Genomic DNA, 144,179 nt, shown 5'->3' on the forward strand with positions numbered 1-144,179 from the left:
CACATTAGCTAGGTACAGTGAAAAGTTTTGTTTTGCAACTAGTACAGACAGATCATGTACCATTAAAAGTACATAGGGTAATAGAACAGAGCGAGGAATACGATGTTACAGAGCAGGTGTGAGATCGGTATTCAGTTTAAAATTCGAAATGTCCATTCAAAGGTCTAACAAAAGCTGCTTTCTGAAGGACAAGGGCTACACACTTCAACCATGACCAAATACACCATTGCACAACCCCCGACAGATGCAGAGCACAAGTATGATGTCACTCAGGCTTTGAAGATGAAGAGGATGATGGGACTATTGAAGATGCAATTTCACTGCTTGGACCAGTCTGAAGGTGTCCTCCAGTGCAGTCTGAATGGTATCATCCTACTGGGTTGTGCTGTGCACAATTGGTGTAGATAGGTGCTGAGGAGCTGGGAGAATGGGAGCAGTCAGCCAAGAAGGACAATAAGGACATTGGTGAGAGCAGCATGCTCAATACATTCCCACAAGTAGCAATGTTTTTGTGATGTTGATTGAAGGAAAAGTATCAGCCAAAACAACAGAGGAAATTCACTTGGTCTTCCTCAAAGTAATACCATTCAATTAATTTTTACATCAACCTGGAGGGGTAAGCTGTACCTCTGTCTAACATTTTGTTGAAAAAAAAACTCAAGTGGTTTGCACTTGACTTTTCACAATCAGATTCTGAATCAGCATTTGATCATGTGATTTTCTGAGATACAAGTAAGAGAGCTATACATTAAAGCACAGTTGCCAGAAAAAGTGGACATTGACTATTGCTGAAAAGACTAACAAGCTTTTCACCTTACACTTATCAAGATAAGTGCAAGAATACTAAACCCCAAATAATCACAGGGCGGCACAATTAGGACAACTGTGTCACAGTGCAATGGAGCCAGTGTCCATTCCATTCTCTGGCAAATGTCTGTGTGGAGTTTGCATATTCTTCCCCTGTCTGTGTGAGTTTACTCCCACAATCCAAAGATGTGCAGGTTAGGTGGATTGGCCATGCTAAATTGCCCACAGTGTCTAGGGGTGTACAGGTTAGGTGGATTAGCCATAGGAATTGCATGGATTGGTTAGGGTAAGGGGGGTGTGTCTGGGTGGGATGCTCTTCAGAAGGTCTGTGTGGGCTGGAGGGCCTGCTTCGACACTGCATGGATTCTATGATTAACTTATTTACACTACAGTATTACTACCATGTAAGTACTCTTGTATGCTGTTTCTTTATGGGCGGCATGGTGGCACAGTGGTTAGCACTGCTGCTTCACAGCACCAGAGACCTGGGTTCATTTCCCGCCTCAGGCTACTCTCTGTGTGGAGTTTGCACATTCTCCCCATGTCTGCGTGAGTTTCCTCCCACAATCCAAAAATGTGCAGGTTAGGTGAATTGGCCATGCTAAATTGCCTGTAGTGTTAGGTGAAGGGGATAAATGTAGGAGTCTGGGTGGTATGCGGGTCGGTGTGGATTTGTTGGGCCGAAGGGCCTGTTTCCACACTGTAAGCAATCTAATCTTTGGCAGATAAACATGAGGCTATTCATTAATCGCAACTAATTATGACCAGACTTGCTTGAAAATTAGAGATTTTAGAAACTCTGATACTACTGCAATATTTGGAACAACTCACATTATACATATTAAGTGTAGAAATTTATGTTATCTCATGTCACAACAAATGGCTATCGTCAATTCAAGCAATTGAACCCTTGGGATAGTTGAACAGTCAGATTTTGTTTGATAGTTGTGTTATAAATGAAAGAAATTCCAGGAAACCTAATTCAGTGAAAACTTAGCTGTCTTATTTTAGACTCTCCTAAATTTGCTGTTGAGTAAATTAGTCCAGCAGAAGAGAAATATTAGAGACCCACCAGTCGACATCTGTGAGGGAGAAACAGTATTTCTAGTCCAAAATAATCTCATTTCTAAAGAAGTGTCATATTCAATTTGAAACATTAATTCTGTTTCTCACTCTGCACATTATACCAGACCTGCTGAGAATTTCCAGCATTTTTGGATTTTATTTCTGACTTACAAAATTGGCAGGATTTTGTTTTAATTACAGTTGAAAAAGTGAACTTGGAACAGAAATGTTTTGATGCCTCTCTGCAATTCTGTAGATCTGACTTGTTCCCCCATTAAGAATTCTCCCCCATTGCATCGCAATACTAAATGAGGGCACCATTCCTACTGGGTTATTTAGTTTCACCCAAAATCTGTTAAAAATTCAATTGGAATCCAGTGGTTCCTGAAAGGCTATTTTAATTACCACAGCACATACTTAAAGCGAATATCAAAAGGCTACCAGTAGATGCAAAAAACTCGGAGAGTTAAGTTAAATTGTACTGCAAATTTCAATTTGATACTACACAGTTTCATACTTCACTGTGATGTTAAGGCCAGAGTGAGGACTTGGTTTTAACATTGAGGAAAGCAAATTGAAACTTAAAGATCGAGCAGTCACAGACTGTTTGGGTTTGACACTATGTAATATGAAAGCAGCAGAGTGTCAAACCAAATTTAAGAGCTGCTCGGGGGTGGCGGGGGAGAGGAAGGGTCTTTTTGCAACTCCTACGCATTTTTTTAAACTTACTGAATTGATTTAAATGTTTAGACAGTGTGGGCACTTCCACCCACGCTCAAAATGGTTATATTTTAACAGCTGGGGCGAGAGATCTGCACATGTCTGTGAGCGCACAGAATTCTAATAGATGCCAGACAGTATAAACAAGGCTGGCTACAGCTAGTGTTGGAATTACAGCTCTCAACAATTTGTTGCTCGTAACTGTATATTGTGAAAAAGTATAATTATTGCAGCTTCACAAAAAGCTTATTTACTTATCTAAGCTAAGTGTGTTCTAAAGCATGAAGCAATTTTTCATAGTTTTTCTCTTTCAAATCTTCAGTGCTTTGACCATTGTGCAGAATCAAAGCAGCCACCTTTGATATATATTTACACTAGTGGAACAGATCTAGAAAATCCACAGATTTGTGTTTACGCCAAAGCTCATCGCTGAGTCAAGTGCCCCAGGTATAATTAAACTCCACATCCCGTCTAGGCGTTAAGTTGTTTCACCACTGTCCTTCCTGAGTTAGTACATTAAAGAACATCAAAGACTGATTTGGTTGTACAGACAAGTTGCAACCAGGTTTGTAGCAGAAGAGGAAACATAAAAAGGGTTCAAGAGAAATACCAGGTATGTTCCAAAAACTGGAGCAGTGGGGAAATAGCCTCTGTCAGAAAAGAACATTTGGGAGGGAACAAGGGCCCCTTATTTCCCTTGGCTCACTAAATTTTGGAAGAAACCACACCGGACTCAGCTTTCAATCAGCTGCAGGTTAGTTATTTAGTAAAATTATTCTTGCCCCAAGATACACAGTGCAATCTGGAAGGCACAGAGAGAAGGGTTGTTAAAGCACTAAAATGACATCTTTATGAAGAAATAAAGGCTAGAAGAGATAAATTAAGCAGCAATGTTAATTGGATATTGTTTTAGATTTAGATTAGATTCCCTACAGTGTGGAAACAGGCCCTTCAGCCCACCCAGACCCATTTCCCTCTGATTGATGCACCTAACACTATAGGTAACACTATAGGCAGCTTAGCATAGCCAATTCACCTGACCTGCACATTCTTGGACTATGGGAGGAAACCGGAGCACACCCGCGCAGACACTGGGCAAATGTGTAAACTCCACACAGACAGTTGCCCAAGGCTGGAATTGAACCTAGGACGCTGGTGCTGTGAGGTAGCTGTGCTAACCACTGAGCCATTGTGCCGCCTATTATCTATGTTAAAAGAATAAAAATGTAAGTGATAGTGCATAGAAAAGAATATGCGTGAAGTAAATATAGCAACAAGGAAAATAGAATAATAGGAAAACACTATAATTCTAATGCTTACCATGAGTAGGCCATTTGGTCCTTCAAGCTTGGTCTGCTATTCAATATGCTCATGGCTGACCATCCTACTCTGTACCATGTTCTGCTTTTGTCCCATATCCTTTCATCTCTTTATTCCTAAGAACTGTATCTTCTGTGGCAGAGAATTCCGAAGTGTTACTACTCTCTCAGTGAAGAAATATCCATTTATCTCAGTCCTAAATGGATTATCCTGAATCTTTAGATTGTGAGCCCTGGTTCTGGGCTCCCTAGTTATCAGGAACACCTTTCCTGCATTTACCTTCTCTATAATTCTGTTAGAACCTTGTTGGTTTCTATTGAAATCCCCTGTCACTCTACTAACTCCAGTGAATATAGTCCTAACTGATCCAAACTCCTTTCACATCCTGCCATACCAGGAATCAGTCTGTAAACTTACATTGCACTACCTACATAGCCAGAATAAGGATACCAAAGATAAGGAGACCAAAAGTGCACACAATACTATAGATGGGTGGCACATGTATGAAAAGAGCTGCCAGAGGAAGTGGTGGAGGCTAGTACAATTGCAACATTTAAGAGGCATTTGGATGGGTATATGAATAGGAAGGGTTTGGAGGGATACGGGCCGGGTGCTGGAAGGTGGGAATAGATTGGGTTGGGATATCATGGATGGGTTGGACCGAAGAGACTGTTTCCATGCTGTACATCTCTATGACTCTATGTGGTCTCACCAAGCCCCTGTACAATTGCAGCAAGACATCCCTGCTTCTGTACTCAAATTCTCTCAGTATGAAGGCTAATTTACCATTTGCCTTCTTCACCGCCTGCTGTACCTGCATGCTTACTTTCAATGACTGGTGTATAAGGGCACCCGGGTCTTGTTGCAGCTGCCCCTTTTCCCAAACTATCTTTATTCAGCTAATTACCAGTCTTCCTGCTTTTTGACCAAAATGGATAACCTCACATTTATCCACATTATACTTCATCTGTCATGTATTTATTCACTTATGTCATTTGGCTAAATCACATTGAAGCACCTCTGCATCCTCTTCACACTTCACCCTCCCACCCAGCTTTGCATCATCTGCAAACCTGGAGTTGTTACATCTATTTCCCTCATCAAAATCATTCATATATATTGTGAATACTGGGATCCATGCACTGGTCCCTGTGATACCCCACTGGTCATTGTCTGCTACTCAGAAAGTGACCCACAGAGAAATGTTTTCACAAAATCTTTTTCGCTTGGAATTTAAATTCACACTTTTCCAGTAATAGTAATGTTGGAAGGTGTTGAACAGTATCTACTAGGATTTAAATTCAATCAATTACATTTGGAATTGAAAGCTAATTTTAGTAATGATGACCACAAAATTGTCATCAATTGTTGCAAAAACCCATCTGGTTAACTAATATTCTTTAGGGCAGGTAATACATCATCCTCACCGGATCTGGCTTATGTGAAACTCCAAACACATAGTAATGTGATTAACTCTTAAGGACTCTTAGAATGAATAGGTAAGCCTCATAGTTCAAGGACAATTTGGGATTGGGAATAAACACTGACCATGCCAGTAATATCCACATCCCATGAGCAAAATCAATTTGCTCCCAAAATTTTCTGAATGGTTCAACATCAGCAGACATTTTACAACATTTTATTTTGATTGGTGCAAGCCACATTTAAACTGTAACTTTACTGAAGTTAGGTCTTATACTATACTCTCAGATACAGCATGCCGATATAAAATGGATCTGTGACTGGTGAGCTTGGAATCCTTTTGGTTGATTTTGTGGTACTGCATGTATTAGCCTTGCCTGAAACTGCAATAGGAACAGAAAAATGCTGGAAATACTCAGCAAGTCAGGCAGCATCTATGGAGAGAAGAGTTGAGAATGTGTTACTGGAAAAGCACAGCAGGTCAGGCAGCATCCGAGGAGCAGGAAAATCAATGTTTCAGGCCAGAGCCCTTCATCAGGAATGATCAGGATTCCTGATGAAGGGGTTCGGCCAGAAACGTCGATTCTCCTGCTCCTCGGATGTTGCCTGACCTGCTGTGCTTTTCCAGCAACACACTCTCAACTCTGATCTCCAGCATCTGCAGACCTCACTGTCTCCTCTATGGAGAGAAGAGCAGAATTAATATTTTAGGTATCTGGCCAAGGATATGATCAATATCACAAGGTTAGGCTTGAGATATGGAGTGGGAGGTGGTGGGGTTTTGTGGTGGGCATGTGGCCTTTTCTTCATTGAAGGGAGATAGTGCCATGCGCCAAAATGTTCCAATTCGGAGGGCCATTTACCCCACACCCACCCCACAAGTCTGGAGAGAGGCTACAGTTTTATTTAACTGGATAGCGTCCTCACCTGAAATATTAACAATGGTGGGATGAAGCCCTTAGCTGGGCATTAGTTGGCTACCCAGGAGTCTCAATTGTCTCTGGCTGGAACAGACATCTCTAAACTCTATGCTGCTGACTCAATCAGGGTGGAGTTGAGAAAGTCACAGGCATTCTCAGCTCCCCCTTCATTGCTGATTGTCAAGCCAACTTCTAACTACCTCCCCACCCAGTCTTTGACCCTATTCCTAGAGGCTGGAGAGGGGTGAGTTAAATTATGCACCTTGACTCTAAAGGTTAAATCGCAAGGATGGATTGGACCAAAAGAGTTGAACTTGTCAGAAGTTAAAGTAACTATTACCATTGGTTGGGAGACTAGGGCTAAAAGAAAAATTGGAGTCAGACTTTTCAGGAATGAAGTTAGAAAATTGTAATATTTAAAACCAATACAGTTTTTAGTTGTCCAAAGGTATTAAGGATTTGTAGCAAAGGAATATATGGATGTATGTCACAGAATAACCATGATTTAATTTAATTAAGCCTCAACAGACTAAATAACCAATCATACTCCCATATTCCTATATCTATCAGATCCTTGTTTGAATGTGCTATTATGCAGTGCTGCTACATGTGTTCTGCTTATATTATTCTCTCTCCAATCCTCCAATGGATTGCATATTACAGTGTCCAATCTTCACCACTCCACTCTTGTTAGTCAGAGACTATCAATCAAGTAATGCAATGCCACTCTAGGGTGTAGTTATCCAAATATTTTTCAAATTACAGTACCTTAGTTGCTGCTTGCAACTCTTCTCCATCCCAAAAGCTCATATCCCAATCATGCCATCAGTGCTTCACCGGAGGCTCACTGATGATATTACCTAGTATGGTGACAAAACATCTGAAAACGAACCTTCCAGCTCAGTGAACAAACTTACATCCAGAACCTCAACCTGAGCTACAAATCTTCTCAAAACTCACCAGCTCATTTGAAATTACTCACTAACAATGATGGAATGATTAGGTTAATCATTTTAATTATCAAACGATTTTCAAGCTTTTAAAAACATATTTTGAAATCAGAAACAAATATACAAATATATTCCTTCTCCCAGTAAAGACATATGACCCCATGTTCTAGAAAACCAGAGAGTTCAAAATCCAGGGGTTGTCGATTCAAGTTAAGTAGCAGAATGATTAGAGGGACATAAGGAAAAATGTTTTTACACAGAGGCTGGTGGGCACCTGGAATTCACTACCTGAGTTGGAGGCACGGACCATCAACATTTTTAAAAAGTACCTGTGTCTGAATTGTAAACTGCAGGACAATAGGCACTGTACAGGAAGATGGAATTAAAAAGGGCATCTTGGTGTCTTTGGGTTGGCATGGATGAGCTGGGTTAAATGCACCCCCCCCCCTTTCTGCACTGTATAATTTCTATGGTTCTAAATCACAGTTTATAACACTGAAAATATATGCTGGACATTCAGCACTATGAGAGCATTGTAATATAAAACAAAGTCTTTGAAAACTATAGTTTGAATATTATCTTGGAGAAAGCAAAAAAAAAATCTGTGCCAATAAAGTGCATCCATTAATATCAGCTCATACAACAATGGCAAATAATCAATCTGAGGGTTCTCTGGTCAATATGTGCAAAGTATCTTGGTAGCTGTTGTACTCACAAAGGACCATGGGGAGATGCCTCTATTTTCCAGGTGGGAATCTGCACTCAGGCAAGATTCCAATCAGCCATATGGCCCTCACACTTACCTTGGATGATCGCCTGCACCAGGAAGCTCACCTTAGGTGTCAGTGGAAATCACTGGTGTAGACCTTGGGAGTCTGGCCCAATCAGGCAGGGTTGGCTTCGAATGAACACCTAACAAGGAAACACTTAGGCATCTAACATTTTGCACATCATCAGTGTCTTAAATCTGTGATTGATCACAGACCTTTCAAGTTTAACTCTCTTCTTTCCCACCATAGCAACACCAGATTTCCAGTATGACTATGGTGTTAAAAACAGTAAATATATGACATTATGTCATCCTGCATTAATGCTCAATTAAATGCAGATGAATGAAGTCAATAGAAAATTCTAAAAGTGGCAGCAGCAATCAAGGACCAGCACAGTAGTCAATTTCCCATCAAAATTTGCTAAGTTTTTTCCAAGAACACCCTTTTTTCTAAAGGCGTGATGCATAAAGCCAACATATATGGTCAGAGTTAGAGATGCACATGGTGCCAATTGTTATTTTATTGTCAGGTAGGTGCTCATAGTATAGAAATTAGATTGTAATATATGATAGTTAAATGTTTGGCGTAATAAAGAAGCAGTTATTGGCTCTAGGGTCTTCAGGGGACATCAGACTGTCACACCAAAGCATTGGTGCGTCCTCTAAGATAAAACAAAGAGACACATGATGACTTTCCAAACTCGGAATTAAAGATCTTTGCAGCACAGACGTCTGACTAGCTGGGTGGACATGTACATTTTAATCTGCAAAACGTGTGATAGGGAAGACCATATCAAGTAACTGAGTGGGCCTTTTGTGTCACCATCTTCAAAATGTTGCTTAAAGTTTTCCTTTCTGGCCAATCATTTTATCTCCTGTCTTAATGCCCCCTTTGGTTTGGTGTCAGCTTTGGTCTGATTGACTCAGTCATGATCCCAAACGACCATAGGTAGCTGTATCCATGGAGAAACGCAATTTGACTAAGCCAAGCTGGCAGGGTACAATTCCACAAGTGTGGAGAAGATGAAGAGGTAGGTCTGCTATGCATGACCATAGCAGGAATGGATGCTGTTAGCATCATTCAGTAGCTCAGTCCAGCCACCCAACCAACTGAGCTACCTGATGCCCACATTTGTTTGATTACCCACTCATGGAGCACCATTGGTAATTCAATACACAAAGCTACTGTACTAGTGCAAGTTGTTGGTATCATTATTAACAGGCCTGTTGGTCATCTCTTCATAATATGGCTAGAACTTAGCAGAAAGTGTGCATGAGATTTTCCTTTGTTCCAATCAATAGAAAAAAAAGCAGACAGAACTTTTTTTAATGTGCTCTTCAACCCAGCCGATTTTCTGCTTTTGTTGCAACCAGTTGCCAGGCTAATGGCCAATTTATTGTTCTGTTCCTTTTTCTAAAGAAAATGTTTCTGGTCAGTAATTTAGTGAATAGTAAAAAAGCAACCTGGTCTCCAAGATGTTATCTGACCAACTATTGTCTTGATTAATTGCTCAGAATAGTGATACTCTTGCATGTCCAACACACCCTTTAACAACACCACTTCATCTTTGCTGCTGACCCAATTGAAATGTTATTTCCACCATTACAAGTAATGTTAGAAAGAGATATTTTATTAAAATTGTTTATAAGCTGATTACTTCCATTAATGCTATGTGTGGGTCATTAATACCCTTCATCAAACTGGAAACAGGTTTCATCAGTGGAACTGTTGCTGCCTGCTTTGAGTTTACAACTTGACTATGTTTTCCCTATAATAAAGAATTACCTTTTTCAAATGAGTGATAAAGTAAGACCATGAAACTGCTTTGCAAAGGGTTAAATATGGATTTTCCTATCCAATTATGATTTGTTTACTGGAAATTACAGACATAGTCACTCCCCAAGTGTGAACAGGTGAAATTCTGGAGTCAAAGTCAGAGAGTCATACAGGACAGAAAGAGATCCTTCAGTTCAATCAGTCGATGCCGACCATAATCCAAAATTAAACTAGTCCCACTGTCTGCGCTTGGCCCATATCTCTCCAAACATTTCTTATTCATGTACATATCTAAATGCCATTTAAATGTTGTGACTGTACCTGCACCCATCATTTCCTCTGGAAATTCATTCCACACATGAACCACTCTCTGTGTAAAGAAAATTGCCCCTCAGGTCTTTTTAAGTCTTTCTCCTTTCTCTTTAAAAATATGCTTCCTAGTCTTGAAATCCCTCATCCAAGGGGAAAAACACCTACCATTCACATTATCTATAACCCCTCATTATTTTATAAACTTCTATATGGCCACATCTCAATCTCCTACACTCCAGTGAAAAAAGTCCCAGCCTCTCCTGATAACTCAAACCCTCCATTCCTGACAAAATCTTGGTAAATCTCTTCTGAATCCTCTCCAGCTGAAGAATATCTTTCCTATATCAGGGAGACCCAGAACTGGACACAGTACTCCAGAAAATGGCTCACCAATGTCTTATAAAAGCTCAACATAATGTCCCAACTCCTATATTCAATGGTCAGAGCAAGAAAGGCAATCATGCTAAGTGCTTTCTTAACCATCCTTTCAATGTGTGATGCAAACTTCAAAGAATTATGTATATGTGCCTCTGTTTTACAACACTACCCAAGGACCTACTTTTCATTGTGTAAGTCTTGTCTTTGTTTGTTTTACCAATGCAATACCTCACATTTATCCAAAATAAATTTAAGTCCATTTGCAAGATTAGATTAGATTAGATTCCCTACAGTGTGGAAACAGACCCTTCGGCCCAACCAGTCCACACCGACCCTCCGAAGAGTAACCCACCCAGACCTGTTTCCCTCTGACTGATGCACCTAACGCTATGGGAAATTTAGCATGGCCAATTTACCTGACCTGCACATTTTTGGACTGTGGGAGGAAACTGGAGCACCCAGAGGAAACCCACGCAGACACGGGAAGAATGTGCAAACTCCCCACAGACAGTCGCCTGAGGCTGGAATCGAACCTGGGATCCTGGTGCTGTGAGGCAGCAGTGCTAACCAAGATGAAAAGTTGGAACACTGTCGAAGGCAATGGAAAGCAGCTGTTCATAAGTACAGGAAATGATTGTATACCAGGCCTGTAAACCATGTAGGCAATTGCATTCATAAGTATGAGCGTTCATGAGTCAGACATATGTAAATTGGGACCCCTTGCATAGGGAACAGCAAAGTGTTAGATGGTTTTGTAAACAAGCATTCTAGTATTAAAATTGAGACATTGCTTAACTGGGAGTCAATGTAAATCAGTGAGAACAGGGAACTGGTGAGTACGGCATAGTTTTGAATGGCCTCAACATCTTGACCAATTTTCAGCCCCTTCTCCACTCAGATTTGACAAAATTTTGTATTTATATAGACTATTTGTCATAAGAAGTTTTTCAGGAACATTACATGGCATCAAACAATATAAGGTGATGTTAGAGCAGATTACTAAAAGTTTACCAAGAGGTTGACAATAGGAATTACCAGAAAGAAGGAAGAAAAGGTAAAGAGGCAGAAAGGTTTAGGGAGGGTTTCTTATTCCTGGCAGACACAGCCTCCAAATGTGGAGCTTTAAAATCAGAAATGTTTAAGAGCTTAGAATTAGAGGAATACAGATACATCAAAGGGTTGTAAATCTGGAGGAGATCACAGATATTGGGAAGGACAAAGCTTTTGCAGGGCTTGAAAACAAGTATATCACTTTTAAAACTGTGACATTGTTCAACTGGGAATCAATATATATCAGTGTGATAACAGGGAGACCAGAATAGAACACATTGGATTCATGGATCTAGAGGTAGCAAGGCATGGATTGGGGTTTCAACAACACATGGGCTGAGGCAGGGATGTGAGTTCTACCTGATTGCATGAGCAGCGAGCTCAAATGGGTATCCTTCATTTGCGAACCTGGACAGTGAATGCTTGCAAGTTACCCAACTGTAGGAGGTTTAACCAAACTGAACGTGCTCCAACTGCCACCTAGTTTCCAGAAAGGGGTCACAGAGCACTTTCTTCCACATTCTGTAAAGTTATACCCTCCAATATGGTGTTATTACACATGTTTTTATACATCCCCCAGCACCGAACTGCTCTTAATACAATACTTTCCAGATATTCTTGCTGAGAATGCATTTGAATGGCAGCTAGTTTCTCAGCACATTCATGCTTCTCACTAAACATCATAGATAAACAAAATTCCAGTCACTGTTCCTTTTGTTTTAAGGCATTACTTAATATAGTGAATGACAGAATCTCCCAGGAGAGATTCTTCCGGAATTCCAGTAGACACCATTCCTATTGTGAATAGCTCACAAATTGTAAAACATCTTCTCATTTTCACAGGACAATGCCCAACTTGGTTCTGCCAATACCTCGAGTAGATACATTCACACTCATGATTCATACCACTATGTTTCCAGATCTCAGCTTCAGTTCACTTCAAAGCCAAAAGGCAACATGAATCATGGCAGTAGAACATCTGTTTTGCTTTGGGGAAGGGAAACCTGGCTCAGTGCATGTGTGTTAACCTGTAAAAACAAGTCAAGTGTGACTGTCTTATGTACCAAATTTTGTGGAAGACAAGAACTTACTCATTTGCTCTCTTCCATAACAGCAGCTATGTGGCAGTGGTAGCCAGGGGTGGGGTATGCAAAATACTGAGGAAAAATATAAACCAGAGAGAAATCACATTTCACAACCTAATCTAACTATAGCATTGTACTGTTTTTAATTAGGATCAAATCACTTTGGACCAAAGCAGATTTGAGCATCCCGCAACACAAGTCAAAGATTGTGCCTGAATTATATGGAAATAATTTCACCATAATTATATTGCTTAGGCTTGCAATAGTCTTGTGGCAAAGAGAAAAATATACAGAACATATTACTTGTCGCGTCAGGCTGGAAGTGAAGGAGGAAAGCAATCATGTGACAAGAAGGTTTAGACAAGTTGAGGAAAGTTATAATTTTATTCTTGCTGTGATTTGCTTTACAACTGGCCTATGTATTTTGTGCATAATTTGCAGAAAACAGCAAACATCATCTGCAATTGATAGCATCTCCAAACCACCCACACTGCAACATGAAAGTGTTATGTACTCAGTCTTTTCAAGCTGGTTCAATCGAGTTGATTTATACAAAATCTATGATTGCTGGCTCGAGCATCTGTGCTTCTGTTTGTCCTATCTATCATCCCAAATCATTAAATCTCCTTTATGTCTCATTGGCAAATGCTCGCTATTGATGAATTTCTAAAGTGGAGAGAGAAAGAGAGCATGCAGCAATTCTACATTTATTGGGCATCAGAATGCATGGAGTGGTGTGTAGGTGTTGCATATATGACCAAAGTTGCTATAAGAACTTGTACTATTTTAAGCAAAAGCTATCTATCACATGCATTTTAAAGCCACGCATACAGGTAAAGGATGCAAATTCTATTTAGAAAGTCAAATGCATGGGCAGAGACTGGCTGTTGCCTTTTAACACTTCATAGCTGAAAGGAAAAATAATTAAATTCATTACAGGATTAATATGTATTCCGTTGACAACATCTGTGCTCTAGCTGCTTAGTTTAGCATTTACATGTACATGCTAAAACTCAAAATTCTCTTGAACGGTAAAAGAACTAACAACTCTACATTAATACATGGGATGTGATCTTCAGGGGAAAACTGTAAATCAAAATAAGAAAATTTACTGAATGACCTCCAAATGAAGAAATTATGTCACTTTTGTTTTGACAGAACTATTAACCATTGCACATAAATAACAGAAGAATTAATTGGAAAATGATATTTTAAATAAAAAGATACATTTCACTTAAATAGTTATTACAGAAAAATGCTCATCTTTTTCAAACGTCAGTCAAGTTGTCATAGTCTTACCAGACCATAAGGCTGCTCTGTCATTACATAAGCTCCAAATCACTCTAGATACAAATATAGCATCATGTGCATTAAACCAACTCGGTCCCTGATGCTAAGCTCTCCTTCTCACTCAATTGAATCAGGCCCTAAGTTACTTTCACCAGCCAATATATTTCATCTGAGGACCCCAGATATGGTTCTCAATGAGAAGGCACATGCCTATGAAACCTCCCTCACTCAGGTCACATCAGTCCATGATGATACAGCTTTACAGAATTCCTTTTATCCTAATATCTGTTTGCATTAAGGGTCTCTGTTACAAATTTTCAGCTCTTTCATGTGCTGCGCTATTCATATTGCTTTTGGGATCAAGTCCCTTTGAGTTTGTAGATCTTTTCTCCAAGCACTTCTGGAATTCCATTTTTCTTCATACCGTCAAACAGAAAACCGATCTTTTTCTGGAGAGCTTGGCTTGTTCCTAAACACAACAGGAGGTTGATAACCATATCCTGCTGTAACATTTTTTTATGCCTGTGTGTTGATCACTTTCTACCCCCTGCTCTCCTTTGTGCCTGTTAGTCATTTGGATTCTGTGATTAATTTGTTTGTGGCACTTCCAGGTTAAGACCTGTCATGTCAGCTGTATTTCTTACTATTGAAATAAATTACATTTACTGCAAACTCTTAAAAAGTACTTTTAAACATTCTTTAAAAATGTATATTTTAAAGTAATTAAAATATTTCCTTACTCTACTGCTTTTAGGTCAAATGTCATCACAATGACCAAATTTCAACCATATTTCATTAGTTCCAAAGCATGTTGGGACATCCTGAAACATAAAGGGGCATATATAAAAGCAAGTCTTGCTTTCTTTCATGTGGAAACATAACCCTACATTTCAGATGTCATTTGTTCTAGCTGTTGTTTTAACATGAGGATTCTTTATTCTTACACAAATCAGTTAACATTTTCTTAAACATAACGGATGATGGAATGCCAAATTAGCATGCTCAGCATTCGTCCATTATTTCTCAGCTATTTTGTTTGAAATAAACACAGGACCCAGCACTAAGGACAATTATTCATCACCTTTCTTTGTCAGTGTAACCAACTTTCGATATAGAAATTGCGTAAATGTATTTATTCTCTGTGAACACAGTTCAGACAACACATGACACTGTCTAGAAGTGAGACAGACCTGTGCTATCACACACAGAAATATAAGAACGTAAAGATCCATTTGTTAGATTGAAATATTCTACCGTCTGCCTTTTAGGAGGATGTTTGCCTGATCTCTGTCAGCATTATGTTTTCGCCAGGCTGCCTATATAGCAATCAGCGTGAATTCACATTGTGTTTTTCATCCCAATTCCTTCTGAATGTAGTAAAGGTTCTGCAGGTACTGATTGCTTTCCAGTACTTCACAAGGAACTTTCCATTTCTCATGCTGACCCTGGCCATTAACAATCCATTCAACCACAGCAGGATAGCATCACAACCAAGGCTGGACTTCCCCCACAAATGGAAATGCAATTTCCAGAACAAAACTCACTAAATACTAGCCTAAAGCATTGATAATAGATGTTCTTTCTCTCCTAGTGTAAATCACAGTGCTACCATCACTTAAATCAGCCAAGATTTGACAAGTCAGCATAGAATGACAATTTAATCTGTTCCTTTAGTGGTTTGTACAGCTCATAAATACACCATCAGGGGAGATTCATGGAGTCACTTATAGTAGCGGTAAACTACAATGCAAAGCTTAACCTTTATGTTGGTGTGATTCTATGATGCTGGGTATGAGCTCATGCCTAAGATTCATCACATAATAGTTCCCAGATTTAGTCATGCCACTGGAGAAATACTTTCAATGGAGTGGAGTCTGAAATATTGTTCCCACCTTCTGAAGACACTTGCTAGGTACAGTATCAAAGGCTGAAGTCAAAAGCTCATCCAAGTAGCTCTTCGAATGTTTGAATCAATCCATTAAGTTTCTTTAGACTATCCAATGAAAAGCCTGACATACAGGTTTGATCCTCACCTTGTTTGACACCCACACACAAAAGGAATCTCTTTATAAAAGATCAAACCTTGATGCTTTTTGATTTTTTCCCCTCCTTAACTCAAAAGCATTGAGCCCAAATATAAAACATCAATGGCATCCCCACTTGACAACAAATAAGTCAATACAGAGCATCAGGTGTCCACCTGAATTAGAAACAACATAGATAGCTTATTTGCAAATTGAACCATCTCGCAAACATCGGAATCTCTTCCAGCTAGGTTGTAGTGATGTTGTATCTCTTCTGAGCCTGTGATTTTCCAATAAGGTTGGTGGAAGGAAATAACCTATCCACTGTTTTTCTAATAGCAGGTGATTGACCATGCTACTGATACTGACTTGGAAAAATTAAGTCTGTGATGCAAGCATATAATGTCTAAATTCCTTTGACATTCTTAACTACTGTCATTCTATTTTGCTGTATAGACTGATCTGTGGCCTGTTATGAACATGGAGACTTGAGGGGAACTGAGGTGCCTATTAGTGACAGGGAAACAAATTTCCCTCTCGCAGCTGATCAGGTAGATATGCATGGCAAGATTGCAGTGAAGAGGTGGGGAGTGTGAATTGGGAGGCTGGCCATTTTGTGTGTAGATTCAGAAGATTGGATGCGAAGGAGCTTGGATCTTCTCAAGCGGGAGTTTGCAGATAGAGAGAGGTTGGTAGCTTTGCTTTGGGAGTTCCAGAGAGAATTGCATTTGAAGAGATTGGTTTGCTTAGGACTGGATTCATTGATGTTTAGCTGAATTTGGGGGAATCTCATAGATACCAAAAAAATTCTAACAGGACTGGAATAAATGCAGGAAGATGTTCATGATGACTAGGGAGGCACAGTATATAGATATAGGATAGGCCATTTAAGGCAGAACTAAGCAGAAATGTATGTACTCACAAAGTGGTGAAGCTGTAAAATTCACTGCTACAGAAAGTGGCAGAGGCCAAAACGTTGAATATTTTCAAGAATGGTTAGATATAGTTCTTAGGGCTTATGGAATCAAAGAGTATTGGAGAAAGTGAGAAGAGAGTGCTGAATTTGATGATCAGCCATGATCATATTGAATGGCAGAGCTGGCTCAACGGGCCAAATGGTCTACTCTTGCACTTTGTTTCTGTTTTATTTTAACTCAATCTGTTCAGAGATGTGGTTTAGGACTTGTACCTGGGCTTCCTGGCTCTGAGGTAGGACACTACCACTCCACCATAAAAAACCCTGTTTACTATTTTTTTTCTCTATGTTTCACAGAAAAAGCCTGAACTCCAGCAATTGACCCACAAGCAGCAGCTAAAAAGCTGTTATCTCCTGGATCTGGTGATTACTGAATCTCTTTATTCCCCCTCTTTATTTCCCAGATTTCTCCAAGGCCTGAGAAATGTGTGCTGGAGGGATTAAACCCAAAATTAATTGACTAAAACTGAGGCAAGGAGTTTCATTCAAGTAATCTAATTACTAATTCATTTCTCAAGTGATTATTTAGCCAACCTTCAACTCCATCCATTTAAATCAGTCCAAGTGCATTCACAGATTGTTGGGATCAGGTTTGCAATTACTAACAAACTAATCCTTTTATCCATTGGTGGGTTAAAAAGTTTATCTCTGCCTCAGTTAATGACACCAATTTAATAAGAGTCAAGTCAAGCATTACTATTTTGATAGGTTTAGTCAGGAAATTGTGTGTTTGAAATCACACCATGTGATTTAATTTGAAGTCTGCTTGTTCTTGCATGAAACATTTTGAAAACAAAATGCCACAAAGAAGGGAATTTAATCTGATGAGGACTGTAACTTGCCTATTCTTTCAATCACACTTTGACCTGCAACACTTGAGTTGTTACAAGGGTTCAGACTTGAACAGAATAAACAATAACACTAGAAAAGATTATGAAATACCCAAACTAAAGTTGCAAGTTCATCAAGGATATGAACAGCACACCGCGAGCTGATGAATGGGGAAAGAACATCATGTGAGATCAACCAATGAAAAAGAAATGTACAAACTGATTTCTTCCAAATCATTTGTGTCCTCAATTTATGTATATCCAACTGCAGCGGAATTCTCCCAATCCAGTTAATGTTTTAGTATAAAACAAAGAAGTATGGATACTGGTGATCTGAAACAAATTCAGAAATTGCTGGAGAAACTCAGCATCTGTGCGGAGAAAGCAGAGTTAACTTTTCAAGTCATTGTCATAGAGTTATGTAGCACAGAAACAGACCTTTGGTCCAACTCATGTATGCTGACTAGATACCCAAAATAAATCTAGTCTCATTTGTCAGCATTTGGCCCATGTCCCTCTAAACCTTTCCTATTTATATACCTATCCAGTTGGCTTTTAATTGTACCAGGCTCCACCGTTTCCTCTGGCAGCTCATTCCATACCCATACCACCCTCTGTGTGAAAAAGTTGCCCCTTAAGTCTCTTTTATATCTTTCCCCTCTCACCCTAAATCTATGCCCTCTAGTTTTAGACTCCATCATCCCAGAGAAAAAAACTTTGTCTATTCACCCTATCCAGGCCGCTCATGATTTGATAAACCTATTTGAAGTCACCACTCAGTCTCTGATGCTCCAGGAAAAATCGCCCCAGCCTATTCAGCCTCTCCCTATAGGTCAAACCCTCCAACCCTGGCAACATCCTAGTAAATCTTTTCTGAAGCCTTTCAAGTTTCACGACATCCTTCCTATAGTAAGGAGACCAGAACTGTACACAATATTCCAACAGTAGCCTAACCAATTTTCTTTTACAGCCACAACATGACGTCTCAACTCCTGCACCCAATGCACTGACCAATAAAGGCAAGCATACCAAACGCCTTCTTCACTATACTATCTACACTTTCAAGGAACCATGAACCTGCATTCCAAGGTCTCTTGTTCAGCAATACTCTCCAGAACCTTACCATTAAGTGTCTAAGTCCTGACCTATTTTGCGTTTCCAATATGCAGCAGGTCACATTTATCTAAACTGAACTCCATCTGCCACTCCTCGGCCCATTGGCCCATCTGATCAAGACCCCTTTATACGCTGAAGTAACCTTCTTTGCTGTTCACCACACTTCCAATTTTGCACAGTAACTCTTCGTCAGAGCTCCAGTTAATGTTTTGCCTTTTTCATTCAGTTCAGAATCTTACCTCAACAATAAATACATCCAGTTTTTTGATAATACCCACAAAGTTGATCTTTCACACATATTATTATCTTGGATCACCTATGGACATAACAAACTTTAACTCTAATGTAATTTTTTCATTTGACAAGAGGGTACTACAAAGGTCAACATCAAATGTGAATTCAATGGCTGCTTGGACAGAGGGAAACTCTGGAAGGTCATATCTGATGAGATGTTAAAGAAGTTTCAAAAGGGGAATACGCAGTACAAACTGAACTTATAAAATGGAATCTTATAGGGGTATCAGTGATGTAGCCTACGGCAAGAATTGTGGCAGAATCAGAGGAGATTTCCCTTGATGTCAGGAGCATCTTGAACCACCTTTTATGCTTTTGACAAGCATTGTGTCAGTTTTCTTACTATTATCAAATTCACCAAACAAACCAGACAATGAGAAAACCTGATTTGGAAACCAGAGCAGGTACCTGACGGATTCAGCTTACTGCTTGCTCCAATCGACCTCCATGTGAAACCCCATAACACCAACCTCTCAGGGCACACACCACAGATTTCAGTCGCAATCACCCCACAAGCATGGTCACTGGCACTCATTATGCGCCAGCTCCTAAGAACCCTCTTGGCAAATCTTGACCCACTTACAGGACACTTCTGTACTTCAATGCTGTACTTCTGTACTCTCATTGTAAAGCTGCTGCAAGTACACTGTGCGATCATAGACTGGACTAGAATGCATCCCCAGGCTCTTGGTTTGCTCTTTTGCTGCTCACTCACTCTGGGCTCTCCAGGATGCTCGCAGCATTTGTTCTTTGCATTGTCCTACCTTGCCTCTTTGCAATTTTCCCCTTTAGCCAGACATACCAGGCTCATATTACTTTCATCTTGTCTTTAGCAGAGACTCAAAGGAAGGAAGCTTATGATTGTCAGCAGGCTTTAGTCAGGCCTAGGGGATGGTCTTCACTCAGAGATCATGGGCACAGTAAGTAAAAGGCAGCCTCCAATAGTAGTCCAGAGGCTTAAAGAATAGTTGGTCAGCCACTCGGGACAATTAGAGTCAGGATGGTCTCCACATAAGAAATAAGGAGCCGAATGTTGGGCAGCTCACCATTTGTCTTCAGTTTTTCCACCCTAATGGGAGCTGCTTTCCTCCTGGAATGCGAGAGTAGTAGGTACTGAGAGAGATGAACGTGTGTGGTGCAGTTGTTACATTTAGTGGAGTGGAGGGATGTCCTGAGTAAGTGAGTGATGAAGCAGCACAGAGGACATGCAGCATTAGTGCTGTTGGGATTGAGACAGGTGACAATGATTGAGGGAAAATGTTGCTTGCAATAGTGAGAGTGGTAGAGCATGAGTTTTAGTGGGAGGTAGATGCAATAACAACAGTGGAGTAAGTGAGAGTTATCAGTCAGAAGCGGTGGCACTTAAGTTGGCAGAATGCAAAACGTCATTGACTTCCTTCCTATATCGCAGTGCATTCTTTCAGATACCTGAGACTGCTTCCACCCAAGTGGCAACTTTGGAACAGACTGAATTGGTTCGGTTGTTGTGGTTTATCTCCACCTATCATTCACTACTTACCCCTCCCCACCCTCATCCTATCTTCTGCATAAAAAACTTTTTCCTAGTTACCGTCAGTTTTGAGGAAGGGTCACTGGAACCGAAATGTCAACTTCCATTTCTCTCCACAGATCCTGCCAGACCTGCTGAGATTTTCCAGTGATTTCTGGTTTTGTGATGTGGTGTGGTGTTGTTTTGGTTCTGGTGAAAGGGGAAGTCTTGCCTTGGCACCATCCCATCCAGCAGCACTTCCAGGTCCTTGTCATGCACAGTATTACATCAACTTACCCCATCTGCCATTCTAGGGAAATGGCAGGATGCATACTGAAGGGCTCCGGACTGGCAGTACTTGTCTGGGTGTACAACAGATGTTTAAAGATCACACAAGCACAAGAGGTTCCAATGAATTTTGAGATATGTGCCGAGTAACAAGATACTTTGGGAATAGCACACGATAAGTTGCGGCAAACATTTGATGTGAGGGAAGCTCTAAGGGTGGATTAGGTAGTTAATATGGTGAGCTTGGTAAGATACAACAAGAAACATCAATCGTGAGTCTAAGAAGTTAGTCTTGGATTAGTATCATTCCCTGAATGATGCTTTCAATACGCACCCCATTCAGTTGTAATCCCTGTTCACACCTAGAACTCAGATCAGATACCAATCAGAAAAGATGTAACTTCTGCCATGTTAGCATACAACCTGTTGTGTAGCAAGTAACAAAGTAGGCAGCTCGGGAAATGCGGCATGTCCATAAGGACCCTCACCAAATTCTACAGACGTACCACAGAAAGCACACTGTCCAGGTGCATAACTGCTCTGTCCAGGATCATAGGAAACCACAGAAGTGGTGTACACAGCCCAGGCCATCACAGAGCCAACCTTCCATCCATGGGCTCCATTTACACAGCTTGCTGTTGCTGAAAGGTTGCCAACATCATTAAAGAACCTTCACACCCCAGTAATGGTCTCCTATGATCTCTTCAATCGGGTAGAAGGTACAGAAACCTGAACACACCAGTAGTGTTTTGGACAGCTTCTTCCCAGCCATTATTAGACAACTGAATGGACTCTCTAGCCTCAGATAATGCCGGCCTTGCTAACGTTGATCTCTCTTGTACGCCCTGTGCAATGTCACCTGTATGCCTCCGTCTAAATCTTTTGTTCTGTACATCGTCGCTTACTATGATCTGCCTGTGCTGCCCATAAACAAAGCTTTTCGCTGTATCTCGCTACAAGGGACAATAAATAATCAATCAATAATAAAATCTATGGTAATCAGAAATTGGTTACACCCCACATGGTCAGGTCTGTGAGAGGTCAAATGTGATGTTAGTCCTCATGGACTGCGAGCTATTCCAAAATGCACTTTGTGACTGTTACAAGACTCCAAGCCATCCCATTTGTTGAAAAGGATTATACAAGTGCATCTTCATGCTGCCTCCACCCTGACCATAATGGAATCAGACAAAGTTTCAAGATTTCCATATTGAGAATCTTTCTGTTACTCAAGCCCTGTTACCTTTGAAATTTCTGAAATGAAAACCTGACAGGTCATTTTATTGCCTATATCCAACTTCTAGAACTTTGTTTCTGTGCAAATGCTTGCCTGACAAGTTGAATTAATTATACTATTTTTCACTTCCCACAAAGATTAAGTAAAATATTCAACAATGGCCAATTCAGCTTAGCATACAATTCTTCAAGTACAATCTCAAAGCATAACAGGTGTAAATACCATCATAATATGCAGCTGAAAATTAATAATTTGCATCATCATTTAAAATATTTGTGTTATAATTTCTTCATTAAACCTTTATAAATGTGAGATCAATGAAGCAACCAATTCCACTAGCAACGTGTTGGAAAAATTTTTGAAGTTGGAAAAAAACTTCAAACTCATGTCAAAGACAGGAAGTGAGTGCTGATAGTGAATTTTCTTTGAAGTCTTTTTGTTCTAATCAAGCAGCTCTTCTTAAAGCAAAATTAAAACAATGAATAACTTGTTCGTGGTAGTCACTTTGAGGAGGCAAAAAAGCATTAAAGTAATTTTAATTATTACTGAATTCAGTCTGTGCTTATGTAATCGAAAAATAATTTATATAAGGCCATGAGGCAAAAGGTAGCACCAGTGATAAAAGCAAGGAAATCAAGTGACCAGATCCACAATTTAAACTTTGAATAAGTAGCAATGAGAAAATTAGTTCAATTTCTTCTCTAAAAAAATCACAAATAAATTTCAAAAATGTCTACAATCTTGTTATTATGTGAGTTGCTGGCCTCACCTCAATAATAATGGACCTAACGATTCTTTGATAATGATTTTGTTATAGGAAGATATTGCAAGGATAATAAATTCCTTGGGGTCACAAGGCCTGATCAGCTTCTTGTATCCAAGAGGACAATTGCAGTGCTGGGGTTGTTCACTGTGATCCAAGTAATGATCTCTTCACTGAGGTTCCTCACTCACTGGATCCAGTACTCTCAATCACGCAGGGTCCTCACTTACTAAGCACGGTTAATGACCACAGAAAATATACTTGTTTGGTCAAAGTAGTTTGTAATACTCTAAAGGAGTGGGAGAGGGAATATTAAGTGTTTGTTGTGCATGATTAGTGAGAACCAGAGGGACAAGTGTGTAGAGGTAACACCAAGACAAATATTAATTTTTTTTTTGTTTTTCTTCAAATGTGGAATTTATTGTTTTCTCTTCTTTAAAAAGGGGCACCATTGTTAATTTGATTTTTGACTGTTGACACCCAAGTCATCCTAATTGGCATTTTGAAAGATGTAACGTTTTACTTACATACTCAGTTTCCACAGCAATGGGTTCTACATAGCTCTTTACAACATCTAGTGTTGAACTCCAGGTATTGCAGTACAGGTATTGAAGGAGAATGAATGTGACCCCTCTTAATCTGAGTTTCATTTTGCCTCTGGCAAGACCTGCACCTACATTACTTGAAGAATATCTTTAATCACTCTTTTTTTTCTCCAGCACAGATGTTATTATGAGGTTTCACAAAATTTTGTGTAGATAGATGAGCACGCCAACCTTTGTGACATCCCATGAGCTGAATATTCCCTCCATGAGGGGGAAACAGAGATTTGGATTCTGGTCTTGAGTCCACCAAAGTGAGTAGCAAGGATTTGGAGTGATTTTCCCCAAATTGGCCAACGAATGACCAGGAAAAGACCTCTCATCGCAATAAGGATGATCTCTCAAAGCTCAAGGGCCTCTCAGAAGCTTTCCCACTTATAAGCAGCAAGTTACAATGGATGCTATGTGAGAGAGAGAGAGGGTGCTTCAAGATGGAGATGATCTTGGGGGAGGGGGGGAGCTGTAAGTCCACCTATAGTGCTGGCCCCTTCTTGTTTGCCATGTCCATTTCCAGGGACCTAAACTGACCCCTTCTACCTATAGGAACCTGGAGGCCAGCCGGTTTTGTTTACGTAGTCTTAATAAGACCTTTAAAGAACCTAGTAGGTCATCAGTTGCAAAAAGGGCCTGGGTAGGTCTGATGGAAATGAGGAACTATCACATTGGCTGACAGAGATATGTTTAGTTCCCACCCAACCTGAAGAGACAGCCACATTCACCCCAAGAGCAAGCAATTAGTGAACACAAAGTAATCATTAATTTCATAAAAATTGCAAGTAAAATAGAAGTACACGGCTAGGTATTGCAGACAATACATATTGATGAAGTTGATCGGGTCAGGTTAACTTGGAAAGCATATTTCAGAATGAAAGGTATTTGTATTGAATCAAACAAAACTCATAGATGACTAGAATTGGCAGATGCTGAGAGGCTGTTTAGATTTAAGAGTCATCAAACCATATCTTTCTCTGGACTTAAGGAAAATCCGACCTTTGCACTTTCACAGCTCACAAACTATGTTGTCAGCCCATCTGTGATTTCACAGACTAGTTTTGCCTTTTCTCATGGGGGTCTGTTTCACATTCATTCTATAAGAGAAGTGCATGAGAAGTGTGAGTGCAGAAGCAGACAAGTTAGAAGGTCCATCTCTGTTCTCCAATACAGCAACCAAGCTCCCAACACTGTTTAAAGGTTTCCCCGAACCTTACCCTTAACCTCTGAAGTACAGAGGAAAATCAGATTTCTTGCAGTGAATGTAAAGTGTGGCCCATTCAACCAGAAAACAAACTTTTGGCCTATTTTCTCAAAAGAAAAGGGGACAGCCATTTAGGATTCAAATTAGTTGAAGTGTCTTCACTCAGAGGGTTGTGAATCTTTGGAACACTCTACCCTAAAAAACTGGGGGTCCTCAGTCATTGAGTGTATTTAAGACTAAAATTGTTTTTGGATATTTATGAAATCAAAGGAAATTAGAACCTCTGTTGTCTAGACCTAGAGCTCTGAAACTCCTGCCTCGTTACCTGTCTCTCCTTGTTTAAGATGCTTTTTAACCCTTCCTTTTAGACATGGATTTTGGATGACCAGTCTTAATATCTCCTTACAAAACAAGAACAAAAGTTGCTGGAAAAGCTCAGCATGTGTGAAAAGCAATCAGAGTTAACATTTTGGGTCCGGTGACAGACCTGCTGAGCTTTTCCAGCAACTTGTTTCTGTTTCTGATTTACAGCATCTGCAGTTCTTTCGGGTTTGATTTACTATCTCCTTATGTGGCTCAGTTGCAAATTTGTCGAATCAGCATTCCCATGAAGAAGCCTGGAACGTTTTATGCAGTGGTGTGATTCTTTACGTTCATTCTTGAGATGTGGATGTCACTGGATGAGCCAACATTTATTGCACATCCCTAATTGCCATTGAGAAGGTGGTGGAGAGCTGACTTCTTCAACAGATGTCGTCTATTTGAAGCAGGTAAGCCCACAATGCTGTTAAGAAGTGAGCTTCTGTATTTTGATATAACAACACTGAAGGAAAGATATATATTTCCGGTCAGGGTGGTGGTTGGCTTGGAGGAGAGCTTGCAGGTGGGTGGTGTTCCCATATATCTGCTGCTCTTTTCCTTCTAGAGTGAAGTGGTCACGGTTTAGAAAGTGCATCCTTGATGAATTTCTATAGTATGTCTTTTCAATGGTTTACACTGTTACTATTGAGTATCGGTGCTGGAGGGAGATGGTTATTGCAAATGTGATGCCAATCAAGCAGGCTGCTTTGTCCTGGATAGTTTCATTGGAGCTGAATTCATCCAAGAAAGTGATGAGTATTCCATCACACTCCTGACTTCTGCTATGGAGGCAGTGGATAGGCTTTGGGGAGACAGGAGGCAGGATTCTTAGATTCTGACCTACTCTTACAGTTACAGTATTTATACAGTTAGTCCATTTCAATTTCAGGTCAGTAGTGCCACCCAGGACGTTGACAGTAGGGTACATTAATGGTGATCTCATTGAATGTCAAGGTGTGATGGTTAGATTCTCTCTTGTTAGAGATGGGCATTGCACTCTTGTGGTGTGAATGCTACCTGTCACTTGTCAGCCTGATGTTTCTTGTTGAAACATGATACAATAGAACAGAAAGTATGAGATTCTGCATGGATTGCAAAACGGGGTTACCATCTTGCACATATTTAGTGAGCCCTGTACCTGCAACAAAGAAAAACAATGTAGGATTCTGGGAATATGAAATAAAAGCAGCTAGACTGGAAAAACTCAACAGTCCTTTGGAAAGAGAAACAGAATATAATGTTTCAAGTCAATGACTTTTTGTCATCACTGGGAAGTGTTCAAACTGTAGCTGGACGTTTAGCAAGTGAATGGTGAGGCTAATAGGAAGAACAAAAAGGCAGTTCTGTGTTAGGTGAGAATAATTGAGAAAAGAAGCATCAAGGCCAGAGGGAGGGGAAACAGGACAAGTAACAATACAAAAGCTGTGTCTAAAAGCAGTGTGAATTGCAGTGATAAACATATGCCCTCGAAAAACAAAAACTAATGAGAGCTAAACCAAAACCTGAAATGAAACAGAGACAAAATGGGGACAGAGGTTACAACCTAAAAATGCTGAATGAAATTTGAGGGCAATATAGCTTTAGTTGAAATTTCAACCCCATTGCTTAACAAATGAGAAAAATCAATCCAGGTGAAGATTATTTTATTTTGATGCAGTGTTTGGGATGACCTGGCTCCACCCTTAGTGCTGATTAGTTCACAAACATTTTCTGTGCTCAATATCAAGTCATTAAACTACCCCTGGGGTCCTCCTGGACTAAAATCATCTTAGAATCATAGAATCTCTACAGTGTGGAAACAGGACCTTCGGCCCAACAAGTCCACACCCACCCTCCGAAGAGTAACCCACCTACAGCCCTGTTACTACCCTGTTACTCTACATTTACACTGACTAATGCACCTGACCTACACATCCCTGAACAGTATGGGCAATTTAGCTTGGCCAATTCACCTAACTTGTACATTTTTGGATTGTGAGAGGAAACTGGAGCACTTGGAGGAAACCCATGCAGACATGGGGAGAATGTGCAAATTCCGCATAGTTGCCCGAGGCTGGAATCGAACCTGGATCCCTGCGCTGTGAGGCAGCACTGCTAACCACTGATCCATTGTGCCACTTCTCCACCTCCCCCGGCCCCCAACCACTGAGCCACCATGCCATATTTACAGACAAGAGGTAGTCCCACTGCCAGGACTGAAAGCTGGATCCAAGCCCCTGCACAAGAATGTGATGAGACACCAGTGGTGGCATTTTACCACAGCACTCAGTTAAATAGGGCACTTCTCAGGGTACCATCCAATTAAGGTGGTGACCCACCTCCCAAAGTCCCCAATCCAACTAGACCACCTACGGCATGGCTGTGTCAACAATTGCAGTGTGAGCTGCTGAGGTGTGGCAAAATGAAAAGGCAAAGCTAGAGTCTACCTGGTGGTAGCCCTTCCCAAAATCAGAAAAACACCAGTGAGGGGTGGCATGTGGTCCTTTGCCGGTCACTTAATTGGCTTGATTGGCTGCCCACATCCAGTCAGCCCCATCTCTGAAATCCCTAAAATCCTATGGTGGGTGACAAGACATAAGACTGCCTTCCCAATGCCTTCTGCCAACATTTGACGACAAAGCCTCCTGCCTCCCAGGCCTTTAATTTTTTTTTTCAGATTTTAAAACACATCTTTGGCAACTTTTAACACTAGCTTTTTAATAGTTGCCAAACTGATTTGCTCAAAATGTTTTGAAACAAGTTCTTCCAATCAATTATAATACTGACATTGTTAACATTGCTGTCAAGTCTGATACGCTGTTTTGCTTCAGTCACTGCCTGAATTAAAGAAGCCACAGTCATTAGGAAAGGTCAAGTGAATCATTTGCAGTCATTAAGAACTTTAATTTGCATTATTATCTCAAACATTCTATTGGTTTTTTGGCTGATACTTATCAATTGTCGCCTGTGGAAGACATGTTTTGCCAGACTCAGCTTGTTCACCAGAGACAGAGAAAGCAATCCAATCCGAGACTAGTTAAATGGGGATGTGAATGGAGAGAGCAAGACCTGATGCTGATAACATTCAAAACAGAAGTAGGCTATTAATTTATTTGTTGGGTTGCTGCATCTTAGATAAGATGTATTTAAACAAAAGTTTGCTTTTTTGGGCATTATTGTGGAGCACCAATTTTTTTTCATGGCATGCTTTGACTAAGCCAGTATTTATTGCCCATCCCTAGTTGCTCTTAAACTGAGTGGTTTGCTCAGACCATTTTGGAGGGTTATTAAGAGTCCAACACGTTGCTGTAGGCCTGGAGTCATGTGCAGATCAGACTGAGTAAGAATCGCAGATTTCCTTCCCTAACGGACATTACTTAACTAAATGGGTATTAACAACAATCAAAGGTGGTTATATGGTTGCCATTAGACTAGCTTTTAATTCCACATTTTTACTGAATTTAAATTTTGAGCCCATATCTCCAGCACATTCGGCTGGAACTCTGAATTACCATATTACCAGTGTGTCATTACCTCTCCATAAATATTCACTCTCATCTATTTGTGATTCTAAAATGTACTAATAAAGTCACTTTTTTACAATGTAGTGAATTTGAGAACAGAAGAACTAATTGAGTTTCTATATCCATGTGCACAGCTCGCAGTGTTTTTTAATGCACCATAAACCAAGGAGAAAGAATCTCTGACAGTGTTGGGTACTCCCTCAGTACTGCAATTAAGTATCAGCAAGGTTTACGTGTTAGGACTTCAGCCTACAACAATCAAAGAGTGCTACCACTGGTCTGTTGGAGTATTTTGATCATCACTACTGGCACTTCATGGTATTTGCCACCTCTGCCAGAAAGTGGTTCAGAGAAAGGGTTGTTTGAGATAGTTCACTACCACCAATCCTCCTTTTGTCTGAGGCCTCGTGCTGAAAGGTAGACAATGCACCATCATAGAGTCTTTATGAAAGACACTCTTCCTAGAAAAGAATAGACTTTATTATATGATAACAGTTAGTACAACTATATTCTAAAGCAGGGATGTTGATGAGGACATTTGGGATGTGTTTAAAATACATTTACTCGTTACAAGGTCTAGTATAGAATTCCCATCTCCACCCAAAGACGGCATGTGACATTGTCAAATTAGATGGAGCTAATGCAACATCAACATTAACTCTTTTAGAAACATACAAGGCCAGTATTTTGATTTCTTCTTTAAAACAAACTAGCTGAGTATCTATTTAATGGAAATCTAGTATCTCAGCATGAAAAGCTTGAGGTTGTTTATCAATCGAACAGTTGATGTCATATGGCATAGTGCTTTTGCATCAGCTACTTTTATGTTGCCTTACACCTACAAAATATTGTATCATTGTGAGCTGACTCAAACTACCAGCAGTTCTTGCAGCTTACCGCCTACACACTGTTTGACTGAATGACCCCAGGGCTGTAAGACAATGACAGCGAATTCATTTTCATCTCCCTCTTTTTATATTTGTTATATAAAATTTTGGAAATAAATAGTCATTATATTTTATGCAAGTAACTTTTGCTTTCTACCCATCCAGAAAAAACAGCTCATTATGTGCATTTCGCCAACTGAATTGATGGGGGAAATCAGGATTTGAGGTTCCAGCATTCATTTAACGTAATCTTCTCGTTGAGCCTGATATGGAAAATTGCAATCTTCAATAAATGCTGTTCACATTTTCTAGCCAAGATATAATGGATTTGTGAAATTTTAATTGATAGTTGTCACATCTTTCATGCAATCAAGAAATGTTCTAATTTATGCTAAGTTTGCGTATCACATGCTAATACATGCAAACATATGCTAATGGCGTCCCCAAGCTCCAAAGGTATTGTAGATGAATTGCATATAAATCCTTTGTCTATCTGTCATGGGAGAAAGAAGATAAGAGATGTTATTTAAACTTTGAAAATGAGAAAATAATCAATGTATAAGTTACAGTGAGCAGAACAACTGACATAGGCTTGAAAAGGCAATAAAATGGCTAATGGTTTTCCTGACTCTTCTATGCCATTGCAAAACACAGTCAACCTCAAAATCTTGGGCTAAATAAATTATATCGTTTCCAATATCTTCATTATCCTTCATGCACAATTACTGGGGAAAAGAATGTGGAGATCAATATTATAAGAAGGGACTGGACAACCAGGAACAGGCATGATTGAGTCATCAGGTTGAAAGAGGAACAGTCAGCTGCTCTGTGTTTGCTCTGAATGCGGTGACAGGAATAGCACCCAGTTAGAGGAGTCAGAGGGGGGCTGGCAAAAAAGTGGTCTTAAGGCCACAATCAGAGGAGACGCTGGTACAATGGTAATGCCACTGTGCTAATATTTAGAGGTCTACATGAATGGTCTAGGGAACATCACAGCTGGTGAGATCTGAAGTAAATTAATAAATTAGGATCTCCGAGTTAGCCTCATTAATGGTAAACATGATATCTATTGACTCAAAAACTTGTCTGAGTCACTAATGTCCTTTAGGGAAGGAAATCTGCTGTCCTTGTCTGTTCTGTCCCACAAGTGATTCCTGATTAAATGTAATGTGATTGATTCTTAACTGACTTAGGACACTCAGTTTAAAGGGAAATAGAAAGGGAAACAAATGCTGGTCTAGTCAGCAAAGCTCAAATTCCATAGAATGATCAAATTTAACAGCTATGATCTTATTAAAGGATGAAGCAGGTTTGAAGGATCAATTGGCCTCCCCTGCCTGTTTTTTTGTAAGTTCTTCCTAGTTCCATATTCAAGTAAAAAAACCCTTCAAGAGACCTCGTAGTAGGCAACATAGAGTCATGGAATCATAGTAATGCAACATGGAAACAGACCCTTTGGTCCAACTCATCCATACCAACCAGATATCTTCAATGGATCTAGTCCCATTTGCCAGCATTTGGCCCATATCCCTCTAAATGCTTCCTATTCATTTACCCATCCAGATGCCTTTTAAAAGTTGTAATTGTACCAGCCTCCACCACTTCCTCTGGCAGCTTGTTCCATGTATGCATAACCCTCTGCATGAAAAAGTTGTCCCTTTAAAATCTTTTTTCCCCCTCACCTTAAACCTATGCCCTCTAGTTTTGAACACTCCCACCCTGGGAAGAAGATCTTGGCTATTTACCCTTTCCATGCCCCTCATGATTTTATAAACCTCTACAAGGTTACCCCTCAGCCTCCAACACTCCAGGAAAAATAGCGCCAGCCTATTCAACCTCTCCATATAGCTCAAGCCCCCAACCCTGGCAACATCCTTGTACGTATTTTTCTGAACACTTTCAAGTTTAACAATATTCTTCCTACAGCAGGGAGATCAGGAAATATATTATCTTAATAATAATTCTCCTTCCTCCCACCACCTCAGGTATTTTCCTCAGACCTGCTGCCATCTCCTGTCAGGCAAGATCCCGATGGAAGCACATTTTAATTATTCAGATGAGGCCCAGAGTCCAATTTCTATTGAAGGCCCTAGACTAATTCCTATCCTGATGTGTTTTCATTAAAATTTTAATAGCCCTCCATCAAATACTCTGAGCTGTGCTCTATATTTGAAAGTTATGGAAAGTATGCCTCACAGTCATTGAAAGGTTGGATGGCTTTTTTTTTAAGTCGTCTAAATATCAAAGACATTAAGAAGATCATTGTAAAAGGAACTTTGTGGGTTTGTGTGCATAACTGAAAAAGATTGATTAATTTGATAAGTGGTAATCAGGCAGTAAAAAAGATTAAAAACAATAATCATACACATAGCAATACGACTGGCAGTAAGTTAATGGTAGCAACATTACACAGCAATTAGGTGACACTTTTAAAGTGCAGCTGTTGAATAAAGCAGAATGTTGATTGTGGTCAAGGCATTAAACTTCTCCACTCAAGCATGAAGAAGTAGCTGTGGCACCATAATTGAAGGGAATATTTAGGCATCTGTGTTATTCTCCATGGAATGGATGAGTTTTCAAGAATTAAATTGCTTAAGAGCCAAAATGATTCCACACCTACAGCCATGTTGCAGCGGCCTACTTGCTGCCCGTTGGGTATTGCTGTCTCACATGAGATCTGCCAGTTTCACTGCAGTGTGTTGGCGTTTGTGAAGGTGGACAAGGGAATCAGCATTTGTCAGCTTGACAAGAGATGAAGTGATGTGGGTGAGAGATAGATTATAAACAGCGGGGTGTACACGTCCTCAGTGGAGGAGCATTCCTCAGCCAGAATCTTTGTTCGGAGCCATGGAAAAAGTGGGCGCCTGGCTTTGTTATGATCATTGCTGACCTCTTTTTAAAGTGCCCACGTTGAGTTCTGCTTCCTTGCTGAAGTTTTGTTTTGCACATTATAGATCTTGCAAGTAATGTTGTTTCAGGTTTCTAGCTTTCTATTTGTAAGTATTCATAACACTGTTATTATGTTAATTATTGATGCGTACAGTTATAATGAAATAGTCGAATTCTAGTATATGCAAAAGTCTGAATAAAGTAATTATATACAATCAGATATGCATGAAATAAACTGGCTTTAGATCTGGAAAGAAAGACAAAACTTTCTACAAATGCAATGTGCTCCTCAAAAATCTATCTTCAGAGAATAGGCTGTTGGGTAAAGTAAGGCTTTCAATTATTAATAAGGAACAAAGAGTTCTGAAGTGTCCTGGCTAATACTTATCCATTTACCATCAGTGCTGAGGCAGATTATCTGGTCAGCATCTCATTGTGTTTTGTGGGATCTTGCTGTGCACAAATTGCCAGTTCTGCTTCCTGCATTATAACGGCAATAGAGTCATAGAGATGTACAGCATGGAGACAGACCCTTTGGTCCAATCTGTCCATGCCAACCAGATATCCCAACCCAATCTAGTCCCACCTGCCAGCACCCGGCCCATATCCCTCCAAACCCTTCCTATTCATATACCCATCCAAATGCCTTTTAAATGTTACAATTGTACCAGCCTCAGCCACTTCCTCTGGCAGCCCATTCCATACACGTACCACCCTCTGCATGACAAAGTTGTCCCTTAGGTCCCTTTTATATCTTTCCCCTCTCACCCTAAACCTATGCCCTCTAGTACTGGTCACACCACCCCAGGGAAAAGACTTTGTCTATTTACCCTATACATGCCCCTCATGATTTTATAAACCTCTGTAAGGTCACACCTCAGCTTCTCTCACTCCAGGGAAAACAGCCCCAGCCTGTTCAGCCTCTCTCTGTAGCTCAAATTCTCCAACCCTGGCAACATCCTGGTAAATCTTTTCTGAACCCTTTCAAGTTTCACAACATCTTTCATAGTACTTCCAATATACGTCCTCAACTGTAAAATGTTTTTAAAAGCCTTGGGGTTATGAAGGAGTTATACAAATGGAGGTTTTTTTTCTTTTACAAAGAATACTCGACTAATGCTTACCAGTTACTGATCAGTTTGACAAGCCAAGCTCTCCAACAGGTGTCATACTGCTGCCATTGGAAAATTGGTAGATGCACTCCCCCTCCTCTCTTGCCTCCCTTTCTATCCTTTCTGGAGCATTTGTATCCTGGAACATTAAGCTGCCAGTCCAGCCCATCCCTGAGCCATGTTTCTGTAATTGCTATGATATCCCAGTCCCATGTTCCTAACCATGCCCTGAGTTCATCTGCCTTCCCTGTTAGGCCCCTTACATTGAAATAAGTGCAGTTTAATTTATTAGTCCTACCTTGTCCCCGCCTGCAAGGGAGGTTATTCCCGGAAATACATCCAGGGAAGTTATTTGGGTGGAACTGAGAAATAAGAAAGGGATGATCACCTTATTGGGATTGTATTATAGACCTCCTAATAGTCAGAGGGAAATTGAAAAACAAACTTGTAAGGAGATGTCAGCTATATGTAAGAATAATAGGGTGGTTATGGTAGGGGATTTTAACTTACCGAACATAGACTGGGACTGCCATAGTGTTAAAGCTTTAATTGGAGAGGAATTTCTTGAATGCGTACAAGACAATTTTCTGATTCATGTGGATGTACCTACGAGAGAAAGTGCAAAACTTGACCTACTCTTTGGAAATAAGGCAGGGCAGGTGACTGAGGCGTCAGTGGGGAAGCACTTTGGGGCCAGCGACCATAATTCTATTTGTTTTTAAATAGTGATGGAAAAGGATAGACCAGATCTGAAAGTTGAAGTTCTAAATTGGAGAAAGGCTAATTTTAACGGTATTAGGCAAGAACTTTCGAAAGCTGATTGGAGGCAGATGTTCGCAGGTAAAGGGATGGCTGGAAAATGGGAAGCCTTCAGAAATGAGATAAGAAGAATCCAGAGAAAGTATATTCCTGTCAGGGTGAAAGGGAAGGCTGTTAGGCATAGGGAATGCTGGATGACTAAAGAAATTGAGGGTTTGGTTAAGAAAAAGAAGGAAGCATATGACAGGATAGTTTTGAGTGAATCCTTAGAAGAGTATAAAGGAAGTAGGAGTATACTTAAGAGGGAAATCAGGAGGGCAAAACGGGGACATGAGATAGCATTGGCAAATAGAATTAAGGAGAATCCAAAGTGTTTTTACAAATATATTAAGGACAAAAGGGTAACTAGGGGAGAATAGGGCCCCTCAAAGATTAGCAAGGCGGCCTTTGTGTGGAGCCACAGAAAATGAGGGAGATACTAAATGAATATTTTGCATCAGCATTTACTGTGGAAAAGGATATGGAAGATATAGACTGTAGGGAAATAGATGGTGACATCTTGCAAAATGTCCAGATTACAGAGGAGGAAGTGCTGGATGTCTTGAAACAGTTAAAGGTGGATAAATCCCCAGGACCTGATCAGGTGTACCTGAGAACTCTGTGGGAAGCTAGAGAAGTGATTGCTGGGCCTCTTGCTGAGATATTTGTATCATCGATAGTCACAGGTGAGGTGCCGGGAGACTGGAGGTTGGCTAACGTGGTGCCACTGTTTAAGAAGAGCGGTAAAGACAAGCCAGGGAATTATAGACCAGTGAGCCTGACCTCAGTGGTGGGCAAGTTGTTGGAAGGAATCCTGAGGGGCTGGATGTACATGTATTTGGAAAGGCAAGGACTGATTAGGGATAGTCAACATGGCTTTGTGCATGAGAAATCATTTCTCTCAAACTTGATTGAGTTTTTTGAAGAAGTAACAAAGAAGATTGATGAGGCAGAGCAGTAGATGTGATCTATATGGACTTCAGTAAGGCGTTCAACAAGGTTCCCCATGGGAAACTGATTAGCAAGGTTAGATCTCATGGAATACAGGGAGAACTAGCCATTTGGAAACGGAACAGGCTCAAAGGTAGAAGACAGAGGGTGGTGGTGGAGGGTTGTTTTTCAGACTGGAGGCCTGTGACCAGTGGAATGCCACAAGGATCAGTGCTGGGTCCTCTACTTTTTGTCATTTACATAAATGATTTGGATGCAAGCATAAGAGGTACAGTTAGTAAGTTTGCAGATGACACCAAAATTGGAGGTGCAGTGGACAGTGATGAGGGTTACCTCAGATTGCAATAGGATCTGGACCAGATGGGCAAAGAAGTGGCAGATGGAGCTTAATTTAGATAAATGTGAGGTGCTGCCTTTTGGGAAAGCAAATTTTAGCAGGACTTATACACTTAATGGTGAGGTCCTAGGGAGTGTTGCTAAACAAAGAGACCTTAGAGTGCAGGTTCATGGCTCCTTGAAAGTGAAGTTGCAGGTAGATAGGATAGTGAAGAAGGTGTTTGGTATGCTTCCCTTTATTGGTCAGACCATTGAGTACAAGGAGTTGGGAGGTCATGTTGCAGCTGTACAGGACATTGGTTAGGCCACTGTTGGAATATTGCATGCAATTCTGGTCTCCTTCCTATCGGAAAGATGTTGTGAGACTTGAAAGGGTTCAGAAAAGATTTACAAGGATGTTGCCAGGGTTGGAGGATCTGAGCTATAGGGAAAGGCTGAACAGGCTGGGGCTGTTTTCCCTGGAGCGTCAGAGGCTGAGGGGTGACCTTATAGAGGTTTACAAAATTATGAGGGGCATGTATAGGATAAATAGACAAAGTCTTTTCCCTGGTATCGGGGAGTCCAGAACTAGAGGGCATAGGTTCAGGGTGAGAGGGGAAAGATATAAAAGAGACCTAAGGGGCAACGTTTTCACGCAGAGGGTGTACGTGTATGGAATGAGCTGCCAGAGGAAGTGGTGGAGGCTGGTACAATTGCAACATTTAAGAGGCATTTGGATGGGTATATGATTAGGAAGGGTTTGGAGGGATATTGGCCAGGTGCTGGCAGGTGGGACTAGATTGGGTTGGGATATCTGGTTGGCGTGGACAAGTTGGACCAAAGGGTCTGTTTCCATGCTGTACATCTCTATGACTCTATGACCATCTGTTTCCAGGGTTCATCATAGCACCTCATTGGGGTGAGGGGTTGGCAGTGTGGAGGGAAAGGGGGAATGTAATTGAGGTTGAATCCAGCTAAATAGCCTTTCAAGACTGGGGACACAGGAGTCTTCCACAGTTTTCCTTGGGGAGCCAACTCTCATTTGAGTTTCCCAGCTGAATTTCCCCACACCCGGATATCTCTGATGCACCCATCAATTTCAAAGCAGTCTCCCATCTAATTAAATAGAGCTCAATATAAACATGTCAATAAACCTCACACCTTTCTACTTTGACACTCCAATATCTTCAGGCGTAAAAATAGCAGATGAACTTTTTAATCAACTCCCATCCCAACATTCTCCCACCCAGGTGGTGTGGGAGAAATAGTAATATCGAGACCCTGGGTCACACAGGCATTTAAATGCAAATAAAGCTGGGCAGCTATATATAATTGCACTAGAGGATGGCATGTAAGATGCTTAAGAGCATCCTGAGGTAGTAAAAGGGACTATATGAATGCAAATTTTTTTTATTGGCATTTGAAACTGATAATGTTGAGAGTTTGCTGCTGGAAAAGCACAGCTGGTAAGGCAGCATCCGAGAAGCAGGACATTCGACGTTTTGAGCATAAGCCCCTCATCAGGAACCTGTACCCAAAGGTCTCTTTGTTTGGCAGCACTCCCCAGGACCCTACCATTAACTGTATAAGTCCTGCCCTGATTTGCCTTACCAAAATGTAAACCTCACATTTGTCTACATTAAACTCCATCTGCCATCCCTCGGCCCATCAGCCCATCTGGTCAAGGTTCCTTTTACTGTGAGATAACTTTATCTGATGTCCACTCCATCACTAACTTCTTTGTCATCTGCAAACATACTAACCATTCCTCCTATATTCACATCCAAATCATTTATATTAATGGCAAAAATCAATGGACCCAGCACCAATCCTTTTGCCACACTACTGGTCATAGGCCTCTTGGCTGAAAAACAACCCTATACCCCACCCTCTTTCTCCTACCTTCAAGGCAATTTTGGATCCAAATGCCTAGGTCTCCCCAGTCTACCACATGGAACCTTGTTGAATGCCTTGCAGAAGTCCCTATAGACAACATTTACCATTCTACCTTCACCAATCTTCTTTGTCACTTCTTCAAAAAATGCAATCAAATTAGTGAGACATAATTGCACATGCACAAAGCCATGTTGTCTATCTCTGATCAGTCCTTGCCTTTCCAAATGCATGTAATTCCTGTCCCTCAGAATCCCCTCGAACAACTTACCCACCACCAAAGTCAGGCTCACCATCTGTAATTCCCTGGGTCTTCTTTACCACCTTTCTTAAATAATGTTAGCCAACCTCCAGTCTTCTGGTATCTTACCCATGCCTATTGTTGATACAATATCTCAGCAAGGGGCCCAACAATCGCTTCCCTAGCTTCCCACAAAATTCTAGGATACACCTGATCAGGTTTCAGGGATTTACCCACCTTAATGCTTTTTAAGACATCTAACCCCTCCTCCTCTGTAATATGGACATTTTTCAAAATATCACTATTATTTCTCCAAGGTCTCTAGCTTCCAGTAAATATTTAGTTTCTCAGCCATCTCCTGCAATTCCACATTTAGATGGTCTTGTTGATCTTTAAGGGGCCCAATTCTCTCCCTAGTTACTCTTTTGCCCTTCATGTACTTGTACAGTCTCTTTGGATTCTCCTTAACCCTGTTGATGAAAACTATCTCATGTCCCTCTTTTGCCCTCCTGTTTTCCCTCTTGAGTGTACTCCTACCGCCCTTATATTTCTTAAGGGATTCACTTAATCCCAGCTGTCTATATCTACCATATACCTCCTTTTTCTTGACCAGAACCTCAAATTTTTTTAGTTATCCAGCTCTGTTACCTACACCAACCAGCCTTGTCCCTCACACTAACAGGAAGGCCTCCACTTTTCAAACAGCCCTTTACCTGCGAATAGCCTCTCCAAATCACCTTTTGAAAGCTCTTGCCTAATTCAATCAAAATTAGCATACTCAAATTTAGAACTTTAATTTTTAGATAAGGTCTATCCTTTTCCATAACCATTTTAAAGCAAATAGAACTATGATCACTGGCCCTAAAGTGCTCCCCCACTGACACTTCAGTAACTTAGTCTAACTAACATCCCAAGAAGTCATGTTTTGCTCCTTCTCTAGCAGGTACATCCACAGACTGAATAAGAAGATTTTCTTGTACACACTTAACAAATTCCTCTCTATCAAAGCCCTTAACACTATGGCAGTCCCAGGAAGCTGAGGGGTGACTTTATAAGATTTATAAAATTATGAGAGGCATGGATAGAGTGAATAGCCAACCTCTTTTTCCCAGAGTATGGAAGTTCAAAACCAGAGGAAGCAGTTTAAGGTGAGAGGAAAAAGATTTAAAAGGGACCTAAGGGGCAATGTTTTCACACAGAGGATGGTGCATGTATGAAATGAACTGCCATATGAAGTGGTGAAGCTTAGTATAATTACAACATTTAAAAGGTATTTGGATGGTTATATGAATAGAATGAGTTAGAGGGATATGGGCCAATGCTGGCAAATGAGCCTACATTAATTTAGGATATCTGGTTGGCATGGACAAATTAGATTGAAGGGTCTGTTTCCATGCGGTGCATCTCTATGATTCTAAGGCTCTCCATTTTATTAGAAACCTATCATGCATATGTGGTCTGTGTACTGAGCACTATACTTCCCATGGTACTGAAAATGTATGAAGTTTGAACTATCTGTGTTATGCAACCTTAATAGAATGTTAGCTGCTGATGTTCTCCAAAAGGGGGGCTCCCTGCTCATGTTTCATAGCAGCAATTCCTGAGAGAGACAAAGATGCCACTAGCTGCAGCCCTTGAACTGCCTTTTGCCTTCCTTCTTTCTTCAGAGCAATGCAAGTAGGAGGCGGCAGCAGACTTGTGCAGATAAAGAGAGAAACAGCACCATCCTCTGTGCATATTTCTGACACAATTATGATTGAAGGAACTGTAGCTGCTAACCTACAGAAAACAAAGTTAATGGCTCCAGTGACTTCAGTGAAGCTTATGGGTCAACTTCCACCCGAGAGATTTAAATGCAAAAAAGCTAGCAGCTATATATAATTCCACCAGGTTGACAATGTAAGATGCTTCAGAGCATCCTGAGGTTATAAAATGCAAGTCTTTCTTATTGGCACTTGTAACCGGTGTCCAAACCAAAACAATGGGATGCTTCTTCAATCTGGCATTCCTCAGCCTCTATGTCACTAACTTAAGCTACAGATGGAAGCTGTTCCTAGAGCTGATACACTAAATGTTTGACTAAAGATTTCCCTGAATATAATATACATGTTGCCTCCTTCACTCAGCCACCTCATTGTGTCTGGCAATATTTGAGGCCTTTTGGTCATGGGTGGGAATGGCTTATGTGACTCTGGTGAAGATATCTGTGAGTATGAGAATGTGCTTAGTCGATAAGACCATAAAACTATAAGATATAGGAGCAAAACTGGGCCATTAGACCCTTTGAGTCTGCTATGCCATTCAATCATGGCTAATATATCTCTCAAACCCATCCTCATGCATTCTCCCTATAAGCCTTGATCTCATTCTAATCATGAACCTATTTATCTCTTTCTTAAAGACGCTTGAATGACTTGGCCTACACAGCCGTCTGCACCAATGAGTTCCACAGATTAAGCATGAGAGAAATTTCTCCTTATCTCAATTCTAAAGGACATCCTTTCACTCTGAGGCTGTGCCTTCAGGTCTTAGTTTCTCCAACTGGTGGAAACATCTCCTCCACATCCACTTAATCCAGATCTCTCAGTATTCTGTAAGTTTCAGTGAGATCCTCCTTATCCTTTTAAATTCCATCGAGTACAGACCCAGAGTCCTCAACCGTTCCACATATGACAAGCTCTTCATTCTCAAGAATAACTCCCCTCTGAACCCCCTCCAAGACCAGCACATCTTTCGGTCCAAAACTGCTCACAATATTTCAAATGCTGAGTATTTTCCAGGACTTGCTGTTTTTAAGCTCATTTAATAGATATATTCCTGGAGATTAAAAGAACAGTGGCAATTTCTTTAAAAGTTTTTATGATTAGCATTGAAACTGGTAAGTACGATAGAGATGAATTGGTTCCACTGTTGGGGGATCCAGAACGAGGAGCTAAAAATGAGAGCCAGAGCTTCCAGGGGTGAGTGTGGAAACACTTCTTCAGGTACTAAAAAACAGTAATTGCTGGGAAAACTCAGCAGGTCTATCAGCATCTGTGGAGAGAAAGCAGAGTTAACATTTCGGGTCCAGTGACCTTTCTTCAGAACTGTGTCAGTTAAATTTGGTATAATATTGGAATTCTGACATTGATAGAGCTTTGTTAGCATAAGGGGTTAAGAGACAACTAGCAAAGGGTCACAGATCAGCCATGCTGGGGACACTCAGGAGGTTGGGAAGCTTCTGTTGAAACAGAAACTAGGTTAACATTTCAGCTCTGTGAGCAGTGGAAGCTGGAAAATGAAGAAAGGGGAACTGTCTTTGATAGGATGGAGGTCAGGAGGGGTTAGCTGGAGGAAGGTTTCACATTGCAAGGTCAAAGGGAGTGGTAATGTGACAGCTAAAAACACAATGTGCCTGGATGAATAGGAGAAACACAACTGTAAATGTTAAGTAAAGAAAATCATAAAGAATTAAGGGGACAATAACAAAGGAGCACACTTTCAAGGTGGAAGGCAGGAGGCTTAGCAGGGGTTTGAGGAAAACGATTTTTACCCAGAGGGTGATGAGGGTCTGAAATGCACTGCCTCAGATGGTATTTCTAATGGGTAACCTCACAACCTTTCAAAAGTACTTGGATGAGTACCATTCAAGAGTATTGGCCTTGTGGTTGAAAGTGGGACTATTGCAGATTTAGTGTAGTTGTGGCAGTACAGTCTCAATGGGCCAAAAGGCCTCTTCCGTGTTGTGTAATTCTATATTTCTATACATATTGTAAACTGTGGTTGTGACAATGGACTGAAATGTGTTAATGCCTGGAAAATCTGATACCCTGGAACATTTGCATTCAAGTAATAGAATTAGATTAGATTACTTACAGTGTGGAAACAGGCCCTTCGGCCCAACAAGTCCACACCGACCCGCAACCCACCCAGACCCATACCCTTACATTTACCCCTTCACCTAACACTACAGGCAATTTGGCATGGCCAATTCACATAACCTGCACATTTTTGGACTGTGGGAGGAAACCGAAGCATCCAGAGGAAACCCACGCAGACATGGGGAGAATGTGCAAACTCCACACAGTCACCTGAGGCGGGAATTGAACCCAGGTCTCTGGCACCGTGAGGCAGCAGTGCTAACCACTGTGCCACCATGCCACCCATTCATGTCCAAAAATGTCCAAAACCAAGCTTTCCATTACAGGGTCAATGACCAAAAAAATTGAAATTCCTCTAGACATCACTTGGAGACCAGGATCCCATGCTCAGGTGAAGTTGTTTCACCTACAATTACAACAATGTTTATCAAATCACATCTATTCTGAGCTAGTAACATTGTTTTCTGATCAGACTAGTTACTTTTTCGGTCACTTGGTGCTCTCTTGATCATAAACTGCTACCAGCAATAACTTCATCATTGTCTCATATTATTGGAAGAAAATAGAATTTATTCTTAGAAGTGTCAAAATAGGGTTGCTTTTTCAGCTTTAAGGGTTATTTGTTTCAGAAAAGAATTGTGCACATAATACAGGATCAAACCTTCTTATAAGAACAGCAATAGAATCTTCCTCAATTCAACCAACCATTTGCAAGAATACACATAGTTTTACCCTCACCTTAAATTAATCTCCCTCTGTGAAAATGACATGTATTTGGTCAGATTGTGTTTGAAAAGATTTTTATTTCCTGAAAACATTTTCTCTATACAATTAGAGTAATTCTGATGGCTCAGTTACCCTTATGCAGTCTTAATGAAATTATGATCAGCATGAACCGGTTGAACCAAAGGATATGTTTCCATGCTGTATGACTCTGTGCATTTATGACTCCTGTTTTTGGTACCCGAACAGTAGAAACACCTACTTATGAAATCCTTACAGAATTTTAAAATCTCAATTAGGTCATCCTCATCCTTAAGATCCCAGCCTTCTCAATCTTTCACCTTCCTTCATTAAACAGACTCACTGTAGTGATAGACAGCTATTTCTTGACGGCCAGAGTGTTTCTTTATTTCCTTCCATTACTAGAATTCTCAAAATGTTTGTCCAGTTTCATTGTGAAAGGGGATCTGAAAAGGCAGTCTACAAATGTGATTGTTATTCATATTTTGGTCACGAGAGGGCAGTGCAGTAAATCATTCCCTTTCATCAATGCCATTTTAAAAATAATTTTTCAAAAAGTTTGAAAGTGCATGTTATCATCACAATTTCAGCTTCAAATTTATTCAACGGGTATTCCTTGCTATTTGCATTTTGTTCCCTGTTATTTATCACTAAGTGCACTTGTTTTATTGTGCACTAGTCCAGTTGAGTGCCAAAGCACTCAATATTCATCTGACATTGCAAGACACTTGACACAGAATTGCTACCGTATAGAATTAGGCCCATTATGTCTGCACTGGCTCTCCAAAATGAACAATAAGTATTAATTCAGAATAGTAATGGAAGGAAATAAATAAACATTCTGGTTATCGAGAGATGGCTGTCTATCACTCCCGCAAACCTGTTTAATGAGGGAAGGTGAAAAATTGAAAAGGCTGGGACACTAAGGGTAAACAGTGACCTGATTGAGTTTTTAATATTATGTAAAGATTTCATAAGACCTATGTAGAGAAGGTGTTGCCACTTCTCGGAGATACCAAAACTAGGGACCACAAGTATAAGATACTCATTGAATAAATCAGGAGGATAAACCAAAGCATAGACCTCACTACAGTTATGTACTATAGTTGGTGTATGCTATGTTAGGAAAATATTCCTATAAGAGGTGAGTCATGTGAATGTTCAGACAGTGCTCACCAGCTTGTTCAAACTTGTGTGAGCTTTTTCAGTGGTTTGGAATTAAAAACCTCCCTATTTGTTGGACAGGTTTTATGTTCTTAGTGCTGACCGGAGCCGACTAACTGCCAGAATGGGATCACTACAACAAGTGTTGGTGTCTTCAATGGGAAATCAGATGAGCACATTAAGCAGTGAATTGGAAGGATATTTGATTGGTCTGGATGAGATGGTTGATGGTTGGAGCAAAAACACCAAATGGACATTTTGGGGCAATTGGTTAAATTGGCTTCTTTCAAAATATAAATATATTTGTTCTGAAAGGAAGACATCCAAAAAGGAAGGGATCCTTTTGAAACTTATCCTTTTGCAACCAACTGAAGGAGTGTAAGAAAGAAGGGAGCCAGTTTGTCTCTCCTCTTGCGCATGTTTGACAATCTGCGATATCCTATTTAGAACTCTATGAAATTGGGGAACCTCACTCAGGGACTGGTTATAATATACCCAATGGCAAACACCAATTTTCAATGGCACCTCATTCCTAATGGTGGAACTGGAAGTGTGCATTGTTTCTGCTCTCTTGTTTCTTATTTTGACAGTACTGACACTCTAGGAGAAAGTGAGGACTGACTGCAGATGCTGGAGATCAGAGCTGAAAATGTGTTGCTGGAAAAGCGCAGCAGGTCAGGCAGCATCCAAGGAGCAGGAGAATCGACGTTTCGGGCATGAGTAAGGGCTTATGCCCGAAACGTCGATTCTCCTGCTCCTTGGATGCTGCCTGACCTGCTGCGCTTTTCCAGCAACACATTTTCAGTACTGACACTCTGCCTTGGGCCTTTCAATTTCTTCTAATCACACCCAAGATGCCAGTCCCTTTCATTTTCACCTGTCCATGAACCAACTCCCACCCTCTTTCCTCCCCTCTCCTTCCTTCCCTGGTGCTTCTGATGTCCACCCTGAACAATTACTTCACTTGACCATAAGACATAGAAGCAGAGGTTTGAGAATTTGAGCTATAAGGAGAGGCTGAATAGGCTATTTTCCCTGGAGCGTTGGAGGCTGAGGGGGGACCTGATAGAGGTTTACAAAATCATGAGGGGCACGGATAGGAAAATTAGACAAGGTCTTTTCCCTGGGGTGGGGGAGTCCAGAACTAGAAGGCATAGATTTAGGGTGGGAGGGGCAAGGTTTAAAAGGGACCTAAGAGGCAACTTTTTCACCAGAGGGTGGGGCATATATGGAATGCGCTGCCAGTGGAAGTGGTGGAGACTGGTACAATTACAGCATTTTAAGAGCATCTAGATGGGTATATGAATAGGAAAGGTTTAGAGGGATATGGGCCAAGTGCTGGCAAATGGGACTAGATTATGTTCGAATATCTAGTTGGCATGGACGAGTTGGACCGATGGGTTTGTTTCCTTGCTATACATATCTATGACTCTAATTAGACCATTCAGCCCATTGAGATACTCTGCCAGTCAATCACAGCTGATTTGTTTCTCAGACCCATTCTCCCACTTTCTCCATGTAACCCCAGATTCCCCCTTACTAATGAACAATCTGTTTATCTCTCTCTCTCTCTCAAATACATTAAATGATGTGGTCTCCACGGTCTTCTGTGGCAATGGGTTCCACAGAGTCACCACCCTCTGGCTGAAGAAATTGCTCCTCATCTCAGTTCTAAAGTGTCGTCTCTTCACACTGAGGCTGTGCCCCTGAGTCCTATTCTCTCCTACTAGTGGAAACATGCTCTCCACATCCATTTTGTCCAGACTTGATGGACTCAAGTCTCTATATAAACAGCCATTCTTCTGCTTTCCAAGTATGTGCCAGGTAGATCAGTAAAGAAGACAGAGCTGCAGAAAGCTGACTGGTGCACACCACTTTTACAAATTCATGAACCTGATACAATTCATTGCTGACTTTATCTTCAAGGCAGACTTGATAAGAAAAATGTTCTTTGTTAATTAGTGCTCATAATGTGCAAAAGATGCACCCATCACAGACTGGCATGAGACCTCGCACACTTCAAACACAATACTGACCTTATCTCCGCGTCCCATCCCACTTTCAGGAAATTGGGGTTTCACAACCCACCAAATTCTACATAATACCTTCATGTAGTTGCAGTTTCCATAAAATCCATGTCCCACTCAAATTGGTGTTCTCAAGGTGTGCCATTTTTCTCTTGGAAGAAAGAAGGCTGAGGATTGACCTAATTGATGAAAGTTTTGATGAACTGCTTGCACAGACAGAAGATTTCCTTTTCTGGGGAAGATGGGGAAGCAAGGAGATCATGGTGGAGCTCTATATAATGGTACATCTAGAGTACTGTGTGCAGTTATGGGAGCCACACTATAAGAAGGATGTGATTGCACTCGAGCAGCTGCAAAGGAGATTCACCAGGATGTTGTCTGAACTGGAGCAACTCAGCTATGAATGACACTAGGTAAGGCTGGGACTGTTTTCCTAGCAGCTGGCTAAACTCTGTGTGTGTGTATCCTGATTGAGACATACAAACTTATGAAGGGTGTAGATAGGATAGATAAGGATGCATTTCTCCTTAGGCAAGGGGTCAATAACTAGAAGGCACAGTTTGAAGTTGTGGAAGAGGAGATTTACAAAGGATTTGAGCAAAACATTTTCCACCCAGTGGGTGTTGGGTGTTGGGTGTCAGGAACTCGATGCCTAAAAGGTTGGTAGAAGCAGGAACCATCAGAACATTAAAGAAGAATTTAATTGAGCACTTGAAATGTCATCGCATACAAGCCAAATGCTGCAAAACAGGATTAGAATGGATAGGTGCTTGATGAATTGCACAGACATGATGGGCTGAATAGTTTTCTTTGGTTGAAGAAAATAGTATGTATGCATTTGATGGAAAGCTGGACAAGCATTTGGCAAATATGGAATAGAAAACTGCATTGGCACATTATAAATGGTGAGAGGAGCCTCAAGTAGAGCAACAAACATCATGAACCCGTTGGGCTAAATGGCCTTTTTCTGAGCTAATCTTACATGAAACCTTTTTGACCCTGCCCAAGCAACAGGATTTCAAAGCCTGAATCCATCAACTACCCACTGATGTGGAAAATAAAAAGATTTGGACAAAATTAACGGAGGCTATTTCTCTGCAGTTAAAGGTATGATAAGTGCTGTTAGTATAACTGGGAGATTTCTCAGACGTTTAGAAGACATTAGAGATATAGGGAAAGGTGAGGCCATTGAAGGATCTTAGCATATGAATTAACATTGTAAATTTGACGTGTTTTTATATGGGGAGCCAGTGTAGGGCAGCAAGCACTATGATGATGAATGAATGGGACCCGATGCAGAAGAGTCATAGAGTCACACAGCATAAAAACAAGCCCTTCAGCCCACCATGTCTTTGCTAACCAACAAATACCAAACCACACTAATCCCATTTACATGTATTTGGTCTGTGGTCTACTATTTAAGTACTCATTCAGATGCTTTTTAAATGTTGTTAGAGTATCTGCTTCCATCACCCTCTCAGGCAGCATGGTCCATATTTCGACCACTCTCTAGGTGTAAAAATTCTTTCTCAAGTCTCCTCTAAAGCATTTGCTCCTCACTTTAATTTTATGCCCTTTTATCTTAGACACATTTACTATGGGGAAGAGATAATCATGATCCACTCCATCTATATCTCTTATAATTTTGCATATCTCAATCAAACCCCCCCCCCCTCCCCCTCAGCCTCCTCTGCTCAAAGGAAGACAAACCTAATCTATCCAGTCTCTCCTCGTAAGTGTGAATTTTCATCTGGGACAGATCCTGATGAATCTCCTTTGCACCCTCTTCAATGCAATCCCGTCCTTCCGATGGTGTAGCAACCAGAACTCCATACAGGATTCAAACTGTGGACTAAGCAATATTTCATAAACTTGTAATGAAACTTCCTTGCTCCTATGTTCTACACCCCAGCTAATGAAGGCAAACATCCCATGTGCCATCTTCTTCCCAGTGTTACATGTGCTGATACCTTTAGGGATCTATAGACTTGTACACCAAGGTCCCTTTGTTCCTCAGTACTACCTGGGGACCTATAATTCACTGTGTATGTGCATCTCTTGTTGGCCCTCCCATTATGCATCACTTCACATTTATCAGGATTAAATTGCATCCATCGTTGATATTGAGAAAGTGAGGACAGCAGATGCTAGAGATCAGAATTGAGAGTGTGGTGCTGGAAAAGCACAACAGGTCAGGCAGGATCCGAGGAGCAGGAGAATTGATGTTTCAGGCATAAGCCCTTCATCAGGAATGAAGTTTGTGTGTCGGGGCTGAGAGATAAATGGGAGGTAGTTGGGGTTGGGGGAACGTAGCTAGGAAAGCGATAGATGAATGAAGGTGAGGGAGAAAGTGATAGGTCAGAGGGGGCAGTGATGGACTGGTCCGGAGGCCAGTGCCAAGTTGGAGGCTTGGGACTGAGATAATATGGGGGGGAGGGGAAATGAGGAAGCTGTTGAAATCCACATTTATCCCGTGTGGTTGCAGGGTCCCAAGGCAGAATATGAGGCGTTCCTCCTTCAGGCGTTGGGCGGTAATTATTTGGCTGTGGAGACAGCCACAGGTGGTGGGGTTGTTGGGTGCAGATGTCCCAGAGATGTTCTCTGAAACACCTGCACTCACCAACCCCACCGCCCTGTGGCTGAACTCCGTCAAGGATATGCAGGTCCTGGGCCTCCTCCACCACCAAACATTATCCCATCCCAAGCCCCTAACTCGGCACTGCCCTCCGAACCCGTCCATCACTGCTCTCTCTGACCTATCACCTTCTCCCTCACCTTCGTTCACCTATTGCTTTCCCAGCTACCTCTCCCCAACCCCACCCCCTCCCATTTATCTCTTAGGCCCTACCCACAAGCCTCATTCCTGACTCAGGGTTTATGCTTCTCGGATGCTGCCTGACCTGCTGTGATTTTCTAGCACCACACTCTCGACTCCACCACTGATATGCCCCAATGTACCAGCTGATTAAAATCAAACTGTAGCCTGGGGCCATTTTCCTCAGTGTCAACAACCCCACCAATTTTTATGTCAACTTACTGCAAACTTACAATTTATACCTTATACATTCACATCCAAGTCATTAATGTAAATGACAAACAGCAAGGGTTCCATCACTGAATCCTGTGGTACATCACTGGTCATAGACTTCCAATTACAAAAGCAACCCTTCACATCGCTTTTTACTTGTAAGCCAATTTTGGATCAAGTTCGCCAACTTGCTTTAAATCTCATGGACTCTTACCGTTTGCACCTGCCTTCCATGTAGAGCCTTGTCAAAGGCCTTGAAGTCCATGTAAACAACATCAACAGTACTACCCTCATCAATATATTTTGTCACCTTTTCAAAAACCGCAATTAAATTAAATAGGATCACCCTCGAACAAATCTGTGCTAACTACCGATGGTCAATCCTTGCCATTCCAACAATTGATAAGTCATCGAGTCATAGAGATGTACAGCATGGAAACAGACCCTTCAGTCCAACCAGTCCATGCCGAACAGATATTCCAACCCAATCTAGTCCCACCTGCCAGCGCCCGGCTCATATCCCTCCAAACCCTTCCTATTCATATACCCATCCAAATGCCTCTTAAATGTTGCAATTGTACCAGCCTCCACCACTTCCTCTGGTAGCTCATTCCATACACGTACCACCCTCTGTGTGAAAAAGTTGCCCCTTAGGTCTCTTTTATATCTTTCCCCTCTCACTCTAAACCTACGCCCTCTCATTCTGAACTCCCTGACCCCAGGTAAAATACTTTGTCTATTTACCCTATACATGCCCCTCATAATCTTGTAAACCTCTATAAGGTCACAAATTCCCCAAAATTGACACCAGACTAACTGGCCTAGAATGATCTGGCTTATCCCTGCTCAGAACAGGGAACAATCTTAGAGGAAGAGCTAAGTTATACAAAATAGAATCAAGAAGCCATTTTTCACACAAAGGGTTATGCAAGTCTTGAATTTGCTCCATTTTTCAAGACAGTTTTTTTAGGCAGAGGGTATCAAGGGGCATGGATCAAAAGCAAGCAAGCTGTATGGAGGTACAGATCAACTATGAAATAATTGAATGGCTGCTTGATGTCTTATGTCTATAAATGACCTGTGTTGGTTTGTGTTATATCAATGGACATTATTGCAATGGAACTTCTGGTTCACAATATTTTTAAAGAGTGTTAGAAATACTGCTTTGGCATTTGACTTTCATTCTTCATTTGAGTGACCATTACACTGCTTGCCCCTGTTTATGAATACTGTAATAGGTATAATAATTACGTTTTAAACTGCTTTCTTCAATTCAAGGTAAACTGGAACAGTTGACCTAGGAATCTCCTAAGAGTTCAATCTACTGGGAGCCCGTTTGAAAAGGACACTGGACTACTCAGCCTGGGGCAGTGAAAAGAGGTCCTGTAACAGTGAGGAGGACTGTGGGACTTTATACAAGAGATCAAATACAGAGAATGCAGTGTAATGTATCAGCATGGCACGGGGTATTCACTTGAGTTAGAACTAAATGTGTAATAGCTTTTCTACAGTACAGTATATCAGTTACAAATTAAATAAAATTTTGTCAGTGTTGATTTTAATTGGATAAAGTAGAAGCCTTAAAACATTAATCTTGTGAAGTACTTTGCATGGGTCACTGGAAACTCTTTTTAAAAGATATTGATTTCTGTGAGGATTGTAACAATTAGTTTTCTCAAAGTTATGCCTGTGCTTACTGTCACTTGAGAGCAGAGAATTGAATATTGCTGAAAAGAAAGATACGGAGCTGAAGCTTTTCACCTTGTACGTATCAGGGCAAATGCAAGAATGCCAAATTGCAAATGATCACAACAATTTATATTACTAGAGAAAAGGGTACTGGTTGGTTGGAAGTAGACACATTATCTAAGGCATTGCCATAACTAATGCAATGGAGAACTATAAAGCTCCTCAAGCATCATTTGAAATGTAGGATTCTTGGATTTTGTCCTGATATGTGCCAAAGGAAAAGCATCAGTTACATGTCTCCCTCTTCTCACGTATATTCAATTATGCTTATGATGATGTGTTTAACACACTTGCTTTTCATGTTGATTTGGTTAGTTGAGTTGTCATGTTACACCAAACCCTTGCTGTTAGAACTTAATTTAATAGATATACATAAAGTATGTGGGTCAAATTATTTGCCTTATTTACAGTATTTATGACACAAATCAAATTCTGCTCGTATTAATAATATTGGAGTTACACATAACACTGAATAAAGATTTTACTGTACTCTGCCAGTCTTTGGCGCCTATTCAAGAATCACTGAGTTAGAATTTGATTTATCTCAGATGAATTGATGAGTGAATTGCTTTTCATTTTGGGATATAAAATGGGGGGTAGACCTTACTGTCTTTTTGGTACAATACTTGATTTTTCTCATCCACCGAAGCATTCCAACTCGAACATGAAAGTACATTTTTAAGATAGTACCTGCTATTTAAAAGGACCTGGCATGCTTCAGTACTAGATAGAATATACTTCGACAAACCTGAGATAATGACTAGATCTTTTGACTGGGACATGAGATGGAGTCAAAAGTACAAACTTTCTGCTGAGGCCATTCCAGTTCAGCCTGCCACATTGCCAATATTTGCACTTTTTATTCAAGAGCCCTTTGTTTTCAATATGTCTTATTCCTTGATGCAAAGAATCAAAGGAATTTGTTCTGAATGGCAAACGTGTACATCTATATTTGTGTATGCCAAACATTCATCTTCTTCCAGTCATAGTTCAAGAAATTAAATATCTCACTAACCTGCCAAGTCTTTCTTACTTTTAAGTAACCTATTTTTGTGTAGGGGACTGAAAAATTAAACATACCTCCGATTCATTTGCAACCCATTGCATTGGAATTGTCCGACGTTGATAATTGTGCTGAGAGACTACAATCCTTGGCTTGACTTTCAAAAGCTGCATTGTTACTTTGGCCATTATAAAATGTTCCGTACTCTCCTTTTTGCTCTGGAAACTTCCAAATTTAGATTGACATATCACACATCTATTAATGGCTAATATGTAATGCTCCATACCTTATAAATTCAGCTTCATTTATATATTGTAAATACATTACTGTACAAATAGGAGCAGATTTCACATAGCTCACAGCTAGTCACTTATTTTATAATGACAGAAATGTCACATCACATAATGTATAAAGTACGATTCTGCTGTTAAAGTGGAACCGGGTTTCCTCTGGGCTAACTGATATTTATGATGACAAACATTAGCTGCTCTGAATGCTTGGGAGATATTAATATTGCAAGGGCAAACTTCCAGGTTACAGATGATTTTAAACCATACCTTTCCTCATCCATACACCGAGTATGGTTTAACCCATGAGGTGCAGGTCCCAGTGTTCTGCTTGTGTGTCATTAGCCAGCACACCCTGAATTTAATGTTTATTGTAAAGCCATGATGTGGAGATGCTGATGAAAGAGCAGGGCTCCGAAAGCTACTACTTCCAAATTGTTTATGGTAAAGGGTGAGCAGTGACCACTATGGACATGAGTGATCACAGAGCAAGAATTTGTCAAATCTACTGTCATATTGCAGCTCTGTTTGAGGTGTTTAAAGCGTTATCAAAATAATAACTCACATCAGAAAGTTCACAAGACAGAAAATCCTGTAAGAATTCAACATCAGGATTCTCCAGCAGCAGAACTTCAAAAAAACACACAGCAGAAGGATTAAACCCTGGACATCCAGGTACAAATGAAATTGGTTGAAATCATAGCTAAATTCCATCATTAATCAAGTAGTAACTAAGTTGAGGCTTAACTTGCTTACTTGAGGGGTCTTATTTTAGTTGGTACATGCAATAAAGTTCAAGTTATGGTTTCAGTACATGATTATCTGTGAGATTCTTAACAAGTATCGAAAGTAAACATATGTTGTGCTAATTTAAACACAACAATTAGTATCCCCTGGGTGACCCACAATAAGGAGTGACCTTAGATTGCCCTAAAGTCAAAGCTACCAGCCTTATATTCTCAAAAATCTAGAGCCTGCATTAAGAGGGAAGCTGCCCCATGTGACGACGAGGATCCAAGTAGGTGGATTAGAATAGAGGTAATCAAACAAATACCTTTTCAGATTTCATCAGACCATTTAAATTTCTGTATAATTGAATTTTGCTTTGAAACTTTGCTGTGAAATCATGGCAGACAATCAACCTGAATGGGAGAACTTGATTAAGGAATATTTGAATAAGAAACTGCCAAAGTGGATTATGTATTGTGAAGCCTGTGATGTTATGAGTCCGGGTACATCAAATAATTCGTTAGTCAGTTAGGAAGTCCTTAGGAAAGCCTGCAACCAAAGAGGATAGGCTGATAAAGGACTATTTGTTCAAAAGACAATGGAAAAGAGGGTAAGGAGGGCCTATTTAAACCCTTTATCAGTGGCTCATTTATGGTAGAAGATGGTAAAGGAAGACAGGATGTAGCATTTATGTGGAAACCTGCCTTCTTGAATCACTCCAATCCATTTGGTGTAGGTACACCCACAATTCAGTTAGGGAGGGAGTTCCAGGATTTTGACCCAGCAACACCAACAGTTATATATTTTCAAGTCAGGATGGTGAGAACTTACGGAAGAGCTTGCAGGAAATGGTGTTCACATATATCTGCTACCCTTGTACTTCCAGTTGGTTGTGGTCAAAGGCACTGCCTGAGGAATCTTGGTGCATTTCCCTCGATAGTAAGTACTCCCCTCTGTGATCTTCACCCCACCACGTTTGTCTCCAGTATCCAGTAATGACCCTATGGTGGAGGCTTCAAACCAGTGTGTGGAACTTGCATTACCTACTGTAAATTGCAGTTTTTATCAGTTGACTTTTCATGTGGATGAATTATCTCATGCCCTATTTTAAGGAAGAGTAAAGATTTTCCTCCTGATATGCTGGGCAACATTTACATTTATTCCTCAATTAATATAACCTAAATAGATAATCTGGTCATCATCACACCACTCTTTGCAAGAGTTTGATTGGTTGTCACATATCCTGCGATTAAATAGTAACTATATTTCAAAAGTACTCTATTTGCTGTAAGGGGCTTTGGAATATCCTGAGACCATGAAATGAGTTATGTAAAAATACAAATCTTTCTTCTTTTTTGTTCTTAAAATGATCCTGTATATGGAACACAGACATTTATAGGGGAAATTAAGCAAAATACAGGAAAAACCATTTACGTTTCCTCTCTAGAATAGAGTTCAGCTTCAGTCTTTATTAGTACACAGTAATACTGTCAGTCTCCACTGCTAACATTGCTTTTCATTTGATCAGATCTGTGTGCATTATTTATTTCTTTACTGGGGATCACTTCAGAACAATAAATGTTACATGGAAACCTGGGTACTAATTAGCTTTCACATAGTGGTCACTATTATCTGTTAATCAAATGGTTGTGGGTTGAGGTCCCAATGCAGGGACGTGAATATATAAATCTAGCTAAAAATCACGCAACACTAGGTTATAGTCCATCAGGTTTATTTGGAAGCATTAGCTTTCAGAACACTGCTCCTTCATCAGGTAGCTGTGGAGCAGGACCATAAGACACAATATTTGTAGCAAAAGGTTACAATGTCATGCATCTGAAATCATATATTGAACAAACCTAGATTGCTGTTAAATCTTTCATCTTTAAGAATGGGTTGCAGGTTTCAGTTCATTAATATGTAAATCACATAACTTCTTTTAAGTCAAATTCTCGAGATAACTTAAGGTTTTATTTTTTAAAAAGTCATGATGTGGAGGAGACTGTGTTGAACTGGGATGGACCAAGTTAAAAATCTCCATAGCTACCTGATGAAGGAGCAATGCTCTGAAAGCTAGTGCTTCCAAATGAATCTGTTGGACTATAACCTCATGTTGTGTGATTTTTAACGTAAAAAAGGTGATATCTCAGCTCAAAGGTGCGAAGTTAGAGTCTGTCTGTTTCCCAATCTTGTGTCAGACTGGTTTTATTTCCAAAGTGGAATTTATAAAATAATACATGGATTGACTGCCTGAAGGTTGTGCGCTTTTTGAGCAAATGCAAGTTCACCACATAGACTTACGTGTGTGTGTGTGTGTGCATGAGAGAGAGAGAGAGAGAGAGAACAAGCGAGCAAACACGAGTGTCAGTGTGCCTGAGTGTGTTTGCGTGTGTTCATGCTTGGTAAAGTGCGTGTGTGAGATGGAGTATAAACCTGTGAGAGGGGGTGTGTATGTGGGAGCGTGTGACTCTATCAGTCTGACTCAAGATTGGGATACATACAGCCTGTAAACTCACACCTTTAATGCAATGTCTGAGCTGAGATGTCACTTTTTAAAATACAACCTTAAGTTATTTTGAGAATGTGACTTAAAAGAAGCTCTTACATATTAATGAACCGAAACCTGCAACCCATTCTAAAAGATGAAAGACTTAACAGCATTCTAGGTTTGTTAAATATCATATATATTCAAGTAACAGTCGAATTTTTTTCACTACTTTTTAAGATTAAATTATGGGGTTGATTATTACATGGATACTACTTTTGAGGGTCAGAAATTCATGCCTGTCAAAATTCATACCATATCATTAGGAGCCACACTGTAGGGAATCTAATCTAAAAGAAGCCCAACTGATCTGTAAATAAATAAACGAAATAAAAAGAATTACGGTAATTCCATAAACCCGGAGCAGAACTCGACAGCCAGTGGACTGGAAGACTGGGAGTGGAGCAGAACAACTGGCAGATTGGAAAGCTGAAGCGGGACGTGATGGCAAAAATAGGGGGTTGACTTTTCCTCTGGTATATATGGTAAATTGTTTCACTTGCATGACACTGTAAACTTTTGCTATAAATTCTGTGTTTTATGGTCCTGCTCAACAGCTACCTGATAAAGGAACAACGCTCTGAAAGCTAGTGCTTCCAAATAAACTTGATGGACTATAACCTGATTTATGTGACTTTTAACTTTGTCCACCCTAGTCCAACTCCAGCTGCTCCACATCATATATAAATCTAGGCTGACATTTCAGTGTAGTCTGTGTAGACATTTCAGGATATACGTGCATAGAGGACAGATTGAGCAAACAATTAATAAAACATACTGTGTTCTAGGTTTTAGACACAAAATTATAAAATAACTACAAGAAGGTAATTATGAACTCAGAAAACTAACTCTCAGCAATCCACTGAACTCTATCACTATATCTTGTTTGGAATTGCATCCTTTATTTTGCGTTATTTTTCATCATTCTTCTTGATAAATTGAATCACATTTCACACTTCTTAATTTCATGTCATGCGCCCATCCATTATGCCAGACTTCCAATGTGCTCCTGAAGTCTCCGGTATTATCCTTCTCACAGTGCACATTTTTCATAAATTTTGAAATTGTGTCCCGCACATCCAAGTCTAGGTCAGTAAAATTTATAAGAAAGGAATAGCTTTAACATTATACCCTTAAGAAATCCCAGTCTATATTTTATCTTTACAATTTGAAACAAAAACTTGTCTATACTGCTCATCTCGCTATTGATGATACAGGATTGATGAGAATGTTTTCAGCATTGAGTGGTAAATTGGAGAAACTAAGATTTATTTTCCTAAAGTAGACTGCAAAGACATTCCATAAGATTTTCAAAATCATATGGGGTCTGGTCTGATGGTGGAAACTTGTTCCCATTTTCCAATAAGGGTGAGAACCATAGCCTACCAGTTTAAGATGTGAAGCAACAGCAACATAGAGGACAAACCCTAGAGGTTATGATACTGTTCAAGAAGAAGATTTAATTACGGCTTTCCAATGAGAATTGAATTTATTTGGAGAGAGGAAAATATAGATACTACATGCAGAGAAAACACAACCGGGGAGTAGAACTAGGTGAGTTACTTTTGCAAAGTACCAGCATTTTCTGCAATTCCTATTCTATGACTTGAAGAAGAATCAAATCAGACTTCAAACATTAACAGTTTCTCCCTCCATGAATGTTGAAACTCTCCAGTATTTTCTGTTTTGATTTCAAATTTCCAATGCCCCAAGCAATTCACTGAAATCATAATAAAAATATAAGGATGCTGGTAATCTTGTTTGTTCTTCACTCGTGAGTCATAGGCATAGCTGGCTTCCAGCGATGCCTGTCCCTAGTTGCCCTTTAGAAGGTAGTGGTGAGTTGTCTTTTTGAACTATTGCAGTACACATTCTGTAGATTGACTCACAATTTACTTAGGGACGGAATTCCAGAACTTTGACCCAGCAACAGTGAAAGAACGGTAATATATTTCCAAGTTAAGATGGTGAGTAGTGTGGAGGAGATCTTGTAGTTGGTAGTATTCTCATGTATTTGCTATCTTTATCCTTCTAGATGGAAGTGGTCATGAGTTTGGAAAGTGCTAAGGATCTTTGGTAAATTTCTGCAGTTCATCTTCTAGATAGTACACATTGCTCCTATTAAGCAATGGTGGAGGGAGTGTATGCTTGTGAATGTGGTGCCAAGCAAGTAGGCTGTTTTGTTCTGAATGGTGTCAAGCTTTTTGAGTATTATTGGAGCACCCATCCAGCCAAGTCTGCTTAGAGTCGGTGGACTGGTCCATATTCAAGAACTCAAACAGCCAACCTAAACGAGCATGCCACTACCATCACAGACTTCATTAGTATGCATGTAGAAGACTGTATGCTAAAGAAGTTAATCCCAATGTTCCCCAGCCAGAAACCATGGATGAACCAGGAGATCCACTCCCTACTGAAATCCAGGTCTGTGGCACACACATTGTGCAACCTTAACCTCTATAGAAAATCCAGATGCATAATGAAATCAGAGATGCCAAGAAGCAATACCAAATTAAACTTGAGACTCATCACACAGCTACCCATCGTTTGTGGCAAGCTTACATGACATTACAGGTTATAAGGCGAAAGTGAGGACTGCAGATGCTGGAGATTAGAGTCAAGATTAGAGTGGTGCTGGAAAAGCACAGCAGGTCAGGCAGCATCTGAGGAGCAGGAAAATCAATATTTTGGACAAAATCAGGAATGGCTCACATCAATTCCAGCCTACCATATTGCCTTGACACATTGCAATTTGCTTACCAGCACAACGGGTCTGCAGCAGACGCCATCTCCCTGGTCCTACACTCATCCCTGGAACATTTGGATAACAAGGATACCTATGTCAGGCTCCCTACTTATTGACTACAGTTCCACCTTCAACACCATAATTCCAAACAAACTCACTTCTAAACTCAGAGACTTAGATCTTGGCTCCTCACTCTGTTACTGGAACCTCAGCTCCTGATCCATAACAGTAACAATAGGTAATAGCATCGCCTCCATCATAATCCTCAACACCTGTTCCCTGCAAGGCTGCATACTCAGCCCCCTATTATAGTCCTCATACACTCATCATGGTGTGGCCACATTCCGCCCCAAATCCATTTACAAGCTTGCTGACGACATCACCGTTGTAAGTCGGATCTCAAACAAAACCATGAGACAGAATGTAGGAAAGAGATTGAGGCTTAGTGTCAAGACAACAATTTCTCCAACAATGTCAGAAAAACGAAGAAGCTAGTCATTGACTTCAGGAAACAGAGTGGAGGGCACACACCTATCTGTATCAATGATGCTGAGGTGGAGATGGTTGAGTCTGTCAAGTTCCTGGGAGTGATGATCACCACCAATCTGTCCTGGTCCACCCATGTCAATGTGACAGTCAAGAAAGGACACAAGGACTCTTGCCAGCTTTTATAGATGCACCATTAGTATTCTATCTGGATGCATCACAGTGTGATTTGGCAAATGCTCTTCCCAAAACTGCAAGACCACAAGAAACTAAAGAAAGTCATGAACATAGCTGAGTCCATCATGTAAAGCAGCCTTCCATCCATTGCCACCATCTATACTTCCCACTGCCTCGGGAAACTAACCAACATAAATAAAGACTTCTCCCACCCCAGTTATACTCTTTTCCACCCTCTTCCGTTGGGTAGAAGATGTAAAAGTTTAAATACTTGAATGAATAGATTCAAGAACAGCTTCTTCCCCACTGTTACCAGACTTCTGAACGGGCCTCTCAAATGTTAACTCTGATCTCTCTCTCTCTCTCTGCACCTTCTCTGCCAGTGAGTCTGACGAAGGTGATGGGAAAGTTGTTGGAGGGAATCCTGAGAGACAGGATGTACATGTATTTGGAAAGGCAAGGACTGATTAGCGATAGTCAACATGGCTTTGTGCATGGGAAATCATGTCTCACAAACTTGATTGAGTGTTTTGAAGAAGTAACAAAAAAGATTGATGAGGGCAGAGCAGTAGATGTGACCTATATGGACTTCATGGGAGACTGATTAGCAAGGTTGTATCTCATGAAATACAGGGAGAACTAGCCATTTGGTACAGAACTGGCTCAAAGGTAGAAGACAGAGGGTGGTGGTGGATGGTTGTTTTTCAGACTGGAAGCCTGTGACCAGTGGAGTGCCACAAGGATCAGTGCTGGGTCCCCTACTTTTTGTCATTTACATAAATGATTTGGATGTGAGCATAAGAGGTACAGTTAGTAAGTTTGCAGATGACATCAAAATTGGAGGTGTCGTGGACAGCGAAGAGGGTTACCTCAGATTACAACAGGATCTTGAGCAGATGGGCCAATGGGCTGAGAAATGGCAGATGGAATTTAATTCAGATAAATGCGAGGTGCTGCATTTTGGGAAAGCAAATCTTAGCAGGACTTATACACTTAATGGTAAGGTCCAAGGGAGTGTTGCTGAACAAAGAGACCTTGGAGTACAGGTTCATAGCTCTTTGAAAGTGGAGTCGCAGGTAGATAGGATAGTGAAGAAGGCGTTTGGTATGCTTTCTTTTATTGGTCAGAGTATTGAGTACAGGAGTTGGGAGGTCATGTTGCGGCTGTACAGGTCATTAGTTAGGCCACTGTTGGAATATTGCGTGCAATTTTGGTCTCCTTCCTATCGGAAAGATGTTGTGAAATTTGAAAGGGTTCAGAAAAGATTTACAATGATGTTGCCAAGGTTGGAGGATTTGAGCGACAGGGAGAGGCTGAATAGGCCGGGGCTGTTTTCCCTGGAAAGTCAGAGGTTGAGGGGTGACCTTATAGAGGTTTACAAGATCGTGAGGTGAATGGATAGGATAAATAGACAAAGCCTTTTCCCTGGGGTCAGGGAGTCCAGAACTAGAGAGCATTGGTTTAGGGTGAGAGGGGAAAGATATAAAAGAGACCTAAGGGGCAACTTTTTCACACAGACGGTGGTATGTGTACGGAATGAGCTGCCTGAGGAAGTGGTGGAGGATGGTACAATTGCAACATTTAAAAGACATTTGGATGGGTACATGAATAGGAAGAGTTTGGAGGGATATGGGCCGGGTGCTGGCAGGTGGGACTGGATTGGGTTGGGATATCTGCTCGGCATGGACGGGTTGGGCCGAAGGGTCTGTTTCCATGCTGTACATCTCTATGACTCTAGTCCTCTACCCTCTTGCACTTTATATAGTATGATCTGCATGTATAACACACAAAACAATACTTTTCACTATATCTCAGTATATATGACAATAATTAATCAATCAATCAAACAAAATTAAAATTTCTGGCTGTAACAGCTGCTCCTTTTTTGAGGTATTTTAGGTGCTAGAGGTGATTTCCTCGAATTCCAGGAGCAGCAATTACTGTTTTATATGCTGTTGCATTGTTTTGGAACTTTGGGAAAAAAAAGTCAGAAGAGCAGCAGTTTTAAAAAGAAGAACAGACAAAGGAAGCACATGGTGAGGACATTGCAGGAGAGAGAGAGAGAGCGAGAGAGAAAGCGAGAGAGAGAGAAAGAGAGAGAGAGAGAGAGAGAGAGAACCTGCACTGTTAGTGCTTTTGCTGTTTTGAATTCATGTATCGCTGGACATCGGAGTGCGTCTGGGAAAATGAACAATCAGTGAAATTCACAACTAATCTTGGAGGAACCTGTTTGGGCGAAGTTCACAGCACAGAATCAGATAAGTTAAACGTTATTTTTTAAGTGTGTACAACAGAAAGGCTGCAGTAGTGATCAGAGTGGGTTCTTTCTTGATTATATGGTTTTGGAGATATGTTTCTTGATTAAACTTAAAATATAAGCCATAACTACTAATTTAACCTGGGGCAGTGTTTTGTAGAGGACTAAGACGATGATATTTTCTGGGTCTGTAGATTGTGAAGGAGCAAAAATGGCCTTTAGTACCGTGATATGTACTTCTTGTCAGATGTGGGGATTTAAAGAGAGTTTAAGGGTTACTGTGGATTATATCTGCCATAAATGCTGTTGGATGCAAATCTTATCAGATCAAATGGATTGATTGGAGAGACAGTTAGAAGCCATGAGAAATTTGCAACAGTAACAGTATGTGATGGATGGCAGTTATAGGAAGGGGGGAAAGTCTCAGATATAGTCACATAGATGGGTTAACTCCAGGAAAGGTGAGAGAGGTAGGCACCTAGTACAGGAGTCTTTAGTGGATATACCCATTTCAAACAGGTATGTTGTTTTGGAAAATGTAGGGGGTGATGGATTCTCAGGGGAACATAGCACGAACAGCCAAGTTTCTGGTGTTGAGACTGGCTCTAATGCAACGAGAGGTACATCGGCTTCTAAGATATCAATTGTGTTAGGGGATTCTGTAGTCCGAGGTACAGACAGACGTTTCTGTGGCCAGCAGAGAAAAGGCAGAATGGTGTGCTGTTTCCCTGGTGGCAGGATCAAGGATGTCTCAGAGAGGGTGCAGAATGTTCTCACTGGGGGGGAGGGGCCAGCAAGAGGTCATTGTCCACATTGGAATCAACGACATAGGAAGGGAAAAGGTTGAGATTCTGAAGAGAGATTACAGAGTTAGGCAGAAATGTAAAAAGGAACTCGAGAGTTGTAATATCTGGATTACTCCAAGTGCTACGAGCGAGTGAGGGTAGGAATAGGAGGACAGAGCAGATGAATGCATGACTGAGGAGCTGGTGTATGGGAGAAGGATTCATATTTTTGGGTCATTGGAATCTCTTTTGGGGATGAGGTGACCTGTACAAGAAGGATGGATTGCACCTAAATTGGAAGGGGACAAATATACTGGCAACGAAATTTGCTCGAGCTGGTTGGGAGGATTTAAACTAGTAAGGTGCGGGGTGGCGGGGTTGGGGGGGCAAGGTGTGTGACCCAGGGAGATAGTGAGGAAAGAAATCAATCTGAGACCGGTACAGTTGAGAACAGAAGCGACTCGAACACTCAGGGCAGGCAGGGACAAGATAGGACTAATAAATTAAACTCCATTTATTTCAATGCAAGGGGCCTAACAGGGAAGGCAGATGAACTCAGGGCATGGTTAGGAACATGGGACTGGGATATCGTAGCAATTACAGAAACATGGCTCAGGGATGGGCAGGGCTGGCAGCTAAATGTTCCAGGATACAAATGCTCCAGGAAGGATATAAAGGGAGGCAAGGGGGGATGGCATTTTTGATAAGGGATAGCATTACTGCTGCACAGAGGGAGGATATTTCTGGAAATTCATCCAGGCAAGTTATTTGGGTGGAACTGAGAAATAAGAAAGGGATGATCACCTTATTGGGATTGTATTATAGACCCCCTAATAGAGGGAAATTGAGAAACAAACTTGTAAGGAGATGTCAGCTATCTGTAAGAATAATAGGGTGGTTATGGTAGGGGATTTTAACTTTCCAAACGTAGACTGGGACTGCCATAGTGTTAAATGTTTAGATAGAGAGGAATTTGTTAAGTGCACACAAGATAATTTTCTGATCCAGTATGTGGATGTACCTACTAGAGAAAGTGCAAAACTTGACCTATTCTTGGGAAATAAGGCAGGGAAGGTGACAAAGGGGTTAGTGGGGGAGCACTTTGGGGCCAGCAACCATAATTCTATTAGATTTAAAATTGTGATGGAAAAGGATAGACCAGATCTAAATGTTGAAGTTCTAAATTGGAGAAAGACCAATTTTGACGGTGTTAGGCAAGAACTTTCGAAAGCTGATTGGGGGCAGACGTTCGCAGGTAAAGGGACGGCTGGAAAATTGGAAGCCTTCAGAAATGAGATAACGAGAATCCAGAGAAAGTATATTCCTGTCAAAGTGAAAGGAAAGGTTGGTAGGTATACGGAATACTGGATGACTAAAGAAATTGAGGGTTTGGTCAAGAAAAAGAAAGGAAACATACGTAAGGTATAGACAGGATAAATCAAGTGAATCCTTAGAAGAGTATAAAAGAAGTAGGAGTATACTTAAGAGGGAAATCAGGAGGGCAAAAAAGGGACATGAGATAGCTTTGGCAAATAGAATTAAGGAGAATCCAAACAGATTTTACAAATACATTAAGGACAAAAGGGTAACAAGGGAGAGAATAGGGCCCTCAAAGATCAGCAAGGTGGCCTTTGTGTGCAGCCACAGAAAATGGGAAGATACTAAATGAGTATTTTACATCAGTATTTACTGTGGAAAAGGATATGGCAAATATAGACTGCAGAGAAATAGATGGTGACATCTTGCAAAATGTCCAGATTACAGAGGAGGAAGTGCTGGATGTCTTGAAACGGTTAAAGGTGGATACATCCCCAGGACCTGATCAGGTGTACCAGAGAACTCAGTGGGAAGCTAGAGAAGTGATTGCTGGGCCTCTTACAGAGGTATTTGTATCATCAATAGTCACAGGTGAGGTGCCGGGAGACTGGAGGTTGGCAAACGTGGTGCCACTGTTTAAGAAGGGTGGTAAGGACAAGCCAGGGAACTTTAGACCAGTGAGCCTGACGTCAGTGGTGGGCAAGTTGTTTGGAGAGAATCCTGAAGGACAGGATGTACATGTATTTGGAAAGGCAAGGACTGATTAGGGATAATCAACATGGCTTTGTGCATGGGAAATCATGCCTCACAAACTTGATTGAATTTTTTGAAGTCACAAAGAGGATTGATGAGAGCAGAGCAGTAGATGTGGACTTCAGTAAGGCATTCAACAAGGTTCACCATGGGAGACTGATTAGCAAGGTTAGATCTCATGGAATACAGGGAGAACTAGTCATTTGGATACAGAACTGGCTCAAAGGTAGAAGACAGAGGGTGGTGGAGGAGGGTTGTTTTTCAGACTGGAGGCCTGTGACCAGTGGAGTGCCACAAGGATCGGTGCTGGGTCCCCCACTTTTTGTCATTTACATAAATGATTTGGATGCGAGCATAAGAGGTACAGTTAGTAGGTTTGCAGATGACACCAAAATTGGAGGTGTTGTGGACAGCGAAGAGGGTCACCTCAGATTACAATAGGACCTTGACCAGATGGGCCTATGGGCTGAGAAGTGGCAGATGGAGTTTAATTCAGATAAATGCGAGGTGCTGCCTTTTGGGAAAGCAAATCTTAGCAGGACTTATACACTTAATGGTAAGGTCCAAGGGAGTGTTGCTGAACAAAGAGACCTTGGAGTACAGGTTCATAGCTCCTTGAAAGTGGAGTCGCAGGTAGATAGGATAGCGAAGAAGGCATTTGGTATGCTTTCTCTTTTATTGGTCAGAGTATTGAGTACTGGAGTTGGGAGGTCATGTTGCGGTTGTACAGGACATTGGTTAGGCCACTTTTGGAATATTGCGTTTAATTCTGGTCTCCTTCCTATCGCAAAGATGTTGTGAAACTCGAAAGAGTTCAGAAAAGATTTACAAGGATGTTGCCAGGGTTGGAGGATTTGAGCTATAGGGAGAGCTGAACAGGCTGGGGATGTATTCCCTGGAGCGAGAGAGGCTTAGGGGTGACCTTAGAGAGGTTTACTAAATTATGAGGGGGATGGATCGGGTAAATAGACAAAGTCTTTTCCCTGGGGTCAGAGAGTCCAGAACTAGAGGGCACAGGTTTAGGGTGAGGGGGGGAAAAAGATATAAAAGAGACCTAAGGGGCAATGTTTTCACACAGTGGGTGGTACAGGTATGAAACAAGCTGCCAGAGGAAGTGGTGGAGGCTGGTACAATTGCAACATTTAAGAGGCATTTGGATGAGTATATGAATAGGAAGGGCTTGGAGGGATATGGGCCGGGTGCTGGCAGGTGGGACTAGATTGGGTTGGGATATCTGGTCGGCATGTACGGGTTGGACAGAAGGGTGTGCTTCCATGCTATACATCTCTATGACTTAATCAGGAAGAATTCCAACATACTCCTGACTTGTGCCTTGTACATGATGGACAAGCTTTGAAGAATCAGGATGTGAATTACTCATTGCAGTATTCTTAGCCTCTGGTCTGCTATTGTAGCCACTGTGTTTATGTAGCATGTCCACTTGAGTTTCTGGACAATGGTGTCCCCAGGCTGTTGATAGTCAATGGCATTATCTTTGCTGAATCCCCCACTATCAAGGAGCAGTGGTTAAATTGCCTCTTTTTCAAGATGGTCATTGCCTAGCACTTGAATATTACTTGCCCAATCATGGATATTGTCCAGATCTTGTTGCATTTGAACTTGGACTGCTTCAGTATCTCAGGAGTCATGAATGGTACTGAACACTGAAATCATTGGCAAGCATCCCCACATCTGAGGGAAGACCATTAATGAAGCAGCTGAAGATAGCTGGGCCATCAGGAATAGTTCCCCCAAAAAATACTTGGATGTACTTAAAAAGGTAAAACAGCAACTGTGTAGAGTGCCACAGCTCCAAATTCAGGACTCTCCTTGCGTAGAGTAGAACATAAAATCATAGAATCCCTGCAGGCCATTAAGCTAGAGTCCACTCTGGCCGTCCAAAGAGCATCTCACCCAGACCCATCCCCTACCCTGTCCCAGCATTTCCCATGGCTAATCTACCTAGTCCGCACATCCCTGGACACCATGGACAATTTAGTGTGGCCAAACCATCTAACCTGAACTTGGAGAACCCAGAGAGAACTCCCACAGACACATGAAGAATGTGCAAACATTCTTGGGTCCCTGGTCTTTATTCCTGAAACATCGATTTCGAAGCTACTTGGATGCTGCCTGAACTGCTGTGCTCTTCAAGCACCACTAATCCAGAATCTGGTTTCCAGCATCTGCAGTCATTGTTTTTACCATGAAGCAGAAGTGCTAACCACTGAGTCACCGTACCGCCCACTCTTAACCTTTCGTAATTTAGTTCTTCTGGCTTCATCGATACTCCCTAAAATGTCGTACATTCCCAGCAGCTCTGCCGGTTCCAACCACAACAGTCGCAATAAACATCTCGCTACGCATGCGCTGCAGCCCCAAAATAGATCGGGCTCCAGAGGTGACGGTTTATTTCAAAAACGTCCGTCCGCCGCGCCTGCGTACTGCCGAGAGTTGGGTCTGGGTACGGGGAGAGAAAGGAAAATCGATACATTGCACCTGCGCACTGCTGGGAGTTTGTGTCTGTTCACGACGAGGGACTCGGAAATCAATACGCTGCGCTTGCGCACTGCTGGGAGTCTCTGTCTGCTCACGACGAGGGGCACGGAAATCAATACGCTGCGCCTGTGCACTTTTGAGCAAATAGAGTAGCTGAATTTTTTCTCTCTGCCTTCGCCCATCTTGCTGTTTGCTTTGTAGTGAGTTGGCAAAGTCGGGTCTACAGGGAAAATAAAACATTTCGTGTGTCGTTGGTCGATAACATACGGTGAGTGAAGTTGCTGCCGGAGATATTTTGAAGTGAAGGAGGGTGAGGAGTTGGTGAAGGACTTCAGTGAGAACATGAACTGATTAATTGTTATATTCGGAGAGGTCGTGGCCTCCAGAACGTGTAAAGTTTTTAATTTGTTTAAAGAGGCGGAACCTGAATAGCGTTTTGACAAGCTAGTGTCTAAATGTCGCTTCGGGGTGGGAGCTAGGAGTAAACATTTCAAGCCCGACAGTTTCGGCTTACGTTTCTCCACTTGGTGTTTTTTTGTGTGTGTCCGGCGCTGGGGTGGAAATGGCGGCGAGGTGGTAAAATGGCGGCCGCGGGCGGGGCCGCCTGCAGTTCCTTGAGAAGTCGCCGCTTTCGTGGTGCGCTCCTCCGCTTCCATCTTCTGTGGCGCAGTTGGAAACTAAGTCACTCCCTCCTCTGCCTCTTTTCTTTCTCTGCTTCGCTCTCTCCTCTTTCCAGAGCCCTAGGGATGTACAACACCAAAACAGACCCTTCATCCAACTCGTCCATGCCGACCAGATATTCTAACCTAACCTAATCTACTCCCGTTTGCCAGCACTTGGCCCAAATCCCTCTAAACCCTTCCTATTGATATACCCATCCTGATGACTTTTAAATGCTGTAATTGTACCTGCTTCCACCACTTCCTCTAGCAGCTCATTCCTTACATGCACCACTCTCTGTGGAAAAAGTTGCCCCTTCGGTGTCTCATATCTTTCTTTCTCCCTTCACTTATGCCCACTTGTTCTGGACTCCCCTACCCCATGGAAAATACCTTGTCTATTTATCCTAGCCATGCCTCTCATGATTTTATACGCCTCTTTCCAGTCACACCTCAGCTTTCGATGCTCTAAGGAAAACAGCCCCAGCCTGTTCAGCCTTCCTTATGGTTCAAATCCTCCAATCCTGGCAACATCCTTGTAAATCTTTTCTGAACCCTTTCCAGTTTCACAACATCCTTCTGATAGCAAAGAGATCAGAATTGCCTGCAACATTCCAAAAGTGGTCTAAGCAATGTCCTGTACAGCCACAACATGACTTCTTTGCTCAATGCTGTGAACAAGTATGGAAGCACACCAAACGCTGCCTTCACTATCCTATTTACCTGCGACTCTACTTTCAAAGAAATATGAACCTGCACTCCAAGTTCTCTGTTCAGCAACAATCCCCAGGACCTAACCATTCAGTGTACAAGTCCTGCTCTGATTTGCTTTTTCAAAATGCAGCACCATGCATTTATCTAAATTAAACTCCATCTGCCACTCTTCAGCCCATTGGCCCATCTGATTTAAGATCCTGTTGCACTCTGAAGTAACTTTCTTCGCTGTCCAGTACACTTCCAATTTTTATGTGATTTGCAAACTTACTAACTACCTCTTATGCTCACATCCAAATCATTTATATAAATGACAAAAAGCAGTGGACTCAGTACCTATCCTTGTGGCACTCTACTGATCGCAGGCCTCCAGTCTGAAGAGCAACCCTGTTTTCTCCCTTCAACCAATTCTGTATCCAAATGTCTAGTTCTTTCTGTATTCCATGACTTCTAACCTTGCTAACCAGTCTCCCATGAGGAACCTTGTCGAATGCCTTACTGAAATCCATATAGATAAGGTCCACTGCTCTGCCCTCATCAATCCTCTTTGTTGCTACTTCAAAAAAAACTCAACAAGTTTGTGAGACATGATTTCCCATGCACAAAGCCATGCTGACTATCCCTAATCAGTCCTTTCCAAATACATGGAGAAAGTGAGGACTGCAGATGCTGGAGATCAGAGCTGAAAATGTGTTGCTGGAAAAGCGCAGCAGGTCAGGCAGCATCCAAGGAGCAGGAGAATCAACGTATGAAGGCTCATGCCCGAAACGTTGATTCTCCTGCTCCTTGGATGCTGCCTGACCTGCTGCGCTTTTCCAGCAACACATTTTCAGCTCTTTCCAAATACATGTAAATCCTGTCCCTCAGAATTCCCTCCAACAACTTGCCCACCACCAATGTCTGGCTCACTGGTTTGTAGTTCCCTGGCTTTCCTTATCACCTTTCTTAATTGATGGCACCACGTTAACCAGCATCCCCTCTTCCGACACCTCTCCTGTGACTATCAATGATACAAATACCTCAGCAGGGGCTGTTCTCTCCCTTGTTACCCTTTTGTCCTTAATGTGTTTATAAAATCCCTTTCGGTTCTCCTTAACCTCATTTGCCAAAGCTATCTCATGTCCCCTTTTTGACCACCTGGTTTCCCTCTTACCTACTCTCCTACTGCCTTTATACTCTTCTAAGGGTCCATTCAATCTCTCCTGTCTTTACCTGACATATGTTTTCTTCTTCTTAACCAAAACCTCAATTTCTCTAGTCATCTCAGCCTTTCAACCTACCAGCCTTTCCTTTCATCCTAACAGGAATATACTGTCTCTCTCTTACCCCTCCCTACTTCTGCCCATTGTACAATGCCTCCCAAAAATAGGGCGCAACCTTTTTACGACGCGAGGACTTCCCCCACCTCTTGACCATTGTGAAACAACTTCCGTCATTTGAACGGGAGGCTCTGGAGCCACTTATTAACTAATTCATGTTTGGTTGTGAACAGTGTATGTGCAAGGTGCATATTGTCACTTTTCACTAATAATGACTAATGTGTTCTAACTTGGACTTTCCAACATTAATAAAATGTATAAAAATGATTCTCCCTTTTTACCTGACTCCTCTTTTTTTCTCTTTTAAATTGATCCTTGAATAGAAAAGAATATTATACACTATATTCTTTGATCCTGTCCAGGCTGCCAGTTAAAACATTCAAAATCATTAAATCTGCCAACTCAGACCTCTTACAGGCATCTTTGTTTTAGTTTTTAATCTTTTATCCCACTGAAATAAAAATGGCATGTGAAAGAGACCTGTCTCACAAGTCATCTGTTTTCATTTTGCCCACTAAGAGACATGTGAACTGTTTGTTTTTTGCAAACTTATCAACTGAAATGCTATGGCGGTATTCAAACATTGACTTTCTGCCAGGGAGTGTTGCTGAACAAAGAGACCTTGGAGTGCAGGTTCATAGTTCCTTGAAAGTAGAGTCTCACGTAGATAGGATAGTGAAGACGACGTTTGGTATGCTTTCCTTTTAGAGCATTGAGTATAGGAGTTGAGAGGTCATGTTGCAGCTGTATAGGACATTGGTTAGACCACTTTTGGAATGTTGCAGGCAATTCTGGTCTCCTTTCTATCAGAAGAGTATTGTGAAACTTGAAAGAGTTCAGAAAAGATTTACAAGGATGTTGCCAGGGTTGGAAGATTTTAGCTACAGGGAGAGGCTGAGTAAGCTGGGGCTGTTTTCCCTGGAGTTGAGGGGTGACCTTAGAGGTTTATAAAATCATGAGGGGCAAGGATAAGATAAATAGACAAGTCTTTTCCCTGGGGTGTGGGAGTCCAGAACTAGAGGGCATCGGTTTAGGGTGAGAGGGGAAAGATAAAAATGGGTTAGGTCCCTTTTTAGGGCACCTTTTTGACACAGAGGGTGGTGCGTGTATGCAGTGAACTGTCAGGAATTACTGGAGGCTGGTACAATTACAACATATACCGGGTGGGTATATGAGTAGGAAGGGTTGAGGGATATGGGCCAATCTGGCAAATAGAACCAGATTAGTTTAGGGTATCTGGTCAGCATGGACGAGTTAGATTGATGGGTCTTGTTTCCATGCTATATATCTGAGTCTGTGCTGCATTGCTAAATGCAAAAAGTGTTATGTCTCCAAAAATGTTACAATTAGGCCTTCCAGTACAACAGCAATCGCAGTACTTGGAAGTGTTACTGTTTATATAAAAAAACTAAATGCGTTGTGACGTGACTATTAGAGTCATAGTTATACAGCATGGAAACAGAGTCTTCAGTTGAACTCGTCCTTGCTGATCAAATAACCGAAACTGACCTTATTCCCATTTGCCATCATTTCGCCCATGTCCCTCTAAACTCTATTCATGCACCTATACAGATAACTTTTAGACATGTAATTGTACCTACCTTTGGAGCTCATACCATACATCCGCCACTCTCTGTTTAAAAACTTTGCCACTTAGGTCCCCTTTTAAATCTTGCCCTTCTCACCTTAACTCTATGCCCTCTAGTTTTGGATGCCTCTACCCTGGGAGAAAGACCTTGGCTAATCACTCTGTTCAAGCCCCTCATTATTTTATAGACTTCTATAAAGTCACCCCTCAGCCTGTAACCTTCTGGGGAATTAAAGCCCCAGCCTATTCAGACTCTCCCTATAGTTCAAACCTACCAGTCCTTGTAAATCTTGTCTGAGCCCTTTCAAGTTTAACAAATCTTTTCCGCAGGAGGCCTGCCAAAGTCATGCTTTTAAAAAGAAAGACCCTTCCAATTAAATTAATTTTCAGCATAGCTTCTCCCTTGTAAATTGCAGTTTAATCGTCGCAATATTTTTCATTCCGATTATAATTTTCATTGTCTTATGTGGTCTCTGTTCTCTCAAAGCACCATGTCTGATGAAGGAAAACTTTTTGTTGGTGGACTCAACTTTGACACAGATGAACAATCACTGGAGCAATTATTTTCCAAGTATGGGGAGGTTCGTGATGGTAAGCCTCCTGTATGCACAGTATGATTGAAGCTATTTTAATGTGGCCATTTTTTTTGACATTTTGTTCCTGGTTGACAATATTTGGTGTATTGTCTAAAATAATGAAGTGTTGGAGAAGGGATAACCAGCACAGGAACTGTCAAAGTTGGCTGTTATTTGTTGGCAAAAGCAAATGAAATATAGATGTGTTGAGGCAACAAGATTGTCAGCATTTTAAAAGATCAGATGTTAACTGTTTTAATTTCTTTGAAGAGGTAGATACTATTGAGGAATCATATGCCAAAATTGTTTATTTTGAATTGATACCCAACAGCTATAATTTTCTGCCATGTTTCTTTGAGCAAGGAGATTGTGGATCTGAGTCCTCCTCAAAGACTTGCATCCAGTTGAAGATGGTCTTCTTCCTACTTCAGCTTTTTTTTTTGAATACAAGTGAGTTTCCTAGGTCAGTCAGCAGTGGACTTTGTGATCTAATTTAAAATTCCTTGAGAGCTATTGTAATTAGTCAAATCCCTAGCATGCTCCTGGGTTCTTGCTCGATTCAACATTTAAAGGGGGCAATGGCCTAGTGGTGTTAATGCTAAACCATGAATCTGGGGACTCAGTTAATGTTCTGGGGACCTGGGTTTGAATCCTGCCATGACAGGTTGTAGTATTTGAATTCAGTAAAAGTTTGGAATGAAGAGTAATGATAATGTTTATTGTCGAGGAAACCCAATCTGGTTCACTGATGTCCTTTAGGGAAGGAAACTGTCGTTCTTCCCTGGTGTGGCCTACATGTAGCACCAGATTCACAACAATGTGGTTGACTCTTAACTCCCTTCGAGGCAATTAGGGATGGACAGTAAATGCTGGCCTAGCTGTCAATGCCCACATCCTTTGGATGAATTAGCAAAGAACTGAAAAATAGTGACTTGTTATTTATGCTATAGAACCTAATTCCTTGTGCTTTTGGTAGGGCTTGCGAGCAGAACAGAAGGGAAAAGAGAAGAAATATTAAGAGGGGGGTTAGATCGTGCTGGAAGAGATGGGTTTTCTGAAGGTATTTTTGGAAATGTGTAGGCATGACATTCTGGGATGAAGTCGAAAGAATATTTGGATGATATACCAAAGAATAGTGGTATTTTAAAGGTGAGGATTGTGAGGTTCATTTCAAATTCAGTGTGTTGTGCTACAAACAACCAAATATATATTTTGGGCTCGGGGACTGACTTAAGTTTTTATGTGGGACGCCAGATGTGCAGTTGAAGTTTTAGGAACTTTGAATTGTTCTTAGACATGAAAAAGGAGGTTGTTTTAAAAAAATTACCAAAATTGAGGGTGGGTGAAGGGTGAACCGAGAAATGGAATTGGATTTATGGGAAGCATTGCTCTAATTCAGACTTGACTCCAAGGGCTTTGGATGTGGGTTTGCTTAAGTAAATGACAAGAGAAGTGAATTGGCCGTAAACTAAATGCTGACAATTATTGTGCTGCTGCTGAAGGCTACCAAGTTTATTTGATGTCGAAAATGATTTCTGACAAGAAATGGTCACAGATCTTGCCTGAGACACAGTCCTTTACTTTGAGCTGGTATTTTAAAAAATAGAAATGCATTGTATTTTTCACCTAAATATTTAATTTTGATGCTTTTGTCTTTCTTGCCTATTTTTAGTCCTTGTGGTCAAAGATAAAGACACACACAAATCCAGAGGATTTGGTTTTGTTACTTTTGAAAATCCTGATGATGCAAGAGATGCCTTGGCCATGAATGGAAAGGTATACATTTCTAGATGAGGCTCTTCTAAAGCTTAGATGGTAGGCTTTTCTTTAAATAAATGGAACTTTTCATCTGGGGTATGCTGAAAATAATGAGTCTTCTGTACTGTAAGTGTTTTTCCAAAATAAGTACTCCATTGTATACTATATAACTGCACCAAATTATGTATTTGATGTCTTTGAATTAGCTTGGTTTCTTTGCTTAGTTACTGGTTGAAAATCTAAGTTTGACTAGTGGACTAATTATCTACCATTTGGTTAGCCTGGTGTTTGCAGATTATTTTCTAATCAATTCTGGCAGGAGATCTGCTATCATGATATGCCAAGCTCATCTATCTTGCACAATCCGTGCATGTCCACTGTAACGCATCTACAACTATGATGACATCAGAAGTCCAACTCCACCTATGTTGACCCTTGTGTGCGTGCATGTCAGATGATAACTCTTGGCTATTACCAAAAGACTGACCTTTTCTGGATGTCACTTTGCATGTTTTTCTCTTGGAATTTCAAATGCCTCACTGTTTCTGTAATGGCCTATGTATTTAATTTTTGTTCTTTACCCCACAGATGTTTATTTATCACCCAGGTTTAATCATACAAGGAATTAGATAGAAGGAGCAGGTCTTGTTATAAGCTTGAATTTTCTTGTTAATGCATCCTTCATAGAAGTTACTACTGGCTATCTGTATTGTTTGCCTAACTTCTGCATTATACCTTTCAACTACTGATATTATTTCTCCTAAATAGATAGTTGTCTACAAAATCCAGTATGACATCATTCACTGCAAACTTCATACTGTTTTTCCAAATTTCTTACTACATTCGTCTTTCTGATGTTCATAATCGGTCCAAATTCCAAACTTTGATTTGACTCCATCTGTGATGTTTTGTTGGACCTCTGTTGATTCTTCCAAGTTCTACCAATTATTGTTCCCTCCAAATTCTTCAATTCCTGAAAATAAATCTGATTGTGAATATTTAATATGTAAAGAATGAATCGTTTTGAATATGCTATGCAGTCGTGTATTCTTCTCTTCACTTGTTAGTTTTCTAGTCTTCCATAAGCAAAAACAACTTGGCCTCCAGTGAGGCAGTTATATAAAAGCTGAAAATGTTAACAGAAACTTATCATACCAGAATAAAACATTTCTGGGGATCATAGGTGATATGCCCACTACAACGTCTGTGCCATGCCAGTAGTGCCTGTCTGCTACCTCATCCTGGAAACCCATGTGGAAGTAACCATGCAAAACAGTTTGGAGTTGGGCACTGCGACCTACCTCCACAGCTGCTGCCTGTCCTATTAATGGCCCTCTTGGTCAGGTGATCAGGTAGGACCTCTCAATCCTGCTGTTGCCATCAGCATGGAAAGCCATGTATCAGAAGCGGTCCTTTTAACTGAACAGATGCTGCAAAAGAAGGCAGTCTTAAGTAAATGTGATACACTATTTCCTCCAGGCTGCCACTACATGTGGCCTCACACTCAGTGAACCTACTCATCTGTTCAGAGCCCTCCACTCTGAATTTGGGCATTTTAAAAAAAATTGATCCTGTTTATCACCGAAAATTACACAAGTGTTCCTGAAATATGACATTGATAGTAAACTTTGAAATTTATCCAAAGCCAATCTAAGACCAAACATCATTCATCAGAGTAAAAACAGGATAGTTTGAAGTGTGCAGTCATGATTGGAATGAACTGTCTCCCAGATTGTCCAAAACTTGCCATTATATACTTATAGTTGTGAAGATTGTTTTTGCTGTGAATATTTTCCCTCCTGTTCTTGTTCCAAGTCTACATCCAGATTGCATTAAACCAATTTCTGCTTCAAATGTTAAACCAAAAGAACTGCGGATGCTGGAAATCAGAAACACAACAGAAGAAATTTCCAGAAAAGTTCAGCAGGTCTGGCAGTATCTGTGGAGAGAAGTTGGAATTAACATTTCTGGTTACTCTTCAGTAGGTTCTAAAGAAGGGTCACTAGACCTGAAATGTTAACACTGATTTCTGTTCACAGATACTGCCAGACCTGAGTTTTTCCAGCAGTTTCTGTTTCTACTTCAAATGTGTGTTGTATCTCTTTCAGACGATTGTGGAAATCATGATACAATTAAATGACTTGTTGTTAAGCTTGGATTTAAAATGATTGCATGCAGTTGCTTTATGGCTCTTGGGTAACTTGATGAATAGTGCCTTAAGTCACTCTGATATGTTTTGGTATACATTTGATTACAAACTTCTATTACTCTTTACTTAGATTAAGAAACAGATTTACTTAAGTGAAAGAAGTTAATTTTAAATTCAACATATAAGGAAAGCAAATTTTAAGTACTGTAACTTCAACTCAGTTGATATTACCAGTACTACTCAGTTATGACAATTGGTCCTTTTTTTCTGTCACTTTCAGTCAATTGATGGTCGACAAATTAGAGTAGACCAGGCAGGAAAAGGCTCTGGGGGACGAGCTAGGAATTACCAAAGTGGACAGTCGCGAAGTTATGGATTCCGTGGTGGGAGAAGTGGCCGTGGATTTTACAGAGGTGATCTATAATGATGGAAACTGGTTTTGCTGATTTATGAATATAATAGCGGTTGCTAATTCAAAGAATTCCTAGTGTGTGCACAGAGTCGATTCTGGCGATTGAATCACACCAACTCTCCAAACAGCATGCCATCTAGCCCCAGCCCCCTAACCTGTCCCTGTAACCCTGCATTTTCCAAGGCTGATCCGTCTAGCCTGAACATCCCTGGACACTATGAGCTACTTAGCATGCCAAGTCCACCTAACCTGCATATGTTTGCAGTGTGGGAAGAAACTGGAGCACTTGGAAGAAACACAATGCACAAACTCCACAAAGACAGAGGCTCTAATCAATCCCAGGTTCGTGGCACTGAGCCACCGTGCCATCCAATGTTAATTTATTCTCTTGTGTTGGTAACCATGGAATGAGATAACAACGTACCATTGCAAGATATTGTTTGTCCTGGCATACATGTGTACCAGTTGCTGCATAGACACTGAGTAACAAGTGCAGCTTTGCCGATGTTCAGCAATAAAGCTTTTATATCCTTGATATACCAAAAGTCCAGCAGATAAGCGTATTGCAGATCAGTGTCGTTTCACTCACCATTGTAAGAACTGCATTAATTCATATGTTAAAGAAGAAAATTTTAAAATATTTAAGATGTTAAATTACTACTTTCAACTTGCTTCAATGCTCTTAAAGGCTAACTTGCTGAATCTTTCAATAGATGGTGACAGAAGTGGGCGAAGCAATTACAGAAATGACTACTATAATAGGTAAATATATTGCTTTGCCACACATCAGTAAGTCTGTTTTGTATTACATATTGGTAAGTTCTTTATTTTTATTTCAGGAGTCAAAATTCGAGCAGCTATGGCTATAACAGTTCAGTTGGAAGGTCGTACCGAGATGATTACGATAGTTATGGTAAGTATGTGCATAGGGACTGGAAGGTTGAAAATCATTCAGCTTAAGATAGTTTGCTATGTAATTTAACCATTTAATCATGTATTTTAAAAACTTCGTAGTTCATCAGAGTCTAGAAATGTCATCATTTTTAGGGCATTGAGGATTATATCCAATTGAGAAAAAATATGCCAGCTGTCATTTGAGGTTGATCTTACAGCCATTGTATAATTTTCCACAATGAAGTTCACGCTTTCTTAAAATCTTACCTGGAAGTAAGTAGGCAAATCTGGAGTTGTAATTTTCTTTTTCACCTGTTTGCAATTTTGATAGTTAACTGCAGTAATGATGTCTTGACATGAACTTGAGTTTAAATGGGGTGGCGGGGGGGGGGGGGGGGGGGTTAGGTAGGTAAGTGGTACACTGGGAGAGGGGCTCACTAAGATTCTTGTAGAGAGAGGAGGAAAACTTCTCCAAAGTAGGCCTCCTTGGAAGAGACTTTGCAATAAAGCTAAAATCAACAAGTGGACAGTGAGGACTGCAGATGCTGGAGATCAGAGTCGGGGGTATGGTACTGGGAAAACTCAGCAGGTCAGGCAGTATCCAAGGAGCAGGGGAAATCAATGTTTCGGGCATAAGGCCTTTATCAGTCATTCCTGATGAAGATCTTATGCCCAAAACGTCGATTCACCTGCTCCTCAGAGGGTCAGGCAGCATCCGTGCTTTTCCAGCACCATGCTCTCAACTCTGATCTCCAGCATCTGCAGTCCTCACTTTCTACTACATAAGGAAGAGATGTCAATTCTGGTGGTGAGCAAAAGTTATATTTGTTTTGAATCATATTTCATGTTAATGTAATTTAATTTTTATAGCAATAATATTTCATTTTTAAAATTTTTCTTTCTTAAACCTATTTTGTAAAATTTCATGTCTAATAGACTTCAATCTTTCCAAAAAAAAATGTTTGGGCTTGTGATTATGTAACAGGTTAACTCTACAGACTTATTTTAGATTCAAAATATGAAATCTAAAATCTAGATTGGATAATTGGGATTTTATGCATCTAAATTTTCCATTATCTCTTTCCTATTTGGTCATCTAAGTTCACTTCTAACAACTGGCTAAATGGAGCGCTCCTAGTTACAGGGAAAAAAAATGCTCATCTCACTTTCCTAGAGTAATCTTTCTGCAGTTTTGTAAACTAAATAACAAGTTCAGAAAATTGTATAGACTCAGCTTGAAATTTACTTGGAATTTTGTTTTTCAACTGTCCTCAGGGGCTGAAGAAATTCATAATATGAACCTATTGCTTGTCTTGATAGATTTTGAAGCATAATTTTCTCATGAATTATACTTGAGACCATTGCTTCTGCCATTAGTGGCTGAACTCCCGCAATGTGCTTTTTTCAGTCAGCAGTTAATTGAAGGAGAGGAAGATGATTCTGTGAAATCTTTTCTGCTTCATGTTTCATGGTGCTTTAGGAATGGGTCTACCAGTCCTATCAATGAATTGCCTGTATATAAACAGCAAAGCACTTTGCTGACTTTTTTATATGTGTTATTAGTGCTGTAGCAGTAACAACCCTCCACCTAGACTGAGGTCCGGAAGCTCGAGATTATCCATACCTAGCATATGGCATCAACTAATGAGCTCAAAAGGCATTCGTTTCACCCTTATTTTCTGGAAGCAACATTATTGGAGATCATTGAGCTTTGTTTCTCTCGGTATCTCAATTTCTATCGTCATATATTTCTGTCTACAACTTCACTGTAATGAAAAAATTATTTTGTTTGTGGAAGTTGGCTTAGAATCTTTCAGTGGCTTCTCTATCAAGATTTAAGAGGTGGGTGCTGGCTTTTCTTCCTTTGCCTCCTTTTACCCGTTTTGACTTTTTTTTTAAACTGTAACCCCAAGAAAAAGATACTAGGAATAAAATGTTCATCCAATATTTGGCAAACATAAGATCTTGTCAGTTGAAATAGAATGAGTCCTAATTTGGAATTGGAATTTTGCGCTGCCTGTCCAGTTGCTTGTTTTGAATCTATTTAAGTTTGTGCTTTACTTGTACTAGCACTTCATGCATTTTGTGCTTAAAGTGAATGGTATTAAAGTAGGGAAGTGTGTGCTAATCAGTTACTATTGTTACAATCTGATAGTATGTGGAGAAGCTGAATTGAAAATGTATTACAAATTCTTTACATTGTGCCTGCTTCTCCTCCTCCAGCTACAAACGAATAATCAATCTCCTTGAATCAAGATCATCCTCCTTTTGGCCCTTGAGTTTTGGAACTACAGAAAGCAGTTATCTTCTGAACTTGTTGTCTGTTTTAATATTATCAAAATTGACAGTCTGATAGTTTCTGACTTGAATGTGCATTTACTTTTAGGTCAAAAAAGACCTATTCAGCCTATTTATTTTGAAAGATTTTCACTTTCAGGTCTAAACCTGTAAAGAACAGACTTGCTCTAACTTTCATCTTGTTGAAATCCTCAATCAGTTTTGCTCTCAGTCCTGCAGATTTTTTTTTGCAGTTTTGTGATATTTCTCTTTTTCTTCCCCTCTAGCCACAAAAAAACCCACCAATTTGAGCTAGATCACAAAAGCTATGCATGCTGCAGAGTATTGACTTTTCAAGCTAATTTTAAAATACAATTATATGCAGATTGATTTCCTGATGGTAAATCAGCATTCAGTCATTCTGCCTGTCATTTAAAAAGTAACTTGCAGTGGAATGTTCAAACTGCTGGATCTTGAATATTTTGTACTTGAGTCTGTTAACATACAATTTACAGAAAAACATTCATTTTCGATCTAATATAGGAGGCTTGTTTTTGAAAGATTATATGCTGGTAAAGTTGGCCATTTGTTCATGCTGTATTTCATGTGCAAGGATGCAACAATTTTTTTGTATAAACTTGGCTTTTTGGAAACTGATTAAAGAACCTTGCCCAAAGATCTCTTGTTGCTTTTAATCAACCATAAGTGTTACAGTGAACCCTGTTTACTGAAGTTCATCCAATTTGGATAAAATGTAGCAACTGGAATTGGATATTGAGTGCTCCATTTTAAACATGGCATTGTGATCATTGTATCTTGTCTTAATAATGAATACGTGCGGTGAAAATTCCGATTTTCGATTTTGAACTAAGTAACTCCCACAAACTGCATAGCTTAGCACAAACATTTGGAAGCTGCATGTAATGAAGGCTGCCATGCAAACAATGGCTGTGTTTCCTGGACAACTTTTTACCTATTAATAAAAATACTTCTGGAATCAATATTTTAAAAAGAAATCCAAATGATTGGACCTCCGTAATGCATCAACCTTATGTGTTTAAAGATGCAATGAAATGACTGACACCAAACCTGTTCTGTGAAGTGTTCTACATTTGAAGTTGCTAAGTTTTTTTTTAATATTCTATATTTTTAAACACTGAACTAATTAAAAGGGCGGGAAGAGTGTGGTGGACTCTTGATTCATAGTCTTGGCAAGATGGATTGCCATTGATCCTATTCATGTTTCGGGATTTCTTCCAACCCTCTCTTTCAGTATTTCCTGTCGTTGACCCAACAAGCCAGTTTCCTTTTGCGTGATGAGTGTTGATTTATCTTTTAGACTATTTTCTGAAAATGCGTGGTAAAGGCCTATAAAGCAGCTAACAATTCTGGTACCTCTGACAGTTGGGAGTCTTAGGATTCTACAATGGCAAACCCAGCAAAAGATTGAGGGTGAATAGTGAGAGAATATGCTCGACAAAAAAATCTTCTATAGGTATAAATAAAGTCTCTTAATAATGGGGAAGAAGTGAAGAGACACTGAACCCATGCTTCAAGTTTGTCTTCATAGGGAAGAATATTGGAAGCCTTCTAGAAATAATTGAGAATCTATGGTAAATATAACAGAGGAACTGTGACATGAATTAGTTGTTTTTAAAAACGTATTAGAGAAAAGGACTTGAAGTCGATAAATTCCTGCAGCTTATAATCTACATCCCAATGTTGAAAGAGGTAGCTGTTGTAAGTACCAACAACATTGATTATTTCTCAAATTTCTGCAGTCTGGAATGGTCCAATTAGGCTAGCATCAGCTGTATGGAAAATACTAGAATCTGTAATAAATGATGCAATAACAGGACAATTAAAAATAATAGGATTAGGCAATGCCATTAGATTTATCAAAAGGGAAGTCTTGTTTTAAGCGAGTAATTTGCAGAATGGAAGAATGTAGCATACTTAGATTTTCAAAAGGCTCCACACAGGAGGTTTGTAAGCCACATTGGAGCACAAAAGATTTGGGGGAATATACTGGCATGGATTCAAAAAAAACAAAAGCAAGGGCAATTTTCAGCTTGGCAAGCTGTGATTAGATGGATGTGCAAGAATCGGGTTGGTGTCCCAACCATTCACAATTATTTAGACATGAGGATTAAATGTAATATATCCTAGTTTGCAGATGACCCACAAGTAGATGGGAGTAACATTAATAAGAAGGGTGGAAAGCTGCTTCAGACACGAAAGCTGCTTTGAAGGCTTACTGGATAAATTTTGGCAGGTGGAATACAATGTTGGCAATGAGAGGTTATCCACTTTTGGTCGGAAAAGAAATACAAAGCATTTGTGGTGAGACGCAGCTATTGAAGTTCAAGGCAGTTTGTTTCCTTTGTAAATTACTGAATATACAGATGCAGCAAACAATTAGTATTTATTTTGTAAGTGCCTAATTATGTGAAAATGGAATTTTGAGTTGAAATTGCCATGTTTCTTTCAGTAGGGAAAGCTAGTTTACTTGGATTGAAAACATGTTTGATTTACTTAGCTATCCCAAGTAAATTCCAAAGAGGAGACTAAATGCATCTTAAAATTGGGTTATGGGTGGAATTGAGTCAGTGATTAAGTTACAACCCGAAAGGCAGTCGTTTTCTTAAAGAATTTGTGTGGAATGCAAGTTCTTCTGTTCCCTTCTTTCTTGCTACCTAAATATTACAACAGGCTTTTAAATAAAACCTTTTCTCAGACTATCGTATCTGAAAGTATACCCTACTTAGTTGTTTTGTCCTTTTAATATTCAAAACTTGTACAACAATTACAGAATTAAGGTAACAGCCCAAACTATCTGCCTGTCAAAGATTTCATATACTTTACAATATCAAGATTTTTGCTAGCTTTGCTGAAGGTAGTGACATTGAAGAATGACGTGTTCCTCCTGCAAGGAAACTTCAGCTGGTTATGGCTAATGCGTCAGTGGACATAATCATAGCCTTGAGGTAACTCATTTTGCTCTCGTACAATGTCCACTTTCCCATTTCGTTAAGCTGATCTATTTTAAATGTTCTGGCAATGTACTTGGAATAAATTTGAGTGAATTTCCTCCTTGGTCTCCTTTAACGTGCAGATTGATTTTTAATCAGTTCAAGCAAACTGCAATCCTCATTTTGTAAAATGCACGCAAGTCAAGTTGCCTTGTTGCCATTGGATGAAAAGATCAATGAAAGGCTATTGAAGTGACAATGTCCACTTAATATCCTAGACCTTAACTTGCCAAACTCCAGCAATAAGTATATTAAGGTCAACCAATAAGTGGAAGGAAGAGAAATTGTGCTTTCAGCAATTTTATCGATATCCCAGTTCTTCATAACAGGTTATTCCTAATACTGTACAGCATGCATTTCTAAACTGGAGGATTGCAAGGTCCCCAGATTTCCGTCTGGGATCCAGCATACCGCAAGCAACAACTCCAGTTTTTTTTTTCTTGGTATTTAATTTAGTAGCATATTTGTCATTGAATCTTTTTCTGCACTTAACAATTATGGTTTGCTAATTTCACCTGGAAGATGGAATGGAGGAACTCTTGGGATTTGAAATACCTGCAGAGTCCCCATACAATTTGGAAATGTAGCAGATTGTGTTGAATTTAATTGAGCTCTCAAATTGGAAAATACGCATTTAGTGTTTAATCATTCATAATGAATTATACTTGTAAATATGCCCAAATTTCTCAATTGTGCAAATAGTGCTTGAATTTTTTTGGATTTGCTAAACGACGTTTGGAAAGCAAGGACTATAGAAAATGTTGGAGTAGCTTTCTGCTGACTTATTCAAACTTTTTTTTGCTGAAGTAGAATGTTATGCTTGGGTAAAGAATTAATAAATGGATTAATATTAAAATGACATGTAAGAAAGGAATAACTTGGTGACTTCTTCTGTTACAGAATGAAGAAACAGAATTAAGAAGATTGTCATTTAAATTTTGAATGGAGGTGAATTCTCTCAAAGTGTAATGTACTGTAAGTATTTGCAATAGTTTTAAACATCTAGCCAGTGTAAGCTCGACATTAAATTTGAATTAAATTTTTGTGCACAACTGCATTTGAAGGCTCTATAACTAAGGAATGAGGCATAGTCTAAGAATTAGGGCCAGGCCATTCAGGAGAGATGTTAAAAAGCACTTTTGTGCATATGCGCACAGTAGTGAAGGCTTGGAACTCTTCCTCAAATGGCGGTCGATGCTAATTCGCAAGGATATTAAGGGAGATGGGCTCAAGGCAGACATACAGAGTTCGAACAAATATCAGCCATTCACTTATTGAATAGTGGAGCAGGCTGAATGGCCTTCTGCTCCTACTTTCAGAATAGAACAGAACATTGGAGAAAGAGCATTTTTGAAAAATCTGTTTGCTGTTCTAATTGTGAAACTAGCATCCTAGTTTCAAATGTCAACCCTTTATCACCTGTCAGTTTTTCCTTTTCCATGCAATATGTTGGCTATGTAGATAGTGTCAAATCATATTTGGGAGTCCATCATTTTGGTGCTGATCTTTGGTGTATTTGATAAGATAACTTGTATTTCCATATGTTTGTGTGGTTTTAATCTATCCTGACTGCAATTATCAGCAATTTTGTCACTAGTGTAAACTAATCGGATGGGGAGGAAGAAGAGAAACTTCTTCATTTTGGAAATGTGATGTTTTGTTTATATCTCAACCTTCCTTTCAAGTAATGAATAGATATGTTCCTTTCACCCAATTCAAGATTTTTGAATGCTTCTGAGTACACATGTTCATGTTCTAATTGGTAAAACATGGGTGTTCATTCTTTTCCAAATCTTCCCACTTCTGTTAACTCATTGCTTATACTGTTCTAGTATACTGTGTCATGAATTGATCCTTGAATGGTTTCATCAAGCTATAAGATTTGTACAGTATTCCATTTAATAGTAAAGTGTAATTTGAGTTTACGTAAAATCGAGATCCACTCATGTTTAGTTCTTCAATATTTGAAGGCCTGGATTAATTTAATTACTACCTCGTATCAATTTTTTGAAAATATGTTAACAATTTCTTGGATCTGGCTCTTAAGTACTTTTGATTGAATTATCTTTGTTTTTGCTGTGTTAGCTAATTTCAGGTTGATCCTACTATTGGGAAAAAGACAGCAAGAAAAAGACAAATTACTTTTAGCATAGATACAGGTAACTTGACACGACTTTGCATGAACTAAATTTTTTATATCCAGCATGTGATTTCTTTTTCCCTCCTATTTCATTAGACATCAAATCTGTGGAGATACAATTTCTTTTTTCAGAATGGTAGTTAGTATCGAATTCACCAAGTCCTCATCCCAATCTAAGAAAAATTGGTGCAAATCTATATACAATTTGCTGACCTCGAACTAAGTGTATGCATACTTTTTAAAAATTAAGGTGAATTTTCCTTCATTCTTTGCACCAATCCCTGGGCAAAGACCTGCCAATTGGTTGAATACTGTTAAACCAATTCTGACTTGACAACCCTGGAATATTGTATATGAAGACTTTTTTTACTGCAAAAATAAAATGGATATGTATTCAGAACTGTTAATGAAATGTTTTAAATTTAGTTGAATTTAGTTAGTGTTTTCACTGACAGTTAAGTGATCAGACGCAATTGTTGTAATGAAATGTCCACTAAGTTTCTGCAAAAAAAAACTTAACTAGAATAGTAACATCTGGATGATTATAATATTTCTGGACATCTAAAAGCCAAATTATCTGAATTAACATCAGATTTATTTTGTTACACACGATTGCACTGGTGGCATAATTATTTCTAAAGTACTTTGGTTCCAGGTAAATGTCGTACTCGGTGAGAATTACTACTTGCAATGTTTATGATAGCTAATATTATTGCATATCATTGTTAAACTGACCAAAGCTGGCACCTGCCAATGTTCTAATTGAGAAAACTTTGACTTTGTGTGTGTGTGTGTATGCATGTATAATAAAAACACTTGAAAGAAGTTGGTTGCAATTAAATACCATGTTTGTTCTGCTTTTGAAATAGTATTGTTAGTTATGTAATGCTTTGCTGTTTGATTTTCTGAAAGTGGTATTCCTTACTTGTGTACAAATAGGATAATGCTCAAAAAGAAGAGAAAGTAATTTTTCAGCTGTTTAGTTAGACACGGCATTTACTTGATAATGCTCATCTGCTTTTGTTATCCCTGAATTGCAAGATGTTTTGATTAAGAAATGATCCAAACTCTGCTAGCTTTCCAACAGAAATATTAACAAATATACTTTGCCATTCATGTTTAAGAAATTATACATTTATTTTTGTGAAATAATTTTTAAAATAGGTGCAACATGAAGTTAGGAAAGTGAATAGGATGTTCTGTTTATAGTGAAGCGAATTTAATACGAAGTCGGGACGGTTATGCTTCAGTTATACATGACACTGGTGAGATCACGAGTAATGTATGCAGTACTGTTCTCCTTTTTAAGAAAGATTTAAATGCAAAAATTGTTCTGAGAAAGTTTATGTGATGAACACATGGAGTGTTTGGATTGCATTGTGAGGCATGGTTAGGCTAGGCTAAACTGATATCCACTGGGAGTGAGGCGACTTAGTTGAAATGACACTGAGACACCCTGACAGGTTGGATATGGAAAGGATGTTTCCTCTTGTGGAATAATCTGGGCTAGCAGTCACTGGTCTTAAATGGAATTTTTTAAACATTGAGAGTTCTTCATCCAAAGGCAGTGAAGCAGAGTCTCTTGAATATTTAAAGCAAAGGTCGATAATTTTTGGTAAGCAAAGGAGTGAAAGGTTATCAGGGGTAGATGGGGATTTGAAGTTAGTCAGATTTTATTAAATGAGGAAAAAATGGCCACTTCTGTTCTCAGTGCAGATGTTATATGTATGTTGGTTTGCCTTTTCTATTCTTTGCTTCTGAAATAATACTGTCATGCTGCAACTCTGTTTGCTAGTACAGGTTGTATTTCGCTAACCTGGCACGCTCTGGTCTGTCAACTTCTCTGTTTCAGTGCCGGCAATATGGTTCCAGTTCTGGTCTGTGTAAAGTTTGTTTGGGTGACAAGTATGGAGTGGGAATGGCCAATCTCCATCTGCATTTATTTTGGTGAAGTGCTTTCTTTTCCTTTCTGGAATAATTAAAATCATAATTTATGGACCTTTCCATAAAATTACTTAATGGTTCACAACTTGGTGTAGGAGGCACTAAAATGTTTCAACCTTTCTTGGGAACAAATACCTCCTATTATAACAATTCCTGTACTGACTGACCACTTGACCTTTGCCTTCATCAAATTTTCCATCCTTTGCTTTCTTTGCTAGAAAAACTGGCCTGAAAGTGGATAAATTACCAGGATCAGATGGTCTACACCCCATAGTTCTGAGAGATAGCTGAAGAGATAGTGGAAGCATTAGTGGTGATATTTCAGAATCAGGGAGGGTCCCAGAGGACTGGAAAACCATGAACATGTCACCCCTCTTTAAAAAGAGTCTAAGGCAATGGTTGGAAAATTACAGACCGATAAGCCTAACTTTGGTTGTGGGTAAGATCCTGGAATCCATTGTGAAGGATGAGATTTCTAATTACTTAGAAGTGGTAAAATCGGCATGGTTTCATCAAGGGGAGGTCATGCCTAGAATTGTTCGAGGAAGTAACGAGCAGGTTAGACCAAGGACAGCCAATGGATGCTGTCTACCCGACTTGAAGAACACCTTTGACAAGGTGCAGCACAAGAGGCTACTGAGTAAGATGGTGTTAGAGGCAAGATGCTAACGTGGATAGAAGGTTGCCTATCTTGGCAGAGAGTGGGGGTAAAAGGGTCCTTAGGATGACAGCCTAAGTGGTTTTCCGTAAGGCTTGGTGTTGGGACCACAACTTTTCGCTTTATACAGTAATGATCTAGATGAAGGAACTGGGGGCATTCTGGCTAATTTGAGGACTATACAAAGATAGATAGAGGGATGGTTAGTATTGGAGAGGCTACAGAAGGATTTGAACAAGTTGGGAGAGTGGGCAAAAGAGTGATATATGAATACAATGTGGGGAGGTGTGAGGTCATGCTCTTTGGTATGAAGACTAGAGGTATAGACTAATTTATAAATGAGAAAATTCAGCTGTCTGAAGTGCAAAGAGACTTGGGAGTTCTGGTCCACGATTCTCTCAAGGTAAACTTGCAGGTTTGGTAATTGGTTGGAAGGCAAATGCAATGATGGCATTTATTTTGAGGGGACTTGAATATAATAGTAGGAATGTACTTCTGAGGCTCTGTAAGGTTGTGATGAGCCCACATTTGCAGTTTTGGGCCCCATATCTCAGGAAGGATGTACTGACCCTGGAGCATGTTCAGAGAAGGTTCACAAGAATGGTCCCAGCAAATTAAAGCTTAATTTTGAGGATTCTGGGTCTTTACTCGATGGAGTTTAGAAGGATGAGTGGGGGAATCTAATTGAAACATACATAATACTGAATGGCCTGGACAGAGTGGATGTTGGGATGATGTTCCCATTGGTAGGAGAGACAAGGACCCGAGGCCACAGCTTTAGTGTAATGGGAAGACCTTCTAGAATGGAGATAAGCAGCAACTACTTCAAGCAGGGTGGTGAATCTATGGAATTCACTGCCATAGAAGGCTGTGGAGGCCAGGTCATTGTGTGTATTTAAGACTGAAATAGATTCTTGATTGTTATGGGGATCAAGGGTTATGGGGAGAAGGCTGGAGAATGAGGATGAGAAATTTCAGCCATGATTTAATGGCGGAACAGATTCGGTGGGGTGAATGGGCTAACTTCTGCTCCTGTGTCTTATGGTCTTCCAATCACAAGGTTGCCATATTAGGGAGACAGATCTGACTACAGGTTTTAACAATGGGTAAAGGTGTATTTAGAATTGAATACTATATGCAAAGTCATTAGGGGGAAAAGTGATTTCTTGTAGACACATTTCAGAAATTTTTGAGAGCTTTGAACTCTTTGTAATTTTTTTTTCCTTTATTGTAAATATTTGTTATCAGTGAAGCTAATTCTTCAATGACTGAAGAGAACTTTGCTTTTAGACATAAAAACAATTTTGAACAGTTTGAAAGATAAAAATGGACTGCAACATCATGACATTTTTCACTGGAGTGTATGAGATTGCGGTGGGGGGTGACCTTTATTAAGGTTTATAAAATCATGAGCGGCATAGATCTTTTCCCTAGGGTGGGAGAGTTTAAAATTATGGGCATATTTTTAAGGTGAGAGGAGAAAGATTTATAAAGGATATGAGGGGCAACGTTTTACACTGTTTCATATGTGAAATGAATTGCCAGAGAAAGTCGATGCAGGTACAATTAGTATTCAGAAGACATTTTGATAACCTTATCGGTAGGAATGGTTTGGAAGGATATGGGCCAAATGCAGGCAGGTGGGACTAGTGTAGTTTAGGAACGTGGTTAGCGTGGACCAGTTGGTTCAAAGGGTCTGCTTCCATACTGTATTAATCTTACTGGTTGATAGAAAGGAATCCTGCAGGCTTCAAGGGGTAAGATATTTGTAGGATCAAAGCATAGTGTTAGGACACTGGGTAAACCCTCCTGATTAATTTAGCCCAGCAACACAAGATTTATTCTGTGTGGTAATCTGTGAAAATTCAATAGGCCAAGAACTAGTTAAAGTAAAAATTAACAACTCTATTTCTAACAACTCTAACAGAATAATTAACTAACAACTATTTATAATTTCTTCCTCTAACCTATCTTTTACTTTCCCTTCTGTAATACTAGTCCAATAAATCTCCCAATGAAGATTTACAAAACAACGCTTATCTTAAAACCAGGCAGCTTTCAGTTTTAACTGAATTTCTGTTGTCTTTTCTTGGGGAGTCTGCTTCACAGCTATATTACAGGCAGTCTTTTTACATGCTAGTGGCTTGGCAGTTCTCCTCTCAACTGTTCAGTTTTCCCCAGTTTTGTACCCCAAAGCATTGGATTGTCATTGGCTTTTAAGATTGTCAATATACTAAATTCAAACTGGATTAAAGTTTGGTAGTTTTCAGGGTATAATTTAAACTGGCCTAATTCAAATCTGTTTTGTCATTTCCAGGCAACTAGCTAATTTAACTTTTGACCAAATGTTACATTGTTACCTTATTGAGAACACTTGGTGCTATCAGGTAGCTCTACCAGCTTTCTTAAAGGTACAAGACATCCACATCTTCATCGCACAGTAATTATTTGAGGTCAGGGTTGACTAAAGCTAGATTTTCACGTGAAAGTTTTAGACTGACTTATAGTAACTCTTTACTGAGTACTGCAGTTTTATAGTAAAATTTTAAATGTCAAAATATCTGCAGTTTGAGAGGCTGTGTGTACAAGGGCCAAGCACATTAGGATAGGTCTGATGGGACGGCACGGTGGCACAGTGGTTAGCACTGTTGCCTCACAGTGCCAGAGACCCTAGTTCAATTCCAGCCTCAGGCAACTGACTGTGTGCAGTTTGCACGTTCTCCCTGTGTCTGCGTGGGTTTCCTCCGGGTGCTCCGGCTTCCTCCCACAGTCCAAAGATGTGCAGGTCAGGTGAATTGGCCATGCTAAATTGCCTGTAGTGTTAGGTAAGGGGTGAATGTAGGGGTATGGGTGGGTTGCGCTTCGGCGGGTCGGTGTGGACTTGTTGGGCCGAAGGGCCTGTTTCCACACTGTAAGTAATCTAATCTAATCTAAACTGAATTGGTTATAAGAAGGATACACTGTATACTTGCAGATTCTGGTTTCTGCCATGACATGACAAAAGTAAATCCCCTGTTATGGTGGAAGTAACATGGTAACTAGACTCGACATCCAGCGATCTAACCTAATTTTTAGGGAAAATGTATTCCTATCCCCCTACACCTAATTGAAGTCTAAATTTGATCAATAAATCTGGAGTTAAAACTAGTCTCAGTAATGGTGACCACAACTACAATTGTTGCAAAAATCCAACTAGTTCAGGAAATCTTTTATGGAAGAAAATCTGTCATCTTCACCTGGTCTGGCTTATGTGTAACTACAGATCTATGATGCTTTCTTAACTGCCTTCTGAAAGTACCTTGTTTGCCACTCTGTTCAAGGATTGTTAGGAATGTTGAATAATTTCTGGCTTGCTAGTGAGACGGGGAAGAAATATGCCTGCCATAATTTTTAGAATGAATTTTCATTTCCAGCTTATACAGAACTTGTTTTTAGCTGAGTCTAGCATTGGAGCCAAACATGGAATTGAACAGCTGTGTTGAGAATCTCCTTCTCTTTACGTATCCATGTGATTTAGTCAACAGTCAAAAGCTTTTTGTAAAAATGACAATTTCGCTATTTGGTTCGATTATGATGTGGTTTAGTGTCAATTTCGTACTTTCTACTTGCCTAAATTGAAAATAAATGTATCTCTTTAAACTGTTAAAAGCAATTTTGCAAGAAGTGAGTCTGACCAAATGTATCAACTTGCTACTTATTTCTGTACTGTATACGAGTTTGAGAGAGATCCTGTGAAAATTGCTGTTTGTCATGAACTAGTTTGGAAGGATAACCGAACACAATCCCTTTCTAATATTATTTCACAGAATTGCAGCATGAAGGATATTGCTTATCACATCTTGTCTTTTTTTTTAATATTCCCCTGATTGCATTAAAAGGCTAGTTGAAATATGGAGCCACAGAAGGATTATAAAACAGGAGTTTGCTATTTATTCCCTCAACTGTTTTGTCCCCATCTGCTCTATAATAATCAATAATCTGCATACTGTGATGTTGTTACCAAACTTGGCTTTCTATAAGACAAAGAATCACATTGTGTATGCGCTTAAAACACTTAAATTTCCAAAATTGTTTTAATTCACAATTTGATTTGACACAATGCTAAAGGAGTCCTGTATTTGTAAAAATCATGCAAAATGGCTGACTGCTTACCTTGCAGGTGGTGCCTGATATAAAATTTCTGTTGGGAAAATTGAAGTCTGTGGCACAGAAATTGCTACTTTACAACCAGATTTCTTCTAGGCTGTTGGCAAAATCCATTGCTTTGCAGAGCAAAGTCTGGGTCATTGACAAAGTTTTAAAATGGAGAAGATTCGTCACTATCCTCAATTTTGGACATTTTGTTTGTTTTCCTTTTTTTCACATCTTGTCATATTTGCTGTATTAAAGCTGTGAGTGCTACATTTTTCAAATTTATTGGTCTTACTCCTAGGGCTATTTGACATAGTTTGCATGCTGTAGTGAAGAATTGCTGTCTTGATTTGGTAATCAGATGCTTAGTCAAGGAGGCAGGATTTAAATAACCTAATTGAAGCCAGGTGTTAAGGTTTAGGGAGGAGATGCTAACATTTTACAAATTGGACAGGATATAGCTAAATGGAGATGTAAGTTGAAGGCAAATGCCAAAAACTTTGGTAAAATATTGCTCCCTCCCATCATTGCTAGATCAAGCATAGAAGCCATGAAGGAAAGGGTGCATATCATGTTGACTGGGCTTCGTGTGTATGTTGGATAACAAGTGTCAACCAATTTTCACTCAAACTATGAAAGTCTTTTTCACTAAAGTTTGTAACTTCAGCCCATGTTTGATTATCAGATGAAACACGTACCAATCCAGGTGTTGGTGTTTGAGCATGGTGGTTCACTTAGTGTGTCTTGAGAATGCTGACCATGATTTGGCAGATCAGTCCGTGCTGACCAGACATCTCAATCTAATCTATCCACACTTGCCAGCATTTGTCCCATATCCCTCTCAACCCTTCCCATTCAGATGCTTTTTAAGTGTAATTGTACCAGCCTCCACCACTTCCTCAGGCAGCTCATTCCATACGCGCACTACCCTTTGCATGAAAAAGTTGCCCCTCAGGTCCCATTTAAATTTTTCCCCCTCACCTTAAACCTATACCCTCTAGTTCTAGACTCCCCCCAACCCAGGGAAAAAGACCTTGTCTATTGAGCCTATCCATGCCCGTCATGATTTTATAAACCTCTCTAACGGTCTCCCGTCAGCCTCTGATACAATAGACAATAGGTGCAGGAGTAGGCTATTCTGCCCTTCGAGCCTGCACCACCATTCAAAATGATAATGGCTGATCATTAATCAGTATCCTGTTCCTGCCTTATCTCCATAATCCTTGATTCCACAATCCTTGAGAGCTCTATCCAACTCTTTCTTAAATGAATCCAGAGACTGAGCCTCCACTGCCCTCTGGGGCAGAGCATTCCACACAGCCACCACTCTCTGGGTGAAGAAGTTTCTCCTCGTCTGTGTCCTAAATGGTCTACCCCGTATTTAAGCTGTGTCCTCTGGTTTGGCACTCACCCATCGGTGGAAACATGCTTCCTGCCTCCAGAGTGTCCAATCCTTTAATAATGTTATATGTCTCAATCAGATCCCCTCTCAGTCTTCGAAACTCAAGGGTATACAAGCCCAGTCGCTCCAGTCTTTCAGCGTAAGGTAGTCCCGCCATTCCAGGAATTGACCTCGTGAACCTATGCTGCACTCCCTCAATAGCCAGAATGTCTTTCCTCAAATTTGGAGATCAGAACTGCACACAGTACTCCAGGTGTGGTCTCACCAGCGCCCTGTACAACTGCAGAAGAACCTCTTTGCTTTTAGACTCAATCCCTTTTGTTATGAAGGCCAGCATGCTATTAGCCGCCTTCACTACCTGCTGTACCTCCATGCTTACCTTTTTTGACTGGTGTACAAGAACACCCAGATCTCTCTGTACTGCCCCTTTACCTAAATTGATTCCATTTAGGTAGTAATCTGCCTTCCTGTTCTTGCCACCAAAGTGGATAACCACACACTTATCCACATTAAACTGCATCTGCCATGCATCTGTCTACTCACCTAACCTGTCCAGGTCACCCTGTAATCTCCTAACATCCTCATCACATTTCACCCAGATTAGTATCATCAGCAAATTTGCTAATGTTATTACTAATACCATCTTCTATATCATTAACATATGTTGTAAAAAGCTGCGGTCCCAGCACTGATCCCTGTGGTACCCCACTGGTCACTGCCTGGTCATTCCAGGTAAACCAGCCCCAGCTTATCCCTATAGCTTAAACCCTCCAACCCTGAGGGGGGGGGCAGCAGAAATTGATCTTTTTACATTTTCAGAAAGCTTTTGATTAAGGTCCCACGTGAGGTTACTAAGCAAAAGTAGAGCACTTGGCATTGGGGGGGATTTGCTGGTGCGGATGAACTGGTTAACAAGCAGGAAACAGACTAGGAATAAATTGATCTTTTTAAGTTGACAGGTTGTGTCTCATGAGGTACTGCAGGATCAGTGTTTGAGCCCCAGCTTTTGGGCAGCACAGTGACTCAGTGGTTAGTCTCAAAGTGCCAAGGACCTAGGTTTGATTCCACCCTCCGGCAACTGTGTGGAGTTTGTACATTCCCAAAGTGTCTAGTTCCCCCCAGGTTCTCTGATTTTCCTCGCACAATCCGACGATGTGCATGTGGATCTGGGTGGGATGCTCTTCTGAGGTTCAGTGGTAACTCGATGGGCTAAACAGCCTGCTTGCACACTATATAGGGATTATGTGGATTCTATTCTCAAAGTATCAATTATATGTATGAGGGAGTTAATAGTTGTTTTTGTTGGATGGCAAAATTTAGGTGGAAGTAATTTCAGCTTGGCATCTCACTTAAAAAGAATTTTGAAGTGAGTCTGCAAAGATTTAGTATCTGGAACACTGAAGAAATGAAGTAATTTGTATATCCAAAGCAGCTAGAGAATTTGTTAAATAGAAAGACAACTTTAAGTTCAAAGGAATTTGACCTTTTAATTTAAAGAATTGCAGCTAGAAGCAAGGATACTTTGCTTGGAGTGCACCTGGACTGTTGTGTACAATTTTTATCCTTGTCTCTGTGAAAATAGAGGTCATAAGAGGTTCACCAGACTAATTCCTGGGGTCAAAGGTCTTCAACCCACAGGTTGAAAACAAGCTAACTAACAGTAATACTGGAAAATTAATGAATCGGCCTTGCTGGATATTCATTTTGAAATGTACAAGATAATTTGAAGCAGAAGTCTCACTAGTTTTACTGGGTATTCTGTTGGACTGAGGAAAGTTTGGTTTACTAAAGCAGTTGAATCTCTCTTCAAGAGGAAGAAGGTGGCTTGGGGCACTTGAGAGTTACATGTTAGCCAGGGAAGATCTAAAGAGAGCTAAGAAAACCCAGGAGGGTACATGAGAAATCATTGGCAGGTAGAAACAAGAAAAACCTTAAAGCTTTCTATTGGTATATCAGGAATAAAGGAGTGACGAGAGAAAGTGTTAGGGCCAATCAAGGATAGTAGTGGGAAGTTGTGTGTGGAGTCTGAGGAAAAAGGGAAGTGCTAAATGAATATTTAGTGGTGTGTCATTTTTATAAATGACTTAGATGAGGGAATAGAAGGAAAGGTTAGTAAATTTGCAGATGACCGGAAGGTTGGTGGAGTTGTGGATAGTGCCGAAGGATGTTACAGCTTAGAGATAAGCTGCAGAGCTGGGCTGAGAGGTGGCAAATGGAGTTTAATGTTGAAAAGTGTGAGGTGATTCATGTTGGAAGGTGCAACAGGACTAGAGTACTGGGCTGATGGTAAGATTCTTGTTAGTGTCGAGCAGAGAGATCTTGTCCATATATGTAGATCCCTAAAAGTTGCCACCCAGGTTGATAGGGTTGTTAAGAAGGCATATGGTGTGTTAGCTTTTATTGGCAAAAGGATTGAGTTTTGGAACCATGAGGTCATGCAGTAGCTGTACAAAACTATGATGCGGCCGCACTTGAGGTATTGCATACAGTTTTGGTCAGCTCATTTTAAGAAGGATGTGGAAGTTTTGGAAAGGGTTCAGAGGAGATGTATGAGGATGTTACCTGGTGTAGAGGTGAGATCTTATATGGAAAGGTTGAGGGACTTAAAGACTTCATTCAAGAGAAGGTTGAGAGGTGTCTTACTTGAGACATACAACATAATCCAAGGATTAGATAAGATAGACAGTGAGAGCCTTTTTCCTCAGATGGTGATGGCTAGCGCCTGAGGACATAGCTTTTAATTGACCTGTGATAGATATAGGACAGATGTTGGAGATAATTTCTTTACTCAGCTGTAGGGGTGTGGAACGCACTGCCTGCAACAGTAGTAGACTCACCAACTTCAAAGGTATTTAAATCGTCATTGGATAGACATATGGATGTAAATGGAGTAGTGTAGAATAGATGGGCTTCAGATCGTTGCACTGACCTGTAGAACCATCGACGGCCGAAGGGTCTACTGTGCTGGAATGTTCTAAGGGTTAAATAGATTGGAACTATACTGCTGGAGCTCAGAACAATAAGAGGTCTTGTACTTTTTTGAAAACAAGGAATGATAGTATCTAGAAATAGGAGTCTGAACCTGAGCCTCCAGTACGTTAATTTTTCTTGCAGGTAGTGAATTTTTTAAGTTCTCAGCTCCTTGGTAATGTGGAGGTCGAAATGGAAAGGTATAGGTTTCAGAATTGATTCCTGTCGTCTTACACGTTTTTAAGCATACGAAAATTGTTAAAGACTTCGCTAACCTTGAATAGCGGAGCGAGTTTGAAGAGCTGAGAGTGAGTGGCTGTTTATTAAACCTCCCCACCCCGCAAAATGCTTTGGGCTGTTAAAATCTTTCGTGTTATTTTGTAGTTGTCGAGAAGAGAAAGGAGACTTCCTTTGTTGCAACTGAATTGTTAGCTGTAAATAAAGTTGTTAAATTGGCGCTTTGCTTGTCGTCTCCCTCGTTTGTTGTGACCTGGAAGGCTGTTGGCAGTAGCTATGAAGAGGTTTCATTCAGTAAAAGGAAATAGAAAGGGGTGAGAGGATGCGCAGAGCAACTGAATCCGGGGTATTGCAGGGGGGGGGGGCAGTAATAAATAGCAGCCCCTTACGCCGTGCTCTCATTTCGACCCGGAGCTCCGAGCCGTTTTGTCTGTAACTGTGTTGAAGTCAGTTGAAGGCCGCTGTGGGGCTTTGTGCTCGCTCACTTTCGACGTTGAGTTAATCGCGCTAACGGTTAGGATTAAACCCGGCTGACGGGGTGGGATAACCGGTCTGTTGTTGCCGCAGGGCGGGGGAATCGCTAACGACCGGGAATTCCGTGTGAATGTGCGCCATCGGCTTCAATCCCGAATGGAAGTGGGGCGCGCAAACCACCGTCGTCTTTGAAGCTAAAATACGCTTAGATGAGAAACGTGCGGCGAGTAGTGCAGGGGTTAGTGTGGTGGGGTGGTCAGAATTGGTGAAGCGGTTTGGAGGTGTTTCTGTTGGTTATAACTGATGAAGGTTGGTGGAGTGTGTAAAATGGCGGCCCCACAAAGCCAGGCCGGCCGGAGATGGCCACTGCCTGGGACCCGGATCGTGCCGCACTGCGGCACTCTCTGCCTGCGAGGTGGGGAGAAACCGAGCTGGCTTTGGATCTCCTGGGTGGGTCGGGGGAGGAAAGTGTTCCACGTGCCGCAAACCATTTACTAAAGCAAAAAACTGAGGCTATTTCCCATCCTCCCTTTAAACTGTCTCCATCCAATCGACCACTTTTACACCGCCACCATACAAAAGAAAACCTAATTTTACTCTTCACTTATTCCCCAAATAGGTAAAGCAAGATGTCTGACGAAGGAAAGCTTTTTGTGGGTGGTCTTAACTTTGACACGAACGAACAGTCCCTGGAATCCGTCTTCTCCAAATATGGGCAGATCTCCGAAGGTTAGTATCTGGTGTGGGGCAGCTAAATATAATTGCACTGTGTTGACAGCACTTAAGTGGGATCTGGTTTCGAATGGACGTCTTTGGAAGTTTGTTAGAAGTGGATTTTTCTTTCTTTACAGTCTTCATCTTCAGTATAGAATGAAACAGTGGAAATTTTTAAAGTGCACGCATCTTCCATGGCATTGATGCCTTAATTTTAAAGTTTTAAACAGGCTGATCATTTCTCTATTGACTGGTGCTGAGGCAGGTAATTGAAGAAAGGCAGCAGTAAATGAGTTATTGTGGGAGGGTGCAGTATGTGTAGTGAGAAAAACCTTTTATTGCTGTAATACTGGCATAAGTAGTTTGAGCCAAATGGCTTGTTTCTATAATTTGATGTAATTCTGTGATTGTCTGTAAATGTTTTTAAGCTGTTTCAGTCATAAGGTGGCGTTTCGTAACTTGAACTGTTTTTCCCTATCTGCTTTAGTTATTGTAATTAAGGACCGGGAGACACAAAGGTCAAGAGGGTTTGGTTTCGTCACCTTTGAAAATCCTGATGATGCAAAGGATGCTATGTTAGCTATGAATGGAAAGGTACATTTAAATACCCATTGTTTTTGCAAACTTTACAATTAAGGTGTCAAAAGTGGTATATCTGCTGTCTTAGCATAGGAAATGGATTCATGCTATTCTCTGTCCTACTATCCCAGAGACCTGAGCACATAATCCAGGGTGACTCTTCAATATAATATGGAGAGAGCAATATCAAAGGTGCTGTGTCTAGGATCAGATGTTTAAAAAATACCCTGTCTGACCCCATAGGTGGATAAGATGGTGCTTTTTGAACTTAAATAGGAGAGTAAGGGTTCCTTAGTTAAACGTTTATTCCCCATTGGCATTACTAAGGAAAATTTCTGTTCCTTGGCCATTTGTTGTCACTTCCTAGAAACTGACTCTAGTTTAACCAGACATTACAAGTTTGTGTCATGTTTGATGCTCAGCTTTGAATCATGTATCTATTATAAAATACTTCCACCTCTAATGCCCCACCAACTCTACCCATTCCTTGACCCACTTGGTGAAATCACCTCCAGAATCTGTTACCTGATGTTTTTACTTATAAACTCTGGTTTTCCAGATTGCCAGCATCTAAAATATTTTGTTCTAGTTTTCCAATGCTGTCCTGATCATTCCCCTATCTACCACTTCTGAACTTCATCTGTTTATGTTGTCCATTTTTGTCTTCTTGCAATTCTGTCAAGTGCCTTTGGATTTCTATTATAATAAAGTGTTAATGTTTTTCAATAATTACAAGCCATCTGCTGTAATTCCCCCATATGTGGTAATGATTGCACTTTTTAAACAAGAAAAAACACTCAGTCAGGGCGGCACAGTGGTTAGCACTGCTGCCTCACAGTGCCAGAGACCTGGGTTCAATTCCTGCCTCAGGCGACTGACTGTGTGGAGTTTGCACATTCTCCCCGTGTCTGCGTGGGTTTCCTCCGGGTGCTCCGGTTTCCTCCCACAGTCCAAAGATGTGCAGGTCAGGTGAATTGGCCATGCTAAATTGCCCGTAGTGTTAGGGGTAGATGTAGGGGCATGGGTGGGTTGCGCTTCGGCGGGGCGGTGTGGACTTGTTGGGCCGAAGGGCCTGTTTCCACACTAAGTAATCTAATCTAATCTAATAACTTGATGTAAAGAAGGTCATACAGTATAGAAATAAGCCCTTTGGTCCACCACTGCTATGCTGACCAACAAAGATCAAATTATACTAAATCCCATTTGTCTGCACTGGGTCCACAGCTATGACATTTTAAGTATTTAATTAGATTCTTAAATGTAGCGAGAGTACCTATTTCCACCACCCCCTCAGGCAGCACATTCTATATTTCTAACACTCTGTGCGTGAACTATGCCCTCCAATCCCCTCTAAACCACATTTTCCTTGCCATAAACTTATGCTCTCTGGTCTTTGATTCATCTGGCATGTGGAAAAGATTCTCATAATCTACACTGTTTGTGCCTTTCATAATTTGGTATACTTTGATTAGATATATTTCAACTTCTTCTACTCCAGGGAAAACAAACCCAGCGTATTCAGTTTTTCCTCATAACTAAGATTTTCATCTCAAGCAATATCCTGGTCAATCTCCTCTGCGTCCTGTCCAGTTCATTCACATCCTTCCAATAGTGGAGTGACCAGAACTGCGTACGCTATAAAACATTGGTTAGGCCACAGATGGAACAAGGGTGTAACAAGACCTCTTGTTCATACATTCTCCAGCTTGGCTGGTGAAGGCAAGTATGTCTTCACCACCTTGTCTACCTGTGCTGACATCTTTAAGGATCAGAGGTATACAGTCTTGAACCAAAACCAAGAAAGCAGCATGTATTCTAAATTCCTTAAGCATTGAGAGTATGTTTACCAAACTTTTACATATTAGTTATGAGATTGCATTTACTTCAGAAGTACAAATGCCATAAACATCAAGGTCCCTTTTTTCCTCCGTACTCCTAGGGACCTTCCATTCATTACCTTAATAGACCTCCCAGTATGCATGCCCTTCCTTAATAGACCTACCAACATGCATGCCCTCATATTTAACAAGATTAAATTCCATTTGCCGTAGTTCTGTCCAATTTACCAGATGATCGGTATCGGACCATAGCCTGACACTGTCCTCACTACCTGCAATCATACCTTCAAACTCCTATCCCAAATTGGTAACGTATGGGCGGCACGGTGGCTCAGTGGTTAGCACTGCTACCTCACAACACCAGGGTCCCAGGTTCGGTTGTAACCTCTGGGTGACTGTCTGTGTGGAGTTCGCACATTATCCCTTGTCTGCGAGGGTTTCCTCCGGGTGCTCCGGTTTCCTCCCACAGTCCAAAGATGTGCAGGTCAGGTGAATTGGCCCATTGTGTTAGATGCATTAGTGAGGGGGAAATGGGACTGGGTGGTTTACTCTCCAGAGGTTTGGTGTGGACTTGTTGGGCCGAAGGGCCTGTTTCCACACTGTACGGAATCTTAATCTAATCTAATCATAACAAGCAGCAAGGGTCCCAGCACTGATCCCAAGGTCTTAAGAGATCCAATGGCTCACTTTTGTTGTTGACTGTTTTGTGCTCTCTCAGCACTTTTAGGGTATCCTGAACATTGTGAAAAATGCAGGACCTTCCATAAGTGGTGCCATTTGACGTCTAATAATTAAGTTGTCACTTTTCTTTGCAGTCTGTTGATGGGCGTCAGATTAGGGTAGATCAAGCTGGAAAATCCTCTGGAGAACGGTCCAGAGGCTACAGGGGTGGAAATGCAAGTAGTCGTGGATTCTTCCGTGGAGGATCTGGGCGTAGAGCCCGTGGGTTTTCTAGAGGTATGAAACATTAACAATTATACTTTTAAAAGAATTTCACCACTTCAGTGACTACATTCAGCTGATCTTGAAAAGACTGCTATGTGGACTTTTTGCTGCTCCCTTCATTTATTACATTATTGAATTTTTATAATAATGAAGTTACTGTATTTCTGGTCAATGTATAGCAGTTTTAGAATAACTTATTTTCAGCTCATAGTGACCATTTGGTTATGTTTAATGTGGTTTGAAATGAATGTTTAATTAAATTCATCATTATTTGGATCCTTATGTAGGTGGAGGAGATAGAGGGTACATGGCACGATATGATTCAAGAAGTGGTTATTCTGGATCAAGAGACTACTATAACAGAGATAGGTAAAGATGTTTCTTTGTTATTTGTTTTAGATATTTTCAACTCATCCTGTTACCATGTACCTCTGGAACAGATGGGACTTGAACTCAGGTGTTCCCGTCCAGAGGTTGGGACATTACCACTGCCACAAGACCCCATGATTGGCTGAATATTTTTATAAATAACTATTTGCTCTGAATACTGTCTTCAGTTCTGATCTCCCCACAGTCAGAAATATTTTGTTAAACTTGAAAGGGTGCAGAAAATATTTACAAGGATGTTGCCAGAAGGTTTGAGCTACAGGAAAAGGCTGAATAGGCTGGGGCTGTTTTCCCTGGAGCACTTGAGGTTGGGGGTGACCTTCGAGGTTTTCAAAATCATGAGGGGCATGGATAGGATAAACAGCCAAGGTCTTTTTCTTGGGCTGGGTGAGTCAAAAACTGGAGGACATAGGTTTAAGGTGCTGTACTGTACAACTCTATGACAATAAATGATCTGGAAAACACTACAGGGATTTTTGTTTGTCCCTAGGAGTCAAGGGAGCTATGGCGGCGGTGGTTCCTACAGGGACAGTTATGACAGTTAAGGTAGGTGCCATTAAAAATGAAAATTTTTAAGTGAAAATTTATTGGGTTGGGGTTACACTTCATATCTTCTGGTATGATATAGTTATTTTGGTAAACAGTCTGTTTGCACTGTGCAGTGCAGTAGTGCATTTCAGCATTGTCCACACAATTTGAATTATAGAGCCATAATCTTTATACTGAAAGCTCAGTACAATGTAATATTGATTCTTCCTGTTGTACCACTCAACAGTGCATCTCCTGGGGAGGAAAGTTTTACTAATGGTAGGTTCTGGCCTTGCAGGTTGAAAGAACATGTTCTTGGTCTGTGCTATACCATAGTACTCGATCCCTGCTACTAGGTTGTATAAATTAACTGCAGTAGCACAATATTTGTCAAACAGGTTCATACTGCCATAGTTTAGTGCATTCTTTTCCATTTTGATCCTGGCCTTTCAACTTTTTAGCTCCTAATCTGCATGCCATTCTTATTGCCGTCTGTTCAGGTAACTTAACAGATTTGTCCTCCCATCTAATCATAGGCACTACAGTCTTGAACTAAAACCAAGAAAGCAGCATGTATTCTAAAATCTCTAAAGCATTGAGTATCTTTACCATACTTTATGTAGTTCGAAAATCTCAGATCCAGTCCCCTGTTATCTTCCCATAATGTATTAATTGTGAGATTGAATTTACTTTGGAAGTACAAATGCCATAAACCTCAAACGTCATAATCTTTGGGTAATGTTCTACTGTGCCTGATAGCTCTAAAAGATGATCCAATTCAGTCCATAACACTGATCTAGCAATAGGAAGAGGAAGCTATGATTACTATTGCAGTCTTTTTACATTGTACCTGCTTCTTGTTCTCAGCTACACACAACGAATAAATAAATCTTCCTGACTCAAGATCGTCCTTCCTATGGCTGTATTTATAAAGATTTTCGGAGCTTCGTGGATTCGTATTGTGTGCTTGTATTCTCACTGACTTGTAGTAATTAAGTTTGGCCTTGTTAATCACAGCCTGACAGCTTCTGACATGAGGATGCACACTAAGTGTTGGCTTGGTAATATTGGAATTAAACAATGAAATAATAAGCATTCTCAGGCAGATGGCAGAGCCCTCAATATTTTTCTTAGTAATATTTTGAGGTTTTCATTTTACTTTAGAACCATCTTGTTTTTGTCTTTGCTCAAATACTTCCTGTAAAGTCTAGTTATTTTGGAAATGAAGTTGCGGGGTTGACTGGAATTCTAGTAAAACAAACATGTAAAAGGGGCTTATAGTGTGTTCTCAATCTATTTTTATGCTAAGCAAACTGATGTTTTATAGAAGCTGAACAAGCTGTGGTCTTATTTCGAAATAAAGGCTTTTATAGCCACTTATTCTTGTTTCATTTTAAAAAAAAAAATGTCATCTGAAACGTTCCTTTAGTGTAGCAGGGTAGGAAAGCAACATTGGAACGGAAGATGTCCTCTGTCTCACAAATCGTCTTGATACTGCTGAAGATAAAAGGCTTCATTTTTAACTTGTAATTGGACTTTTGTGCATCTTTCAGTAGTTTCAAGAGTTCTGTACACTGTAAATAATCAGTTAATCATGTTCCAAATTCTTCAAAATTTACAAATGAAGTCCTGAGCAATGTACCTTTATAAGTTGACATGTATTGGATGAGAAATATTTGAAAATGGCTTTCTTTGTGTTGTATGTTCAAGTGGTTTAGAGTTGACCTTTTGTACTGAAACAGGCTTCACGAAGCCTCATTAAACAAAATACGTGACTCATAACCCTGATCTTTCTGTAGTTGGATTCTTATGGGATGGGATGTAGTAGAAAAGGTATAGGTATAGATTAATTTTGCAATCCTGTAATGTTAAAAATAGTTGTAAGGTCAATTTTAAAAATTGGTGATATTCGGAGCTAATTTGAGCAAGCAACGAAGTCTTTAATTGCTATTCAATTATAAATGTAAAACCACAGTTGATGCCCTTAGTTTGAAAGTTATTTGATGAGATGATTGCCAGTTTAGGATTGAGCAACCTGTGGCAAAGGCAAGATACTCTATATTGTAATGTTTTTATTGTATAGTATATAACACACTGTCATAAGGTATCAATCAGTTGACCTAAATTGAAATCAGAATGGTCCCTTTTCAACAGTTGTAGGCATTCTAATCATTACTATAATACCAGTTTTCCCATGTAACTGGCATGCCTGAGGTAATTGCCAGGTATATTGGTTATTTGAAATTATTCCTTAGGTTGGATGCTGAATCTGTTGTACTTGCCTTTTATTTTAGATCATTGTTTTCAAAGCAGGGTTATGAGGAAAAGTGCAGTTGAGGATAATCAGATTAGCCATGATCTCATTGGCAGAGCAGACTCCAATTGAATGGTCTACTTCTGCTCCCTTGTCTTATGGTCTTATAAATAGCTAAAGTTTGTAGTGCTAATTTTCTTCATTACTTTATGCGAAAGGGTAAATTCTGAATGGGGGATATTGCCATATTAGTTTGAAAAGAGCTACTTCTGGTGCCAGCTATGAAAAGGCTGTCTATCTGTTGAAGAATTTTGTTTTTTTTAAATCTTTTTTCCCTTTTCATGTTTCTCAAAAACTGGTAGCTTTATTGTGACCTACTTGCATTGAGTAATTGATTATCAAATGGAAAAGTTCCATTCCAAAACTTGCTACTTTATGACTGACATGATAATACTACTACTAGCGGCTGGATGATGTATGAAAGTTTCTTCTTTAAGAGTTCAGTTATCAGAAGCATCAGGATAAAAGTTATCAACATTTCACAAACTGTCTCTGTTGCTATAAAATTGGGCACAGCTAAATTAGGTGCAAATGTCTGTTCAGAAAGGTATTCAAGTCCATTTAAAGATTTTTATAACGCTTCACAACTTCTAAGGATCTTTGCTAACATTTGGAAAGAAATGGCCATGGAGAACGAAGTGCTGTGCCTTCTTCAATGAAACCTGAGATGAAAACAGCACATGGCTAAGTGCATATGTGGATATAGTCCTAGATTTGAGGTAACTCCTTTTACTCTCATAGGCAGTTTCTGTTGACTGTTCATTCAAAAGACTGAAATAATGTGCTTGTGAAATTTCATTTATTTTATTGGGTTAGTTCTTTAGCAGAATCCAATTCATAAAATTGAACACCACGCCAAACCTTACTATAAAGCTTTATTCCTTGATCTATTCATTCAGTTGCTTGCGGTATTCTATTCCATTGACATATAACAGTGAGTACTCAAAAAAAAATCCCTTTAAAAGAAATTGGACATTATAACATTAGTGGCACAATTTGTTCCTTTAACTAGGATTTGTCTTGTGACTTTTTTCTGAAAATTGTTAAAAATTACATTAAATTGTTAAGCCTGAAAGTTTCATTTTGTTGAGTTGTTCTAAATGTCCAAACATAACTAATAGTCTCTCTTCATATTGCAGAATGAATCTGCGTGATTTCAAGTGAATAATGATGTTGATTGCCCCTTAACACTGAAGGCAGAGGAGAGCATGTGGGGGTAAGTTTGATTCACATTTTCACTAAGTTGCATATGTAATTGTGTTTTAAGTTTGAGACAGATTGATTAAATGTTTTGACTCCTAAATTGTCTGTCTACTTTTACTTCCATTGAAGTCAGGCTTAAACTAGTGCCGTTGTCCCTTGGTCAACTTAGCACTTTTAGGTTTTTCAGTAAAAAGCAAATTGTCTTGCCATGTTGAGCCAAGTAAATAAAATTGGTGATGTAAGGAAAATTACTTTTGAGGCTCAAGATGGTGAGAGGCACACTTTAAATGCATCAGAGACTGGGTGTACTTTATACTAGTATTAAATATATTAGAGCACTTCTAGAGTCTCCCTCTGTCCAGGCAGCCATTGAATTCACATTTTATGTTGATCTTTGTAGTACCTCCTTGTCAAATGAAAAATATACGTTACAGTTAAAGTTTATGTCCATAGGTGATCCAAGATAATAAAATGTATGAAAGATCAACTTTGTGGTTATAATCAAACAACTGGATGTATAAATGTTTGATTTTATTATTGAGGTAAGATTCTGAGCTGAATGAAAAAGTCCTATTGTATAAAAAGTAAAACATTAAGCTCTGATGAAGAGTCTGCAAAATTGGAATGGTAGTTAACCGTGAAAGTTGCCTCCGTGTATAAAGAGCTCTTGATCAGATGGGCCAGTGGGCTGAGGAGTGGTAGTTGGAGTTTAATTTCGATAAAGGTGATGTGCTGCATGTTGGAAAGACAAAATAGAGGAGACTTGTACACTTAATGGAAAGGTCGGGGGGGGGGGGGAGATGTTGAACAAAAAGGCCTTGGAGTGTAGGTTCGTAATTCCTTTCACGTGGAGTTGGCGGTCGATAGGATAATGAAGAAGGTATCTGGTATGCTTTCCTTTATTGGTCAGAGCATTGAGAATAGGATTTGGAAGGTCATGTTGAGGCTATACAGGATATTGGTTAGGCCACTGTTGGAATATTTAGTGCAGTTCTGGTCTCCTTTCTATAGGGAAGATGTTGTGAAACTTGAAAAGATTTACAAGTATGTTGCCAGGGTTTTAGCTATAGGGACAGGTTGAATATGTTGGGGTCGTTTTCCCTGGAGTGTCGGAGGCTGAAGGGTGACTTTCTCATGGTTTTATAAACCTCTGTAGACATGAATAGGATAAATAGACAAGGTCTTTTCTCTGGGTGGGGGAGTCCAGAACTAGAGGACATAGGTTTAGGGTGAGAAGGGAAAGACTTGAAAGGGACCTAAGGGACAACTTTTTCACGTAAAGGGTGGTGTGTGTATGAAATGAGCTGCCAAAGGGTGTGATGGAGGCTGGTACAATCACAGCGTTTAAAAGGTATCTGGATGGGTATGTGAATAGCAAGGGTTTAGAGGGATATGGACCAAGTGCTGGCAAATGGGCCCAGATAACTATGAACCTGCACCCCAAGGCTTCTTTGTTCAGCAACCTTCACCAGGACCTTACTATTAAGTGTATAAGCCTTGCCTAGATTTGCCTTTCCAAAATGCAGCATTTCAGATTTAACTAAATTAAACTCCATCTGCCACTCCTTGGCCCACTTGCCCATCTGATCAAGATCTGGTTGGCATGGCTGAGTTGGACCGAAGGATCTGTTTCGGTGCTGTATGTCTCTGTGACTTTAAGTAGTAATCTATTTCATTAAGACAGAGTGTGGTGGTAGATGGTTGCCTTTCAGACTGAAGCCCTGTGACCAGCAGTGTGCCGCAAGTATTGGCTGGGTCCACTGCATTGCGTCATTTTACAGAGATGATTTGGGTGTAAACATGGGTATGGTTCGTAAGTTTGCAGATTACACCAAAATTGGAGGCGTAATGGACAGCAAAGAAAGTTACCTCAGAGTACAGTGGGATCTTGATCAGATTGGCAAGTGGGCTGAGTAGATAGATAAATAGACAAGGATAAATAGGATGAATGGACAGATAGGATAAATGGACAAGGTCTTTTCCTCACAGTGGGGGAGTTCAAAGCTAGAAGTCATAGGTTTATGGTGAGAGGGGAAAGCTTTGAAAGGGACCTGAGAGGCAACATTTTCATGGAGATGGAGTGGCAGATGGAGTTTAATTTAGTTAAATCTGAAGTGCTGCTTTTTGGAAAGGCAAATCTAGACAAGTCTTATACACTTTAATAGTAAGGTCCTGGTGAGTGTTGCTGAACAAAGAGACCTTAGGGTGCAGGTTCATAGTTCCTTGAAAGTGGAGTCACAGGTAGATAGGATAATAAAGATGGCGTCTGATATGCTTTCCTTTATTGGTCAGAGCATTGAGTATAGAAATTGGGAGATCATGTTGCAGCTGTACAGGAGATTGGTTAGACCATTGTTGGAATACTGTGTGCAGTTTTGGTGTCCCTGCTATATGCAAGATGTTGTGAAGCTGAAATGGCTCAGGAAAGGTTTAACAAGCATGTTGCCAGGGTTGGAGAGTTTGAGCTATAAGGAGAGACTGAACGATGGCTCAGTGGTTAGCACTGCTGCCTCTCAGCGCCAGAGACCCGGGTTCAATTCCCGCCTCGGGCTACTGTCTGTGTGGAGTTTGCACATTCTCCCAGTGTCTGCGTGGGTTTCCTTCGGTTTCCTCTCACAGTCCAAAAATGTGCAGGTTAGGTGAATTGGCCATGCTAAATTGCCCAAAGTGTTAGGTGAAGGGGTAAATGTAGGGGAATGGGTCTGGGTGGGTTGCGCTTCGGCGGGTCGGTCTGGACTTGTTGGGCTGAAGGGCCTGTTTCCACACTAAGTAATCTAATCTAATCCTGAATTGACTGGGGCTATTTTCCCTGGGGCTTTGGAGGTTTTAGAGGTTTATACAATCATGAGGGGATAGGATAGGATAAATAGACAAGGTCTTTTCCTCACAGTGGGGGAGTTCAAAGCTAGAAGGTATAGGTTTATGGTGAGAGGGGAAAGCTTTGAAAGGGACCTGAGGGGCAACATTTCCATGGAGATGGTAGTGTGTATATGGGATGAGCTACCAGAGGAAGTGATGGATGCTTGTACAATTATAACATTCGAAAGGCATCTGAATGGCAACAAGATTAGCATGGGTTTAGATGGATGTGGGGCTATTGTTGGCAAATGGGACTAGATTTATTTAGGATATCTGATTGGCATGGATGAGTTGGACCAAAGGGTTGATTTCTGTACTGTACATGTCTAAGTTTTGTAGTTGTAGAGATATGGTAACCTAACTCATGCAGATCCTAACAGTATTTTCTAAAACACTGAAAAATATCATATTAAAGCAGTGGTGTTGAACCTGCAGAACATTGTGATCATATTTTTAAAACATAATCCTCTGTTGTAGCGTCTAGTGTCTTAAATGGTATTATCATCCTGTTCCATTGTGTTGACTTGTTTTAAATGTGAAATGTCTATGGTCTAACATTTTCCCTTTCAATCCAGTTTTCTTGTCTTGTTAAAACTTTAATCCTTTTTTAGGTACAGTCTCACAGTGATGGTCATTCTTCAATGATTTATCCAATTCATCCATCAAGTTGAGTGAAAATAGTTGAAAATCTTTGCCCCAGAAGGCTGTGGAGACAAAATCATTGAGTACTTTGAAGGCCAAGACGGACTAATTTTGGAACTTTGAACTTTATGGGAGCCTAAGATTGTGGGAAATGGGTAGGGATGTGGAATGTGAGACTTAAGATGAAATTAGTCATGATGTTGTTAAATAGTGGTGCATACCTGAGACGTTGACTAACTTTTGGTACTCCTATTTCTTATCCTGAACGGCAGCTAACCTTTTACAAGGAGATTATTGCTTACAGACATTGACGATCAGCATGCAGCACAGACCTGGCTGATCTGCATTAACCTCAAGAACATGGACACTTGTGGTAGAAATCTGCACATGTGTTTTTCCAATTTTTATTGTTCAGTATCTTGTTTGTTCTAACTTCATGATAAAATATGTATTTGATCTGAAGGTTGGTGGTTGCAGGCAGATGATACTATAAAAATACCAAGTCTGAAAGGATGGCACTGGAAAATAGCAGGTCAGGCAGGATCAGAGAAGCAGCAGAGTCAACATTTTAGACAAGTCTAATGAAGGATTTATGCCCAAAACTTTGACTCTTCAGCTCCTCTGATGTTGCCTGTCTTGCTGTGCTTTTCCAGTGCCACCCTTTCCGACTGATTTTTCAGTATCTGCAGTCCTCACTTTATCCTAGATGGAAAAAATACTAACTACTGCAAAACTAACTGCTGGAGCCAGAGGAAATTGTGCAATTACAAACTACTATTCCTTTTACAGTGTTCAATAAAATATTTGAAACAAAGCTACCTGTTTATGATTTGAAATGTCTAAAACTTGATATTTACCTCCTAATAATTCCAGCCAACACAATGTTGAAATTCAGGTCTGTGGTTATTCCTCTAAGTGACAGGTTGGACTATGTAGCATCTGATAACTTAACAGATTGATATTTTAAAGTTGTGCATTTTTAGAATTAGTGCTTGCATGAATCAGATGTTTGTAAATACATTGTGCTGTGGGAACACAAGTAGTTGAGGTTAATTTTGGCTTAGGTTGGATGGTTAATAGCTCTTGAGAATTCTTGCCAGCGTGCATGACTGGTTTCTGACAGACGCTAATCTTCTCCAGTTTGTGCCAGCTTGGAGCTCTCCTGAGGAAAACTATACACCACAAGCAATTACAATGGATAGTCATGCGAACAATGCCATGATCATCATTCAGATTCTTGTACCCTGTAAAGGATTGCAATATCAAATGTTAACATACTTTAGAACCCCTAGGCATATTCATTGAGTGTTGTTCTGGACAGTATAGCAATATGAGTTAGAATTTCGAGGTAGAAGAAGGACCACCTATCAATTGTCAAGTGTGCTGTCTTATGATGAAATAGTAAAACCCATGATGCCAGTATGTAACTGTTGGTTGCTCTTCAATATCAAATGACATTGAAGGAAAATGATTTCCTCCTGAGAAAAATATGTATTTTGGTTAACAGCTGTGTTGATAGATGATAGTGAAATCATTGTCGTTTGGTGGTTGGGAAACATTTTTGTTTCCAAAAGTGTATTTTTGTTATGTTGATAGCAGTATTATTATCTTTCCAAGATTATTTTCAGTCTTTAAAATTTTTAACAAAAATAAAATCTGAAAGTGGGTATTTTCTCGGATTATTTTACATTTGAGTTATGAGGAATTACCCACTCATGTTTACAGATAACTGAAGTACTTTAATACTTGAAGAGTCCAGCAATTCAACCAGGGATTCACCTTTTTAAAAATGATTTGATCAACCTTTTATTACTACTTGTCGCTCATGAGCTAGAAACAAAGAAAATAATTAAAACCTCTTAATGTAATATGCCCAAACAAATTGAAAGTAATTTGTTCTCTGTGTAATTGGCAAAAAAATCATTAATATTGCCTTTCAAATATGTACATCATATACAATTTTTTGATTAGCTTGCACTTGCCCTAACATTGGGAAGTTTGCATATGGGAAAATTTACTACTGAATGAAGTAATGTTGGAAAAAACTGAATAGAACACTGAAGCTGGTTGGTATAACTACTGCCAGCTCATTGCAGTAAAAAAGGAATTTTGCCAAACTGATAGCTTTGAGGTAACAGCTTCAATTGGCAACTGACCTGTTAAGCTTTCCAAAATAATTTTGCTTTTTTTAGCAAATTGATGTCAAATTAGCAATGTGGGTGACTTGATTAGATCATTGTTTCATTTCATAGTCATAGAGGTGGACAGCACAGAAACAGATCCTTCAGTCCAATGTGTCCATACCAACCAGCTATTCTAACCTATTCTAGTCCCACTTGCCAGTACTTGACTCATATCCCTCTAAACCTTCCTTATTCATATAGCCATCCAGATCCCTTTTAAATGCTTTAACTGCACTCGCCTCCCACTTCTGGCAGCTCATTTCATACATGCACCACACTCTTTATTTGAAAATGTTGCCCTTTAGGTCCCTTTTATATCTTTTCCCCCCTCAGCTCTAAACTTATGCCGTCGAGTTCTAGACTCTCCCACCCCAGGGAAAAAGCCTTGTCTATTTATCCTATCCATGCTCGTCATGATTTTTATAAACCTCTATAAGGTCACCCCTCAGTCTCCAACGATTGAGGAAAAACAGCTCCAGCCTATTCGGCTTCTCCCTGTAGCTCAAATCCCTCCAACCCTGGTAACATCATTGTAAATATTTTCTGAACCCTTTCGAGTTTCACAATATCCTTTCGATAGGCAGGAGACCAGAATTGCAATCAATATTCCAATTCTGTACAGGTTGCCCTGTACAGATTAGAACCAAAATTGTGTAGCATTTTCTGCTTGCATCAGACAGTGGAAATTTTCAGACCGTCATTCCACTGGAGGACTTTTAATAAGAGGCACTGATTAGAGTGAAATGGTCATCTTCCCCTTTATCCTCTTGCAATCCTGCCAACTGCCAGAATTGTTGGGTACTTGTTTTCCCAATAATAGGACTCGCCACACACTGGAACGACATGGTATCATCTTTTGAGTTTATTGCAGAAGCATGGTAGTTACATGGCTCATATGTGCAATAAATGACAGCTTCATAGGTGGTATAAGGTAACTTGAGCAATTCCATGTGTCCAATTTGTCATCTTGGGGCATGATAACGTATTACACTAACCCATCTATTTGTGTAATTCAGTACCACAACCATAACAATCACAATCACTATACGCTCAATTATAAGTTTCTAATTATTATTTGGCATAATCATGCATTTCTTTGAGGGCAATAAACATTGCTGAGGAATGACTGTCACCCCTATTATAATAATGTCAGTGTATGCTATTTTTAATAAATGAGATGCTGCCAAATGGATCTATCAAGGAAAAGACATTCCATCTGAAAGCAGATTGATTAGATTTCCAAATGGAAGGGGCAGTTAATATTAGGTGGTTGTGAGAAGAAAATCGCAATATAATTGAATCCTGTATCAGCCAGAGTATTAATATGACTTCATTATGATAGTCTCATGGGCTGCTTGCTACACAGAAAAAGTAACGAGACTATGGAATGTGATGAAGTCACTACTAAATACAGTCCTGCCTGTATTGGGCCAGCTATTCGTATTTTTTCTCACATCTGTTCATTTATTATATAAAAGACTTGTGCAAGTCTAATATTAGTGTTTCTTTAGTCGTTTGTATAACTTGTTCTGCATAGATTAATGTTTAGTTGAACCTAATAATGGAAGGCATTAGGGAGTAGAAGATGGATACAAATGACAAAAGCTCACTAGCTCACCTTTAGAGAAAAAAACCCCTCAACTCCATTATGGCATCAAGGTGTTTTGTAAATGCCCCCAAGGATTCTTGCATCTTAGCTTTTATGAAAATCTAAGTCAATTTGTTTACTGTGGAACTTGGTGATTCACAGACCTAAGATAGTGACAGTTTAAGATACCTAACATGGAGCTTGTCCTATCCATCTATTTCCTTTTGCTTTTTTTGCATTTATTTTTCCCTTCTCTCTTCCGTTTTCCCCAGCCATCGATTCCGTGCAAACCCAGTGAGCCTGACAGGGTGGTCTTTCAATGCTACATACTCGGTCCTACATGGCCTCAGCATGGGCTTTTGGTGTCGAGGGGATTTCTTGAAACGTGGTCCCACCATGACTATACACTTAAAGCCTGTATTAGTTGAACACTCCATTTTAAGTAGATAATCTAGTCCCACCTGCCAGCACCCAGCTCATATCCTTCCAAACCCTTTCTATTCATATCCCATCCAACTGTCTCTTAAATGTTGCAATTGTACCAGCTCCACCACTTCCTCTGGCAGTTCATTCCATACACGTACCACCCTCTGCGTGAAAAAGTTGCCCCGTAGTTCTCTTTTTTTTTATATCTTTTCCCCCCTCACCCTAAACCTATGCCCTGTAGTTCTTGACTCCCCGACCCCAGGGAAAAGACTTTGACTATTTACCCGATCCATGCCCCTCATAATTTTGTAAACATCTATAAGGTCACCTCTCAGCCTCCGATGCTCCAGGAAAAACAGCCCCAGCCTGTTCAGCCTCTCCTTATAGCTTAAATCCTCCAACTCTGGCAACATCCTTGTAAATCTTTTCTGAACCCTTTCAAGTTTCACAACATCTTTCTGACAGGAAGAAGACCAGAACTGCACGCAATATTCCAACAGTGGCCTAACCAATGTCCTGTACAGCTGCAACATGACTTCCCAACTTGTATACTCAATACTCTGACCAATAAAGAAAAACATACCAAATGCTACCTTCGCTATCCTATCTACCTATGACTCCACTTTCAAGGAGCTATGAACCTGCACTCCAAGGTCTTTGTTCAGCAACACTCCCTAGGACCTTACCATTAAGTGTATAAGTCCTGCTAAGATTTGCTTTCTGAAAATGCAGCACCTCGCATTTATCTGAATTAAACTCCACCTGCCATTTCTCAGCCCATTGGCCCATCTGGTCAAGATCCTGTTGTAATCTGAGGTAACCCTCTTTGCTGTCCACTACACCTCGGTTTGTTCTTAATACTTTGTTCTTAAGATTCTGTTCCTGGTACTTGTATCTAAGGCACCATTATACACTTTTCATTGTACTTTTTATTGTCATGTACTTGAGTTCAAATCAAATCCTAATTTTCAGTAGTTTGAACCTTTTGTCTTAATATTCTCTTAGATTATGTAAGGGTACCAAATCCTTTTTGTGACTGAGCTTGATAGTTGACTACTTTCAAAACTGCATCAATGTATGCCACATTGTAGCACAGTGGTCAGTACTGCTGCCGCACACCACCAAGGACCTGGGTTCAATTCCCACTTAGGGCAACTATCTGTGTGGAGTTTGCATATTCTCCCTGTCTGTTGGGTTTCCTTCAGGTGTTCTGGTTTCCTCCCACAGTCCAAAGATGTGTAGTCTAGGTGGATTAGCCATAGCAAATTGTCCAGGGATGTGCAGGCTAGCTAAGTTAGTCATTGGAAATGTGGGTTAGAAGGATTGGGTGCAGATGCTTTTCAGGGGTAGGGGGAATATGAGGAGTCAAGGGGTCAGGTGGCTTGCTTCCACACTGTAGGGAGTCATGATCTACATTTTTTTTGTAGTCCAGTTTTGAATGTTAAGAGTCAGGAATTTGAGTCAAAGTGATTGCTATTTAATAGCTTATGTCTAGATGATTAAATTTATTCATTGATTTTATTTATTGATTTAATACCAGAAATGAAAACTTTCACTGTTTGGCAGATATCCAACTTGCAGAAAATGAAATTTCTTGTATTTTATTTTATGCTCTTTAGCCCAGAGAAACTCACTTTGCTTCTTTTGGAATCTTCCATTAACAATCCTCTTTTTGTGAGACTGGGAGCAGTAGACGCTACAACCCCAATATGTTATTCAAATGGTGAGGGATTACAGAGTCCTAAGGCACAGCAGTATCTGAATACCCTAATGTATGAATTTCTCTAGTTTGTTGTGTAGATAAAGCAAGTATTTAGGAAAGCTGATAAGAAATAATTTATTACAAAGATAATTGATTACAAAAATGGAGGGCCTATGCTTATGTTGTACAGGGCACAAGTAAGACTGCATCTAATACTTTTTAACAGTATTGGCCGTTTATTTTAAGGATGGATGTAACTGCGTTGGGAGAAATTCATGCAATGTTTATTAAATAGAGTAATACTTGAAATGGGTGAGTTACCTGTGGAGGAAAGGTTGGACCAGGTTCACTTCTGTTGGCTAGAGTCTAGAAGAGTAAGAGGTGTCCAGTTAGATTACTTAGTGTGGAAACAGGCTCTTCGGCCCAACAAGTCCACACCGACCCGCCGAAGCGCAACCCACCCATACCCCTTACTTAACACTACAGGCAATTTAGCATGGCCAATTCACCTGACCTGCACATCTTTGGACTGTGGGAGGAAACCGGAGCACCCGGAGGAAACCCACGCAGACAGGGGGAGAACGTGCAAACTCCACACAGTCTCTGGCGCTGTGAGGCAGCAGTGCTAACCACTGTGCCGTGGTCCACGTTGGCACTCACAACATGGGCAAGGCTAGGAAAGAAGACCTGTTTGGGGATTATCAAGCACTAGCAAGGAAAATGAAGAACAGGTCCTCAAGGGTCATAATCTCTGGATTATTGTCCAAACCACTTGCTAATTTGCATAGGGATAAGAAAATTAGGGAAGTAAACACGTGGGGAAAAGGGATTCCATTTCATTGGACATTGGCATCAATTTTGGAACTGAAGGGATCTGTACTGATGGGATGGTCTGCACCTGAACTGATCTGGAACCAGTATCCTGGCGAAAAGGATACATAGGGCAGTCACTAGGACTTTAAACTTGAGGCAGGGAAAGGGAAAGCAACAGGGAGTATGGAGTCAAGTAGAAAGATAAACAGCAGGTTGACATGTGTGCTGGGTTTAAGTTCAAAGCAGGCTAGAAATGAAGCAAGAAGGAATGATAACAGGACATATGAGGGATATTGGAAATCATGAGGATAAGAAAATTATCATGAAGGTGCTTTATCTAAATGCTCGTAGTATTCGTAACAAAGTAGATGAATTAATGGCACAAATCGTGAATGATTATGATATGGTAGGCATCACAAAAAGGCTTCAGGATTGGCAGTTAAACGTACAACTCATTGAAAAGATGGAGATGGGCAGAGGGGGCTGAGTTGCCTTGTTAGTTAAGAATGAAATTTAATCTATGGCACTGAATGACATAGGGTCAGGTTAATTGGAGTCTGTGTGGGTGGAGTTGAGGAACCACAAAGGCAAAAAAACCATAATGAGAGTTCGGTACAGACCTCCCAGCAGTGGTCAGGACTAGGGATGCAAGATGTACCAGGAAATAGGGCATTTCAGAAAGGCACGGTCACTGTGATCATGGTGGACTTCAATATGCAGGTGGACTGGGTGAATAATGATGCCAGTGGATCCAAAGAAAGGGAGTTCATGGAATGCTTACAGAACAGCTTGTGATGGATTTTGTTCAATGTAATGAGCCAGACTTCATAAAAGATCATAACGTAAGGGAACACTTAGCAGGCAGTGATCATAATATGGTAGAGTTCAGTCTTCAGTTTGAAAGAGAAGGCAAAATCTGATGTCATGGTGTTAGAGTTAAATAAGGGTAATTATAGGGGCTTGAGAGAGGAACCGATGAATATCGACTGGAAGCAGAGCCTAATGGGGAAGACAGAGCAACAATGGCAGGAGTTTCTGGGTCTAATTGAGGACACAGTACAGAGGTTCATCCCAAAGAAAAGAAAGATTATCTGGTGAGGGATTAGACAGCAATGGCTGACAAAGGAAGTCAGGAAATATATCAAAGAAAAAAGAGAGAACCTATAAAGTGGTGAAGGGCACCGGGAAACCAGAAGATTGGGAAGACTACAAAAACAGAGGATAACAAAGAGAGAAACACTGAAGGAGATGATCCAATATGAAGGTAAGCTAGCCAGTAATATTAGAGATGATTGTAAAAGTTTCTTTCAATACAGAAATGAGGCAAAAGTAGAAATTGGGCCGCTCCAAATTGATGCTGGAAGCCTCGTGCTGGGAGATAAGGAAATCGCTGAAGTACTTAAGTACTTTACTAATGGCTTCCACTGTGAAGACTGACACAATGTCCCAACAATTAAGGAGAGTCTGGGCAGATTTGAGTATGGTAGCCATTACAAAAGATAAAGTACGAGAGAAGCTAAAAGGTCTAAAAATCGATAAACCTCCTGGCCCTGATGGGCTACATCTTTCTGTGGGAGGTGGCTGAGGAAATAGTGGAGGCGCTGACTGATCTTTCAAAAATCATTGTCTTCCCTTTACTCTTAAGGCTGTGCCCTTGGGACCTGGTCTCTCCTACCAATGGACACATCTTTCCAACATCAATTCTGTCCAGGCCATTCAGTATAGTGTCAGTTTCAGTTAGATACCCCCTCATCCCTTTAAACTCCCAAGTATGGAGTCCTAAATAGGTTCCTCATATGTTAAGACTTTCATTCCTGGGATCATTCTCATGAACCTTCTCTGGATCCATTTTTGAGTGGGAGCAGCAGTGGAGGTAAGGCGAACCAGGAAGGCTACAGCTAAGTAGGAGCGGGAGCAGTGGCAGAAGTGACGCGGACCAGAGGGGCTGCTGGGAAGGAAAGTAAGTGACCATATATATTAGCAAGGCGGCTAAACCCGAGGCACTACAACTGTAGTGTCTCCCACCCGAACTCCTCTTCTAACCAAGTTAATAAGGTACGGTTCATTTCTAAACTTCCTTTATTGAATATAAGTTTATTGCTTGATTTTATAGCAATAAACTTTCTTGTTTAGTATTGTGTGGGTGTTCAGATAGGTGGGGTATGGATGCTAGGGCAGATGCTTGCTCCTTCTGCAGAATGTGGCAGGTGAGAGACATGACGCATGTCTCCACTGGCTACATCTGCAGGAAGTGCACCCAACTCCAACTCCTTGAAAACCGTTTTAGGGAATTGGAGCTGGATGAACTGTGGATCATTCAGGAGGCTGAGGGGGTAATTGAGTGGAGTTACCAACAGTTGGTCACTTCTGAGGCTCAGGATAAGGATAGATGGGTTACAGTCAGGGGGAGGAAAGGGGACAGACAGACAGTGCAGATTTTGGAAAAGTGTGAATGTCGTAGGGTTGTTGTAATGGGTGACTTTAACTCTCCCAATATTGATTGGAACCTCCTTCGAGCAGATGGTTTGGAAGGAGCTGTTTTTGTAAAGTGTTTAGGAGGGTTTCCTAACTTAGTACGTTGACAGGCCGATGAGGGGAGAGGCCATTTTGGATTTGGTGCTCGGCAATGAGCCGGGGCAGGTGTCAGATCTTGCAGTGGGAGAGCATTTTGGTGACAGTGACCACAACTGCCTCACATTCTACATAGCTATGGAGAAGGAGAGAAGCAGGCACAATGGGAGGATATTTAATTGGGGAAAAGGAAACTATGATGCTATCAGACGTAAGTTGGGAAGCATGGACTGGGAGCAATTGTTCCATGGAAAGGGCACTATAGACATGTGGAGACTGTTTAAGGAACAGTTGCAAGTGATGCATAAATGTGTTCCTCTGAGACAGGCAAGAAGGGGTAAGATAAAGGAACCTTGGATGACGAGAGCGGAGGAACTTCTCGTCAAAAGAAAGAAGGCAGCTTATGTAAGTTGGAGGAAGCAAGGGTCTTGCTCAGCTCTAGAGGATTACAGGCAGGTGAGGAAGGAGCTCAAAAATTGTTTGAGGAGAGCCAGGAGGGGACACGAAAAAGGCTTGGCAGGAAGAATTAGGGAGAATCCAAAGGCATTTTACATGTATGTGAGGAATAACAGAATGATCGAAGAAAGACTAGGGCGATCAGGGATAGCATAGGGAACTTGTGTATAGAGTCTGAGGAGGAAGGGGAAGCCCTAAATGAGTTTTTTGCTTCTGTCTTTACTAAAGAAAAGGACCTTGTAAATGAATCCATTGAGGAGCAGGTAAGCATGCTGGAATGGATAGAGATTGAGGAAGCTGATGTGCTGAAAATTTTGACAAACATTAAGATTGACAAGTCACCAGGGCCAGACCAGATTTGTCATTGGTTGCTTTGGGAAGTGAGAAATGTGATTGCTTTGTCGCTTGCGAAGATCTTTGCATCCTCGCTCTCCACTGGAGTCATACCTGAGGACTGGAGGGAGGCAAATGTAATTCCTCCCTTCAAGAAAGGAAATAGGGAAATCCCTGGCAATTACAGACCAGTCAGTCTCATGTCTGTCGTCTGCAAGGTGTTAGAAAGGATTCTGACAGATAGGATTTATGACTATATGGAAGAGCATGGCTTGATTAAATGCAGTCAGCACGGCTTTGTGAGGGGCAGGTCATGTCTCACAAATCTTAAGTTATTTGAGGATGTTACTAGACAAGTTGATGAGGGTTGAGTGGTGGACTTCAGCAAGGCATTTGATAAGGTTTCCCATGGTAAGCTCGTTCAGAAGGTCAGGAGGAATGGGATACAGGGAAATTTAGCTGTCTGGACACAGAATTGGCTGGTTGACAGAAGACAGCGAGTGGTAGTGGAAGGAAAGTATTCTGCCTGGAAGTCAGTGTGAGTGGTTTTCCACAGGGCTCTGTCCTTGGGCCTCTACTCCTTGTAATTTTTATTAATGACTTGGATGAGGAGATTGAAGGATGGGTTAGCAAGTTTGCAGACGACACAAAGGTTGGAGGTGTCATTGACAGTATAGAGGACTGTTGTAGGCTGCAGCATGACCTTGACAGGATACAGAGATGGGCTGAGAGGTGGCAGATGGAGTTCAACCTGGAATAAATGCAAAGTGATGCATTTTGGAAGGTCGAACTTGAAAGTAGAGTACAGGATTAAAGACAGGATTCTTGGCGGTGTGGAGGAACAGCGGGATCTTGGTGTGCAGGTACATAGATTCCTTAAAATCGCCACCCAAGTGGACAGGGTTGTTAAGAAAGCATATGGTGTTTTGGCTTTCATTAACAAGAGGATTGAGTTTAAGAGCTGTGAGATCTTGTTGCAGCTCTATAAAACGTTGGTTAGACTGCACTTGGAATACTGTGTCCAGTTCTGTTCGCCCTATGATAGGAAAGATGTGGATGCTTTGGAGAGGGCTCAGAGGAGGTTTACCAGGATGCTGCCTGGAATGGAGGGCTTATCTTACAAAGAGAGGTTGACTGAGCTCAGACATTTATCATTTGGAAAAAAGAAGGAAGAGAGGGGACCTAATTAAGATGTACAAGATAATGAGAGGCATAGATAGAGTTGATAGCCAGAGACTTTTTCCCAGGGCAGGAAACGTATGGAGGGGATGTCAGAGGCGGGTTCTTTACGCAGAGAGTTGTGAGAGCATGGAATGCATTGCAAAAGCTTACCAACAACCCAGGTCAGGCTAATTGGCCTGTAATTTCCTGTCTTTTGCCTTACTCACCTCTTAAACAGCAGGGTTACATTAACGATTTTCCAGTCCCCTGGGACCCTCCCTGATGCCAATGATTCCTGAAAGATCACCACTAATGCTTCCACTATCTCTTCAGCTATCTCCTTCACAAGTATGGGGTGTAGTTCATGTAGTTCAGGTGATTTAGCCACCTTAAGACCATTCAGTTTTTCTAGCACTGTCTCCTTGGAGATGGCTATAATATTCCCCTCTTACACGCCCCCCACCCAACCTCTTGAAGTTTTGGGGTATTACCTGTGTCTTCTACAGTGAAGAATGATGCAAAGTACTTATTTAGTTCCTCTGCCATTTCTTCGTTCCCCATTACTACTACTCCAGCGGTCCAATGTCCACTTTTGCCCTTTATATATCTAAAGGAACTCTTACAATCATCTTTAATATTGATGGCTAGTTTACGCTGATATTTAATCTTGTCCCTCATTATTTCATTTTTAATTTTTCTCTGTTGGTCTTTGTAGCCTTCCTAATTCTCTGGCTTCCCACTGACCTTCACATTTATATGCTTTCTCTTTTACTTTTATGCTGTCCCTGACTTCCCTTGTCAGCCATAGTCCCCTCATTTTAATTTTAGTATGCTTCATATTTCTAGGGATAAATCTCTGTCTCCCGAATTACTCCCAGAAACTCCTGCCATTGCTGTTGCACTATCTTTTTTGCTAGGTTCCTCTTTCAGCCAATTCTAGTCAGTTCCTCCCTCATGTCTCTGTAGTTGCCTTTATTCAACTGTAATACCATTATGTCTGATTCCACCTTCTCCCTCTCAAATTGCAGAGTAAATTCTATCATATTATGGTCACAGCCTCCTACAGGTTCTTTCACTCTAAGCTCCCTTATCAAGTCTGTGTCGTTACACATCACTAAATCCAGAATTGTCTGTTCCCTAGTGGGCTCTACCACAAGCTGTTCCAAAATGCCATCTCGTAGATATTCTACAAAATCCTTTTCTTGCGATCCACTACCAACCTGATTTTCACAGTACACCTGGATATTGAAATCCCCCATGATCACTGTAATGTTGTCTTTCTTACACCTTTTCTATGTCCTGGTGTATCTTGTGCCCTAAATCCTGACTGCTGTTTGGAGGCCTGTATATAACTCCCATTATTTTATCTTTGTGGTTCCTCAACTCTACCCCCACAGATCTGACCCTGCTTTATTTCTTGCTACTGATTTAATGTCATTTCTTCATAACAAGGCAACCCCAGCCTCTGCTCACTTGCCTGTCTTTTCAATAAAATATATATCTTTGAACTCCCAGTCCTGATCCCCTCACAGCCACGTCCCAGTGATGTCCACCACATCATACCTTCCAATTTCGGCACCATAAGCTCATTTATCATTTGTATACTGGGTGAATTCAGATACATCCACCTTCAGTCCTGTATTTACTGTCCCACTTCTCAATGTCATTTGTTTGTCCACTGTGCTTGAACTCTGATTCCTAACCCTTTCCAAATATTGTCCTCTTTTGTGTGCTGGAGACTTTAATAACTTCTCCTGAGTTGTCCTTTTCATTTTTTTCCTTTTTTTAATGAACTTGAATTCACCCCCACAGATATTAACCTGCTGCTTTGTTTCCCATTGGGCATTATACTTGGAGTTTTTCCCTTCTCTTCTATCACCAACATTCCCCCTTCCCCTCCGCCCATAAGATTTTAATGAACAGCCTATTGACCTTTATCGCTAGAACACTGGTCCTAGCTCAGTTCAGGTGGAGGCTGTCACAACAGTACAGATCCCTCCTGTTCCAAGACTGATGCCAGTGTCCCATGAAAAGGAACCTTCTTTGTTGCATTACACTTTTAGCGTGTAAACATCCCTTTATTCTCACGTCTCTGTGCCAGTTTGCATGGGACTTGGGCAGTAATCCAGAGATTATAATACTTGAGGACCTGTTCTTTAATTTAGTTCCTAGTCACTGATAATCCCTGAAAAGGCCCTCTTTCCTAGTCTTGCCGATGTTGTTTGTCCTGACGTGGACCCCCATCAATATCCTTTCAAGCCAGGTAGAGATGTCCCTCACTCTGGCACCAGTCGGGCAACACACCATGCAGGGCTCTCTATCCTGCTTCAAAGAATGCTATCTACTTCCCTAATTATAAGAATCCCCTTTAACTACCACTCGTCTTTTGGCTCTGACCTCTTGAATGGCCTCCTGCACCAAAGTGCCACGGTCAGCTGGCTCATCCTCCCTACAGCCCTATTCCTCATCCATACAAGGAGCAGGTGCCTCATACCTGTTGGACAAGATCAAAAGCTGAAGCTGCTCTGTTCCTGAAAGCAGGATACGTCTACCTTCCTCACTTGCTGTCACAACCTGCTGTCCCTACCCACTAACTGAATTTGAAGTACTTAATCTACCAGGTGTGACTGGTTCCTGAACCAGAGCTTCCAGGTAACTCTCCCATCTCCCAAATGTGGTGCAGTGTCCAAAGCTCAGATTTCTGCTCATCGACTCTGAGCTGAACTTTCTCTAGCAACCAACACTTGCTGCAGATGTGGTCACTGCAGTTGATATTGGGATCAGCCAGCTCCCACATCAATTTGCTATATCACCTGCCCAACCATCTGTACTTAATTAACTAACCAGGGATTAGCTAATGAATTAATTATGTGTTAATTAGCTTTGCAGTTACTCTGGGTGCTCCTCCATCTCATTCCACTCCCCGGAAACAAGGCCTAGAAGAATCTAGAAGAACCAAGAGCAGCAAACATGTGGCAATGCTGCCTGACTTGATCTGCATCACTGCTCCTTCACTGTCACTGGGTCAAAATGCTGAAGTATCCAAAAACTCTGATGTACCCATGCCTTCAACCGTGGTAGTTCAAGAAAGCAAGCATTTCACTACCATCACCACATGTTGAGCAATTTAGATCGACAATGAATGCTGGCCAAGGGTAGCAATGCTCTCATCCCTTGAATGAGAATTTTAAAAATCATTTGCTCTGTTGCTAGCTTAGATAGCCTGCATCTTATACCTGTGTGATTTATGTTTGTTGTATAAAACTTTGAATGAGAGATATCTTATTTTGGTTTGTATTGAAAATTATTAATTATATTTAGAATCTAAATTTGAGAAAAGGTGCCCAGGAATGTGGGAAGAATGAAATCCTGAACTTTTTATTAACTGCTTTGATTGAGACTGAATCACCTTGTCTTCACAGGTGCTTAAGTTTTCATGTGGCAACTTCAACTGTGGATGCGTGGCAACACATCGATTTCTTACTGAACCTTCCCTGATAGTGATGTTCACAACCAAACATAGTTATGAACTGTTGATAGAATGGACTTTTATGTCATACAGTATTGGTATTGCAGATGAGCAGAGAGATCTCTGTGTCCAGGTACACAGATCCTTCAAAGTTGCCACCCAGGTTGACAGCGTTGTTAAGAAGGCATACAGAGTTTTAGCTTTTATTAATAGAGGGATCGAGTTCCGGAACCATGAGGTTATACTGCGGCTGTACAAAACTCTAGTGCGGCTGCACTTGGAGTATTGTGTACAGTTCTGGTCACTGCATTATAAGAAGGATGTGGAAGCTTTGGAAAGGGTGCAGAGTAGATTTACTAGGATGTTGCCTGGTGTGGAGGGAAGGTCTTACGAGGAAAGGCTGAGGGACTTGAGGCTGTTTTCGTTAGAAAGAAGGTTGAGAGGTGACTTCATAGAAACATATAAGATAGCCAGAGGGTTAGATAGGGTGGACAGGGAGAGCCTTTTTCCAAGAATGGTGACGGCGAGCACAAGGGGGCATAGCTTTAAATTGAGGGGTGATAGATATAGGACAGATGTCAAAGGTAGTTTCTTTACTCTGAGAGTAGTAAGGGTATGGAATGCTTTGCCTGCAACAGTAGTAAATTCGTCAACTTTAAGTACATTTAAGTCATCATTAGACAAGCATATGGACGTATGTGGAATGGTGTAGGTTAGATGGGCTTTAGATTGGTAAGACAGGTCGGTGCAACATCAATGGCCGGAGAGCCTGTACTGCGCTGTTATGTTCTAGTATTGCATGTGTGAACTTTAGGAAAGGTTGAAATGCTTGAAATGACTATACAAGTCTATTGCCCCATATCTTAAGAGTAAGTAAAGATAAGCAAAAGTGAATATTGGTATTTTTACTCCTTTGGAGATTACTTCCACCAATTCTAAGTGACTGGAAACATTTGGATTTCACAACAGATCATAAGTAATGCATCCTTTTCTACTCCCTCACACTGCAGAGACATACTACTTTGCATTATAGGTTTTTGCCTTTGGCCATTCTTGACTCTGTGATCAACATATGTGAGAGTGTTGAAAAATGTGTTGCTGGAAAAGCGCAGCAGGTCAGGCAGCATCCAAGGAGCAGGAGAATCGACGTTTCGGGCATAAGCCCTCCTTCAGGACCTGGGAAGAGAGCTTCTTCAAGGAAGGCATCCTTGCAAGAGGATTTGCAGTAGGTTAAAATCAACTAGGAGAAAGTGAGGACTGCAGATGGTGGAGATCAGAGCTGAAAAGTGTGTTGCTGGAAAAGTGCAGCAGGTCAGGCAGATCCAAGGAGCAGGAGAATCAACGTTTCAGGCATAAGCCCTTCTTCATGTGACCATGTGACCGTGTCCCTAGTTCCGAAAAGGCACCAGTTTATGTGAACATAGCTGCAACATGTTTGCTTAGCCCCCCTCATGGTGTGCTGCTCAATGGTACTTTCCTTTTGGCTTGCCTTTGCTGTTGTTTTCCCACAGCAATTAATATTCTGGATATTAGAAACTTGGCAGATTGTCTTAACTATTTGAAAACCCACTTTTTTTTTAATATTTGTTTCCTTAGTGTATCTTCATAGATGGTAAATCCTCACACCTCCTTGGTGGTCAGTCACAAAAATGCAAGTCAATCTAAAGTGCAAAATTCTCCATAACTGCAATTAGTTAAAGTAGAAAATTATAGACATGTGTACGAAGTTATTAGCTTCTAAAATGATTTCCTGTTTCAGGATAACTATTGTATAAAAGTAGTTCAGCTGCAATATGAAAGAATTAAAAAAAAGAGTTCTCTTAGAAAAGGTCCAAAGTGTGGAATGTTGCTGAAGTTAGCATTTGCAGTTTAGTATGGTTAATGTTTCTATTTTTCTTTTCGATCACAGATCAGTATTGCTTTTTGGGGTTGTGATAGGTGTGGTCATCCTCTACAAAACAATGAAGCAAGGCAGCAGAAGAATACACAGTTATTTTGATCACCTGGAAAGTAGCTGTATCACAAACACAACAGCAAGCTTCCCCAGGTTTTGTGATACTTGGTGAAACTAAGCATTTCTCAAGATAAAATATAAATTTTGGGGTAATTTTAATTTCTGTCACTGTGTTACTTCCTTTGCTTATTTTGAAGCAATGAATTATTTAGAATAATCAGGGATAGAACAAATGTAATTTAAGGTAAATTTTGACTAAATGCTTAGTTAAACTTTCCAACTTAAAATACCTTCGGTAAAGTGGTCATTTAACACTTTGAAGAAGAAAAAATCAATTTCTGATGTTCTGGGCCACATTTGATTCCCAGCCATTTATCTCATTACTGATAGATTTTGCTTTGTATATTTTAGTTATTATGTTTGATGACATTACTACAGTTACAACATCAGTTTTTAAAAATTCATTTGTGGGACTTGGGCATCACTGGCTGGCCAGCATTGATATCCCATCCCTGTTTGCCCTTGAGAAAGTGGTGGTGAGCTGCCTCCTTGAATCACTGCGGTCCACTTGCTGTGGGTTGACCCATAATTCAGGTAGGGAGGGAATTCCAGGATTTTGACCGGACAACTGTGAAGGAAAGGCAATATATTTCCAAGTCAGGCTGGTGAGTGGCTTGAAACACATTGTGATGAACCGAGATTCCAAATGCAAGTTTGCTGTAATAAATTGAATTGTACCCAATTGCAGGTTGATGAAAATGGGACCTTAACATTTTCAAACCCATGAAAAAAAATTTCTGGAATTTATTACAATGAATTTGGATGGGGAAGAAAGTACCTTAAAGAATTGCAAAAAGTGAACCTTGACAATTATCAACTGTTCAGAGTTCATTTTTGTTTCATCATCTGGTGAAGGATACAAGGATGTGTGCTCATACTTTAATGGGGACAAAACATACTAAATGGTGAGGTTTTTTTTCCCCATTTTTATTTTTACTTTGTTCTCAATTTTCACCTGCATTATAGATATGATTGGTGGTCATTTTTCAGATCAGTCTTCTTCTCTGAGCCAAACATCTCCAATGCTACTGTTTTGCTGGTTTTTAAAAATTATTCATTAAATTTTATGATGACCCTGACCAAGATCTTTCTGAGAACCACAGAAGAAATCCATTTAAAAATCTTTCTATTAATTTTTTTGCCAGGGAATGTGATATTCCTCTGAGCAGAGTGATTTTCAATAGGCCAAAAGCCTTGGAAGAGAAAATTCAGGTTGTTATGAAACATGTTGACTGACCTGCCATTATAATATTTTAAATGAGGAGCAATCCTGTAGGGCAGTTTCTTGCTTTTCCTGTTGCCTGCCTCCCCATGATCTGCGGTCTTGGTTATTTACATATTTTATACCTTATCAACACCAATAATTTCATTTCAGGAGTCCTGCTGTCTCTTGACATGTCATGCCTAACTTTCAAGCCAGGTCATGCATGTGTTTTTTTCCTCCCACTTTCTGTTCCGTTTTAAATGCTCTTCCTGTTCCGCTGCAATTTTCTAGTCTTGACAGTGTCTTTAACTGAAACATTAATTCTCATGTTTTCAACAGATGTTTCTAATTTCTACTATCTACAATTTTCTGCTTTGTAAATTTTATGGAAAGAAATTTTAAACAATAAGTTTAATTGTAAATAACTGTCCTGGATCAATTTATTTTATTTTTTCGCTCTTAGGTACTTTTCAGGAGGATTTTGTTGGGACAGTGTTTTGTAAAAAGGAATGAGATTCAAGGCCTCAATCCCTTTGGCAAGAATTGCAAAGGTCAGATTGAGCTGAATATTTACTCATGGATTTCCAGCTGTGTCTCCCTGAATCAAATGCATGAAAGCAAATGATTTAGTTCTGCAGTTTACAGAAAATTGTTTGGAAGTGACTACGTTAGCAATGGGAAACTTTGTGCTTGTTTTTGCATCTTTGAAATAAATGCTAAAATTATTTACATTGTATATATCTTCATGCTGTATTAAGGAGATAAATCTTTCTCCACAACATAATTGAAATTGCTAAGTTGTATCTCAAACTCTGAACTCAATCAAAGTCAAACCCACATGTGCATGATTTAATACTTGCAGTCTTCAACAGTGCAACACTGGCTTAATAGTCTTGCCACTTACATCTCATACAAAATACTGGAGACTGGTACAGATCCTGGGCTGTGCACTGGATTACACATTGAGGCCATGGGTGTCTGCAACAATGTTTCCTGGGATGTTACAGTAGGTCTACACACTTTTGAAATTGCAGACATTTAAGATTACAAAGTACAAAAACATTGAAGGCATACTCCTTGTGAAACTGAAGTAAAACGTAGCAGAACATCTTTTGGAGTCAACTTGGTTTAGTGACTACATCGTACCCTATGAGTCAGAGTTCATAGATTTAAGTCTTATTCCACAGTCATAAGCATAAAATCTAGACATGCTTATTGCAGCAATTGGGAGTATTACTTTTTAGGAGGTAATATCTTCCAGATGAGGTACTAAACCTGGGCCCTGTTGACTGTTGAAGTGAACGTAAAGATCCTGCAGCATTACTCAAAGAGCTGCTACATTCTCCAACTATCTGGGCCAATGTATATTAGTAAACACCATTAAAAGATAAATCTTCTTTGGAAGTTGTTACTATGTGCATAAGGGCTACCCTATTTGCCTGGGTAAGGTTACTTCAAATACTGGATTAGTGGTGCTGGAAGAGCACAGCAGTTCAGGCAGCATCCAACGAGCAGCAAAATCAACGTTTCGGGCAAAAGCCCTTCACTTCAAAATCAATTCATTGACTGAAGGACTTGATTCCAGTTGTGGTTAGCTGTACAAATTTGAAAACTAAGGCAACATTTCATTAAAAAGTTTAAGGTAACTATTTAACTTCTACAGGTAGACAATTTAAAATCAGTTGGCCACACATCAAGAGTACTTGCCTCTAAAGGTAATGGAAGTTGCCTAGGTATTTTATTCTTCTGTTTCTTGCGTGTCAGAGTTTCACATGAAAACTATTTTGCTTTTATAATGATTAGAGATAGATTTGTATCTTATGCCATTAATTACTCAAACAGATTATCCCTTGCCTTTTTTGTCTAGATTATATGTGAACATACAATCAGAATGGCAGCCGGTGACGAGCGGTGTCCCGCAGGGTTCGGTGCTGGGGCCACAGCTGTTTGCATTATATATTAATGATTTGGATGAGGGAACCGGGGGCATTCTAGCGAAGTTTGCCGATGATACGAAGTTAGGTGGACAGGCAGGTCATACTGAGGAAGTGGGGAGGCTACAGAAGGATCTAGACAGGTTGGGAGAGTGGTCCAGGAAATGGCTGATGGAATTTAACGTGAGCAAGTGCGAGGTCTTGCACTTTGGCAAAAAGAATAAAAGCATGGACTATTCTCTAAATGGTGAGAAAATTAATAAAGCCAAAGCACAAAGGGATCTGGGAGTGCTAGTCGAGGATTCTCTAAAGGTAAACATGCAAGTTGAGTCCGTGATTAAGAAAGCGAATGCAATGTTGTCTCTTATCTCAAGAGGGTTGGAATATAAAAGCAGAGATGTACTACTAAGACTTTATAAAGCTCTGGTTAGGCCCCATTTGGAGTACTGTGTCCAGTTTTGGTCCCCACACCTCAGGAAGGACATACTGGCACTGGAACGTGTCCAGCGGAGATTCACACGATGATCCCTGGAATGACAGGTCTAGCATATGAGGAACGGCTGAGGATACTGGGATTGTATTCGTTGGAGTTTAGAAGATTAAGGGGAGACTTAATAGAGACGTACAAAATAATACATGGCTTGGAAAAGGTGGATGCTAGGAAATTGTTTCCGTTAGACGAGGAGACTAGGACCCGTGGACACAGCCTTAGAATTAGAGGGGGTCATTTCAGAACAGAAACGCGGAGACATTTCTTCAGCCAGAGAGTGATGGGCCTGTGGAATTCATTGCCACGGAGTGCAGTGGAAGCCGGGACGCTAAATGTCTTCAAGGCAGAGATTGATAGATTCTTGTTGTCTAGAGGAATTAAGGGCTACAGGGAGAACACTGGTAAGTGGAGCTGAAATGCGCATCAGCCATGATTGAATGGCGGAGTGGACTCGATGGGCCGAATGGCCTTACTTCCACTCCTATGTCTTATGGTCTTATACCAGATTTGAGCTCCCAATGGTATATCCACTCCATTGGGATGTTAGTCTGTATTACTGGCATAACCAAAGTAGAAGCAGAGCTTTTATTAACTTTTCCAAGACTAGCTCATACATATCCATCCAAAACTCCATTGTGTTAGGCTGATTTCCATTCCTGTGTCCCTCTGTTCTCCTTGTCTTATTGGATGCCTCTTGCACTGAGTTCAAACCTATTTTTTACAGAAAAAAAACACAAAAGAACTGTGGATGCTGGAAATCTGAAACAATGGAAATGCTGGAAAATCTCAGCAGATCTGGCAGCATCTGTGAAGAGAAATCAGAGTTAATGTTTCAAGTAGTTTACAGATCCCTCTGGAAGGCTGTTTTAGTGGAGTGATGATGTCCCTTCCTGTGAGCCAGGAAACTTAGGTTCAAGACCCACCTCAGGTGTGTAGTAACAACTCTGCATGGTTTATTTTAAACAACAAAAAAAATACAGATCCCTCTGGGAATTCACCTTCCTTCCACAAGCTCCTAAAAGTTAATATTCATTCAGTTGAAGCTTCCAATGTATTTTCTCTCTCCTCCATATACAGCTGTTAAATCCCCAGCAGCCATTTGACCAGTAGACCAGAAGCCGTTTGTTATTCAGTTCTTTCACCAAGTGAAACATTAGAAATGTCCAGATTCTAACTCGATTCCACTTCATAGATATTTTTAATCTGACTAGTTTGTGGCACTTCTTTACAACAGGTGGAAATTGAACCTGGGATCTACTGTGTTAGAGGCAGGGACACTACTATTGCACCACAAGAGCCCTTTCTTACCTTGCTAGATTTTCTATTAGCTATCGGGGAGATGGTGATGTCATTATATTAGGAATCCATAACCCTAAGGAAATGGGGTTTGCATCCCACTATTGCAAGTAGTGCATTTGATAAAAAGGTAGTATATTGGTGACCATGTCACCATTGCTGACTGTTTAAAATAAAATCTGGTGCACTAATGCCTTGGCAAGGAAAGATTTTCTTTTCTAAGTCTGACTCACATATGATTCCAGACCCACAACAATATGGTCAACTCTTAGCTACCTTCGGGGCAATTAGAGATGGGTACTGAATGCTGGCCTCCTTTATTCATTTGTGAGAGTTGGACATTGACCAGAATTGTTATTGTCCATCCCTAGCTGCCCTGGGGAAGGTGGTGGTGAAATGCCGCCTTGAACTGCTGCAATCCATATGCTGTTGATTGACCCACAATTCCCTTAGGGAGGGAATTTCAGCATTTTGACCCAGCCTGGCCAGCGACATCCCATACATAATTTGCTTTTTAAAAAAAACAGTTCAGTGTGCTGTTTTATTGTTTTGTTCCAACCAGGTGAAAATGGATGTCCCAGCTTCCCTACTTAAAACTCTTGGTTTGATCGCAGCAAAGATGTAAGTTCTTTTTAGCATGGAACTATGCCTCTCTATCTTTGCCATGTTACTACAGTAAAATATGAATCATAAGGTTTTTCAAGTTAGAAATTTCAAGCTTATTACTTGAGAACCTAAAGAAATATGGTGGAAATGTGACATCAAGCATGTTGTTTTGTGCAGTCATGTGGGTTCTCAAACACACAAACTGGTACAAGGTTAAAACAGGATATCAGCTAGGGGTCAGTTCTGAAATAGTCATATTGGACTCCAACGTTCACTCAGTTTATTTGTCCATAGATGCTACCAGACCAGCTGAGTTTCTGTCCAGCAGTTTTTTGATTATAAAAGTTGATACAAAAGGAAGATAACCTTACACAGTTTGTGTATCCTTGATCTTGTACCTGGCCACCTTTCAATAAGATCATGGCTGATCTGATAATCCTCAACTGCACTTTCCTGCTGTTTCCCTACAACCCTTGATTCCCTTACCAATTAAAAATCTGTCTATCTCAGCCTGGAAAATTCTTTAAAAACTCAGTCTTGACAGCTCTCTGCAGTAAAGAATTACACAGATTCACTACCCTCTGAGAGAGAATTCTTCCTCATCTCAGTCTTAAATGTATGATCTCTTACTTTAAGATTATGCCTTTTGGTCCTAGATTCTCCCACAAGAGGAATCAATCTCTGTATCTATATCTATCAAGTCCTCTAAGAATCTTTTGTTTCCATAATGTTTCATTTTTCTAAATTTCAATGAGTACAGGCTCAATCTCTCCTAATAAGGCAATTTCTTATATGTGGAATCAGTCTAATGAAAATTAGTAATGTCAGTATATCTTTTCTTAGATAAGACCAAAACCGTTCACAGTATTCCAACTACAGTCTAATTAGTCTTGTATAGCTTTCACAAAACCTTGTAAACTTCAGTCCCTGTGAAATAAAGGCTAACGTTCCATTTGCCTGTCCTATGACTTGCTGAACTTGGATGCTAGTTTTTTGTGGTTTATGGACAAGGACAAACCAATTCATCTTGTTCTTAAGCTTTCTGCACCAGTTAAATAATATTAATCTCTTCTAATTCTGCTCAGGTGAACAATCTCTCATTTTTTTACATTATATTCCATCTGCCAAGTTTTTGTCCAGTCACTTAACCTGCCTATCGCCTTACCTTTTGCTCAGTGCTTGCCTTCGCACCTATTTTTGTGTGATCCACAAACTTAGCTGTGGTACATTCACTTTCTTCATCGTTATTGTTAAACATTGTCAATAAGTCAGTTATCTTACATTCTGATGACCTTATACTACTTTACAGCCTGTGGTGTAAACCTAGTTCTTTCTTTGAGAGACACAGAGTCATTGCTAGCTCATGTTCAGTTCTGCAGCCTGTAATCTTATCTCTCCTCTGCTAACAAAGGACGTTTTCAAACAGCACCTTCTTGGAATATGTTAGGAATGCAAAAGTATAGTTTCATAGCTTGATAATTGTAAGTTAGATTCCATCTCCAGCATGTGAGGATTCTCATTATGGTGTAAATCAGCTACAGGGTGAGGGCTTTTTCATGACTGAAGATTTTGGAGAGGGGTTGAGTCTGCTGACTGGTTTCAATGCTTGCGGGAAATTATGTTCATTTCAGCCCAGAAGGCATTTTGTCTAGTCTACTTTGGTTTAATGAAACTTAACAAGCCTGTGTGGATAAAATTTTAGATTAGATTCCCTACAGTGTGGAAACAGGCCCTTCGGCCCAAAAAGTCCACACCGACCCTCCGAAGAGTAACCCACCTAGACTGTTTTCCCTCTGACATGCACCTAATTCTATGGGCAATTTAACATGGCCAATTCACCTGACCTGCACATCTTTAGACTGTGGGAGGAAACCAGAGCACGCGGAGGAAACCTGCAGGAAGAATGTGCAAACTCCACACACACAGTTGCCTGAGGCTGGAATTGAACCTGGGACCCTGGTGCTGTGAGGCAGCAGTGCTAACCAATGCTTCAGCCCAATCCTGTGATACTTGAAATTAAATTTGTAGGTATGACAGCATTCTCCAGTGTGGCATTGTGAAATTGGTTATCTGAACTGGTTTTGATCATCAGTTGGTTGATCTGGTACTAGAACTGGCAAACCGAAGGAGAGCTGCTTGATTTGTCTGTTGGTACATTAGTAGGAAAAAGGGCAAAAGTATGTGTTTGAGCTGCTCCATTTTATGGATCACATCCTATATGAATTCAAATTTTTTGGAGTGTTTTACATAGAATTTAATTTTGTGTATAACACCCTTTTGAGCTAAATAATGCCACAGTTGATTTAAAATGTTTGCAATCAGCAAAACGTCCCAGTTTCAACTGCATCTTACTAAGTGCAGTTGCAAGTTGTTCATTAAGTGTGGAAGATGTTTTATTGTGTGCATTTACACACGTACTTTGTAGGATGCACTATTTCAACTGGAGAGTTGTGATGTCATTTAGAAGAATTCACAAAATATACCAGAGCAAATAACACATTCTTAAGTGAATGTTTTGATTGTATGCAAGTTTCTGGTACCTGAACAGTTTTGGAATTTTGTTAGGAGCAGCAAAGAATTTCTTAGCATGGGTATTTTGAAATGGGACAATGATTTCAGTTGGTAATTCCCCAGTTTATTTGCAAATTATATATTACTGTGGCATTTCTTAAAGTAATGTTTTGGTCCCTTTAAAAACCATTTTAGTCCATGAAAGTCCCAGATATTAAAACAGCTGATCGAATTTAAAGATCAATAATCCATATTCTGTACCATGGAGACATAGTGATATCCACAACATATTCCATATAAAGATACCTGTCCTGACATTCCAACCTTCTAGGCCTAACACTGCAGCGATCTGGTTGAGCCGGGAGGGAGTTTGGTAATCGGACTCAGTTTGGATACCTGTACTGTGAAACTCCTTCAGAACTGGAATGAGGCGTTCTGCTCCAAGTGCTGATATTAGATGAAAACAAAACTGGGTGTCTGATCAACATAATCTGCCTTTATAAATTCCATGTAGATTCATCTCCACTGGTTTCCTTTATGTATAGCTGCACACAAAGCTTTTTATACAAAGGAAAAAATACAACTGATCCTGGTTGAAGTGACACCGATTATTCTTTCAAAGATTGACTTTTAATTTGCAATCAATAGCACAGGGTTCCGGATCCAATGGAAAAGCATGTGTTGAGAATGCATCTTTGTATTTAATGACCATGGATGTCTCCAAACTCTATTTTGACTCAGCATTCCCCCCACCCCCCACCAAACCAACCTCTCTTATTTGCATTTCTCTAAACGGGGCTTTGCATGTAAATTAATGAACTGGAAAACACAGTGATTTCCTGATAGTGGTTAATAGATTATAAAAAACCATCTGGTGATATAAAAAATCCTCAGTGTGTGGAGGAGCTTCTCTGGAAAATAAGAGGAAGTAGAAGAAAAGAACCATGAATGTTTTGTTGAGTAATTGGGAGATTTGGTGGTGGATCTTCAAAAGAAAAATGGACCATCAAGAACTGGAAAATTAAACTGTTTAGAAATCCTGGATCAAGAGGTTTTGAAGTGAGACTTCTTGTTTTGGAAATTCAAGTACAATTTTTGTTGTGAGTTGGGACTCACCTACTAATTACAGAAAAGTTGTGACTGAAAAAGGAGACAAGCAACTCTTTTAAGAGACATAAGAGATGAAGTTAATACTTTAATTTCTGGATAATCTTGGTTTGAAAGAGATGGGGACAGTGTTCCGGAGGTTGCCTAACAACATTTTTGGATTTGTTTTCTGATTTTTCAAAGCACCTAGATGTTTTAGTAGAAGGCAAAGAAGTCCAAAGCAGTAAGTTGGAAATGAAGAAGAAACCTTAAAGCAGCATGAGCTGGAAAGACCTCCTTCAGTGAAGTATTTCTGCAAGACTGAAAGTTCCAAGTACCAGTCTCCCTGATTACCTCATAAATCCAGAAAGATGGACTGTTATTTTTGTTCAAAGACTAGAGTGTACCTAACTTCTCATCTGTGTTGGAATCTGGTCTGAAGGCCTTCCATCACTCTACAGTGGTCCTCATTTCAATCTCCATATGAAATTCAAAAATGATTTTGTTTTATCCCAATCCACAAGGATGTTTTTATCCCTCATTCTTTGAAATTCTGCAGAGTTGCATTAGCATGCTTATCGTGAAATAATGTTTGTTTGGTATTAAGGTTTAATTCTTAATAGTTTAATTTTATAGTCTAGTTGTTAACCATATTTGCACTTATTTAAAGAAGTTGTTTTGTTTAGAATATAGAAGATATCTTCTAATTTTATAAAGGAGATCCGCTGAAATGTTCTTTTATTCAGGGTAACTGTAATTAAAAAGAATAATCAATTGGCCATTTTGTAATTAAATTTAGATACTTATGTTAATGGTTTGGTTTGTGGAGTAGTGGGGCTTGATTACCAGTGTGCTTCTCCTGTCAGATTCATAATAAAGTAAAAGTGAAATTATTTCTACTGAACCTCAGCTTGATCAGTTTCCTTATTCTGTGTCAGGATCCACCAGCAGCATATGCTTCACTCTCTTACCACCCTTCACCCTGCCTCCCCTAAAATTGCAGAGAAGACATAGAAATCTGGCCTACATGTATAAATTCTTCATGTCAAGATCTGGAATAGGATCTGCAATACACCTATTGGATGGACAAAAGTTCTGCTGTATCTCAGATTCAGTCTCAAGCAGTTATTGCAGAACTGTCAATGGTCATTATGCCAATATATATAGTTACTGCTGCTTGTTTGTTCCTTTGTACCTAGCAAAGGACCTGTTTGAAAATATTCAGAACAGGGAGAGTGGAAGAGCTTGACTTCCTATCTTCATGTAAAAGTTCTGAGAAAATGCATGGTTATACAACAGGAAAAATAAATAGTTGGAATTTACTTGCAGAGATCCCACCCTCCTCCTCTCATCACCAGCATATTTCAATGGTGCAGGAAAGGGGAACACCATGAACAGCGTTATTTGGGGAGCATCGCTCCCTATCTTGCTGACTTCATTGAAGGAGTGGGCATTTTAAACCTGCCATTATTTTGATGGATTGAAAGCCAGCTTCTAAAGTCACTGTGTTTCACATCAGCTCACAGGAATCATAAATCAGCTTTCACCATGGAGTCAGAAACCTTTTGACAGATAAGTTCACATGCCATAATGTATTGCTGTATGAATATGTTTAAAATGCACTGATTGATGATAGAGCTTAGTTTGTAAAAGACCATTTAATGGACTAGCATTGTAAAAGTAGGGCAATCTTAATATGCATTTGAGTACAAGGGATAGAGCGTTATTTGCATTGAACAATGGTGATAATCAAATTTAACTGCCTCAGTTGCTCTGGTGATTTAATCTTTCCATTGCTGACAACTCCGATATCTGTCCCCTTGATTTAAACTCAAAAAGATGGCTGAACTCTTTCAATGATTTACAAGCATTTAATGTATTCAGCTCTGGAGGTTTTAATTATGCTGTGCAACTGATTCAAAGTATGAATGCTTGGCTGAGTTCAAAATCCCTCTAAAGAACTAGCGCACTAGCCATGCAATAGAATTGCAACTCATCTCATCATTAAGCACATTTGGCTGGATTCCAAATGCCACTTTAAATCTATTTCAGCGTGTAACATTGACAAGCTATCAAGGGAAATATGAGATTATTTAAATTGACAGTTATGTAGCCATGCAATAGGAGTAATGATTTTTGAATTCTAATTAACTTCACTGTAGTGTTAAATGAATGATTTATCTTGACAGTTTTATGAGCATCTTAAAGATTTTAAACATAATCAAACTCTGATTCTGTTCTTAGTGAATAGGGATGAGTGAGCATGGGGGCGAGTGAGCATGGGGGCTATGTGCAATGGACAAGTACCCATGGAGGGTGCAGGGTATATGGGATGGGTTGATAGAGGCATGGGGGAAAATTGGGAAAAAGGGTACATGAAGGTGAGCAATATGAGGATTGAGTATGTATACACATGGGAATGGCAGATAGGAAGGGAATTTGGGAGGGCATGAACAGCATATGACAGGGCAGGGAATGGGAGATTATGGGGTTATGAAAATGGTGGAGAGGGAGGGAGCTCAGATCGATGAGGATTAGAAGGTTTCACACTCATCTATATAATTGGCGTCCTGACAAACAACCCGCCTGCTTCCCATCAGTCTCTCTATTTGTAGCTGGTACTTTGGGAAGTGGCCAGTCTATCTTCAACTCTTACGAGACGAAAATATGAGGTGGGTGAATCCTCAGGTGATGGGATCATGACATCAGGAAATGTCCCAACTCCTGACTTCTGTCTCAAATGGGGAAATCTAACCCACGGTCATTAGAAGAAATTAGTGGTGTTAAAACTGTTACAAAGAAAATGCTTAGGCTGGGATACAGGTGATCAGGGGCAGAGACCGCGGTGCTGTATCCAAATTACAATTGCAATTTGCATTTTACATTCAACGAGGCACTGTAATCGTTTTAAAATTATTATGGGCTGTGGGAAAGCAAGCTCCACGCTTCAGGCTCACTGCCTTTATTCCTGATGAAGGGCTTTTGCCCTAAACGTCAATTTCGAAGCTCCTTGGATGCTGCCTGAACTGATGTGCTCTTCCAGCACCACTAATCCAGAATCTGGTTTCCAGCATCTGCAGTCATTGTTTTTACCTGGAAAGCAAGCAATGCCTAGTATCTCCACCAGCTGGCACTAACAGACCATGTTGTTAACTGAGCAAAAGAATTTAGAAACCTATCTGTTCTCAGCAATAATCTTACAGTCATCAACAGTACAACATAGCAACATTCAATGTGCACTTAGAACATCCATCCATGATCTGAAATAATGTCTCACCAATAAAACAAATCAATAATATGCCAATATATTAATTAAAAATGCACTCATCAAAATGACTTTAATAATATGGATTCAACTCTGCATTCTGGCTATAATCCCTCATTTCTTGATTTCTTACAAATTTCTTATAAGCTAGGTATGAGTTTACTCATTTTTTTCTTTCTATTTTTATTAATGTTTTGGCAGCCCTTGCTGTTTTCTTAACAGTCCTAACAGTCCTGCATTGTAAGGCTTTGCTTTCAATTTAACACTACCTTAATTCCCTGAGTTTTTGTTTTGCAATGGAATATATTTCTGTTGAACATTCTATTCAGTTTTTGAAATGTTTCCCCAAAGACTATTAAGAACACCTGCCAGTGGACCCTCCTACATAGAGGAAGTAGTTAGGAATTTGATGGTGGAAGAGTGATAAGCTCAGCCCAACAAGTTGCTCACTGCGCTATTGTGAAACAAGGATGAGTGCTTGAAGGACCGCTGGTTAGGTAGCAGTAGGTTAAGGTACGCTGAACAGACATTGCAGGGTCCATGTTCTGAGTAGTTCCTGATAGAAGTTGAGGCTGGAGTTCTGAAACTGTGAGAGATCCCTGATTTGCATATCCAAAGCACTTAATGTCTATTTCAGATAGTATCTTGGATATCAGCCGGTTTTGGCAGCCAGCGCACTTCCCAGAATTCAGTAGCTTACTTTTATTTTAGTTGCCTGAAATCAGATACTGTATGATTTCTTCCTTTATATTGTTGTTAAAGTGCCCAGCAAATTAACCATAATTTTGATCCACATTGATTCTTTTTTCAAAAGAACTGCCTACTGCATATCAGATGGTGTGTCCATCAAATGACCCATTTCATAATGTCCTTTTTGGAGTACTACCGAAGACCTTTAGCTCTACAAAGATAAATAAATGTCTACTGTGCTGCAAAGAAGTCCATTTTGATCAAAATTGTAGTTGATTTGAGTTTCCGTGCCATGTACAGGTATACCTTGATTGATTACAGTTTTGAACTGATGAAAGTGGGGAAATTAGTCTGCTTTGTAATTTAGACAGGACATCTGCAATCCAGCTGTCATTTGTCTTTTTGCACTGTCGGAGGAAATGTGATCAGGGAACAAAATTAATGAGTGATGAAGTTAACGATGCTAGTTATGTTTGTCTGTATTATAGACGTTTCTACATCACATTATACAAACACCCACTATGTTTATACCATGTTTCTTTAGATTTTATTTAAAAGCCGTCTCTATGAGCAGAGAAGCTAACACTTTACTGACTGAAAAAGATTGTTTTTAGACATAAAAACAATTCTGAGGGGTTTGAGATATTAAAAATGGACTGGAAAGGCTGGGACCTTTTTCACTACAGTGTAGGAGGTTGATCTTTTTTGAGATTTGTAAAATCATGAGTGGCATAGACACAGTGAATGACGAGGGTCTTTTCCCTAGGGGATGAGAGTTAGAAGCTAGCGGTCATATCATTAAGATTAGGGGAGAAAGATTTAAAAAGGACATGAGGGGCAACAATTTTACACAGTGGTTTGCATGTGGAATGAACTACCAGAGAAAGTAATGGATGCAGGCACAGTTGTAACATTTAAAAGACGTTTAGATAAGTTCATGAATAGGAAAGCTTTGGAGGGATATGGGCCAAGTGCAGGCAGCTGGGACTAGTTTAGTTTGAGAACATGTCAGCATGGACTGATTGGAGTGAAGGTTCTGTTTCCCTGCTGTATAACTCTATAACTCTATGACAGTTACTAGCATTCCTAAAATGTGGAATATTCTATTTTATGCTTTCATAGATTGAATATTCTTTACTAATAAAGACTATTCTCACTTTATTATTCTCCTGCCCCTCTCCATTTAGAGCAATCTCAGGAACAGCGAAGAACAAAAAAGGTTTGCATTTATATAGCACTTGTCACATTTTTGGGAAGCCACAAAGCTAGGCTAAGATTTTACACTTTGATGTGTTGTTACAAAGAAAAAACAGCAGTCAATTTTCAAATAGAAAGATTCATTAAAGAGCAAGAAAGAAATTGGTCAATTAATCTGTTCTGTTTGAGGGACATACATTTGGCGAAGACACCTCCCCGCTCTTCCGATAGTGCACAATAGAAACACTAACAATATTGTTTGGTGAGAGGAGCTGTCATCGTGGTCAGTCTGGTAGGAGAAGAAAAGCAAGTCAGGCAATAACAAGTAACTTGAATAGGGTATACCGGCAGTCTCTCAAAGTAAAGAGGTCACTAACTATGGAATACCACCCATACAGTCTACAGATGAAGCCTTTTAATATTTTTATGCTGCCATTCCACTGTATAACTTAATTCCATCCAAACAAGGGTTTAGTCCTTTGAAAGACAGCACCTCTGACAATGTAGCACTTTGTTAGTATTATGTTGCAGTGGATGACTTGATTTCACACTCAAGTCATTGTGTGGTACTTGGTTTCACAACTTTTTGACTCTAAGGAGAAGAGGCTCATGGTCTAACTGCAAAGCTGAATTGGAGTTTATGGTTGTCACTTCTATGTTTGCACTGCTTTTCTAAGTTTGGTCATCAAGAATGGATAATGAATTTTAAATCCAGTAAACAAGCAGTTTCAGACCGCAGAGCATTTAAAAACCTTGCCATTAGTCTTAGATTTGAGATGGTAAGCATCATCAATACCACATTACCACATTTTACATGACGCTTTGTGGTCACAGTTTAAAGAAAATGAATAGCCTTGTATTTTTACAGAATCTCAGGACATCCCAAAGCACTCTACAAAGTATGAGGAGCATTATACAATGTGTTGCTGATGTAATTTGGGGAATTACACAATGCGGTTGCTTGACATTCAGATATAAGCTGATTTTGGCTTCTTTGAACATGCAAAGAAGTTCTGACCATACCCTTTGGCATCCAGAAGAGATTCTTCAGCCTAAACTGCTGTACTTTCAACCGCATCTGTCAGTTCCGGCTGTTCGCTCTCATTTGATCAGGGAATATATAGCTGTAAAAGAAAACTCCTAGTTCAGCTTCTAGGAGACATTTTGCATTTTCTATTAATGTTTGGAGACTAATATTCTACTTTGTATTGCAGCAACTCCAGAAATTTAGTTCTTGGACTCTTCAGTGATAGATTTAGTCTTTCTAATCCTTTGTCAAAAGCAAGAAGGATTAGAGCTACAGACACACACAGTTTTCAACACTCTAATGTCTCTTGGATGTAGACAATAAAGTTTCTAAAATAAAATTGCACCTGTCAATAATATTATCAATTGACAATCTTTCCTATAAAAAGCTTGTGGTTGAAATCCGTCTTGTTTTTTATAATTTTTAGTATTTAGACAATTTGAAAATTGTGTGTTTGACTACATTTGAAATTAATCACTCCAATGTTTTTTTCTTCTTGATTGCATCAGAGAGCTGAAAATCCTTCAAAATAGCATTTAAAAGATCCTCATTGCTATTTTGACTGATTAAGAGTGGAACGTTTTGACTGGCATCAGGTTTATCTAGAGAAGACAGGTGGGGGTATGGGTTGGATATGATTCCTTATCTGCTGATGAACAAGAATTTGTGCGTCATTACTACATAACTGCCACAGAGTGTCTCTTTGATCTAGATAATTCGTTGAAGTATCATCCTTGAACTTGTGCCAAAATTTGCTTTGCTGGTGTAAAAAATAACTATTGTATGTCTTACAGATTTAGAAGGAATTAACTCTGAAAGATCTGAGTATCTTTTCTCAAGGTTTACAAGAGTCAGCGACTGAAACTGATTCCATTTTAAACCTGACAAATGCTATGCGCTGTTGAGATTTTTTTGAATTACTTTAAAAATTTAGAGGACATCAAGGTCCAAAATTGAGATTCCCCCACCCCAACCCCAAGGCCCCCTCAATTCCCAGGTTATAAAAAGTAAAGTTGAAATTGGGATTTATCAGCAATATTGATGATAATTTTTTTTATCTTTTGAGAAAGAAAACTCTACACGACATCTTTAATGATCTCAGGACATCCTTAATATGTTGAAATAATATTGAAGTGTGGGTACTGTTGTAATGTGGAAAACATGGCAGCCAAATTTTACCCCCAAAAAGTCTTTACTCATGTGACTTTGGATGCTTTCTTCACCTGTTGAAATCTGCATTGGACGTAATGTAAATAGCTGACCTCAGAAAATGCACTGTCAGTAACATTTTGGCAAAATTTGCTCAAGTTTGATCAATTCTTAAAACAAATAAAAACTGATTTAACCTTAGTGGAAGAAAATTAGCCTTTAAAAATTAAGTGAAGAGAAGGGGAGAACTTCCACAAGTGTTCAATAAACTTCTTGCATAATTTTCGTGGATGTCCTGTAAAATCCTTGAGACACTTTCTGTCAATCTTCCACAAAATGTACTGTACAAGATTGGAGAACCCCTGTGGAAGTACCCCTGAGAGTACAATAGCACAATCATGTTTGCACAGTTTCATAGAGTCAGAGACTCATAGAGATGTACAGCACAGAAACAGACCTTTCGGTCCAACTCGTCCATGGCAACCAGATATCCCAACCCAATCTAGTCCCACCTGCCAGCACCTGGCCCATATCCCTCCAAATTCTTTCTATTCATATACCCATCCAGAAGCCTTTTAAATGTTGCAATTGTACCAGCCTCCTCCACTTCCTCTGGCAGCTCATTCCATACACTTACCACCCTCTGTGTGAAAAAGGTGCCTTTTAGGTCTCTTTTATATCTTTCCCCTCTCGCCCTAAATCTATGACTTCTAGTTCTGGATTCCCCAACCCCAGGGAAAAGACTGTCTATTTATCCTATCCATGCCCCTCGTGAGGTGAGGGGTGAGATTGTGTGGTTCCTTAAGTCACAGCCATCAGTGGTGGGGTGAAGGAAATGGAGCATGTACAAGAGGACATAGACAATGAAGGTATAAGTGGGAAATTCAAAAACATGATTAACTGCATTTGAAGATGGAAAAAGATGATCAGTTAACTTAAAAAAGAGTTTTACTGAACTCTCTTTATTGTAAATGATATAATTGTAAAAATTAACGGATAATATGCATTATTTAGCATATAATACAGCACCATATATGATGTTGATTATCCATCAGCTCATCTTGGAAAACCTTTGAAAGAAGTCAGTTAATTTTTAATCCTGCTCTCAAACAAATTATCTGATAGTGAAAAGCCCAAATCTATTCCCTATTTGAAAACTACTGCCTCATTCTTTTTTAAGAGATAATGTTTGGGTTCTTGGCTAAAGCTTCGGTAAAATGCTCAATTATCCTGACCAAACTAAGGAGAAGCCAAATAGAAAGGATAAAAATGAAGATATGGGGTTGCCAGATCAATAATACTTAACATCCATCTTCTGAAGGTCAGAGCTAGTGGACTGATGGTGTTTGGGATTGGGGGTGGCGAGTGCAGCTATTCATCTCACATGTATTAAAAAGTTATTTGTGGTATATGGTGGACATGTTTGATTGTAAAGTGAGAATTGTCTGTTGTTGAAAGGGATTTAAATCTGCATCTAAATTTATTGGAAAGGGAAACCAAGTTAACACTTTGAGATTCAAAACATTAACTCCATTTCTCTTCAAAAAAGCTGTCAGACCTGCTGAGTTTCTCCAGTATTCTCAGTATTATGAAGTTTATCATACATAGGCAAAAGTATATAAATATGACTTTTAGGAAGTCTGAGTTAAAAGTATATTTTCTTGCCTATCTTTACCTAAAAGGTTATAGAAATGAAATGATGAATTTGTGATGCTGTTGGTTTTAATGATTGAACACAGTTTAAGGAGTGTTAAAAAATGTGTTTAGTTATGTGGGTATTTAGAGTCATAGAGTCATTTAGCACAGAAACAGACCCATTGGTCCAACTAATCCATGCTTACCATTTTTCCAAACTCATCTATTCCCACCTGCCTGCGCTTGGCCCATATCCCTCCAAACATTTCTTATTCATGCACTTATCAAAATGTCTTTTAAACACCCACGTTCACTGAAAGTTCATTCCACACATGAACAACTGTGTAAAAAAAATTGCTCCTTGTGTCTTGTTTAAATCTTTCTCCTCTCTCCCTAAAAATATGTCCCCTGGCCTTGAAATGCCCCCACCCAGTGGAAAAGACAATTGCCATTCACCTTAACTGATTTTATAAACCTTGATAAGGTCATCCCTCAACCTCTTATGCTCCAGCGAAAAAAGTCTCAGCCTATCCAGCCTCTTCTAATAACTCAAATCCTTTATTCTTAGCTAAATCTCTTCTGAAGATTAATCTTTAATTGTTTCTTTTCATTGTTTCTAATTGCATCATAGATTATATTCAGATGGCTATTTATAAAAATAAGACTGGAAGATTTTGAGGACATGAATTGTTTAACCAACTATTTGTCAGTAATACCTTAGGAATGGTTAGAAATTAATCTTTTAAATCCTAAACTGGCTAAAGCCTTCATTAGACAAGCAAACAGAGGAATATTATTAGAATTGCAATAGATCAAAGCTCAACAACAGGAATTTCTAAGCTCTTGCATATATTGGATCATACTTTTGATTTGCGTCATGGAAAGTATTTGTGGTGCCTTCTCTGATTCGCTTGTTCTGGTCAGATTGCCTTGCAAGAATTAACTTGCAAGGCAAATCAGACCAGCTAACATTTAGTATATCAGATCAATTCTGTAAGTTTTTGATTTGGAGGAGATGTGAAATACTTTCCATCCATTACCATTGGCTATGCCCAACATATTGAGGTATTTGGCTGTAGCATTGAAAGTTTTTTTTGTGGTTGCTGGTGTAAATAGGTTTTACATGTTGCAAACAAGCTGAAAAAGATTTGACTGGTTTTAAAAATTACTCGAACGATCAGCAAGCAAGACAGTATGTTCTATAATGTATGAGACAGTGGGTGGTCCAATATCCACAAGCTAGAGTATTGGATTTCTGACTGTGCATCCTGTATTTGAATCTCAATCCTGATTGTCATTTCCACTCATATCTTCTCCAAGGGGTGGGAGTGAAGAAGATTTTTTTGCTCAATTTATCATAGCCTTCTCTGAAGAAGAACAAAGTTCACAGAAATTGGTTTGGTGGGGTGGCTTAAGTGCAGTACTTGATGGTCACGATGAAACATATGCAATTATCTGTTCATTGGAGCATCCAATCACCCTGTTCTGATCTATTATTTGAAGCACAGAAATTGACCATTTTTGTCAACAGATCCCTGCCAGCATTTATACTCAACATCAGCATCCTCCTAACCTTCCTTGCCCAACCCCATCAACATAATTGTCTACTCCCTTCTCCTTTGTGTATTTCCCTGCTTTCCCCTTAAATGCATTTGATCACTTTAAGTGTTTTTTATGGTTAAAAATACACATTCTTATTCATCTCTGGACAAACACATTTCTCCTGAATCTCCAATTGTGTGTTATCAACTTGTATTTATGACCCCAGAACCAGTAGCCCTGGCAATTTAACAGATTTTCCTTATATCTTCCTTAGTAAACCCTGCCACAATCCTAATGTCTGCTGTCAGGTCTGCCATCAGCCTATAGAAAAGAATACTGATATTTCTGGCTAATGTTACCCGATGAGTATGACTCTCAATTAGTTGTTATTGTCATAAGTCACTTTCTGTATCTTCTTCAGAACTTCTGAATCATTTTTGCAATATGGAAACCAGAGGTGTACTGGTTCCACACGAGTTAAAAGCAACCCTTCTGATTTTCAGCCTAATTTCTCCAGAGCTGAATTCCACTCCTTTTCTTGTTCAATAGCTTTATTAACTTAGGTGACTTGTTTTTTGAGGTTTGTGTTCCTACACCTTCAGTTCCGATCGCTTCAATAACTCATCTGCTCTTTCTTTTGTGTTAGTTATATGGTCTGATTGAGGAAATCTCATACCCAGAAAATTGGTCTGGATTTTTAAAAAT

General features: G+C 40.1%; 2 protein-coding genes across 11 annotated transcripts; both read left to right on the forward strand.

The window, feature by feature from the left end:
* Nucleotides 1-65,873: 65,873 nt before the first annotated feature.
* Nucleotides 65,874-82,136, forward strand: LOC140494693 (cold-inducible RNA-binding protein B-like). Of its 4 annotated transcripts, none has more exons than XM_072594179.1 (7): nucleotides 65,874-66,052; nucleotides 70,552-70,655; nucleotides 72,312-72,415; nucleotides 74,827-74,959; nucleotides 75,672-75,720; nucleotides 75,798-75,871; nucleotides 82,062-82,136. In XM_072594179.1, the coding sequence occupies exons 2-7, from the start codon at nucleotides 70,556-70,558 to the stop codon at nucleotides 82,064-82,066; spliced, it is 465 nt and encodes a 154-aa protein (XP_072450280.1). In that variant the 5' UTR covers nucleotides 65,874-66,052; nucleotides 70,552-70,555; the 3' UTR covers nucleotides 82,067-82,136. The 4 variants fall into 4 exon arrangements, with proteins under 4 accessions (XP_072450280.1, XP_072450283.1, XP_072450279.1 ...); XM_072594182.1 differs by having other exon boundaries at nucleotides 75,816-75,871; nucleotides 82,062-82,081; XM_072594178.1 differs by lacking the exon at nucleotides 82,062-82,136 and adding an exon at nucleotides 78,076-78,805.
* LOC140494691 (cold-inducible RNA-binding protein-like) lies at nucleotides 82,062-107,940 on the forward strand. 7 transcript variants are annotated; one of them, XM_072594174.1, is made up of 8 exons: nucleotides 82,063-82,136; nucleotides 83,247-83,320; nucleotides 95,737-95,846; nucleotides 96,319-96,425; nucleotides 99,064-99,205; nucleotides 99,481-99,562; nucleotides 100,071-100,126; nucleotides 100,976-101,890. In XM_072594174.1, the coding sequence occupies exons 3-7, from the start codon at nucleotides 95,747-95,749 to the stop codon at nucleotides 100,123-100,125; spliced, it is 486 nt and encodes a 161-aa protein (XP_072450275.1). In that variant the 5' UTR covers nucleotides 82,063-82,136; nucleotides 83,247-83,320; nucleotides 95,737-95,746; the 3' UTR covers nucleotide 100,126; nucleotides 100,976-101,890. The 7 variants fall into 7 exon arrangements, 5 of the variants coding, with proteins under 5 accessions (XP_072450276.1, XP_072450275.1, XP_072450274.1 ...); XR_011964030.1 differs by lacking the exons at nucleotides 82,063-82,136; nucleotides 83,247-83,320; nucleotides 100,976-101,890 and adding exons at nucleotides 94,984-95,156; nucleotides 103,562-103,638; nucleotides 107,096-107,940; XR_011964031.1 differs by lacking the exons at nucleotides 82,063-82,136; nucleotides 83,247-83,320; nucleotides 100,976-101,890 and adding exons at nucleotides 94,984-95,156; nucleotides 103,562-103,638; nucleotides 107,096-107,940 and having other exon boundaries at nucleotides 100,074-100,126.
* Nucleotides 107,941-144,179: the final 36,239 nt, after the last annotated feature.

Source organism: Chiloscyllium punctatum, chromosome 24 (genome assembly GCF_047496795.1).
Source record: "Chiloscyllium punctatum isolate Juve2018m chromosome 24, sChiPun1.3, whole genome shotgun sequence".
In the NCBI taxonomy this organism is placed as follows: domain Eukaryota; kingdom Metazoa; phylum Chordata; class Chondrichthyes; order Orectolobiformes; family Hemiscylliidae; genus Chiloscyllium; species Chiloscyllium punctatum.

Excerpts from the sequence above, each read along its gene's own strand:
- LOC140494691 (XM_072594175.1), top strand. The coding sequence starts at position 95,747 with ATGTCTGACGAAGGAAAGCTTTTTGTGGGTGGTCTTAACTTTGACACG. Across the intron at positions 95,847-96,318 it reads ATATGGGCAGATCTCCGAAG|TTATTGTAATTAAGGACCGG; the intron begins GTTAGTATCTGG and ends TATCTGCTTTAG. Across the intron at positions 96,426-99,063 it reads TGTTAGCTATGAATGGAAAG|TCTGTTGATGGGCGTCAGAT; the intron begins GTACATTTAAAT and ends TTTTCTTTGCAG.
- LOC140494693 (XM_072594178.1), top strand. The coding sequence starts at position 70,556 with ATGTCTGATGAAGGAAAACTTTTTGTTGGTGGACTCAACTTTGACACA. Across the intron at positions 70,656-72,311 it reads GTATGGGGAGGTTCGTGATG|TCCTTGTGGTCAAAGATAAA; the intron begins GTAAGCCTCCTG and ends GCCTATTTTTAG. Across the intron at positions 75,721-75,797 it reads AGAAATGACTACTATAATAG|GAGTCAAAATTCGAGCAGCT; the intron begins GTAAATATATTG and ends TTTTTATTTCAG.